This window comes from Calypte anna, chromosome 26, assembly GCF_003957555.1.
Source record: "Calypte anna isolate BGI_N300 chromosome 26, bCalAnn1_v1.p, whole genome shotgun sequence".
Taxonomy (NCBI): Eukaryota; Metazoa; Chordata; class Aves; order Apodiformes; family Trochilidae; genus Calypte; species Calypte anna.
Genome location: NC_044271.1, coordinates 224,688 through 357,120, shown reverse-complemented (window position 1 = coordinate 357,120; position 132,433 = coordinate 224,688). Strand labels below are relative to the sequence as shown.

Here is a 132,433-nt window from a genome sequence, read left to right as displayed (position 1 = left end):
ATACAAATGATTCTTCTCCTGATAAGGGGCTCAACCTGGGATTGAACCGGTCAGGAAATGGTTTCTGTTCCTCTAAACTTTCTGTGCCATTATTCCCTATAATTAAGTGAGCTCCAGCCCATTTCCCTGTTTCTCCTGAGCTGATGAATCAGAGTTTGGTGTTGATGAGGAAGTTTCTGGTTTTGTTTTTCAGCATCCCCATTAAGTTCTGATAAATAATTAACCCATCCATCAGGAGCTCATGACCACTCCACTGATAAGCAGCTCGATTCCAGTGGCTCAGAAGGAGTTTCACAATCAATTTCCTTGGGTTTCTTGTTGTGTTTTCTTTTCTCTGCAGCATCCATAAACCACAAACCACATCTCCCCTGGCTAAGGGCCAGAGTTTGCCCATCCCCAAGCTTAGAGCTCTTGCCAACCAGAAACCATCCAAGGCTGAGTCCAAACTAAGTCCCTGCCCGTGAAGGATTTCTCATGATTCAATATCTGGACTTGGTGATCCTAAAGGTCTTTCCCAACCAGAATGATTCTTTGATTCTGTAAACTGGGAATCAGAGTTGATGTCCAACCTTCTGCCAGCTCCTCCTCTGTGTAGGAGCCACTTCTGGACACAGCCTGGAGATGGGACACCCAAAGTGACCCCAGGAAAAACTTCAACCTGAATTGTGTTGCTGGATCCAGATCCCTTCTGGGATTGGGCAGAAGCTCAAATGGAAGAGGGACACAAGAAAAAGATGTTTGCAAGAGCCCAGAAGCAAAGCAGAAGCCTGTTAGCAGAGATGGAGGAAGGGATCTGCATCCAAATCTTCTTTGGATCCAAATGTCACTTTTCCCCCCAGTACAAGGACAGAAAGGGGAAGGTCCTGGAACCATGGCCATGAGGAGGGAGCAGTGATGCTGGAGCAGAACTAAAGCAGAACTAAAAGCCTGGGGACACAGCAGGGACTGACTGCTTTATCCACTCCAGAAGATGGAAAAATCCAAGGGAGAGTGGTTCCCCCCCCACCCAGGGACCTGTGGGATGCTCCCCACACAAAGCTTGGGAACAGGACAGACAGGATTGAGGTTGGGCAGGGGTGAGGTTGGACTTGGAGGTCTCCAACCTTAATGATTCCATGAAGGAACTTCAAGGAGACCCCTCTGTGGCTGTCCAAGCTCCAGCCAGGCCTGAGCCAGGCAGATATCTCAGCACTTTCCCACCCTTAATCCCAGGAGCAGATCCTTAGGAGAGGGGCAGAGCAGAGCACCCAGCTGCAGGGTGACTCCATCCTCTGACCAGGGCTCAGGGGCAGAGCAAAAACCCTCGTGGAGATGTTGGCCCCTGCTCGGGTGCTCCAATCCTTGGCACCACACCCACTGGGAGGATGGAACAGCCTGCCCAGCAGGTGTGAACCTGAAACACCCAAACTGAGAGAGCAAAACCCATCCCGTTCCCTCCTGGAGGACAGAGGAGGGAGGAGGAGACCAGCCCGGGTGTTCACTCACATTTTTAGGGCTGGGGGAAGAGTTTTGGGGTGAGTTGTGCTGAGGAAGCCCCAGAGATGCCACAGCTTTGGCTGGATTTGGCAAAGTTCTGGCAGGTTTTGAATCCCTGATCCGGGGGATGCTGTGGGGATACGGGGGGGATGTGGGGATGCAGTGGGGATGCTGATGGGATGGGGGCAATGCTGGGGGGTGGGGGGGGATGAGGAGGATGAGGGGGATGCAGGGGATGCTGTGAGGATGCGGGGGGAGATTTGGGAGGGAAGCAGGGGGGAGTAGTGGGGATGTGGGGGATGCTGTGGGGATGCTGATGGGATGCGGGCGATGCTGGAGGGGTGGGGGGGGATGAGGAGGATGAGGGGGATGCTGTGGGGATGTGAGGGGGATGCGGGGGATGCTGTGGGGATGCTGTGGGGATGCTGTGGGGATGCTGTGGGGATGCTGCGGGGATGCTGTGGGGATGGGGGGGGGGATGCTGTGGGGATGCTGTGGGGATGCTGTGGGGATGCGGGGGGGGATGCTGTGGGGATGCTGTGGGGATGCTGTGGGGATGCGGGGGATGCTGTGGGGATGCTGTGGGGATGCTGTGGGGGGGATGCGGGGGGGATGCGGGGGGGATGCGGGGGATGCGCAGCTCCCGGGTACCGCCCTTAGTCCCGCCCCCCTCGGCCTCTGATTGGCCAGCGCGTCCTGACGGCGGGACCAATCAGAGCGCGGCGCGGCCCCGCCCCGCGTCCGCCTGAGGGAGCGGCCTGGCTGAGGGACGCGGTGAGTGAGGCCCGAGGGGAGGGGGGGGGCACCGGGGGGGCTTTTCCTCACCCCCCGTGGGGCTCAGGGACACCCGTGGGGTCTTCCCTGCCCTCTGTAGGGCTCGGTGGGGGGCTGTGGGAGGGCTCTTTTTGGCTCTCTGTGAAGGGGCCTTCCCGGGCCTGCTCTGGGCCTGGCGCGGCCGTGCCAGGCGCTGTGCCCGGGCAGGGGGCACCTCGGGGCTGGGTTTTTGCTGCTTTAGGGGATGATGTCTGAGGGGCCCCGGGGCTGTCGGTGGCGTCAGGGTGGATCCCATTGTTCTGTCTGCGCTCTGGAGGGCCCATGGGGTAAGGGAGGGGGGTTGAGGGGACGCCTGTGAGCGCCCAGGGCCTTCTGTGTCCCTGTGTGGGGCTGGGGATGCTCCCCCCTGCCTGTGTTTGTGTGTAGCAGAGGCTTCTGTGCCCTCTCCTCCGCTCTGTGTCTGGCAGGAGGCCGGGACTGTTGTTACCCTTGAGCTGGTGCTGCAGCTCTGCATTTGGGACACGTCCCCCCCCCTTCCCCTTGGGTGTCTGTGAGGTCTCGAAGTTGTGCCCAGTGCCCTGTGGGGAGGTTGCTGCTCGTGATCAACTCCCCCCCAAGAGGAGGAAGCGGCCTCTCAGGGTGCTGATGGGTCGTGCTGCCCCTCTATGTGTGTCCTGGGGTCGTGGGCTGGTGCATTGTTATTATTAATCATGTTTCTGGGCTTGAATCTGCTGTGCCTTTCCTCCTGTCTGGCCTCACTGTGCTTTGAAAGGGAGCAGGAGTTCCCGAGGTACAATAGGGGAGCCCTCAGCCTGCCTCATAGAATCCTAGAACTGGCTGGGTTGGAAGGGACCTCAGAGCTCATCAAGTCCAACCCTTGATCCACTCCCCCCGTGGTTCCCAGCCCATGGCACTCAGTGCCACATCCAGGCTCTTTGGAAAGATCTCCAGACACGGAGAATCCACTACTTCCCTGGGCAGCCCATTCCAATGCCTGATCACCCTCTCCAGAAAGAAATTCTTTCCAATCTCCAACCTAAACCTCCCCTGGCACAACTTGAGACCCTGCCTCTGCTCCTAGGAACCAATCTGTGTCCTCATTTCCCCTGTCTCAGCTCTTGCTCTCTGCTGCCTGCTCAGTCACCTTGGGCTTTTCAGGAAAAAGGTAACAAGAATGCTGGCAGTCTGGGGAATAAACCTGGGAGGCTGAGAACACATCTCTGGAGGGAGAGTTTGTGGAGGTTGTGGCAGCAAACCCCAGATCCTCTTGTAGCATCAGGTTGTGGCTTTAAAGCTGAAAATTTCACCTGAGCTCCTGCCTTATCCTCTCTGGCATCAGCAGCAATCACCAGGTGTTAATCAGCAGGAGGTTGGGTCAGGGAATCAATGGAAAGGCTCAGCTCTGCCTTTTGGGGTGTGTCCTTGTTTACCCCCTGCCTGCTGAGAGTCCCCTGGGTTTAAGGGTTATAAATACTCAGGATTCAGAAGATGAAGGTTTGCAGTGATGAAGGTGAACGAGCATCAGAGCAGTGAATCTCTGGGTTAGTCTGTAGGCAAAGCTGCCTGTAGGAGCTGTTATTCTGCAGACTGGGTTAAAAATTCCTTTGTTACAGGTGGAGCAATTTTCTTTAGGAAAACAGAAAAGCTTTACTGAAACAAATAGACTGGTGCTCTTTTCAACATTATGGCACTAAACCCAAAAATGCTCTGTTGCAAAGCAGCCTTGGTTGCTTGTCCTGACTCAATTGTCTTTATTTTCTGTAATAACATCCAGGTGAGAGGCTTTTCCCTGGTCTGATTTGGTTGGAATGGAAGAGTTTGTGCAGACTAATCCTCAAGTGAGATTTGTGCAGAAAACTCTGCCCAGACCTGTTTCAGCTGCTCTTAAAGCCATTAAGAAAACCTTGAAGTCAGGCATGGCAGTGAAGAGGTGTGTGCTGTTAGCTGAGCTGGTGTTTGTCTCCAAAGAGACTTCTCTGCAGCAGATGAAATGCTTTTTCATCTCTTCAGTGCTGTTTATTTGAAGGGGAAGAATTTTCTGTTTGATTTGGGCTTCAAACTGGAGTGATCTTGCTGGTAGGAGTTCATCCCATCCTTGGGTTGGGTTTGGAGCTTTCAGTTTGTGGTTATTCTGGATAAAGTTGAGCCCATCAGGCTGCAGGTGTCTGTCTGGAGGAAGTTGGAGTCAAAAGGGCTAAAATAAAATTTATTTACAGCTCAACCTTGGTGAGCAACAAGTTCCATCTGAGCTGTTAGATGTAAATTACATGAACCTCCCCCCAGGGGGGAAAAGTGGTTGGGTGTTTTGGAGGCTTTGTTGTTCCCTTTTGTTTTCTGGAAAGGTTTTGGGACAGTTCTTTGAGTGGAAGGAATTCCAGAGCCTCAAAAGCAGGAAGCCTCATCACTGGTGGTACCAGAAATGTTTTGTCTGAGTTCCACCTGAGTGTGGCCAGTCTAAAATGACTTTATTTTTCTGTGCTCCAGAGGTAGCCTTACCTGAGCTCTCCACAGCACTGATCTTTGTTGCCTTACCCAAAGTATTTTTTAATTGAGAAACCTTCATTGTTTTGCTGATTTGATCAGAAATCTGATCTTACCTCAGGCTTTTTGAGGTGTCTTCAGAGCTGGGCTTGTTCAGGCTTGTTTTCTCTGGGTCCATGAGGTTTGCATAACCCCTGTCTTGAGTTTTTTGCTCAGGAGATTGTAACATTTGGTGTGTGGTGGCTCAGCCTGCCTGTGCAGGTGATGAGGAGAATCATCTCTGGCTTTATTAGTTGATGCTTGCAGCATAAAACTAGGGGCATGTTGGGATGTGTTTGTCACTCAACCTCCTCTTGAACTCATTCCCTGTGCCCATGACAGGCAGCCAAGTGCTTGGTGCACCTTGTAGCAGAGTAGTTAAAGGAAGCAGAGGAAAATCTTGTTTAAAATCCACTTTAAATCCCTGAAAAGCCATAAGTAGAAAACAGAATCAGCAGAAAATCTGGGTGTAGAGCAAGGTCACCAACACTTCCCCCTTTGTAATGAATTTGCTGGAAGATTTCAGTGCTCTTGGCAATTTCCACTCCCTCCATCCCCTCTTGCTGAAAGCTCTGATCACCAAGGAATATTGGGCAAGCAGCAGGGAGCAGTGGTACAGTGTTCATAATTGCATCAGAGTGTTGCAGTCCTGTTATGAAAGTCCCTGCATGATGACAGCCTGGCTCAGCAGCCAGACAACCTGTGGAAGGAGACTTAGAGCTCCCTGAAATAGCACAGACCTGCAGCCTCTTGGTTTTGCCATCTGCTTGCCAGGGAAGAGTCTAAAAACTCTGCCTCCTGCTAGAGAGTGAAATCTTGTTGAAGAAATGCAAAATGAGCCTCCCTAAAACTGAGGAATGAATTCTGGAGCTGCTGGGTTCTGCTTAGAGATTCCCAGAGGAAAGGATGGACAATGAGCTCTTTCTTTGCAGGAAAAATGCTGAACTGGTGCCTGCTGCTAAAGGCCACTTCAGCTGTCTAAAGGATCTCCTGATTTTGAAGTTAATTGCTTAATAGAGAGTAAATTTAGTTAGAGGATCAGTGCATTACTGGCTGCTGTAGCCCATATCTGCACAAGAAACACAATAAAACCTTTCTGTGGGGAAATGGAAAGGGGTGGGGAGCCACCACCATTTCCTCTCTCTCTGTCTTCATAAATAGCACAACCAGAGCTAATGATGAGTTCAGAAATTACCAGTTTAGTATAATTAACATTCTCTAATGAAGCAGTGTGATTGCAATACCTTTTGTTTTGGGGGACTTGGCCAAACTGCTGATGAAAACCCCTCTGATTTCAGGTTCCTGATGCCAGCATGCCAGTCAGCTAGAGCTTGGGGCCCATCATTTACCAAGGTTGGTACAAGTTTGGTTTTTGGATGGCTTTTCCATGTGAAATGTCTACTGAGCAGCCTCCCCTGTCCTGAAAAATCCCCAAATTTCATTGTCAGTCACACAGCAACCTCAGGCTGATCCCATCTGCATCCTGAGGAGCTGCATCAGCCTTCCAGTGCTGGTTTCTTACTGATGTCTGTAGAGAGAAGCTGGGAATACAGGCAGCTCAGGTGAGATGAGTCCAACCCTAGGGTAAACAGGGAGTGTGGAAGCATTCCTGGTGCAGCCCTGATGAGTCCTGGGGGAAAGAAGGTACCCACTGCTGCTTGAGGAGCACCCAAGGGAAGGACTCCATCCCACCTGCAGCATGGGGGCAAAACTGCAGAAAATTGCAGTTTTCTGAGGTGAGAGTGGCTGAGCTGACATCCTGGTTGTGCTGCTCATGTTCCTTGGAGAGGCTGGGGCAGCTCCCAGCTGAGAGGGAGCTCTGGATGTGTCTGGTGGGAGGAGAGGCTGAGGAGCAATGGTTTTGAGGGTTGAAGGCTCTGCAGCTTTCCAGAGAAAGGGAAGAGGGTAGAAATGAGGAATATCTCCTGGAATCTGGAGGTTTGGTTGGTTGGTTTGGTTTTGTTGTGGGTTTTTTTGCTGAAGACCTTGTTATTTAGCCCTGTCCCAGGGAACTGGTGACTGGGATTCCTTGGCAGACTGGGAACCCAAACTGGGTTATGACATAGCAGAACCACAAAGGCAACGTGGGCTTTCACCTGGGTGTGTGAGAGGAGCCTGGAACAGGGGAATAATTACAGGTGCTGGGATTAACTGCAGTCCTGGGACTTCCCTTCTCATGGCTTCAGCTTTCAGGGCTCTTTCTCTTCCTGCCTCTTGTTGCAGTTCCAATTTTTGTCAGTGTGTCCTCTGACCCAAGCACAGACCATATGCTGGGTCTGGTGATTTTATTTTTTTTTTTTTTGGCTCTGTTTGTCAGAGCACACAAGGACATTTGAAGGGCAGCTGTTTGGTCAGCACAGCCCTGAAATTCAGGAGGAAAATCATGGCTGAAGGGGCACTGACCAAATGTACCAATCAGTAATTCCATCTGTAATAACTGGGATGATTTTCTTCTCTGTTTTTTGCCATCAGAACAATTTCAAGTGTGTTTTGTGCACAAAAATGGTGTTAATCCAGTGATGGCTCCTGAGTGTGGGAATATCCAGGCACTGCATCAGTTTTGCTACTAAAAACATAATTTCAAATATGAACACAAGTTCATCCAGTTCACCTCCAGGGACTGTGGACTGGACCATGTTGCAGGAATCCCCCTTGTCAGAGCAATGGGGAACTAATGAGTCAGCAATTTACTCTGAGAATCAGAAACTGCCTGGGATCCAATTCTCTTTGCCAAAAGAAGCAAAAAGGGCTGAAGGAAAAGTCTGGTAGACATAAAAGAGAGCAGAGCTCTGCGTGCCCAGTCTGCCTTTGCACTTTGTGGACAAATAATATGGTTTAAAATTCCTTAGTCATCCTTTCAGTGGCAGGAGTGGGGATTACAAGAACTGGGAGCTGAATGCAACTACCAACTAACTACCTGTTGTAAAGCAGCACCACATCCCTAACCTGTGTGTTGGGGTGTAGTAATTTAGCCCATTGAAAGAGAGATTATTTTTTTCAGAAGGAAGTGAAGCTGAGCAGCCATAAAAATAACAGAACAGCTGAACCCTGTGCCTGATGCTCCTCAGTGTGAGGACGTGCAGGAGGAGTGGCAGCAATCAGCAGAGGTGTGCAATGATTCACTGCTGCCAGGTAATGCTGCCTGTGTGGGAAGTTTTGGCAGTGTAGCTCTGATAAAACACATGAGGCAGGCAAAAAGGCTGAGGCCACATTTAAGGAAAGAAGAGTTTACACCAGAATTACTATGCTGGCTCTGGGAGCCCAGCTCTGTGGCTCTCTCTGCTGGTACAACAGCTCTTTCTATTTCCTGAAAGTAACCTGTGAGTCCTCATGATGCCACAGGATGGCCTGTTAAAGGTCTTCATTCAGCAAATGCCCCAACTTTAGTGATTTTCTCAGCTTAATCATCATTTGCATTGTTTTTTCTCTTTAACTGGAATGATTCTGGTTCTTGCTTGGGGTGTTTTGATAACTTGGAGGAACTGTGAAAGCTTCTCATAGGGGAAAGGCAGGGAGAAGTAGTTTGCAGCTCCTGCAGCAGCAGAGTTTCTTGTAGGAGGGGATATCAGCAGGGGGGATTTTACAGGTTTAATACCATCACCTGCTTCAACACAACTGGAACACATAATGGAGGAAAACAGACTAGGGAAGCTTTCCCCTATGTGAAATCCAGCTAATTTCTTCTTCCTCTGGCTGAGTGGATTAAAACTCATGGCATTGCACAATCCCCAGCCAGGGAAAAGGTTACATCTGCCTGGAATGTTATGAATGAGTTCCCTTAATCCATTGACTGAAATGTTCAGCAGACACTTGCCAGCCCCCTGGTAGCCTGATGCTTTTTGAGAGGACTGCTCCTTGGCTGGTGTTAGGGACTGGTACAAACTCAGGAGATGGAGGTTTAGGATGGCAAAGGTTATTTTATACAATATACAAATACAGTTTTTAGAAAAAGACTTAAAAAAAAAAAACACAACTTTAATGGAAAAGAAAATCACTGCATGTGAAAACCTCTGTGGAGGTTTTCAGAAAGTCTGATTTCTTTCTTGGAACTTTGCTCAGGAGGCCAACTAAGGAATAGAGAGGAAAAAAAAAAGATTATTTAAATGTTTATTTTTACAACTCATTTAATACATATGAGCAAAATCTTTTCTCCAGGCTGTTTTCTATAGGATCTACTTTGTTCTTTTTCTTTTCAGACCAACTTGCAAATCTTAAAAATAGCATTATCCAGTGACTCCAAATCAACTGATTCAGGTGTATTTGTGAAATGGCTTAGCTTTAATACAAAGCACCTCAAAAACTCAACTTTTTTGCTCATATCCCCAGTTTTGATCAGATCCATCCTTCTGGTAGCTCTGTATGAGTCATGTTGGAGCAGACAGGTTTTAGCTTTTACCTTTAATGCTTCTTATTTTGGATGAGGCTGCACTGCAGGGCAAATTAAAACCTTTTTGGCTATTGATCCAAAGGCTTCCATCCTGATGCTGTGCTAATGGAGAAAAATATCAGTGCTGAGTGGTTTTTTGGGTATGTGTGAGCAGCAGGTGGGTGAGGAGGCTTTCTCACTCTCACCTCCCAGAACACTCCCTGTATTTCAGCCCCTGTCCCATGGCCCTGTCAGGTGGAGGGCTGAAGCTGTGGGCAGACATTCTGTCCTGGCTGCTGGTGAGTGGGATGACAAGGTGGCTGTGATTCTGCATCATTGCTCTCAGCCTGCCAGGCTCCCCTCCTAGGGCTCTGTGATGTGTCTGTCTCAGAAGGACCTAAAGGAAGGGATTGATAGTGAGGAAATGGTATTTTTGTGGGGTTGGGCTGTGAGACCTAAGGAGCAGTGATAACCAGCTGGTCCTGAGCTTTGGATGTGCTGTGCAAGGCACTGAAGTGAACCCAGGGGCATTGTGTCTGGTACCTACTGGTGGCTGAGCAACAGGGGAACTGGATTTCTGGGGATTGGTAATTACAAAGCTGTGGAGAGCTTAGTGCATTAGGGCTGTGCTATATTTAAATGGTACCCTGACTGTCAGACAGCCCTATTACAAAATGTTCTTTGCCAAGATCATAGGGTGAGCCTCTCCTTTTAAAAAGCTGCTTTTGAAAATGAGTGAATATGCCATGGCTGTGGCACCTGCATCTGACTCCACTTTGTGCTCTTAAGTCCTTCCAAGACCATTTTAAAGGTGTTGCAGGCAAGCATGGGAAATGCCACTTCACCACTGGCAGAGTGGATTTTGTGCATTTCTGAAAGATGAAACTGTTCTTAATGCAGAAAACAGACCCTTCTCCCCCCCCTCCCCCTGCACACACTTAGTGCTATCTTTAATTAGGAGCCTGCCCCAGCTGAATTAAAAATAACAATTCCAAACAAAACCTCCTGTGAACTCGGGCAGCTGGATTGAGAGCCCTGAGACTGCAAAGCTTTGCTCATCCCTCAGAGAGGAGCTGGAGCCCTGGCACTGAGCACCCCAGCACCCTCCTGCTGAGGGTGTTCCCCAGGTGAGTTTTGGTCCAGGTTTTTGCCACCAAGAGGTTCATTTAGTGATGATCTTCCCTTGCCACACTGACAACAGCAAGCTGAAAATTCAGGCCTTGGGAAGAGCTCTGGAATGTCCTGGGTTTGGTTGCATCTGCTCAGGACTGAGTTGGAATCCTAGGGTGAGAAAGAGCTGCTTTGTCCATTAGTAGAGCCTTTAATTAGCAGGCTCTGCAGTAGGTCCTGTTTTCTTAAGGCTTTATTAAAATAATGCAGAAGCTCTACTACTGGAGGATGCTAATTTAGTTGTGAACCCCTTGGATTATCCAAAAGAGTTGGAATAAAATTCCTTCCAAGGACAGGCTTTGAAGACTATCAAATAAATCACTTTTTTACAAACTCTGGCTTTTCTTTTTTCTTTGAGCTAAACACTCAGAAAGGCAGCTGCAATTTTGAATTTTGGAGGAGCTGGAGTGGACTCTTCTGGAATCCATTTCCATTTTAGAGCTTTCCATTTTCAAGAGCCAACCTTATTCAGTGCCCAAATGGACACCTTTGCTCTACACAAACACCTCATTATGAGTGTTGAAATAGGCATCATCTCTGCTGTTTCAATTTGGTATTTTTCTTAGTGGTATTTTCCCTTTTTTTTTTTTAACTTCCACCAAATATGGCTCCAGTTCCTGCCTAATTGTGCTGAACCACGACATGAGGCAAGTATTTTTTATGAATTATTAGTCAGGTATGAAAGAATGTGTTGGAATATTCTTAGAAAGTGTTCTAACTCTGCTTGAGATGTAAAATATTTACCCAACCATGTAAACAAAGTGAGAGGTGCCCAGATCCCTAACCCTTCCTTATTTTGAAATCTTGAGCAAGATGTTTTTAAGTTCTTGAAAATAAAGTATCAAGTTCTCTGTGGACAGGAGTTGACAGAGTGCTAATGGTTGGCTTTACCTTGCTGAAACTTTAGCTCCTGCCTCCCTAAAAATAACTCAAGATGTGCTCTTCCTGAAGAGCTGCAATTGTGCTAAATAAAAATCTTCTGTTTATTTTGCTTTTTATTTTACTTTTGGGTTACTTCAGTGTTACTTGCAGAGTTTACTCTGTGGCTGCACTCTGAAAGGTCAACTCCGTGTTTGGTTTGGGGTTTTTTTTATTGTCTCCATCTTCATAGAATCACAGAATGGCTGAGGTTGGAAGGGACCTTAGAGCTCATATCCCTCCTGCCATGCCCAGGGACACCTCTCATCCACACAAGGTTGCTCCAAGCCCCATCCAACCTGGCCCTGGACACCTCCTGGGAGGGGACAGCCACAGCTTCTCTGTTCCAGAGTCTCACCACCCTCCTCCTGAAGAACTTCTTCCTAATACCTGGTCTAAACTTCTCCTTCAGTTTAAATCCATTTCCCTTGTTCTATCATGGGACACTCCTATGAAAAGCCCCTCTCCAGCCTTCCTGGAGGTTCCTTCAGGGACTGGAAGGCAACTCTAAGGTCCCACCAGAGTCTTCTCTTCTCCAGCCTGAAAAATCCCAGCTCCCACAGCCTCTCCTCATAGTAGGGTTGCTCCATCCCTATTTTAATGTGAATTAAACTTGCTCAGTTGTTTCTCCAGCCATCCCTGCCAGGCTTCATTTTGTGCCTCTGCTGATGCAGAGTGTCCCAGCCCTGTGGCACAGCTGGAGCTTTGGTGGCTTCCAGCACCCACTGCCCTGGGGGGACACTGCAGTGCCTGGTGGGGTTCCTGCTGGGTAGGGATCTGTGCCAGCCTGGCTCCTGCCAACCTGACCAAAGATCTCCTCTGCTGGGTTCTGACACTTGAGTTTTGCCAGGCCTGAGCTTCCTCATCCTCATGGACACAATTGGGGCTGGTTTTCCACCTCGTGCCCTCTGCTCATCCCTGTCCCCCTTGTGCAGCCCTCCGCAGGCCCTGAGGTGGATCAGAGCTTACTCAGGTTCATCAGTAGGCACTGAGCTCCTCCTGACTGTGAAACTGTGTTTGTTTTTCAAGACTGGAAAATTTACTTTCAAATTTAGTTGCATTTCATTAATCAGAATGCAGCTTCCCTGCTTGGTTTTGGTTTGTTGGGTGTATGGGGTCTTTTTTCCCTGCTGAATGCTCTGTTATTCTGAAGCCTCTTTGGTGAATAGCTGCTGGAACTGCATTAAACTTTCAAAACTCTGCCTTCTATTGTTAGGTTTTCAAGCTGCTGCTGTGCAATTGGTTAAAAGTGAATGGCAGTTGGAGTTGTGGCAGATGAGCTGGGAATGAGTTGGAAGTTACTTGCTGGGATCCCTTCCAGAGAAGGAAGGTGGAGTTTGAGCTGCTCACAGCCTTTCTAAAATAAGAGTCAAAGCAAGTAGGTGCTTTTTGCTATGGAAACTAAAAGCTCTGTGGGGAAGTTTTGGTTAAGGCTGAATATTTCTCCCAACCCAATGTTCTGCTGTAAAACAATCCACTCCTATGAAAGCTGTTGTGTTTTTCAGTGTACACTGATTCTTCGTACTCATCTTAGGAGGATCCACAGCTGGTTGCTGTGCCACAAGCAGACAGGGATGTTTATCAAACGCTGTGGTTGGGTTCTGGGTCCCTGCATTGCAGCTCAGAGCTGCAGGTGATGGTGGCAGCAGCTCCATCCAGGGCTCCAGACCCTGTTTGCATTCCCTGCCTCTCCTGGGGTCACTGTGGTGAGGAGACAGGAGGGGTTATGGGGTGTTCAGCCCCCCAGTAGTGAGCTGAAGTGTTAATTTGTACCCTGCTGTCTCCTCCTTGCTGATTTTAGGGGTGAATGCTCCTACTTCATGCTTTGGAAGTGCCCTCCAGCATTGGGTGTTCTCTGGGGGTTTTCATGGTCCTGAGTGGTGGCACCCACCCTCCCCTGGCATGGGGGAACAACCTTGGGGCCTGGAGGCTGCTGCTCATTTTTTCTATCTCCCAAACCTCCCCTGCAGGCTGCAAGTGCTTGACTGCACCTCTGTCTGGGCAGACTAGATAACTGGGTGCTGAAGAATTAAAAGCTTGCCCCCAAACCAGAGGTAACACCAAGTGCTTGCAATGTGTTGTAGTGAATGAGTGACCCCTTGGTTTTATGGTGTTGGATCAAGTGGGTTTTCAGTCAGATGTCTCTTCATCCATTAGTCAGGTGCTAGGTAATGATCAGACTTTGAATCCTGTCAGTGCACACACGTTCTTTATCACTGGGGTGAGTCAGGATGAAAATACTTCCTTGCTTCAGGTTTTATTTGCATTAAAATAATACATTATTGGTGCCATACACTTAATCCTGAGGTTCTGTGAAATTCTGTTTGGAGCAGCCAGTGAGCAATCCAGAGGCATCTTAGGGGAAAGCATTGGGAAGAAACAGAAGAGATGGATTTAATCATAGAATCATAGAATTAGCCAGGTTGGAAGGGACCTCAGAGATCATCTAGTCCAACCCTTGACCCACCGGAGCAGTTGCTAGACCATGGCACTGAGTGCCACATCCAGTCTTTTTTTAAATGTCTCCAGGGATGGAGAATCTACCACCTCACCGGGCAGTCCATTCCATAGTCTGATCACCCTCTCCGTGAAGAAATTCTTTCTAATATCTAACCTAAACCTCCCCTGGCACAACTTAAGACTGTGTCCTCTTGTCTTGTTGAAGGTCGTCTGTGAAAAGAGTCCAGTTCCCACCTCGCTACAGCCTCCTTTCAGGTAGTTGTAGACAGCAATGAGGTCTCCCCTGAGCCTCCTCTTCTTCAGGCTGAACAGCCCCAGCTCTCTCAGCCTCTCCTCATAGGGCCTGTGCTCGAGTCTTAATATTTTGATTAATATTGATTTATAATTGATTTATTAATTTGATTAATATTTTGCTTAATATTTTGAGCTGGCAGAGGGGGACATTTCCAGGTGGCATCAGTGTGTGAGGGCTCTGCCGTGCTGTGCACAGGCACCCAAGCAGTGGGATAAGGTGCTGGGGTTTTTTTTGGGAAGGGGCTCATTAGCAATCTATTTCATGGGTCCTGACATACCAAAATCACTCATTTTGTCCTCAATTCCTGTGGTCTTCTGGCCTCAGGAATGTGTATGCACTTGGCTATCTCCATACTCAGGAATTCTGGTAGTTAATTCCTTTCTGCCTGTGTAAGGGCTGGGTGGCAGATGAGGGGTTTGGGGATTTTTGAACTAAACAGCATCAAGTGTTTAATAAACCTGCACCTTTTTACCACTTGATTCCTTCCAAAACAGGATGAACCAGGGTTCTGGGGAAAGAGATTTATTTTTTTTTTAAGGGGGGGAGAGTTTTACTTAAAATAGGAGACTTAAAATAAAGCTATTTGTTACCATCCAGCTTTCTTGGCTATTCAAACTTTCCATGAAGCAGCTGGGGGGAGAGAGGCAGGACTTTTAAACTGAAATATTTACATGAATCAGACTTCTGGGGTTTGGGGGGAGTGACCAGTGCTGCACAAACACTTTTAAACTGTGGAGCTTTGCTGGGACTTGGTGCTTCCCTCTGTTAAAGGAGGATTTCAGGAGATTGGTGCTGGTAGCACTGAGAACATATGAGCCGCCAGTAAGTAAGGAGCTGTGTGGTTTGAGAGGGGTTCTTGGCTGAAGGTTTTGTTCCAGTTTTACAGTAGGCAACCTGGGTGATGATTTCTGGTCAGTTCTGCTTGCTCTGCAGGTAGATTGGGTTTGGGGTCAGAGGTACTGCTGACCCCCTGCTTTTTGGTGCAGCTTGTTTGGGGAATTGCTGGGCATTTGAAACTGAGTTAGACTAAGTGCCAAAGAAAAGAAGAAAGAAAGAAAATAGCATTTTAAAATCTAAAGGGTTGAGGTCTGGCTTTTATGCTTCATTAAAAGATGTTTGTTTGTTGTTCTGGGTTTTTTTTTTCTGAAAGCTTTTCAAGTAGTTTTGTAGAAAAAGGTGGAACAGAGACTAGAGGGCAAAACTCTTGTGTGCTGCTCTTGCTTCTGTTGATCTTTACAGAAGTATTTGCAGCTTGAGCTGGCACAGGTGATGACAAAGTGTAACTCATAGGTGTCACCTGGTTTAAAACTTTATTTAGCTCAGTATTCTGTATTTCAGCAGAGGAACATTTGTTTTTCCTGTCTCTAGAGAAGATGATCCTGTTTATGTTTGCAACAGCTCATCTTTCAGCAGAGTTTTTCCCTTCACCCTGGTGAGATCTGCACACTTCATCCCTCTGCCTAGAAAATGCTCTCTCTTCTCTATTCCTGTGACCAATTTTATTGAAATTGCTGACTGAATTTACTCAGGCAGCACTAGCAGAGCTGCCATTGCTGTGGTGTTAAGCTCTTTACCAGGATGAAGTGGAATAAATATTAATTTTTCAGATGACTGTCTTAAACCCACTAGAGTGAACACTGGAAAGAGGCTTCCTAGGTTCCTCTTCAATCCTTGTACCTTGAGCCTCACAGGGCTGGAAACAGCCCTGGCAAAGCATTAAATTCAGAAATTATTCATTATTCAGAAATGTTGTTCCCTTCTGTTGTAGGGACATGATTGGGTGCACTTCATCTAGTCCAGTTGATGAAGTATAACTTTCCTGGTTTGGAAAAATTCCTTCAAGTTAATAAATCCCAGCAAGTTTCCTGCAGGTATTAATCTTGGTGACTGTAGGCTGGGGCAAGAGGTGATGGTGTGAGTGTGAACCAGGAGCTGGCAGTGACAGCAGAACCTGGTGAGTCTTAAATCAAGTCTTAAATCAAGGTGCAGCATTAAACCATGAAAACCAAACTGCAGGCTGCAAGTTTTCAATGGCATTTGTGGAAACAGTGGATTTTTGTTAAGGCTCCAGCAAAGGAGTAAAGTCTGTAAACTTTGCTAACAGTGAAGCACTATGCAGAGAGAATAGGAGAAAACAATCCAGCATTTCATCAGCTGCCTTCCTGTCTCTTGCCAGAATTTCCAGCCTGCCCTGCATTGCCTCAGTCCTGCTGGACATGCTCTGCCATCTACATTTTCAAGCCAGATGGAAAATGAATCCACTGTATAGTGATAGAGTTCTTTCATAACAAGGGGAAAACCTTTTGGGGGGTGCCTGAGCATCCTGTAAATCCCCCTCTTACTGTCTGTGGCAGAGAACAAAGCCATCAGGGCTTTCCCATCTCATCAGCAGGGATGAGAAAAACATGTTAAAGGTTCCAGGTGGATTTTCTAGAGTGAAAGCACTCTTCTGTTGTCTTCCTGTGATACAGGGATATCTCCAGGTGCCAGAGAGTGGCCCCTCACCTTCTGGAAGAGGAGAAGAACTGATCTCCCAGGCAGCTCTTGTGCTCAAGAGCAAAATAATAAGTGAGGAACTACATTTGTACTTGGCAATTGGAAAAATGCCTTGAAACCCCCACCTGCTGATGAAGGAGAGACCCTCTGAATCTTCAGATGTTTAAGGGCTGTAGAATTTGGCAGAAAGCAGGGAGCAGGATTTGAAAGCAGGATTTCCTTGCTTTGGAAGTGCCTTTATTCTTGTGTAAAGTGCAATGCTGACAGTGTGGGTCCATCACTTGGTTTTAGTAGCTAAAGAATTGCTAGGCCTGGCCTGGGTTTCATCCAAGCAGCTTGTAAACAGAAGGGCTGCTTCTGGAATTTTAAAACTGGGTAGTTTTATACAATTTATACAGCAGATGGGTATTATTAGGCACTTTTTATACTTCTTTTGTCTTTTCCAGTTTCCTAATGGTATTGTATTTTCTTCTTGATGGGAACAAAGCAGAGCATGAGACAGGAGGTTCTCTAGAGACTGGAGCAGGCACAGCCCTACTTTTTGTTGTTGTTGTTGTTCTTTCCACTGCCTTCTTCTGCTGTTTCCTTTCCATACCTTCTCCATTTTAGTTTTTTTTTTTTTTAAATCTTCATGGACTCCCAAGTTACAGGTGTGGGAATGAACAGAAGCTGGGGCCAAAATTCCTTGGGTTTGACTGCACTCTCATTCATACAAACTCAAACCTGCTGCTTTCAGTGGGTTTCCTTCATATTTACAGAATCAACCCCCAGATCTGTTCCCAGTCATTAACAGAACAAAGAGGTTTTTACTTTTTCCCTTTCTTTTCTAATGACTGGGGGAATTTTTATTGCCACCAAACTGAGCTGAGCAGCAGTATGCTTTTTATTCTCTTCCTCCCTCCTTCAGTGCACCTGATGATCAAGAGCAAAGAGTTTTTAGGAAAATTAGAAAGTTGGATATGATATTTTTTTTGTAGCAACTTTCAGGGCTTTATTTTTTATTTCACTCAACCAAATCCCAAAGTTGTGGAGGGTGCACAAGAGCAGAGCAGGTGAGTAGGACACGGGTGGATCCAGGTCCCTGCCTTAGGGTGGCAAAGGACTGTTCCACTTGTGTGTGGCACAGCAAAGCTTCAGCCAACAGATCTCTCCTGCCTTGGGTATCTCTGGGCTCCACTCCCCACTGTGGTTTGGATTTGCCCTACACTGATTCCCTCATCCTTACGTCCAGGAAATGCTTCTCATGATTTATCTTAAGCCCCCAAGCTTTCCCTTTTTCTCACCAGAGGAGGAATGCAATCATTGCTCATCTATTTTTCTGCTTTTATGTTTAGAGAAACTTTTTGGCAGGTTCCAAGGATCTCCTTTTAAGATCCCAAAGCAAGGCTGAACATTTTTGAGAGGCGTGCAATCATATTAGAAAGAAATCATCTTCTAAAGCAGCAGGCTCCAGAATTAGGTCAGGCACACCCTGCGTGTGCCTGTTTCCTGCTTGCTCATATTTCTGAGAATAATTGCACATGGGAATGTTTTTTGTGGATTTCAAGTGTCACCTTAAAAATGAGTTGTTTGGAGTTGTATTTTAAGTCGTGGTGGTTGGGCTGTGGTGTAGGAAGAGGGGAAGGTTGCTAACCAGCTGATTCACTCAACTCTTGGCCATTTGCAGACCCAGTGGTGAAGTCAGGTTGCTCACTTCTGGTTTTATTCTCCTCTGACTCCCTCCTGGTCGTGGCAGATGACAGTGGAGCAGTGCATGAGCTGGCAGATGTTGCAGTAAAGAGCTTTACTCTTCAATGGATTTTGGCAGCTCAGCTTTTAATGATTTTCCTTTGAAGTTTCTGTGAAGTTCTGCAGACCTGAATGATTTCATAGTGGCTCTTAAAAAAAAAAAATAAATCCCAAGGGTAAGGATAAGTAATACAATAAGGACTTTGAAACCAGCAAGTCTGTGGTGATGCTCTGGTTGTCTTTTGCTTAACAAAATGTCCTACATCTCAGTGGGTTTTCTCCTCTGTACAAGTTTTTGTACAAATATTTGAGGTTTATTTTCTGTGCACACATCACCTGTGCTGTTTACTATCTTGGTCTGTACAAGTTAAGCCAATCAGCTCCTTCCAGTGCCTTGGGAAGTGGGTTTGAATGTGGCTCAGATTCATTAGGGTGGAGAAGGATAATGTGCTGAAGCTCATTTTCCATTCCAGTGCACTTCTTTCTTAACAATTACACAGAACAAGGTTCAGGCTCTTTGGCTCTGCCAAAGATGTATTGCAAAATAAAACTCTTTCCAGTTTGTGGTTAAAAAAGAAAAAATGAAGTGCCATTTCTTTATTTGTTTTCTCTCAACACAAGTGTTGGCTCTGAACAAGGGCAAGTGAAGATGACTTTGCTGTGACCAGCAGCATGGGATCTGGAGAACAGAGATGTTCAGGTGCACAGCTCATGTTTAACATTGGGGGGGGTTCTGGAGGGAGGAGAAGGAGAAGGAGAAGGAGAAGGAGAAGGAGAAGGAGAAGGAGAAGGAGAAGGAGAAGGAGAAGGAGAAGGAGAAGGAGAAGGAGAAGGAGAAGGAGAAGGAGAAGGAGAAGGAGAAGGAGAAGGAGAAGGAGAAGGGAAGGAGGCACCTCTGGGCAAAGCCAAAGCCCAGTCAGATGGGAACTGTGGATTTTTTGGTTGTGATACTGATTTTCCCGTGGGAAAAAAATAAAATAAATAAATCACAGCCTCTCTAGGAGCTCTTCAGTGCTAAATGTGACCCTGGGCTTTTGGTATTCCTGAGTTCCCAGCTGCCCACCAGCTCTGAGCCTTCACCTCCTCTGCAGCCTGGTCCCTACCTGATCCTTTAGGACCTGAGCTTACAAATGAGTTACTGGGAACTCATGGAGCTCATTTACTGCTCATGATGAGTGTGGTACCAGGCAGCTGATGTTCACCAGAGGGTCCAAACATGCATGGAAAGAGCCCTCAGAAGCAGCTGGTAAGCTGTCAGGCTTTGTCCTGCTGAGCACTGCTGGGGCATGGCCAGGAAGCTCAGGATGCAAACGTGCTCAGAGTCAGGGAGTGAGGGATGCAGGTCCTGAAGATGATGTCTTTTTCAGTGTCCCTGTCATAAAAAGGCTTCCCTGCAGTGCTCCCCAGGGCTGTTAGGACCAATGAGCAGTTCATATTTGTAAAAAGCTTTGAAGATGAATGGTGCTAATTATTATTTCTAGGTATTTGTTCTCACCACAAGTAGTTCACCTTGTTCCTTAGGCATGAAAGGAAACCAGGACAGCTGTAAGCTTGCTCAGGTTTGAGTAGAGCCTTCTGAAGGCTTTCTGTAGGAGTTTTCCTACTGGGTTGTGTGTGTGGCTGCAATATATTTGTCATGGCCAGTCACCAGTTTGGGTATTTATTGTACCAGATGTGCTGAAGGAATCCTTGCTGACTTAACCTCACTTTCTCTGAACTGTAATGCAGAGCATTTGGGGAAGCCAGGAGGGGACTGAAGACAGGAAAATAGCATTAACCCTGCCCAGCAGGGGATGAATGTTGGGCTGCCTGTAGGTTTTAGTGAGGAAAGTCAGATCTGGTGCTTTTGGGAACCAGCACAACTATGGAGAGGATCTGGTTCTGAATCTTCCCATCTCTGCACTTTGCATCACCTTTTGCTGGTGCTAAACTTTGTGTAAGAGAACAAAAAAAATGAGGAGAAAGGTATCAGCTAATAGGGCTTTTTCCCTAAAAATCCTGCTAAGGAGATGAATCAGAAAAGGGGAAGCAGAGAAACCATCAGCTAAAATCAGTGCAAGGTAATTCCTGCCTGCTGATAGTTCTGGAAAGAGTTTCTGAGCTGTTGTAGGGGACTCTGCTGAAGGGCACACCAGGCCTCTTGAACATCCCATTAAAAGCTGAAGGTGATGAACAAAGATCAGGACATTTATCCATCCCAAGGTGATGGCTGTGACAAGCCAGTCTGTGGCTGTTTCCTTGTGATGTGACATCTGTTGGAGCAGGCCTGGTGTGACCCTGTGGCCTTCCATAAAGCTCCTGTTTGTCTGGACATAAAACTCCTGTTTCACCTGCCTCAATTCTCCTTTCTGCTGAGTAATTCAAGAAACAATCAAGAGATTGTTCAGCCAGCCCAAGAGAGCTCCTGGGCAGGGCTGCAGCAATGGGGAGCTCTTGAAAGAAAGAGGCCTAAGAAGTCAGGTTTATGCTTAGGAAGTTTCCTCAATGGACTTCTCATCAGCTCACAGAGCAAAGGCTGTTCCAAGAGAGTGTGTTACCATCTCAGCTTTATCAGGGAGCTTGGTTTTAATGGAAATTGGGAGGGGAAAAAAAAGTGTGGTGTTTGTAGCCCTCCCAGCAATCAGCCAAGCTCAGGACTGAGTCCTTTTCAGGCTGTCCCAAGGTGGTTTTGTATCCTCAAAACAAGGATATTTTTTGCCCCCATCTCAAAAAAAGCAAAAAAAAAAAAAAAAGAAAATTAAACCAGACCTCTTTTTTTAATTGCTTTCTGTGCAGCTATTAAATTTTAAGGCATTCTGGTCAAACATTTAACAGCTTAGAAAGTGTCAGGATTAGGAGTTTTCTGAGCTGGTGTTGGGTGTTTGGTGAGAGGAGTTGGTTTGTAGTGCATGGAATGCTGGAAATGAGGTGAGCCTGGGGAGGTTCCTTGTGTTGCTGTTCCTACCAGCCAGCCAGAGCCTAAAAACAAAAAAACAAAAAAAAAAAAAAAAAAAAAAAAAAAAAAAAAAAAAAAAAAAAAAGAGAGAAATAAAAACATGGTATTTTTTCACATGGTTTTGCTGTTGCCAAAAGTCTTCCTTGTGATGGATATCACGTGATGCATCAACAACAGATTTTCTAAAAATACACCTAAAATAATGCTGGCAACTTAATTTTACAGAACAAGAGGAAGGAATTGTTATTCCTTTTTAAGTTTTTTACTCAAGAATACAATGCTTACCCTGGCTGCCAGTAACCACGGGCTCAAAACCCATCACTGAGCTGCTCATTAAGACCTTCATCCTCAGCAGGTCCTGACCAGAGTACTTGCCAGCTCTCATTTGGCATTTTTGTTGTTTTAATAGTGCTGTGTTTTATCTGGTTTGTATCAAGCCATGGCAGTGTTCTGCTGTTCTCTACAGATGGCACCCCCAGGCCCTGGAGGCTGCATTCAGCCAAGAAAAAGACACAGGACAATTGTTCTGCCAAAGGGAAATTGGGAAGATTCATTAATGTGGAAATTGGTGTTTTTATGTTTTGAGAGAGTGAAAGGAAAACACTTCAAGCCAAGAAAGGAGAGTTGTTTCTTGTCCAAGGCAATAGCAGGAGAAAATCTAGAGAGAATGAGACAGCAAAAGGAATCTGTGAGAAGACAAGGAGGAGTGATGTAAGTCTTAAAGATAGAAACAGGGAAGAAGAATTTCCCTGAAGGGTGAAATGGCCAAAGAGCAGAAATGGAAGATGTCTCTGCATCTGCTGGGAGGACATTTAAGGTTTGAATGGCATCATCTTAATCCCTGTGTCATGCTGAGCCTGGGGATGAAGGGTGAAACAAGGACTGTGTCAGGTTAAACACTGGGGTGAGCAGCCTGGGACAGGAGGGGGGTAAATCAAGGAGGAGGAGGACCCAAAATAAGTGCAGTGACTGGGAACAGGGAACCTCCCAGTAAGACCCCAGAGTGGTAAAGAGGCAATGCCTGGGCTGGTGATGGGGAAAGTGTTAAATTTGAGGCTATAGCCAGGGTACAGAGGGTCATTTTGTATCAAGAGATACATAAATATTTCTAAAGAGCTCTGGAGGTCAGGCAATTATAGGAAGATTTCTGCAGAACAGATCATGTAAAAACAAAAAATCTGTGGTTTTGGAATTAGTTTTTTAAAAGCAAAGGTTCTTAAAGGGGTTCTTAAATGAAATAGACCCCTGGTTACTCTAAGATCACTTTTTTCCCTCTACTTAGGTAAGTGTAGGGGCTTAAGTAGCCTCCTAAGCCTGAGGTTTAGAGAACTATCTGAAGAAATGCCTTTTGAGCCTGAGGGACTTTGCATGTGGTACCAGATAGAGGGATTTGAGCTTCATTGCTTGGGAGTTTCTTCCCAAACTACCAGGTTGGTTTTTCCTCTCCCAGCTCTTCTCTCAGGAAGAGGAACCAACTCCTGACAGCCCGGAGGCCCAGTATGAATGTTGATTGTGCTGCTGGGACAGACTGGTCAAGAGCTCCAGAGTCCAGGTGCCCTGTGGAAAACACAACTCTAGCAGCCCATGAGTCAGAAGAAAGTAATGGGGTGCTAGGAAGTCACAGCCCTGCTGCAGTTCCCAGGACTGAGGGTAAGGATAATCTCTTTGCCTTTAAGTAGTCTGTAAAGGAGGTTGAGTTTTCTGGAGAGGTGTTATGTATTGGAAAAAATTCCAGCATCCCAAAGGGGCTCTGCACTGACAAGTGCAGAGTGTACCTACCCTGCCTTTGCCAGGCTGCTGGAAAGGGCAAAGGCCCACAGCAAAGTTTGGGATCTTGTTGTCTTGGAGAAATCATCACATGAGTATTCCCTGGCTGTCCAGCCTGCAGCTCCTCCCAAGTTTTTCCCTGAACAGATAAAGTAGCTTGGACAGCCCTGGTGAGCTGTGTGCCCACCATGGATTGGAGCTCAAGCACTGCTGGCTTCTGCTCCAGCCTTCCTGGAAGAGCAGGTGTCAGTGCTGGGCATCTGTGTCTGTGTGGCCCTTGTCCCATTCCTGTGCTCCTGCTCTTTACCCACTGAATCCATTTTGCTTTCACTTCACTTTATGGAGAAGCTTTGAATCCAAAATCTTAACTGCTGGCTCAATGGGAAACTGCAGCCTGTGTAACATTACCCTGACAGCTTTGTATATTGACATCCTCTGTTATTGTCTGACTAGTTTCCCACTCCTTACAGTGGGAAGTGTTTCTCAGAAGTAACTTTCTTCAGCAGATGAACTCTGACCCTTGCAATGTTTGGTCTCTCTCAGGTTTAGATTCTGAATGCCGACACACTGTGAGTCCCCAGATCAGTAGCATGTTGTCTGCTCCTGAAGACACACACAGCTGTCATTTCCAAGATGGAAATAAGAGACAGGCAGAGTATTTCAGTAGCCAGGAACGCCATGGGTGCTGCACTTCTTCTTCAAGCATCAGCTCCCAGACAGCAGCTCCAGAGAAAGTGACCCTGGTGGTTGATGGCACTCGCTTTGCAGTGAACCCACAGATTTTCACTGCTCACCCTGACACTATGCTGGGAAGGTGGGTGATTTCCACTGTTTTCAAAGCACCTCAAAGGGCTATCAAGTGTTTGCTAAAGTACAGGAAACCCCTGGTGTTTGTTTTGTGATGTCACCTGCATGCACAAGCAAGGCAAGGTTGGTCTCCTTCAGAACTTGGCTGTGAGTGAGGCCTTGAAGGCCAGACCAGCTGGAGAGAGAGGTGGTGGTTCTCTAGGTAGTCAGCCCACTTCCTTCAAACAATGTACACTTTTCTCCACACATGGTCTGGTTTTGCCTTCCCCCCAAGTTTTTGCCTGTCCAAAGCTGATAAATTCCCTTCCAGAATGTGGCAAATGATAATGCTCCATCCCTCTGCTGTTATCTTGTGACACTCTCCCATAAGAGAAGTCACTCAGCTCCCTGCAACTTGACTTAAAGGTTGGAAGCCTGTTGATGCAACAAGCAGCATTCATTTTTGGTATCACCAGCATTTTCACCCCTCCCTGACCCCAGGGACCCAGTTTGTGTTGGGTTACTGACCCTTGCCCAGGTCGTTGTGTAAAACAAGGGATCAGAAGGCACGTGGGGGTTTTCTTGCATAGCCCCACTGAAAGGGCTTTACTGCCAGGGTATTTTCTGACTTGGGGTTGAATGGTCTGTTCCTCTGAGCTGGGCTTGTTCCATACAATACAGTAGCTATAGTGACAGATTTCAGCTATAGGAGGACTTAGCTGAGACAGCTTTTGTGCTTATTTACTGTCTGAGAGGTTTGGGTATAGATTTCAGCTTTATGTGTGTGTCACTGCTGGTTTTGTTTAACTTCAGTTACTAACTCACTATTCAGTTATAAACTTCACTTATTGGCCTCTAGAATTAAAACTCATTTAAGTATACTTGTGCACTTGCATAGATTTCTTTTTTGGTTTTCATCTCTTCAGGATGTTTGGGCCAGGAAGGGAATATAATTTCACCAGGCCAAATGAAAAGGGAGAATATGAAATAGCTGAAGGAATCAGCTCAGCAGTGTTCCGGACTGTGCTGGTAAGGAGATGTTTGCAGATTGGATTAAAAAAAAAAACACCAAACCAAACAACCCAGTCTGTTTGTCACATGTGTGAAACTGAGCCATCTCCCAGGCAGCTGCACACCCCATGGGACAACATCTTTTATTACTGTTTTGCCCTGTGATTGAAAAATATCATAATAATAGACTTTGATATGAGTCATCTTTCCAGATATTTGCTCATGCTGCTTTTGTGTCATGGTATTGGTCCTGACCTCATGGTTGCATTTAAAGGCAGATTTCAGATGAGATGTTCTGAAGCCCAATGCCATGGGAAAGCTTTTAAGTGGAGCTCTCAGTTTAGCAGACCCAAGAGGATCTGCAGGGAGATGCTGCTCCTAGGACAAGCTTCTCTGTGTTTACTGTTCACAGATCTATATATAGCCTCTGTGACTCTCAAAAGTTGGCTAAAATACAACTAATTAAAAAGGATCAGAGTCCAAGCTATTGTAATTTTTTTTTCTCTCCACAAACCATCCTTTTATTTGCAGGATTATTACAAAACTGGAATCATTAACTGTCCTGATGGGATTTCCATCCCAGACCTTCGAGACACGTGTGATTACCTCTGCATAAACTTTGATTTCAACACAATCAAATGTCAAGATTTAAGTAAGTATGGAGAGAAATCAGCTCTTACCAGATCATCTGTGTGGTGTTGAGCACTCTGATCCTGATTTCAGTGCATTCCTTGTGCTTTAGTTTAAGCATGAAGCTTTCAGCTCCAGTGTTGCCTTTAAAGAGTTTCCTGTTCTGCTGCACTAATCCAAAGTGATTGAATCCTGCAAAATGCAGACACCTTGCTCAAAAAAAACCCAAATTGAAATGGCAGAAATTCTACTGTCCTCTTGTTACACAGACTGAGAAGTCTGCTGCTAGAGCCAAACAAAATGAAGGCTAAAAGCAGGGTTATAACTCCTGTCTAAAATGTGCCACAGAATTGTGAATAATTTAAACAGCAGGATGATTGGCAGAGCAGGAACTGAAGACTGGAAAGTACTAGGGAGGTGCTAGTCACCAAAAGATCAGATTTGTAGCAGGTTTTTTGGTGGGATTGCTGAAAAAAATGTACTGCTAACACTGGTAAATCTGGGAAATGGGGTGTATGATACCACAGCATGGGCTTTTGGGGCAATTTCCTACCCTGTGTGATCAGAGACAGTAAGAAATGTGCTTTCAAGGACAGATGTGGTTGCTAGAAATTCAAGTATCATAATGGATTAATTATTCAGCTGGTTACTTTGTGCTGTATTGATTGGGCCTTGATGTTTTTTAATGGGACTGGCTCTGGAGTGTCATTTGCTTCCCATTTGAAATACATCATGTGAAATACATCATGTGTCTGGTTCTGCCAGTTCTGCAACTGGAGATTTGTGGATGCATCTGAACATATTCTGGAGAGTTTGAAGGAGCCTGTGGGCTGTGCTCTTGAGTGGCTCTGGAAAGTGTGGAGCTGAGACAGGGGTTTTTCAGCCTGTATCAAAAAAAGCTCACCCTGTGATTTGTGTCTCATCAGGTGCTCTGTTACACGAGCTCTCCAATGATGGTGCTCACAAGCAGTTTGACAGCTACCTGGAGGAGCTGATCCTGCCTATCATGGTGGACAGTGCAAGGAAAGGGGAACGGGAGTGCCACATCGTGGTGCTGACTGATGAAGACACCGTGGACTGGGATGAAGATCACCCCCCACCAATGGGAGAGGAGTACTCACAAAGTAAGGGCTCTGCCCCGGGGCTCCTGGCTCTCTGCTCAGCACCCCCAGACACCTGGAAAAGAAAGGACCCCTTGTCCAAAGAGCAATCTTCCTCCAGGAAGAGGTGCTGGCACGTGGACTCTTGTTTTGTGTGAGAACTGGCAGGATACCTGGGCCACTCAGGGCTTTGTTCTGACCACATTCACGGGTACTGACAGCACCCACTGCATCTCTGCTTTTTCTTTGCCACCCTTCAGACTTTTCCTAGCTTCTCTGTTGAGGGAATATTCTGTTTCACACCCCTATCACCACTCATCCTACCCAGACTGTGATGTCTGTCACTGCCCTCGCACCAGGGAAGTGCAGCTAATCCCAGTGAGGAGAACAGACACCTGAAGCAGTTCTTGGAAACCAGGCCTGCTTTTTAACACCCTCACAGCTGAAATTAGAAAAAAACAAACCAGGGAGAGAGTCCTTCTGTGTAGATTCTGATCATCCTTTGTGTTTCTTCAGTCCTTTACAGTTCCAAGCTGTACAGATTCTTCAAGTACATTGAGAACCGTGATGTTGCAAAAGCTGTGCTGAAGGAAAGGGGCCTGAAAAACATCCGCATTGGCATCGAGGGTAAAGTATTTTCTGCAGGGAAATTCTAAAGCAGGAGACTCCCCACTCAGTAAAACCTGGTTTCCTCTGGACTCCAGGCAGTTTGTGATTTGGTCTCTGTTCTGTTAGACACTAAAAGTTGAGCCTGTTCCTTCAGCTTAATCATGTTACCCTGAAAATGGCCAAGAGGCTTCAAGGTTAAGGGAAAAAATGAGATACACAGCATGTACCAGCAAACCTTGTCTCTTTAGGACCAAGTAAACAGGAAACAGGAGTCAGACCCTTCCACCTGCTGCTCCCCTTAGGGAGCTTGGAGAACATTTTGCTCCGTCCTGGGAGACTCTTGTTTTTATTGTAGATCTGTTTGTTCACCATACGCCTAATGCTGTGCAGCCACTGATCATGAGGCTACACAGATCTTTCTAGGGGAAAAAAACCAAACCAAAAAACCAGCAGGAATGTGGGATGTGAGCATTTGTCTACGTAGCACCCCTCAGGCTCCATCACAGCTCCTGTCTGCTCTTCTTCTGGGATCCTCTTGTCACTCTCTGCAAGTCATGCAACTGACTTTCTGTCTGTGTTTGCAGGGTACCCCACCTGTAAGGAGAAGGTGAAGAGGAGGCCTGGAGGCCGCTCAGAAGTGATCTACAACTACGTGCAGAGACCTTTCATCCAGATGTCCTGGGAAAAGGAAGAAGGGAAAAGCCGCCACGTGGATTTCCAGTGCGTGCGGAGCAAATCTCTGACAAACCTGGTCAGTGTGGGGGATGATGTTTCAGAGGACCACGAGGTTATAATGCATCACCCCCCCCAAGTGGATGAACTGGACAGGCTCAATGCCCCCTTCTCCCAAATGGCTGTGAATGGGCTTCCAGATTAGTCGTGGCTCAGGGATCAAGCAGGATCAGTCCTGCTTGATGTGGGAACATCTCAGCGTGAGTTTCATCCCCCGTGGATGGAACACAGACTCCTGCAAGGTGCTTTTTCCTCCTCCATCCTCTTGCCACAGTGTCATATTTCAAGCATGTTAATAAAGAGCCACATTTCATAGTCTTAATTGTGCAATCAAAAGCAACGTCTCCTCAAACAAAAAGAAATTATGCTGTTTGGTTCCACTACAAAGGCTTCCAGATTGATGGGTGCTGAATATTTTACCTAAGCTTCTAAAAGAGGAGCAGAAGTATTTAGAAACATCTTGTCTGACATGAGAGAGGAAATTCTGGGCCTGTCAAGGCAAAGCTTTGCTTTCTCCTTAGGCACTTAGCTTTGCTTTGGGGATAATCAGTTACAAAGGACTGAACATTGAAGCAGGAAGATGATTCTCTTTCATCAGCCAGCAGAAATGTAGCACAGTTGTGACAGCAAAAACCCTGAGTGTGGAGGAATGAGAGCAAAACCCTGAACGGGGAGGAATCTGCTTACAGTGCCACCTGGCTTTCCATCCAGAATGTTGCACTGCTCTTCTGGGGAAAGGTGAAGGAGTTTAATAGGAAGCATAGATGCCTGCTGACAGGAATTTCCTATTTATGTTTCTCCATAAGATTGAACTACTGGTTTTAGGGATGCTCTCTGTTAAGTTCAGAGTAAAACAAGTAGAAAATGCTGAAGGAAACAAACCATAAAAAGAAAAGACTGTAGTTGATATTTTACCAACAAAGTAAATGTGTTTAGTAGCCTAATAGATGTAGGAAGCTTTCTAGAGGTGACTCTGCATGCTGAAGACTTTCAGTTGTCTCCTCCATCCTCTTCCTAAGACAAAAAAGACCCAGTGGAGGAGCCCACAGTACAGACATTTTACCACCTGAGTAACATCCTTGGTCTCTTCAACCTTAGTCAGAATCTCTGGAGCCTCTCCAAGGAGCTCTCTAGTGTTGCAGCTTTAGAAGGCCAGCTTCTTTCTTCCCAGTTTGGAACTGACTGGACCATTTTGCTGTCAGGCAGGTAAGAAACACCATGAGTAAACCAGCTTTAGAGTAAGCTACATGTACCTAGGAACAACTCTCCTGAATATATTCTCCTAATCTGTGGTTAAAGCTCTTTGGATCAAGAGCCAACAATGCTGTGACTGGAAGCAGAGACAGTTGAGGCTGGAGTAGCTTGGTTAGGAGCAGGTAAGCTCCATGGAGATCCCTGGAGGCTTCTTTTAACACCCTGGTTACTGCCCAGGGAGTTCAGTACTGCCACAGCTGAGCTGCTGCATGAACCAGAAGGAGCCTGCCTTACAAAACCATCACTTCTGGTGGCTGGGGAGAGGTTTTCTGTACCTGAAGTGGTTCATAAAGGTGGTGCTGGTGTAAAACAAATGAAGCCCACTCTGAGAGGGAGAGAGCTGGTCAGTTTTGCTTCTGCAGTTCACTGCTGTTGAAACCTCCTGTCCCACACTGAGTTTGTTACCTGGTCATACTGGGCAAAACAGAGGTAGGCTGTCCCTACAAAGCTTAATCCTTCTGTCAGAGTTGTCAAGCAACGTTTTTATTAGTCTCCAACCCTTCTGCCAAGTGTATGGTAGACTTAGCACTGAAGAGTGTTACTGTGCTGCTAAGGATGTTTGGGTTTTCCAGTGTAAGTAACATGACAGTGGCAAATACAAACTTTCCTGGAGGTTTCTGAGTGTCCTTTAGGTAAGAGTAACAAAGTCTTTGCCAGGGTATATATTGCTGGTATATTTAGCTCCCATTTGTATAGCTACAGGTTCCATTTTTTTCTGTGTTTCTGTTCTTAGCTTCTTTCCTAAGTGCAGCAAATAGATTTCTTCTTTTTATAAGTGCCTATGGGAAGATTTCCAAATGCCCTTCAGGACCTCCTGAGAGTCCTGGGGGTGCAGATACCCAGGTCCATCTGCCTACTTTGGAAAAACTCCTCCCTGTGTGTCATTGGCTATAGAGAAGTGTCCTTCAGGCTCTGCAATCACTTCCCATTATTGCTTGAGATGAATTTCTATTTTTGTAGGAGAGAAAGGAAGACCCAGGGCCCATTAACCTTCCAGCTGAGGGCCAGACCAAACCCTTGCTCAGGAACCATTCCCACAAGTCAAGCAGGGACACTGAGGAGCCTCTTTGCCCAGCAACCCTGGGGCTTGGCCCCTGGGTACCTTTCTTGGGGTCTATTTATTTTTACAGCAGTGGATGTTTTCAAGTGAATTCATCTTGGCATTGACCAGCTGACTTCCAGTGAACTCAAGAACTTGTGTGTTGGGTTGTTGGGTCCCTACAGGACTCTGTGCAGGCATCAGATCTGATACTGGCAGCACCACATACAGAAAAAATAAACCCAACCAGTGTCTGTCTCTGAGCCCAGGGTCAGCCAGGCCATTCCACCACTTTATTAGAAATAAACTGCAGCTTTAACCCTTGGTTAAAAACCATGAATGCCCTGGAGGAGCTTGGGGTGGAAGAGCTCTGTGCACTCAATGTGGACCTTCAGTTTGGGGTGGAAAGTCAGCTCCTGTCCTTTTTACCACTCCAGAAAAGCTCCTCTACTCAACTGGCTTTCCCAACTCCTTACAAGTGAATTTTGGATTTTACAGGGTTTTAGCAGAGTGACTTCCCCTTGGAACACTAAATCAAACTGTAAAAGCACATTTGCTTTTCCTCCTCTGGTGGTCACCTCCTCTTCAGGTACAAGGTCAAGTTTTGTCTTTGTTCTGCCTCTACTGAAGTGTTACCTGTGGTGTGTATGAACTACAGATGTATGGTTTCTTTTCTGTATTAAAGTATAAATTATATGCAGCTTGTTTGGCTTCTTTAGAAACTTCACATGTGGAGTAGGTTCATGGGCAGAGTTGCTGGAAGGTTTTGCCCCATAAAGTGGGGTTTGGGACCCCTAAGTCTGACACATCAGACAGAGCCTGGGTGGTTTGTGCAGTCTTCAGCCCAGGGGTTACAACTGGGTTCTCATACCCAAGCACTTGATTCTAAGATCAGTTACAAGTCTGGAAAACAAAAAAAAAAAAACCAAAGAAACAAAACAAAACACAAAAAAACCCAAACAAACCCAAAACAAGCAAAAAACCACAAGCAAACAAAAGACCCACCACCAAACTTGAGAGGTTCCAGTTGGTAAAAACAAACCCCTGGTAGCAAAACTGTTTTTACTAAGAGGAATTTATTTACACAATGCAAAGATCCATAAAAAGTTGGCTCCCCCAGCAACAGAAGCTGCACCTGCCAAATTTTACAGTGCAATTAACAGCTTTTCAGTATTTACAGAAGACTTTTTCTACTTAAGAGGTTAAGGCAGCCAGGGCACAGTGATAAGAGACACTTAGTGCAGTTTTGTGCTAGGTATGATACAGGGATGAACTGGCAGCATCACTCACGTTCAGATAACACTGGAAATTCAGGTTGGAATTAACTCCTAGGAGTCCAGCAACTGTTTGTAGCTTTAAAAAAAAAAAAAAAAAAAAAGGTTTAAAAGATAAATACAACCTCAACACACAAGCCAGCAGCTAAGAAAAATGTTTGGCTAAGATGGGGGATTGAACAGGCATACAAAACCCTTCTTCTCTCAGCAGTGAAGGATGGATCCTGGAAAGAAAACACTGTTTTTCTCCCCAGTGTTGGTGAAGAACCTTAAGAGGCAGCAGGCTGAGACTGTGGCACAAAACCTACTGCTGGAAAAGTGTTCCCAGGAGGACTGAGCTCAAAACCATCCAACTTCTACTGTAAGACAACAGGAATGAGGTACCCAACTGCTCCTTGTGCCTTTGAAAAACTTCACCTTTAACTCAAAAAGAGTCTGAGGATTCAGAAGACATTAAAACACATGCACTAAAAATGCACAGTACATATTATTATACAGGTTTGTTTTTTTTCACAGCAAGTTACCACACTGTACAGCTCTACAGCTTCTTTGGTATTTATAAATAAAAAGGGCAATCCCTTTTAATAAAGGGCTAAAAATGCAGCTACTCAAAATCATTTATTCCTAGTTCACAGGAGCTTTAATGAATTTTGATTATTATTTTAAAGGTTAAGGCAGTAACTAAGCTGTTAGGAACTTGAAAAAAAAAATGTTTTGGTCTTAATACCTCTCAGTTTTCCAATGGTTTATAAGGCAACATTTTCAAATGGCTGGAAGAAACTGCAGGATAAGGAGATGGAGCAATTTGAGAAGTTGGTATCAGTCCTTCATAAAAAATAAAAAGGGAGCAGAAGGTGGTATTACTGACCAGCTGATAAAAAGCCTGAGCCTATAAATGATTACTTCAATTAGCCCTTATTGATTGGAGAAGCCCTGCAGTGAGCCTGGGCCTTCTCATTAAGGCTCTTGCATTTCAGCTTTGTAGGATGCAGCAGGTAGCTAACTGCTTGTGGCAATTAATTAACTCATAGGACACAAAAAAAGACAAAATGGGAGGTTTAGGGAGAGGATGCTGAAGAGTTATCATCCAGTTTTAGCTCTAGAAGGTAGTTTCAGTCTCACAATCAGCCCTTCATGATGGCACTCAGTTCAGAAGACAGCCAGGTAAAAAATTCTCAAAAAACACCCAATGAAAAACCAAAATAAGCTTCAGTCCAAACTCATTTTCTTTCCTCATGTAGAAAATTAGGACTAAATACAACTGGAAGCCTTCTACTTTGAAACACTGCTCTGTAACTTTGCTCCTAAATAGCTTTTTTTTCCTTGTCTGTGCTACAGAGTGTTCAGCAGCAGGGTAAGTTTGGAGGAATCCAGGAGAGTTCAAATGGATCCATGTAGAAACCTCATTACATTGACTTAAAAAAATAAAAAAAAAACCAAAAACCAAACCTAATTATAAATTAAAGAGGCAGCTCCAAAGGTTAATGCCACCAACAGGGATGCAAAGTGGAGCCCAGGGTTATAATAAAAAAAAAATTACCAAAACCCAGGCAGAACCCTCCTTCCCCAAATGCAATCATTTTCTGAGAGATGCTCAGGCAAGGAAAGGCACTTCTGGGGCTCTCCTGGAGAGCATCCTCATCCCAGCTGAATGGATTTGTAGAAATTACATCAGGCAGTAAGCAAAGAGGAGGCAGGGTGGGTTCCCCTGCCCCAAAAGTCAAGACCCTGTCTCTTTGGAAAAACCAAAGGGACAGATGGTTCAGCAAGAGGAGCTCTGCCAGGAAAAACCAGAGAGAGCTCTGTCTGCAAGGTTTATGGAAGAATCTGAGACTCTTCTGCTCCAAACCAAGAGCAAAAAGACCCCAAAGGTGGTTTCATCTTTAAATAAAGATACTCGAGATGTTTCAAGTGGCCAAGAGATGGCAGCAGCAGCAGCGAAGGCTCCCAGCTGGCTGCACACAAGGTTAAATGAGTTCCTTTCCCTCTCTGCTCCAATTCCAGCTCAACCTGTGCTACCAGCTGTAGTTCTTACCAACTACATTGTTTACTGAGCCTTTCATATTGTAACTGCAAACTGTGGCCCCGGTTTCCCTAGGACTGTCTAGCAAAGACAAAGTGTTGCACAACTTTTTAATAATAATAATAAAAAAAACCCATAACAAAACCCTAAATGGCTTGAGGGTCACTGTCTTAGTACCAAAAGTAAAGTGCACCACAACTGGAGGCCACTGCCACAGAGGTGAGGGATTCTATTCAAGAGGCTTCCAAGTAGCATTATAAAAAAACCAGCACTAAAATACAAACTAAGGTTAAGGCAATACAAATGGTGTCCATCTACTAAGTCATTGACTGAAGAGCTGTCCTGTCTCAAGCTTGAATTATTGCTTTGTTTCCTCTGTACTGAAGTCCTGAGCCACTGGGAAAGCAGTGGCAGGATTGGCAGATTGAGTTTGTCACTTAAAGCAGGACTGGCAGTGCAGCCCCTAGAAACATCAGGTGCTTTGCAGTGTCAGAGTAAAGGCTTGCTCTCCTCTGACAGGCTGTACAATCTGGCAAAGAAGTTAAAAACTCTTGCTCCTGAAGCAGCAGAACCTGCTTGCAGCAGAGCTGACACAATTTGTGGAATTATTTCAATGGTGCAGGAAGAAAAAAAATCCTTAGGAACAACCAGGCTGTGTAACAGGGTCCTGAAGTCTTCTCAGAGAGTTGACAGCCCTCAAGTTTTCTTTTAAAAAAGTTCTTTTATGAGTATAAACCCACAGTACAGGAACAGAATTCCAAGGCTCAGAAGTTGTCCAAGGTATAGAATCATTATTTTCCTGCTTTCATATAGGATGGGATTGCTCCTCGGGCTGTCAGACCTTCAAAACGTTTGTAGGTGTAATTGATAAAAACCCAATCTTTGTTCTTGTAGTCAGTCTCTGGATGGTTGCTTGTTGCCACTGAAAAAAACCAGAAAAAAAATAGATTCCTTGAAGACTATAAAGTTTATTTTCATACAAAATACTGGGTGTGGAGTCAAGGAGAATTCTTCTAAAGAAGGAAATATAAATCAAGGCACTGAGGTTCATTCTTCAGCCCCAATCATGTGAACATGCTTGAACACATAAACCCAAGGATCCTTTAGAGATTTACACCAAAAAAAAAATAGTCCCTTCTGTCCCACCACCTCCCTCCTAAGTGTTGGACCTGATAGCAAGGATCAGCCAGTCCCAGGAGGTGCTCCCAGTTCACAGGTCCCACCAAGATCTGAACTTGGTGCCTTTCAGAGATGCCTCTCCCCAGAGATGCCCTTCCCCAAGCAGCTCCTGCATCACTCACAAGTCTGCATCCCATCTCCTGAAACCCAAACTGAAGCTTCTGCACCCCAAGACTGCCAAGGGAACAATGATAAACATGATAAAAAGCTGGGATCCAGTGAGATCCTTTCTCTGATTTAACAGTAAAATGACATTATTCTACTGAAGAAGAGGAAGCAGTGTTGACATGCAGGATCATTTACCTGTTGGTTTAAGGATATCAGATTCTGGAAATTCATCAAAGTTGGAGGTATCATCAATGCTTTTAATTTCTATTGAAATTGCAGCAGGTCTCTCTCTGCCAAGAAGAGGAGTTTCAGCATTAGCATTTCCCAGGCAGAAGGAAGCAGGATTCAGGCTCTTTCAGTTTCTTAAGAGAATCAATGACTGGAGGTACCTCAACCTTAGCAAGCTTCAGCTCAGGAACAAAATCCTCTCAGCCACAGCTGGATTTGCTGAGTTCCTGGTGAACAGGACCAGCTTTACCCCATCCAGAGAGGATAGCAGCTTGCTTTTCTGCAAAGCTTCTTACCTGATGTGCTCCCAATCAACCCCTTCAAAGAATGGGTTACTCTTTATTTCCTCCACACCAGATGCACCAATTCTGTGCTCCCACTCACAGCAAAATCTGGGATGGAAGGAAGAATGAAAATGAAGGAAGAATGAAAACGAAAGCATTCCATCCAGAAATGGAACAGCTTTCTGAACTGATACTATTAGGGTTTCTTAAACATATAAATGGAGAAGGTCAAGAACTCCCACTGCAAAACCAACACACAAAGTTATGCTCTGGAATGTCATGTCAAATGCTACAATTAAGATGTGGCATTCTTTCACAAGAGGATAATGTGCCCTTTCTATTTCAGGATCAGTGTAGAGCAGGAGGACATATAAAGCCTAAGAAGCTATTTGTATTTCTGTCCTGAAAATAGAGAGGTGACTGAAAATATACATGAAAGAGCACGAGTCAGCATGCACTGGGATATGTCTGTATGCTCCAGTGCATACAGTGTCAAAACCATTGCTGTTGGAAGAAGGAAGCTCTGGCAAAAAGGTTAAGTTGCTGCCACGAGAAGCTCACAGATAAAATAAAGAGCAGACACATTCCTGGTTTGCCAGACTTGCAGCACTTCCATGGGAGCTTCTTTTTAGTACACCAGGGGCAGTTGTTGTCTGGGCTTCACTAAGTGACCTCTGAGAGACAACTGTGTTTTACAAGGGAGTTCAGCACTTGATGCTTGTGACAGCTTCAGGCTGCTCTGCACATGCATCAGGGTTTTTTCTCATGTGAAACAACCCATGAGAGGTACAGATAGCAAGACAAGGAGATCAGTGTTAAATTAACTGTCAAACCCTATGGTTGGCACCTTAAAATAAGATCCTTTGCTTTATCAGACACTGGAACTTCTGGAGGAAATATCAGAGTCTCTTTCCAGTTCATTACTTTCTTATATGTTTCTTGAGGAGTTTCAGAACAGAAGGGTGGATAACCTGGAAAAGAAAGAAGAACACAATCTTGTGGAAAGCAAAACCAGTTCCTGCAGTTGCTGAAGTCTTCAAAGCACCAGAACAAAGCTCACAAACCATGTGAGGGGCAGATGCTTTGAGAACTTGACCCCAAGCCCAGCACAGCTGATGTCCCACACTGCAAGCTCCTTACCAATCAACATCTCGTACATGATGACCCCCAGTGACCACCAGTCACAGAGCTTGTTGTACCCAGTCTGCATGAACACTTCAGGGGCAATGTAATCTGGAGTACCCACAGTGGAAAAAGCCTGGAACAAAGACCACCAGTTATGAATCTTTAGGGAAAACTGCCCCATCTGCAAGTGGGAACTTGCACAACCATGGTTATTTTGAGGAACACTCCAGATTGTCACCAAGATGATTGAGCAAAGCTGTTTGAAACTTTTATTACAAGATGTGGAGACACAAAATCAACATATTCATGTGAAAGTCTTCAAAAAGTATCAGGGAAATGGGGAAAGTTATCATTTTTATCCCCCCTGGAACAGGTCACTAGTCCTTTATTATATTAAAAGTGGCCAGAACTGTTGGATTGAGCTGGGCAGCATCAGAGATGGATGTAAATAATTATGACAAAGCTATCTCAGGCACCAGCTGCTCAAGAGATGAAGGACAAACTGGAGTCACTCCTCCTTTTAAAAGAAAAAGCATCAATCTTTTTATTTCAGCACTGTTCAGAACTCTGACCTGGATTAATGACTTTTATTTCAATTCATGTCCCACTTGAGTGCACCAGCTCAGCAGAGAACATTCCCAAGCAGGTGAAAAGTGCTTACCAGCTGCCTTCTGTTTCTCTTCCAAGTCTCTGCTTTCCTTTTGGAATTCATGTTCTGGAAAGCTAAAAAAGAAGGAATATATGTAACTGCATCCTACTAGTCACCCAATATATGGTTTTTTTACTCCATAACCATGACATCTCCTTTATAACATCAAAAAGGATGTCAAAGGGGTCATCCCTGACCCCTCAGGTGGTCCAAAGTTGGCCAGCATGGTGAAGCTGGAGCTGTCTGTGATATTCTGTGAATATCATGATATTCAGATAGCAGCAACTTCCAAACCTAAGATTAATCAACTTTTCTAAAGCTTTTCATTAGCAATCCACACTTTCAGTGTTGGTTTTTTTTTTAACTCCTTGATCACAGTTATTCCCTTTGAGAAAGTTATTGAATATTCAAAGAGATTGGGTGCTCCCTTGTTAATTTAAATAATGAGTTAAATCAGGCACTGACAGCAAGTACACAGATACCCTCCTGAAGCCAAGTAACTTACTGAAGTCACTGGGAAGGCTGTGGTTCAAGTTCCTATAAAATTCTGTTCTGTGGGCTTTCTTTAGTCCAGTGCATAAACCAAAGTCTGAGAGCTTTACATGGCCCTGGAAACAAAGAATAAAAAATTAAAAAAGAAAAATAAATGCAAGAAGAGTGTGAGACATTTTCACAGCACACCAAGCTTTCTACTTATTCCCCTCCCTTTATCTTGTACTGTAAATGCACTCTTAAGTTTTAGCCTGAAATGGATGTGTAAATAGAATCAATTATTAATATCAGTTATTAATATTTTCATCACTGCTACACAGAGAAAGCTCTTTCCTTCAATCAACCTCTGCTCCTGCAAGCTCCTGAGCAATTCAGAGTGAAAGCCAAGGTCTGCAGAGGGAGCTCTACTCCCTGGATTGGGTGTAAATCCCCAAAAGAGGAGAAAAACCTTAAATTTGTGGGCATAATCCATCCTGGTGTGTAACGTGACCACACCAACTCTGTGTGGTTTTTAGGTGGGAATCTAAAATGAAAGCAGCTTTCTGCAAACTGCCTCCACTAACTATCCAGAAGCAATCAGGTGGCCTGGCCAGTCTGCAGAGACACATCCCAGTTCAGATAATATCTCAGTTTCCAGTCTGGTTAATGGAACAGCTCCATCCTTCACATCTGGTTTCATCTTCTACCCCAGAGCTGCCAAGTGTGGCCATAACAGATGTCAGACCAAAAGGAAACATCTTTAACCAAGAAGGAAGAACTGAAACTCTTGATTTTTAAATTGCAGCTGCCACTATCAAAAATAGCCTAAAAACTTGTCAGAAGGGAGCTCCTGAGTGAGGAATGGGTACAGGTGGAGGAGAGCTTGTTCTTGGCTTGGTTTCTTCGGTCCCCCCAGCAATTCTGCCCTCAAAAGTTACAAGGAACAGGGCAAAGAAAGAAGCAAGATTTTCTATCACAAAATGTCACCACTAATTCAGTGCAATATTAAAAATGAGAAGACCAGTGGTTTGTACACACCTTGCTATCCAGGAGAAGGTTGTCTGGTTTGATGTCTCGATGGATAAATCCCAGCTGATGGATGGAATCAATGGCCAGCACAGTCTCTGCAATATAGAACTGTGTCTCTTCTTCTGTCAGAGTGTCTTTTTTCATCAACAGGGTCATCATATCACCTGGAAGCCACCCCACAGATAGCAAATGTAAATACAAACAAACACCAACTCCCCTCTTGCTAAGAGTGAAGACATTTGCAAGGAAAAAAATTCAGCTATTTAAAACCTCAGGAAATCTAATCTGATTTTCTATACAGCAATGGAGTTCCCCAGCACCTCTGTGGCAGACTCTTGTATTTCCCCTTGTGGATGGAAAGGTTTGTAGCTGCATTAACCCACTGAGACAGCTGAATAAGATGAAGATGAAATAGCAGCACAAAGACAGCTCTTAGCCAAGAGTCAGAGCTCTTCACATCACAGATGAAACCTTCAGCTACAGAGCTGTTTCAGAAAGCAGAATGCATTTGTGCAGTCTCATCTCTTCATTACTCAGATTTATTACAGACTTCCACTAATTTTAAGCTAATTACAGTGGCATTATCAGTCAAGGACAGAAATGCTCCTCCTCTGAAAAAAAAGGACCTTAAAAGTTACTCTTGCTGCAAGCCAGTTAAAAGCAAAAGGTTAAACAAATCAACAGCTGGTTATGTTATGGACCTGGAGATAGCATGGGTAGGAACTAGCAGAACATTAAGGCCAAGATGCAAACATCTGCAGTGAGAAGACCCAACCAGGAACCTCAAGCCTGACCCCAATCTCCCAGCACACTGAAAGCTTTACACTGATTTGTTTCCTCACAAAGTGACCCAGTCCAAACCCCACTGCATGGGAACCACACACAGCTGTGTCCCAGGCTCCATCTGTCATTTAGAGGTTAGAAATCCACAAAGAAGAGCAAAGCAGCCTCTTGATCTCAGGCACTTACCTCCAGGCAGGAACTCCATGATCAGGTAGAGGTTTAGCTTGTCCTGGAAACTATAGAACATTTTCACAACCCACAGACTGTCTGCCTCCACCAGAATGTCCCTCTCTGCACGGATATGGCCAACCTGGAGGTGCAGAGATGCATTCAGTTCATTCCAAGTCCACATTTTATGCCATACATTTAATTTAAAAACAATTTAAACCTTACATTGAAAAGCCTCAGATATTGTGAAGACAGCAAAACATCTGCACAGGGGCAGAAACACCATCAAAACTTCAACAGTTACACCCCACAGTATTTTCAGGTAGTAAAATATAGTAACATGTTCAAAGTAAAACCCCAAAACCCATGCTTCTGACAGCAAAAAGGTGAAAAGCTTTCATTTAATTATTGTCTTTTTCAAAACTTTCATTTAACTGTTGGATTTTTCCAGAATGCTGCTGCTCTTTTTTTTTTCCTATCTGACAAACCTCACTGAGCACCATCTCCCTTTCACTCCTCAGCATGAAGATCTCTGGAAGACCCTTTTCCACTCAGAAGATTCCACAGGAATTCTATGGAGGCTTTTGCTTTTTGGCCATTTACACATTTATTGCTTGAATTCCATACATTGAGACCTAGGTAGGAGGGCAGGACAGCACTGACCTCATCTTTTTAAGCAAAAACTCAAGCTAGAGAAATTTAATCCACCCTCCTGAGCAATAAGGTTCCACACAGAGAGATAACTCACATTTGTATTTTTATTCTTTCAGTTCTTGTGATGTTTGGGTCCCCTTTGAATGAGAAGGGTGCAAGTGATGCAGGACAATATGAAAACACTTATCTTAAAACCATCTAACTAACAGACCACTCCAAAACACAATTCATGGGTGATTCTCCTCTGTATTAAAAACAAAATAATCTCAATTTTTTTACAAAAATATCTAATAATCAGGTCAATAAAAATCACACCCTTCAGACTCAACTGAGATGACAGCACAGCTCTGGCAGTGCTGCATAAAGCTCAGGTGGGAAACCAACCCAAGTCCTTTCTGAAATGGAAACCAGTTCCTGATTTCAGGGCTTTCCAGATTCATCTCAGTGCTGAACAAGAAATGACTGTCCCAGACCATCACATTTCCATAAATACAGGCAGAGGAAAGCTCTGGAAGTGTTGAACAGTGGTACTTTCTGTCTGAGCAGTCACCACTTGGAGATTTATATCTGATTCCATAAATCAGAAGTGCAATAAAAACCACTGAACTTGATGTCTCTACTGAATCATCTGCACATGGGCAACAGAAATGCTCAGGAAGTGAAGAGGAGGAACAGAAATCAGAGGCACAGATCCAGCCTCCCCTTTCATTGGAAAAAGACAAACTCAGAAAAATCCTCTGCTGCTCCATGTTCTCAAGCAGAAAGTGAGCTCAGTCCTACAAGCTGCAGGCTGAAGAGCCTCTTAGGAAAGAGCTCTGACAAGAGCAGCTTCCACTAAGCCTAAGCAAGGCTTTAGAGGTTCTTTTAAACCCTGTTCTGAGCATGCAGTCTGGAACTACTGCTGTAATTCTATTTATATTCCTCAGGAGCCCACTAGAAGACAGGAATTCATAGAAGAGGCTCCTGACCTGTTACTCCTCTGCTACCCATCAGTTGCTACCCAAAGCCATCTCAACCACTAACTTGCTACTCAAGATAATTATTTACCTGCTCTTTTTCAAGCATATCAGCTTTACGGAGTATTTTCATTGCATACACATGCCCTGTGTCTTTCTTCTGGACAAGTCGTACCTAAAACATATGAAAACATTGGAGTCAAGTGCAGGAATTTCACCAGAACTCTGCCCAGATTTGGGTACCAAGCCCTTGGGCTTTCATGGAGTGAAATTGTGTTGGGTTATAAAACCAGAAAGCTTCACATTGTGCACATTTATGGCAAACTGTGTTGATTCTATGAGATGGAATAACTTTAGGAGATGAGACACTGGGCAATCACACACCCAAAGCTGAAGATCCCAAAGCACCTTTTCTGAAGGACTCCAGAGGAGACAACTGCCAGTGGCTCTCCTGATCTTCTCCATAGAGAGGAGACCTCCCTGGGAGATCACAATTAAACTGCTGAACTCCTGTTTGCCTTGTACATCAAGACCTTTTTCAACACCATTCACTTAAAAGCACATCATGTTTTTAAGCCATTATTTCTGACACAGAAAACCAGATGCATGAGACTGTTAAGCTTAAAAAAAAAAAAAAGAAATCAATCTGCAGTTGTTACAACATTTATCCTTCACTTGTCTAAACTCTCCAAGTCTTTAACAAAGTGCCACTAAAAAAAAAAAACAAATTTAGTCATTTTTTCTGGACTTACCTCTCCAAATGCTCCTCTGCCTATTACTTTTAAAGACTCAAAGTCTTCCAAACCAAGCCTTGTTCTCTTGAGGCGGAGAAATTCAGTTTCCTTTTGTGCATGTGCTGATCTCCTGATTCTTTTCTAGAGAAAATGAGCACAGTGAGAATATTCTGCAGGAGGGCTTCACAGAGGTCACAGCAACTCCAAGCAGAGCTGCCAGATCTCCATTCATTAAAGAAAATTACTTGTGTGACTTTAACCATTAAGTACATTTACTCGTATTCATTACCTCTTCATCTTTCAAACCTTCTTCCTCCATCATTTGTTCCAGCTTCTTTTGTCTACAGCAGAGAGAAAATAGCAAAATAAAATTGAATTATCAACATTTAGCAAAATAAAATTGAATTATCAACATTCCTCCTTAATCCCATGGACACATCCAACACCTCTGGCCCTTGCTTGCTGTGGGAGGAGGATGCAATGCCAGCAAGTAGCAGTGTAAATGATACTCAGGGGAGAATCAGGCATGAGATTGATTTTGAGGAATCCAATATTGCAGCTTTACCATTCTTGTCCTCTCCAATTTCAACAATCTAAACCTGCCCTGAGTTTTTCATCTTATTCCACTGTGTTTCCATTTTATACAAATTTAGATTGAGGAGATCTGGGCTCAGTTCTTGGCTCTCTCTTTGGACAGCTGGGCAAGTCACTTAAGGCCAGAGCCATAATAAGTATTTAAGCACCAAAGTCTCACTTATTCCAGGGAGAGCTGACTACCTGGACAGCTTTGGGGATCTGTCCTGTAATTTCTCTGCATCTCTCTGTTGCCTGATACCTGAGATACTTAAAATATTTGGGAAGAGGACACATGTCTGTGCATGTTCTGCCCCCTGAAAGGATCAGAAATATTTACAGTACAAAATGATTACTTGGGAGCAAAGAGGAAAAAAAGACTTCAGAAGGGAGATGGCTTCAGGGGACATTTGTAATAAATACCCTCTGGGTAATAAATACCTTCTCTTTTTCATGTATTTTTATGGCATAACTTTGTAAATATACTAAAAAAAAATTCCTTTCTGCAAATCATTCTTCAGTAGATTCTCTTCCTGTCTCCTGTGCCACTACACAGCTGCTGCAAGATGATAATATTCTGAGTTACTGCTTCCACAACCAGGAACACTGAAAAGGCTTTGCCCTTACTCAAGTACCCAGGGAGCTCTGTGAAACCATCTCACCCCACCCTCAGAGCAGGGACTCCAGCAGCAAGACACAACTGCTGCAATATGCTGAATTAAATAGCTCAGAATGACCCAGCAATGCTGAAAGTCCCCCAGATATCCTGCCTAGATCCCAACCATGCTCCAGTGTATGTTTTGTCAGCAGTATTTAAGCTCCAAATTGTACATCCAAAGACAGGCTGAAAGAACAACCAAACACATCACTTGTAAAGTCCAAGGTGTTTGTTTAGACAAAGTCTTGATCCCAAACAGAAAAGCCTCTGTCCTTGAGGTTTTGGGAGAAGACAATATAATATTATAATAAAAACCAGGAGCTATGCAGAGAGAAAGCAAGGAAATCAATCTGTGATGTTTTCTGTTTGGATTAGAACCTCAATGTCTCCTTACTAATTTGAAGCTTTGAAGAAAATATGTCTGCAAGCTAGTATTTATTTCTAAAGTGCTTCCTCATTTCTGCAGTGGCTGTAGTTAGCAGGCATTCCTCTTGGGTCTAGAGAGGTTTTTGGCAGCAAATCTGCCAGCACACAAACACTGAACCTTTTTGAAAATTCTGATTTATAGAGTACATGGCAAACTGAGGGAACAGCAGAAGTCCCAGTGCTCCAGTGTGAGGGTATTCAGCAAATTAGAGGGTTCCAACCAAAGGAAACTTTCCAGTTAAATAATTTCTTATATTTTGACCATATTTACAGGGATGCCACAGGTTCAGCTAAGTTATAGAGGAGCAGGCATTAGGTGACATCCTTACAGGAATCCCTTATTGTCCTTGAAATTATCTTTATCATCTGACTTGATCACACATTATAATCCAATCTGTTGCTCTGGAATGAGTTTTATGTTTTAAAATCAGAGACATCAAATGGGGAGAGGCAAGAGAACAGGATAAACACTTGTAAATGTTGGCTTTGTCTTCCAGAAGCATCCTTTGTCTTTGGATCATCCCAAGCACATCCCGAAGTGTCAGATAATCAAATATATGGGTTTTTTTTTTTTAATAACTTGGAAACAATCATCTCACTTTTGCATTCACAAGCAGGTTTCAGTTTGTTTCAGGAAGACTTCCAAAAACTCCAACATAAATTACCACTGGATTCAGAAACCTCTGGATGCTCACACCAAGCCCTGTCCAGGTGCCCCGCTCCAGAGTTCAGGTCCGAGTTTACTTTGAGTCCAGAAAAGTAAATCCAGCTAATACACAGAGGGTTTTTTTTTATCCTTACCCAGTTTGTAAAGGCACTAAGGAAGCTTTTTACCTCATCTCTCTTTCTTCATGCTGTGCAATGAGGTTGCTGTAGAAGTTTTCCAACGTCACCTTCGTCATCGTAACTCGCTCCTTGGTGTGGTTACTCATGGAGGAGCAAGGCGTTGGGCCTGTCATGGCCATGGCTGTTAGGAAAGAAAAAGGGAGGAAACGTTTAACATTGCTTTGCAGGTTATTTGTCATGGCCAGAGCTGCAATCTGTTAAGTGAGGCTGAATCAGAGAGTTAAAAACACCAGCAGCCCAGTCTGATAAACTTCAGGCGATGCAGGGAGAAGTCTTACAAAATAAAAGGTACCAGGCAAACTTCCTGTTTTGAACGTTTCTGATCTGAAAATAAGAGGGAAGGAAACTTGAGAAACATGATGCCTCCAAAGCCACGATTTCAGGCTCTAAGGTTTCTTTCTCCCATCTTTCATAAATGTTAAAAAAGCAGAGATATCACACTGAAACATCTAAGCCTGAAATTGTTCTTCTTGCAACCCTTGCAGAACCCATCAGTTGCCTGCTGGCTCTTCTGCTGTGACATTTATCCAACCCTGAAAGCCAGGAGCAACTGAGGAAGGAGAAAAATGGCATTTAGCTGCTTTCAAGCTTTTTCTAGATGCTTTCATACAGAAATCTGGCAAAATCCAGAGGACTGGTTGTGGTCAAAGTTGTGTCCAACCCTTCAGTGTAAGTACCCTGCATTCACACACTGCATTATGCCACCAGAGCTTCAGGGGGTATTTGAAAACCCAGCTGTGGTTTCTAAAAGAAAAGATTTCAGGTGTAAAACTACCTCTTAGTCTGGTCACAGCATAACCCAGAGCAAAGTAACCAAGTTACACAACTATTACTAGAAGCTGCAGCCACACACAGGTTGGACACACACTTCCCACTTTCACAACACCCAGGCACCAGCACCACTTTATGAGTTATTTTCTTGCCTGTTTTCTGCAGATCTTTACCAGGCAGCATCACTGCAACCCATTTAGTCTGGAGAAGCCTGAGGGGGAGATCTTATCAATTCTTATCCATACTTCCAGGGTGGGTGTCAGGAGGATGGGACCAGACACAGCTCAGTGAGAGGACAAGGGGCAACAGGCACAAACTTGAACATAGGAGCTTCCATCTAAACCTGAGGAGGAACTTCTTTACTTTGGGGGTGACAGAGCCCTGGCACAGTGTGGGGGAGTCTTTATCTCTACAAACACTCAAAACCCACCTGGGTGCCATCCTGTGCAACCTGCTCTGGGTGAACAGCATGAGCAGGGGGGACTTGGACTGGGTGATCCCCAGAGGGTCCCTCCCAGACCCCTCTTGCCCAAGTCCTGTACAGACTCCAACTCTTTTATTTGCTGCATTTACAGGTTGGTTCACAGACAGGAGCACAGCGTGGGAGTCAGTCAGAACCTCCCCACTCCCCCGTGGGTGTTTTTTGGGGACCGAGGGGTGACACTGGAGCAGCCCTGAGGGACCTCACATCCCTGTGCAAGGTAAGTGGGACAGCCCTGCCTCCGACTGTCACTTCCCAAAGAGCAGACCTTGGACATGCTGCGACAGAGGCGGGGAGAGAGGGGAGACAACAGAAATCGTTAAAAAAAACAAAATAGGGGAAGAAAAGAGCGAGGAAGCGGCTGGGAAGCAGCGGTGCCAAACCGGCTGTGGGTGCTCGGGACACCTCCCACGGGGACTGACACGCACCACGGCGCTGGGATAGTGACGGGGAGGGATGGACCCGGTACCGGGGCTCCACCGGAGCCGGTCCGGAGCGAGGGAGCCCCCGGGAGCGACGGTCCCGTGGTGCGGCCCGACCCACCGGGCTGGCGAAGGAGCCGGCAGCATCACCGGGGTAGACAAAGGGCCCCGAGCGCTCCCGAACCGAGAGGGAGGAGGGTGCCCCCGACAACCCCGAGGCAGCGGGGACCCTGGCCCGCTCCAGCCCCACCGGACCAGGCACCGGAGGGGCCTCTCCCCCCGCCCCAGAGCGGCAAAGGGCCCCGAGGGGAGGGAGGGAGCGGGGAGGGGATGCGGAACACGGGGTGCGTTTGGGGGGGAAGAGGGCTCGGGAGCCGCCATAGCAAGGAGCCGGGAGCCGCTTACCGGAGCCCCCCGGGAGGGGGGCAGCGAGGAGCTGAAAGCGCCGGCGGGATCCCGGTACCGCGGCTGCGGAGAGGCAGGGACGGAGCGGAACTGGCGGCGGGTGGGATGGGCCGGAATCGAACCGGACAAGCAGAACCCAAGCGATCGATCGGAACCCCCGCACAGCCCCCGGCGTTCACGGAGACCCGAACCGGACCAGCACCACCGCGACGGCGGCAGCAGCAGCACCGCGCATGCGCCGCCATCCTCCTGGCCACGCCCACTTTTCCCCTGGCGAGGGGCGGGGCTGTCGCGCTCCGCCCCGTTCCCGCCCTGCGCGCGCGCGCCTGGAGGCAGCGGGGGCGCGTGCGCAGTGCGGGGCGTGAGGTGGGGAAGGGGCTGCGGGGTCTGGGTGGGGGGGACACACGTGGTGACTGCCAGGAACCGGGTGTCTGGTCACACTGTCACCCCCAAGGGGCTGGGAACGGTGCTTCAGGTCCTCAGGTCCCCACCCGCCAGCCCTCAGGTTCGTCCGGCTTCCTCCCTCCCCGCAATGGTGCGGGAGCTGCGGGTTCACCTCAGCTGCTTCACCTCAGCTGCTTCACCGCAGCGCCCAAGCCCTCCTGGGGGTGAGGTTGGTTTCCCCGCGTCCCCAAAGGGTTGAGGTGCAGAGGGTGAGGTGGAGCCGGGCAGAGGTGGCACCAGCGGTCACCTCATCCTCACAGGAATCGGGGATCAGCCCAAGGGGGAAGAAACGGAGTCTGAGAGCAATGCAAAGAGTGTGACACGACCACTTCTGAGAGGGTTGAGCTGTTCGCAGGCAGTTTCCCCAGGTTTCATACCCAGGTCTGAAGTCACAGCCCAGGGAAGTTCAGGGTTCAGCAAACTCATCTTTTGTGTAACCCATCTTCATCTGCTCTTCAGGAACATCTGAAAGTGGATGTGTCACTCCTTGGGAATCTTAACAGAGCTCTGCAGAACAGCAGGAAGAAAGAAAGGTGATGCCAAAAGTGGATTTTGCTTCATTTTTATTGATATTTTTACAAAGGAAAAATTGCAGTTCAGAGGGAGAAAGGAGGGGGAGGGTATTATTAACAAATCAAGGAATTCTTGGGGTTCATCGTTCAGAAAGAGCTGCAGATGCTGTTGAACTCTTATCAGCAACAGAGAAATTTCAGGGTTTAAAACTAGAGTCCCTACAGGATGGAAATGCTGATCTATTTGTAACACTGTCCTGGTTTGGGCCAGGATAAAGGTGACAAACACACACGACAAGATACTTAATTTCTGAATAACTAATTTTGCTACTCAACTGAAACTTGCTTTGCTAAGATGAAGCTGGTCCATTTGATCTTAAAGGTAAATAGCAAAATCGTGTGCTCCTACTCTCAAGAAACACAGATGGCCTCCTGGTTTTCTGCTGGGAAAACCTGGTATGCTGTGGGAGCTCTTGGAGAGGTTTTCACATGAACAAAGGTAGGAAATATTGAAACAAAAGGCTCAAACAAGGACCCTGAAAGCTGATTCTCACCCCTTCCACCAGCAGAACTTGGGCTTTAACTTTGTGGCCAGGCAGAAGTTTGAAGGAAAAGCTGAGAGATGAGAGGCTTCAGCCATTCTATGTGATGGAGAAGCAGGAAAAAAACCAAACCTTTGGATCTAAGGTATAAGGAAAGTTGTTACTACTGCAGGCAGGTGTGGAGTCTGTGTAAGAAGCTAACTGCTTCTTCAGGACTCAAAACATTAGGCTGCAAGTGAGCTGTGAATGTCAGGATAAATGACCCAAACTTCCTGCACCTTGCAAACTCCACGAGTTACAAAGAGCTGCCACAGTCTAAGGTGTCAGTAACAGACAGGGATGGGGTTCTGGCGTGTGACAAATGACCCAATTCCACACTCACAGTGCTCAGATTGCTGCTAGGGAGGGAACCCGGGTGCTTACAGGGATCTAGGAGTACTTAGTGGGACTGATGGACATGATTTTTCTTTTGAGGGTCACCCCCCTGCTGGAGCTTTTCCTTGAAACATCACAGGGCTGAAGAGCTGGAGAGGCTGAGCAGGATCCAGGCTAGCAGGAAGAGTTCTGTAGCTGGCTGCTAGGATTTCTCCTGCTGCCCAGCACTTTGATTTGAAGGAGGTCAGGAAGGTTTTGTGGCTTCCAGTTGCCCTTCGGGGTCTTCACATTCCGTGGCTGATTTAAGAGGGGGAAGCTCTGCTCTTTTCCTGGCACCTCCAAGCTCGGAGTCTCAGCTCTGCCGATGCTGTTGTAGAGATCAGAGGGATCTTGGCTCTTCTGTGAATCCCACATGGCATCAGAAAGAGAAACATCCCTGCTGCTGGCTGTGTGCACGCTGCCCAGGGCGTTGTGGAGCCACATCAGGCGCTTCAGCCCTTGGAATTCCCTCCCCTTGTCGTGCATGAGCTGGTGCTCGGTCACTGCTCGTTTACTGCAAAGGGAAGAAAGGGTGAGTTAGGAAACCGGGGCTGAGCCCCTGTTTCCAACCCAGCAAATCTGCATCCATCAGCCTGAGAGGTTTCTTCGAGCATTTGAAAGAGCATTTGAGTGGAGCCAGTAGTGCCTGAGACATGACAACAAAGTCTTGTTTTCTTCAGACACACCAACAAAATTGAGCTAAACACTGATTAGGGAGAGGAGCCTCATTCTGGCGTGTAAATATTTCTGGATTTCAGGCTGCTTCTCAGCTAACTGCAGCTATAACCCCCATCTACAAATCTGGATCTAAATGGGATCTAAACATGGAATTTCCATGACTTGTGCTGACCACCCTTACATGGCTGACTGCCCTGTGTTTAAAAGCACCCCCTGTACACATTACACATCTAAAAATGTAATTTATTTCATTTTCTACTGCATAGAGGGTGATGTAAAGTGTATCAAATTTATAGAATTTCCCTTCCACCATGCCCTGGAGTAGATGGCAGCAGTAGAGACAGCCCATTAAACCAAAGCCAAGCAGTCTGCTAACCATAATAAGTAAAAGGATGATCCTGCTTACTTTTCAGGGTCTTGACAGGCTGCAGAGCAGGCAAGAAGAATTGCCATCAGTGTGACCATCTGCAGAGACCTGGAGGGCAGGAACATTTTCTCTCTTGAAATCTGCTCCACGGGGCAAGCTGACAGTTTGGTGAGAAATCTTTTTCTTTCTTTCACCTGGCAAAAGGAATTTCAGGCATTAAGCAGGGGTGAAAGTGGAGCATTCACACCCAGAACCTCTCAAACATCAGACATAGGGATTTGTAACATACACCAGTAGAAGATAAATAGATGCCATAGTATATCCTAAATTTCTTTTTCTACTTTGCCTCTTATTCTGCTGCTTCCCACTCCTGTGCATCTGCAAGCACAGGAGATAATTCCATTTAGAAGTGGCCAGAGACCTTCCTGATAAAAACTTAGAAGAAATTTAACAAAAAGCTCAGGATTACTGCCTCAGAATTCTGTCACAAAACTCTTAGAGTTTAAGACTGGGCTGTGGAGATCACTTTATAAGGTGTCCACAGCTCAGGGATTTGGATCTGTAATAATGCTGCCTTTTCTGTGAGCACTACAAGAGGTGACACCCAATTCTGTCACTGCACAAGGGTGATTATGGACTGATACTGATTTTTTTTTTCTGTAAAGAAGTGGATTTCTGGCTTAGGGAAGTGAAAACTAGAAAAATGTAATTGCACAGTGATTATTTTTAGCTAAGTTATAACTGAATTCAGTTTTACATCTGCTACACCTCTACCCACCCATCCTTTCAGCCCCACCACTCCTTTATTGCCAGGTCTATCACTAAAATTCCTGCATTTTTTACACTAATGCCTGTACCCTGCTTTCAGGATTGGCTCCAGCCTGTCCCCTTAGCTGTATCCTGGCAAATTCAGTATTAACTGTTACATCAAAACCTACACAGACTACAAAACAAAAGTTGCAGCATTTTAAGAAGAGCAAAGATATATTCCTGTAAAATGAGGCCACGAATTCCTTGAAGAGGTACTTCTTTGGGGGCAAAAGCAATTAATAAAAAGCTCAACACCTCTTCACAGGACTTTTTTCTTCATGCAAATTTGAATATTAAGTTGCCAGGGACTGGGTAGAAAGGCAAATTGGACCATACATTTGTTGTAAAATGTGTGGTCATACATTTGGTTGTAAAAACTAAGATTGTTCTTAGTAAGTCTCCTCCACTCATTAGTAATTTCCTTGGACTATACATTCAAATGAAATCAGACATGAAAGAATAAATAGGTATTAGTTCCACTTAGATATTTCCTGTATTAAATACAGATACACATCCAGAAGTCTACAAACAGTTAAATGTGATTTTTCATCCTATATTTTAGTTTATGCTTGTGAACTCCTGCTCATACATAATGGCTAAGCTATATATTTAGATCACCAATTAACTATATATTCATTAAATACATCTTCTAGATACAAAAGTAACATTATCTACTTACTGATGACCTTGTGGAAATCACAGGGAAGTTCTGACCTGTGCAGATGTGTCTCCTTGCCAGTCTTGTTCCAGTGGCACTGAAGACAAGAGCTTTCCCCTTCTTTTATACCTGCCCAGAAGGCACAGAAACAATAGCAAGGGTCTGTACAGCACTCTGTGACTAAGACCTGTCCTTTCCTGCCCCTGAAATCAGACAACTCCCTCTTTCCACTGATAATAAATCCAGGATTCTAAATTGTTCTCCTCAGCTGTGACCAAAGAAAAGATCAGAGTTTTGTGGAGAGCTCTTTACAGCTTTGCTGTCAGTCCTGTTTTGTGAAAACTTTTATTCTACACAGCATTCCTCTGCCCCAAGGTGACAGAAAAGGGACATTCAAACCTTACTCAGATCCCCCTCCTCACATCCTCTGGGCAGGACCCACGTTTAGGACACTAATATGTAGGGACACAATATGTTTAGGACACAATATGTAGGAAGAACCTAAAGTAGCAGTACTGATGGAGTCTGTAATGCCAGTTATCAGGAAAATGGGACAGTTAGAGAAAATCTGAGGAGTTGGTAAATAAGATTACAGTGAATTTTAATGTTCTGTACAAACTTCATTGAAATCAATGGATTCCAGAGTAAATATATTTGTTTTAAATCTTGGGAACTGGTGAGATACAGACACTTATCTACTGACTAAACAATAAAAATGCAAGTAATAGCTCAGGCAAAAAGCCAGATTCTGATAATGCTTTGAAACCCTAGGAGTGGATGCTGTGTGAGGTTTGCTGCTCACTCTGTCATCTCTAAGCAGGCAATTTCCATAGGATTTGGGTACTCAGGATGTGGCTGGACCATTAGCCTGGAACACTACCCTGTAAGGCCACCAGTTCCTATTTCTCAAAGTGAAAGAAAGTCAAAGTCTGAGGGAAAATTTCCTCAAAAGATTGAAGAGAATTTGCTTAGTGTTAGCAGAAACTTCTGATTCTTTTCCCATTATCCCAGCCCTACCTTTTCCTTCATCCCAGTCTCAGGGGAAAGCAGACAGTCCCAACAGCCTTTCCTAAGCAGCTCTCACACCTCATCTGTTCTCGAAGCTTCTCTGGCCATTCAGTTGCTTTTGATTATATTCCTCAGGGCAGTTTATTTTTATTGTGCTGTTTCACAGCAATCAAATAAATGTTCCTGATTTCATTACCTGAGTCCCAATTGTTAAGGAGAGTGTCACTCATTAAAGGGAACAAAGTGTATCACCGATTAAAGGTGACATTTGTTAAAGGCTGCTTACACAGGGCTGTGCTTCACCTCTGGGTTTCCAGGGTAGCAGTGACACTGTGGTTACACTGAATTATCTGCCTGTGAAACCGAGGTTTCTTAGTTACATCTTCCAGGACTAATGAGCATTGGCCAAAACATCTGGGTTTAATTCCTCCTTGAACTTTTTGAGCCTCCATTAGGCAGTGGGTTTGCACTGAATGCAGCTTCCAGCATCTCCAAGGGAAAAACTAAGACTGCACGCATCTGAGTGACTCAGGAGGGGCAGAGCCACCACCCTGGCACAGGTAAATGAGCACTTGTAGCATTCTCTAAGGGCTGAACCTCATTGCCATGGCTCCACTTTTCCACTTTCTGCCCGAGGACTTAGAAAAAGTCCAAAAAAAAAAAAAAAAAAAAGGATTATGACTTATAACATCCCCTTGAGAGCTGTAGGTGAGGACAAACTGCAGCCAAGTGATGAGCAGCAGCATCTGCAGCAGGGAAGGGATGCTTCCAGGGATCCAGCTCCCGGGTTTGCAGGACTTCTAAAGGAAATATAAAAGTCTGTTGATTGTACAGCTCAGACCACAGCCGCACACGCAGTCGTTTGCATTTCTGATTGTGATGGGAACGCTGCTGATTTCACAAGGAGCATTTGTACGGGCAGCACTACCAGGTGATATTTTTAGCTGGTCTAGATTAACCTCTGCAAGAGCCCTGAGCAGAGCTCAGAGCTGACTCAAAGCGCGTTTTGCCCCCAGCAAACCCAACTGATTGGACTTTGGGAACCTCGGGGCCTCGCTCAGAGCCCACTTGGAGCCATCAGAGGTTTGAGCTTTGGCTTCAAAGCCTTCGCTCCCACCCTCTGGATTTTCCTGGCCTTGGGGCTGACTTCGCATCCGAGGGTGCCTTAGCTCTGCAATCGCCTTTTTCAGTGGGAGCCTTTGAGCCTTTGGGCTGTGCAAATTACGGTTTCCCAGTGAGTGAATCTTTTGTTTTGCTTTCCAGTCCTCTCCCCAGGGAGCCAGGTGGGGGAGGAAGGGAATATGGCTCGCTGCAGAGCATGAAAGAAAAAGGAAAGAGAAAGCCTGGAGGCCCAGTTGAGGGGGAAGGAGGAACTGGGGGAGGGAGCAGAAAGCAAAGCGAAATGTGCAAATAGCTTGGTTAAGGCAAGGGGAATCCTCATGCCTGGGATCTGAAAACTTAGTTAGACAAAGACCTGCACCAAAGGGATCCTCTGTTTGTAGAGGGATGGGCAGTCAGATTAGAATTTATTTCCGTGTGCTGTTCCCTGTTATTCACCAGTAACACAAGTGTGGGCTCCAGAAGGCTTCGTGCTTCTCTGGTGTAAAAACCTACTTTGTTTTTTTCTGGATTGTTTTGGTTTGTTTTGCTTTTTCTCTTAACTGCTCTTAGCCTAGCAGACTAAAATTCATCCGAGCTGCTCAGTGTGGTGTGTGGCAACCAAGACACCGCCCTGTTGAAAGGAAACTGTTCGACCACACTTGGATGGTAAATATAGATCCCCTGAGCTGGTGGTGAAGCTGCAGCTAATGAATGGCTGCTCTCCCTTCCTGGCCTCCCTAATGGAGACATCAGAGGAAATGACACCTCCCAGCAAACTCGGAGGCCACGGGGACTTTTGCACCAACACACCCGCATCACTCAGCAACACGGGGGCCACCACCAGCTCTGTGCCCCGAGAGGAAGGAGCCAGGAGCAGCAACCTCTCAGTAACCACTGAAAGGAGATGAAATTCAGCTCCTCAGCAGGCTTCGGGCTTCCCCACAGTTTGGACACTGCCAGCTCTTCTGTGTCACCTTCTTATTGTAACGGGGACAGTCCTGGGCAATCCAGAGAGGTGGCTGTGGGGACAGACTCCAGGACTCTGGACTGCTTGGGCAGTTGGAAACTGTCCCCAAATCCACTGCATACTGCATCAGCAGAGAGAGAACTCCCATCTTCCAGGGGATTAAAATAGGAGATGAGCAGCAGTGAGTCAGGCCCCACTGTTTTCATTTTCCATTTACTGATTTCAAGCCAGATTTGCAGAAGTGTCTGAGGCTCAAAGCTCTGAACACAGTAGCAAGGGTGTGTTTTGTTCTGCAAAACCTGCCCTGGAGCCAAGCCTGGGGCTGACTCTTTCTTTCCCAAAGTAGTTTCCAGATGGAGCATTTTCTGTGTACAAAACAAAATCAGATGAAGCTGACTCAAAGCCTCGGCTCCCTTGTGCTGCTTCTGTAACCAACCAGCGGGCTCTCTGACCTTATCCCTGGTCCCACAGGGCTGCAGGATGCCTGGAGGAGTCTGCTGAGAGCCTCGACTGAGCCAAGAAAAAAAAAATAATAATAAAAGGAGGGGTTTTCCTCCAGTGCTCTGGGGGCTGCCTCCCTGGGAAAGGAGGAGGATGCCGCCATCTGGTGCCCGCACCTCGGTGTGGCTGGGCCGGGGGAGGAGGAGGAAGGTGTGTGCTGACCCCAGGTGAGTCAGGGCTGGGGCTCAGGGGCACCCCGAAATCCTCAAGGGAGCCCTGAGGTTACCTGGGAGTCAGATCTCTTGTTCCCAGACTAGAGGGCTTTATGTCTGTGGGACAAAAAAGGTCCCACAGGTTTTAGAGGTCCAAAAACCTGAAGTGCTTCGATGTTGGACATGCTGTGTCACAGCACTGGATGCTCAGTGTATCTTAGGTTAGGTCTGTGATGTATAAATTATTTATTATCTGTTGTTTCTCCCTTCTCTGGAGGTCTGAGGCACAGCAGAAACCTGTCACAGTGTAAACGTTTATATATAAAAAGTGAGGAAATAAGGAACAAGGACTTGTACTCTCTAAACAGAAGTCATGGAAGGATTAAGCTTACTCAAGTTCTAAAGATCAGGAAAGTGTAAATCACCATTTCTTTAAAAAATAGTCTTCATCAAGATTAGCCAGTTGGCAGGATGTGAAAATGGGTTGAACCCACACAAACTTCACAAGCAATTAGCTCTGATGATGTGCAGTCAGCTTTTTGACTGAAGTTCAGGGCTGTCCCTCCAAGACCAGTTCCTGTTGTGCTCCTGTAATGGCATTTCCTACAAAAAAAAGATCTTTCTGTGGGTAGAATCACTTCAGTAACTAAATATTTTTGCTAATGTCCAGTTGCACTTAAGGAGCAACTGAGAGACCTAATGCTGACAGAAGCATTCAGTGAGTATTTTCTCTCTTCTGAAGCAGCGAAATTTGGCCACAACAACCCCATGCAGCACTACAGGCTGGGGACAGAGTGGTTGGAGAGCAGCCAGGCAGAAAGGGACCCGGGAGTCTGGATTGACAGGAAGCTGAAGAGGAGCCAGCAGTGTGCCCAGGTGGCCAAGAAGGCCAATGGCATCCTGGGCTGGCTCAGGAACAGCGTGGCCAGCAGGTCCAGGGAAGGGATTCTGCCCCTGTGCTCAGCTCTGGGGAGGCCACAGCTTGAGTCCTGTGTCCAGTTCTGGGCCCCTCAGCTCAGGAAGGAGACTGAGGTGCTGGAGCAGGTCCAGAGAAGAGCAAGGAGGCTGTGAAGGGATCCAGCAGAATTCCTGTGAGGAGAGGCTGAGGGAGCTGGGGGTGTTGAGGCTGGAGAAGAGGAGGCTCAGGGGAGACCTCATCACTCTCTGCAACTCCCTGAAAGGAGGTTGGAGCCAGGGGGGGGTTGGGCTCTTTTCCCAGGCAACTCTCAGCAAGACAAGAGGGCAGGGTCTCAAGTTGTGCCAGGGGAGGTTTAGGTTGGAGATTGGAAAGAATTTCTTTCTGGAGAGGGTGATCAGGCATTGGAATGGGCTGCCCAGGGAAGTAGTGGATTCTCCGTGTCTGGAGATCTTTCCAAAGAGCCTGGATGTGGCACTGAGTGCCATGGGCTGGGAACCACGGGGGGAGTGGATCAAGGGTTGGACTTGATGAGCTCTGAGGTCCCTTCCAACCCAGCCAGTTCTATGATTCTATGATTCTATTCTATGAAATTGTGGCTCAAATTGTGGCTCCAAATCATAATGTGTTAATTCCATTATGTGAGATTTAAATATCAGAAACACTGGTGGCAAGTTATTGCAACTGGAGCAAGTTATTCCTTGCTAAACACACGAGTTTAGTAAAAAACATTAACACCACTACGTCCTGTCACTGAAATTCTTCAGTTTAATCCTCTCACTTTCTGCTGACTGATGAAAAAAAACCCCATAGCACTTCCCTCTTTTGTGCCTCTGTAGGCGGAAACCAAGCGAGCAAATTTACCACAGAACTAGGGGTGAGCAGCAATTTGCTCAAACCCTTTATTTAAAGGTCTTGGTGAATCGAACTTTTCACGCGTGCCGTGAAGGGATGATGTTGAAACAACAAAGCCCGAACGTGTGCCACTAGGTCAGAGAAACAGAAGGAAAGAAAACCTCCTTCTTTTCAGCCAGCAGGACAGCCTCCCTGGCTGCGGTGCCGTTTGTTGGTTTCAGGGACCCTAAATCCCCCGCTCTATATTTAATTTCCAGTTAATTTCCAGAGCGGGGCCGAACAGGGGGAGGCGGGGAAGGTCCCGTCCTGCGGAGCCGCCCTCGCTGGAGGCGCTGAGGAGAAACCCGCGCGCAGGCGGCGGGCAGAAGCGATCTGTCAATCATCGAAACGGCGCCCTCTGATTGGCTGTCTTCTGGCGTCACGTGGGGGCGGGCCGCCCGGATATAAGGGCGGGCGGGGTAAGGTCCGGCCGCCATTTTGTCCAGTGAAGAAAAGCGGAGCGGGAGTCTCGCTGAGGGTCGAGTTCGGCAACGAATTTAGCGCGGGCTCCCTTCGCGCGCCCTCCCTCTTAGCATCGGTGAGGATCTTCACCTCGGAGGGCGGGGGGGGAAGGTGGCACCCGCGGTCCGTTGAAGGGTGGATGGAAACCGCGGGGCCCGGTGGCGGCAAACAAAGAGCAGCCGCCATTTTGTAAAGCTGGGCCGCGGGCGGTGGCTGCCGCTCCGCTGAGGAGAGCCGGGCGGGGAGAAGGCGGGTAGGCCGCGGATTATCTTGAGAAGCCAACTCCTTTCCTTTTCTCTGTGGTCAGCGAGGCGAGACGGGGGGGGGGGGACACTAAATCCGGGGGTGGTGTGGAGCCTTCCCCCCCCACCCCCAGCTCCGGGGGAGCGCTGGTTCCTTTCGCAGCGCTATGGAGACGCTCTGGGGGGATTCCTGGAGCGCTGTCGGCACGGGCTCTGCCGGTGATGGCGCTGCTGCTTCTTCCTCCGGGTTGTTGAGCTTCCTTCCCCCGAATCCCGCTCCGGGAACAATGGAGCCCTCACCCGCCCAGCGCTCCCCCTGCAGGCCCGGCCCCGGCCAAGGGAAAGGGGAGCAAAGAAACATCTCCCTTTTAAAGTTGGGGAAGGGCCTTAAAAGTAACTGGAATTGCCTCAAGTAGAGGATTTTAATCACGATTGCTATATATTAGCTGGCTTTTGAGTTCGGTTTTACACACACCACCACCACCCTTTCCAGGCAGGTCAATGTCTATGTCATGCCACAGCGTGGTGCTGTTAAAGCAAAAAGCAGCTAATAGAATTAATTAACCTTGTAATTGAATGAACACTTAACTGTGTGGTAAATATACGTGAGCTTTTAAATTTTTTTTTCTTGTCCTAGCAATGCATCGTGACTCTTGTCCGCTGGACTGCAAGGTTTATGTGGGTAACCTTGGAAACAATGGCAACAAAACTGAATTAGAGCGAGCTTTTGGCTACTATGGACCACTGCGCAGTGTATGGGTGGCAAGAAATCCTCCTGGTTTTGCCTTTGTGGAGTTTGAAGATCCCCGAGATGCAGCTGATGCAGTCAGAGAACTAGATGGAAGGTAAAATGGTGCTGCCTGCATGTTCTACTCACCTAGTGAAAAGGAGAGAAATTGGGGTAGTGAGATGGCTGAAATTGGGGAGCTTTAACTGGCAAAACCAAAGCCTTGACCCGTTTGTTGTGCAGTAATTTATAGCGTGGTAGAAGGGTAGTTTTTCTTGAGAGCACAGAAATAACATTTGTGTGGTTAAATTTGATTTGGGCTGCCTGGTGCTTAATGAGTTTTAAACCATTAAGGAGACTCCTTGGTTCCTTCTCTGCCCTCTAATAGCACAGCAAACCCTCAGAAGTGTCAGACTCTGCTTTTTTAGACTCTTAAATAATGTTCATTTCGGGTCTCACTCAACACCTTTCACTTTCCCCCATCCTTTCCTCTCTCAGGTTCTCTCCTGCAGGCAGAGGTGGTTCTGGAAGCACTAACTGATGTCCCTCTCTTTTCCCAGAACCCTCTGTGGGTGCCGGGTCAGGGTGGAGCTCTCCAATGGGGAGAAAAGGAGTCGGAACCGGGGTCCTCCTCCTTCCTGGGGCCGCCGGCCTCGAGATGACTACCGCAGGAGGAGTCCTCCCCCCCGCCGCAGGTACCCTGCCTCCAACCACACTCCTAGAGCTCTTAGCATCCTAGAAGCAGGCTTTTTTTTTTTGTTTTCCTCCAAAAAAAAAAAAAAAAAAAAAAAAAAAGCCATGATGGATAACATTCATCTGACCACAATTTGGAGATGGCAAATGCTAAACAAAACAAAGACACGATGAAAAAAAACCAAACCCAACCCCCCCCAAAAAAACTGAACAAAGAAAATTTCCCCTCCCCCCCCCAAAAAAAACAAAATAAAAAGCCCAAGAAAAATAACCAACCCCCCAAAAAAAATCTTAAACCCCACAAAATCGAGGTGAACTTGTGTTGAATGTTGGCTTTTGTTCTTAGGTCACTGTGCAAGTTGGTAGTCAGTGCCCTCTATCCTGGACTTATCCTCCTTCCTCCTAAAATCTGCTCATCTTCTAGTCACACTTTCCCTTTCTTCCCCATACTTCAGCTTAGGCTGTTCCTTTCCTTTATTCCATAATGGCCAAACATGACATACAGCAGCTTAGCATTTCCATACAGATGTGTTTCTCCACTTTGTTTGCACAATTTAAAGACTTCCCAAGCAGGCAGCTGTTTAATAACAAAATAGTTTGAGTGCCAGTTGCTCTGAACATCTAGAATCTTGACACTTGAGTGGTAGTTTGGAATTCAAGTGACAATCCTGTCACTTGCAGTTTGCTCTAAAATGTAGCAGGATTTTTGGGAACTGCCAGGTTCTTGGACCCAGACTGTCTTTGTCCGGGTGCTTTAAGTCTGCAGCGTGGTTTTTGCAGGACTGAATTTACCTGTTGCAGGTGAGTCAAGTCCTCCCAGGTCAGGGGTTTCGAGCTTGATTGCAAAAAAAGAAAAAAATAACACAGTAGGAGTATTGATTAGCTAATAGACGGTTGTACTGATGGCTTGTTTTTCATTTTTTTTATGCTTTTTTTGGTCCATCTATTAATAAAAATGAACCCGTTACAGAGTCACCATCATGTCTCTTCTCACCACCCTCTGAGTCTGCATTAGCCACTCAACTAGCCCTTTCGGCGTCATGTGACCAGCGCGCCCCATGCAGCTTGGCTGGTGTCGTTTCACATGACCCAGGCATGGCCAGTCGTCAGGTTGCACCGCCCTTTGGTTCCCGAGCATGCTGTTTTCTCTCAGCCTTCTCTCCAACCTTAACCAAATCGGCAGCAGCCACCTCGACCGCCCACACATTCCCGGCCAATCAGCTCAGCTGTTTATTTACCAAATGTCTTCACAACAACTACAGCAGCAGCCTTCGGCTAACAAAAAAGCAGGAAAAATCCACAACATCCCCCTCCGCCAACCAACTAAATACAACGCAACATCTGGCAAAACCTTTTCAGCAAATTCTTCTTGGCAGTCAGTCCGGCAGCCTCACCTCACCATTTCTAGCTTGTTGAAACCAAAAACTAGTAAGTTTTTCCTGCTTATACAGTTTACTGCTGGTTAAAATAAGGAGTAAGCGGCTTATAAGTAATTACTTTTCTCAATCAAAGGCTGGCTGTGCATAATTGAGTGGTAAACGTACATATGTTGCTTGAGAAAACTTTTAAGGGTGATATGGAAGCTCTTACACTGTGAATAATGTAAAACCCAGGAGATTTGCATGTGAGATGCCAAACTAAAGTTTTTAATAAAGCTCTAACAAACTTAGCTTTTTCCTTGCCAGAAAAAAAAAAAAAAAATCCTATCACCTTTAAATGGTTTTACTAACAGTTTTCAAAACTTAAAACAATTACTTTTTGGGATGAACTGGGCCAAGCTAAGTTTATTTTTAATTTTTTATTTTTATTTTTTTTAAAGAAAATAGTCTAAACACACTCTATGGCATTAAAAATGACAGTCACAGATATGCAGTTCTAATGTAGCACTTAATGGCATTATCAATATTTACACTGAGCTCATTTTTCACTTTTTTTTTCCACTTTGGTACTTATGTCTTGTCATGGACCTTTTTGGCTTGCATGGGTTCCAAAACATTTGGTCTGTGCTTTTTTTTTTTTTATTATTCTGTGGAACCACTTGTGGGACTTTGGTGTGGTGTTCTGGGCAGTGTATTTAGTTGAAATGGAAAGTGTTGCATTGGACAACTCTGCTATGAAACATTCTTAGTTAAAAAGTGAATTTCCTGGTTGGAAACGTGCTGTTCACACTCAGCTTTGTTTTACTGCCTAATCTTTCCATACCTTTTACTGGATGATGGATGCCAGTTTTTCTTGGCACGTTCCCTGGGCCCAACAGTGAGTTTGACAAGTTGGGAAATGCCTCACTCCATTAATGCTGAATGGGTTGAGCAAAAGCCTCACATTTCTTTTTCTGGTTCTAGATCACCACGAAGGAGAAGCTTCTCCCGGAGCCGTAGCAGGTACGTGGCAGCTGCTTGTCTGGGGGGCTTCAGGAGAAACACAGAACCCCAGAATGGTTTGGGATGGAAGGGACCTTACAGCTCATCCAGTCCCAACCCCCTGCCATGGGCAGGGACACCTCCCACCAGCCCAGGGTGCTCCAAGCCCCATCCAGCCTGGCCTCAGACACTTCCACAACTTCTTTGGGCATGTTCAGTCTCACCCCCCTCACAGGAAAGAGTTTTTCCCTAATACCCAACCACACTTTCCCCTGTACAAGTTTTAAATCATTTCCCCTAAACAGGAACAGGTTTTTTTCTTTTTTTTTTTTTTTAATCTGTCTGAATTAACAGACTCCAGGGTAGACATTGTAATTTGGTCAGTGGGGTTTGCTCCTGCCACATCTTTTGCTTGGAGTTGTATTTACACACAGTCATGTGGGATTCCAGGGATATCAGTTGAGGATTACCAAGAATGGAAGTAATCAGGATTTCTTCCTGCAGCTGTCTGAGATTCCTGCCATTTTCTCACAGATTCTGTGCCAATGTGCTCCTCTCCTTCAGCCTCTGGGAACCCTGAGCACAGATGCTGCTGAGTGCAGTGAGTGTTGTGGTGCACACTGCAGTGACATGGCTGTGTTGTGTGTGAGTGGCTTGGAACTTTCCAGAATTCATGTTATTGCCCCATTCTTTTAACACAGGGTGCTGCCTTGCTGCAGGAAGTGGAGTTCATGGGAATGTGCCCTGTTAGCTGAGCTCACTTGCAGCCTGAACAGATTTAAACTGGAATTACAACACAGTTTTAAGCTGTGTTGTGTGGCTCAAGCTGATTATTCTTACCTGAAGGAAAGGCTAATACTGTAATCATCAACAGCTTTGCCCTGGTTGAGTAACTAAAATCCTTCTTACCATCTTCAAGAGAAGCTCTTAGCCTTGTAACCTAATTAGTTCAGCTGTAATCATCTTGCTTTATCTTGGACAGGTCCCTCTCCAGAGACAGAAGAAGAGAGAGGTCACTCTCACGGGAGAGGAATCACAAGCCTTCTCGTTCCTTCTCCAGGTCCCGCAGGTAGGATGGGGCTTGAAGTGGGGTTTGCATTTGGTTATTTCCATGTCTTGATAATACTGAAACAGGTTGTGGTGGTGATTTCTCTCCAGTGTCTTAGGAGGTTCTTTAATTCCTTGAATTAAATACTCAGCTTCACTCAATGAGCAGTATTTTAAAAATACTTAAATCATTTACTGAGTTGGGCTGGGGGAGAGTTGAAGTGAAATCTGCTCCTGGCACCTGGAAACTGACCCTGTTTTTTTCTTCTTTAGTCGCTCCAGGTCAAATGAGAGGAAATAAGACTGTGGGCAGGAGCTGTGTACAGGAAGTCATTAGATCTGAGGACAGGAGGAGTATGTACAGAACATTTGTTTTGTTTTGAAACTTCATAAAGCTTGGTGCATTTTTAAAATGTTTTAGCTGTTGAACTTGCTTTGTTCCTTGTATCTTGTAACAGGTGGCAACTGTAAAGATGTGAATCTGTATATGGTTCTGAGCAGATCATATGATTTGTAATATTAATCACTTTACAATGTACCATCATACATTGTTTGTTGTTGTTTTTTTGTTGTGTTGAGTGAGGAGCAGTTTGTCTTGCATAGATAAAAGGATTCTTTTGGTCTTGACACACTGGGGTGTGTGTTGCTGGGGTAGGAGGGGTGCAGTGGAGCTGTGTTCACTGCAGAGTGGCCCCAGCAGTGTTGGTCTGTGTGGAACAGGATGTGGGTGCTTGGCAGAGCAGTTCTAGAAGCTGTTAATGATGTGTGAGCTACAGTTTCACCCAGAGCTCCAGTTCTGATTTCCATTCCCTGGAACTGAGCTACTTTATATTCTGTGAAACAGAAAATTTTTAGCTGTTAAAAGTCAGTTAATTTTGTACTTCATGTGATTAGAGTACTTAAATAGATGCTTGTTTGATTGACCATCTATTCCAGAACCTCTAAACAGACCAAATACACAGCAAAACTGACAACTGGAGTGGATGTGTTTCAGTGTGTAATGGTACATTGTAAAAGTTCTGAATCAAACATTTCTTTACTGTACAAGAATTTTCATGTCACTTGTAAAATGTCTTTTGTGAGATCCTTGGGATTAAAGTTTTGGTTACAACCTGGTGTTCAGTATTTAACTTGAGTACCTGCTGCATACACTGGTGTTGCAGAACCTGCTTGTCGGGGTTGTGCTACAACTTGGTTCAGATTGTACACTGCAGTGTGAGGAAAGGGGACTCTGATCTCACTGTGACACTTGTCAGCTCTCCAGAAGCTGCTGGAAGTCAGAGGTTGCTGTTTGTGGCTCTGTGCCCTCCCACACCTCCTGTCCCTGCCCTGCCAGCTGCCCCAGCCTGGCTGAGCCCAGGGGGGTGGTCCTGGCTCCAGGCTGAGCTCCATGGTGCTTCCTGAGAAACCCAGCTGGAGATTCCAAGGTGCAGCCTGGGTGTGGGTTGGTAACAGCATTTTGGGTATTCTCACATCCTCTGCATGATGATTTCCCTTCATGTGTAAATCTGGTGTGACTTGTGCAAGTGGAGCTTTCAGGTTTCCCTGTTGTTTTTTTTTCCTTCATCAGCAAGCAGAGGAATCCATCAGTTTTAATGGTGTTCATTTAGATAAAATCCCTCACAATTCACACTTTTGGTTCAGTCTCCTTCACTTGTGGCTCCAGGCAGGAACAAGACTGAGGCAAAGCTGTAAAGGGAAGAAATTCAGCTTTATGGCAGCTTGGAAGGAGGATCTGGGCAGCAAAACTTCCTCAAACAGTGGCTGTGTCAGCTGTTGCTCCCTTTCCTGCTGAGCTGTAGTGTGTAGGTGGGGTTTTTTTGTCACTACTCAGTACCACTGACCAGGAGGAGTCCAACAGCCCCTGAGATTCCTGCCAGTTTCTCAGTTTCTGTGCTAATGTGCTGCTCAGCTCCAGCCTCTGGGAACCCTGAGTGCAGTGAGTGTTGTGGTGCAGTGTGAGGGAGCAGTGACACAGCTGTGTTGTGTGTGTGTGTGAGGAGCTTGGAACTTTCCAGAATTCATGTTCTTGCTGTCTCAGGAGCACAACCAACCTGGCAGGGAACCTCGGGGTGGTGCAAAAGGCAGCCCAAAATTCAACCCTGGGATGTGGGGAGCTGAGAGTCACCAGCATCTCCTGATGGATGAACCTGGTTGATAATGGACACCACTGCTTGGGGTGACAGTCAGTCAGCCTGTCCTGGTGTTTGGTAGCGCTGTATCCCGGTTTATTCCCACCCCGCACTGTCGCAGCTCCCCAGCAGAGGTCAGGGTGTCCTCACCATCCGGACAGGCTCCTCCTCCCCAACCAGGTTGTGGGTCGAAACAGTCAGACCGGGCTGGTGGCATTCGGTGGAACCAGCCGAGGGATGAGGTGACACCGTGTGCTCCACGCAGCCCCCTTCCCGTTTTTAATTTGTTCTCCTAGCGGGGTTTATTTGGTGGAGGGCACCTTCAGTTCCTCTGGTGGTTACACAGCAGCCTCGAGTAGTTTCAGGGAAGGAAATCTGAAGCACTGAAAACTTTGCTGTCAGAAAGCAGCTGTGGTTTTTGTGCACATGGGAGTCTGTAGAACTAAGAATATTTTATCAAGTCTTGGGTTTCTGACTTCATGTTGTACTCCTCAGGGGAATGAAGAAGTTGTCTGGGTTAGAACTGCTGCCTGGCAGCAGACTGCTGGCTTGGTGTCATTAGGTGAGGGTTTGGTGAGGAACAAAAACACTAAAACTGAGCCCTGGATGGGAAAGGCACAAACAGTGCCTGCCAGCAGCCCTCCCAGGGTGTTGCTTTTAATGCCTTCAGGGATTTAAGGCTCCTGGGAGTGGGTAAGAATCCTGGGAACACGGCTGACAGGTGGAGCTTTGTGGCTTGGTGGTTAAAAACTCTGAAACTCCATCTGTTTGTGTTGACCTGGAATATCCTTCACCTCTTCCCAAAGATCCTTAAACCAAGAAGAGCCAATCTGAAGGGTCCTGGTGACAGGGGAATCTCTGCTGGCTGCTGCTTCCTCATTATTTGAAGGCTGTGGGTTTATGGTGCTCACACGGATGTGTTCAGCTGCATGTGGAATTTAGGGAGAGGTTTAGCTGCCCTTGTGTCTGGCTGGCAAGAGCATCCTGAGGTTACCACCACCTGAGTTCCTGGGAACTCGATTTGTTTGTGTTGACCTGGAATATCCTTCACCTCTTTCCAAAGATCCTTAAACCAGGATGAGCCAATCTGAAGGGTCTTGGTGACAGGGGAATCTCTGCTGGCTGCTGCTTCCTCGTTATTTGAAGGCTGTGGGTTTATGGTGCTCACACGGATGTGTTCAGCTGCATGTGGAATTTAGGGAGAGGTTTAGCTGCCCTTGTGTCTGGCTGGCAAGAGCATCCTGAGGTTACCACCACCTGAGTTCCTGGGACACCTATGAGTGTGTTGGCACATGTTCAATAACACAGCAACCCTCTGTTTCTGTGTGGTTTGTTCTTTTCTCACCCCCACAACCCCCCAGGGAGAGTATTGTGTGCAAATGGGTTTGAGGAGAGAGGGTTTTGTTGCTGGTTGGGTTTTTTTTCTCTTTTATGTGCATGCTGCTCTCTGCTTATGGCAGAGAAGATCCTTGTAACAATGTGCCTTGTACTTAAAAACTGAAGGTGTGTTCTTCCTTTCCCTGTGGTGTGTCCCACTGACCTCCAGACAGGTTCAGCTAACCCGGGGTTATGTCTGGGTGAGAAACTACAACCTTAACAAACACCCACACTGATTCTGGGTAGAAAAAAACACGTTCCAGGTACATCTGGGGAGCTGCTGCAGTTCAGCTCCCATCTAAACGTGATGCTGGAGCTGTGCTCTTCTGAGCTCCAGTCACACCAAGAAATTAAATATCTTTCTGACAGCAAAATCACTTGGAATGCTTCATATTCTTGATTTTTGCATTTCTTTTGGTTTGGAGCCACAGGAGGTGTGGGAGATGCTGTGCTGTGCCTTGGGCTCTCCCTGCAGCCACTGGCCCTGTTCTCTCTGCCCATCTCCCTGCTCTGCTAAGGACCTGGCAGCAGGATTCACCTCAGGGACTGAGAGGAAATCCAGGGCTTTTTTTCTTTTGCTGCCTCAGCTTTTCAGGTTCCAGTTTTACTTTCTTTTCCTCACTCTCCCATCACCACCAGATGTCACAGCATCTCCTGACATGGAGATCTGCAAAGCATCTCAACATGAAACAAACTTCCTCCCCTTCCTGATGGTTTTAAGCCCTGTCCCCCTACCCAGGTCCAAATCATCCCCTAGAAATCCTGTCCCTAAACCTGACTGACATCAGGAAATGTCCTACTGTGGGGTTGATCCAGGCACAGCTTCACTTTACTGGAAAATAAATAAGTTTAAGAGACCAGAGTATCAACCCCTTTGGCAAACAGGAGGACAAAGGGCACTTCCAGCAGCTCCTGTTTGACCTTAGCTCCCCCAGCCCTGTTGTAAAGAGCTGGGTCTCAGTTTCCTTCTGAGCAAGCTCCCATTTCACAGCTCAACCTCTCAAAAATGGGCAAAATAAAAGTGACTTTTGCTTGGTGACCATTGCAGCTCCTCAGGACAGCCAGCAAGGAGCTGAAGCAGCATCCCTGCCTGCCCAGCCCAGCCCTCCACAAATCCTGGCACTGCCTGGCCTTGCTGTTTCGTTTCTGCAGACTGAACACTGACTGCAGCACTACCATGAGTTACATCCCCTGAGTGCCCTTCAAACAAACACTGTTGTGGACTTAAAATAAACTCCGGAGCCAGACAAACAGAAAATAAACGATGCAAGAGGAACGCTATGTTCCCCAGTGATTCATTCATCTATTATTTAATAATTTAGAAGCTGACATAACTCTCCGGGTTGAACAAATCTTCTCATTGATTCGGGTTGCTGTTCCTACTCGGTCCTCCGAGGAATTTCAGCTGTCAGATTTTCTGTGGGAAGCATCCCACTCGGAAAAGAGAAACCTCCCTCCTTCCCTCCTGGCTTCTGCCACCCGTTCCAGCGCCCTTCCTCCCTCTCTGCTGTACCCCAGCATCCCTCCTGTTCCAGATCCGACAGTCCTCCCACCCTTGGGGACATCACCGGACACCGCAGCCCCACGCTGACAACTTGGGGTGGCCCCACGGCACCCGCAGACCCACGCAGCAGCCGCGGCGCCGTGCGAACCGCAGCGCCGGGAGGCTCCGTATCAGGGCGGTGCCGCGGTATCGGGGTGAGGCAGGGAAACACCTCGGTCCCGGCCCCACATCGCTCCCACCACCTGGGACACAGCAGCTTTATCTCCTCCGAGGGGCGAGGCTGCTTTGCCCCATGAATATTCAGCAACATTCAGCCACGAAGCCCCCGGCTGCTCCTCCCCACCCGCGCAGGGCTCCCCGCTCCTCTTTGCCGTCAGATATTTGCAGTCACTGAGTAACAGCCCCAGTATTTACCCTTTATCTTCTTAAAACGCTGTCAGTCACCCCACGGGGGATTGATGGATCAGCTTTTCATGCCTTCCCACTCACAGCTTTTTGGGGAGGAGGTTGCCCCAGCCCCAGGCGTGGCGCCTCGCTGCTCCTGCCACTTCTCTTCCTTCTCACTGCCTGCTCCAAGCAGCCTCCCCAGGAACCTTCATGGGGTTTGGAGTCGGGTTCTCCCTGCACAGGGCTCATTTGATAGGGATCAATGGGGTAGTTGTTGATATTTTCAGGTTTTCGTGTTTCACAACCCCCCTCTCCTCTTGATCTCCCTCCTGCCCTCTTTGGGCATATTCCAGTTGATTATCTGGGAATCTTTCAGTCTCCTGAAAGCCCAAATCGGTTCCAGGAGGTGGGAAGGGCTCTGCTGCAGCATCACTGCTGGTGGGTGAGGATTGGGACATTTTTAACCTGTTTCCAGCCTCCTGACAGCAGCTCCAGCACTCACTGACTTCCTTTCTCTGTTGCAATGTGATTTCTCATGGCTGGGGCAGAGAGAGCAGCAAGGGCCATGAAAAACCAAGAAAATTGGGTTTTATTGGCCCCTGGAAGCCCCCGGCTCAGCTCCCCGTTTGGTGGAACCCAGTAGAGCTCCACCACTGCCCGGACCTCAGCTGTCCCCATCCTCAGGTGTGGCACAGCCTGTGCCTGGTGTCAGGGCCAGGGGAGGGGTGAGAGCTGCTCATTCACCCCAGCTCCAGGAAATTCTTCCCCACCCAACCCACACGGGAGAAGGGAAAGTGTCACCGACCCTCACCCTGGCGTCTGGGTGGCGCCTGTCCTACCACCACCCACGGATTTATTGGCAGCTTGTACACACAGGACTGTCACCTCCCAACACCTCTGCCCCACACAGGACTGTGCCCCAGTGTGGGTCACAGTGCCAGGCAGCTGTCTGTCCTTCTCTCCTTTTGTCCTTCTGTCCTTTTGTCCTTCTGTCCTGTCCTTCTGTCCATCCTGAGGGTTCTGCCCTCCTCCAGGCACCATCTCAGGTGTCCCTTTTGCTCCTGGTGTCCTGGGGCTGATCCAGTCCCTTCCCTCTGCCCCACTCCTCACCCCCAGCACAGGGGTGAAGTGAATCATGACCCCATGGCTGCTCTCACCCCGGGATTCCCAAAAATACCTGTGGGGAGATCCCAGCAGGCACTGACACACTCTGAGACATCACCCAGCAGTGCCAGGGGCACCGGGATGGGCGAGCAGGCCAGCACCTGTCCCCACAACTGCTGCTTTGGGGGGTGGAATCCCAGAACCCCAGACTGGTTTGGGTTGGGAGGGACCTTAAATCCCATCCAGTGCCACCCTTGCCATGGGCAGGGACACCTCCCACCAGCCCAGGGTGCTCCAAGCCCCATCCAACCTCCAACACTGCCAGGGATGGGGCATCCACAGCTTCTGGGGGCACCCAGGGGCTCAGCACCCTCACCCCAAAGAATTTCTTCATAATATCTAGCTTAAATCTCCCCTCTTCCAGTTTAAAGCCATTCCCACTCATCCCATCTCTCCAGGCCCTTGTCCCAAGTCCCTCCCCAGCTTTCCTGGAGCCCCTTCAGGCACTGGAAGGTGCTCTAAGGTCTCCCCAGAACCTTTTCTTCTCTTCTCCAGCCTGAACACCCCCAAGTCTCTCAGCCTGGCTCCAGAGCTGCTCCAGCCCTCCCAGCATCTCTGGAATGGCTCCAACAGCTCTATGTCTTTCCTGTCTTGGAGACCCCAGAACTGTCCCCAGCATTGCAGGGCTCTCACCAGAGTGGAGCAGAAGGGACAATCCCCTCCCTGGTCCTGCTGCTGGGGATGCAGCCCAAGACATGGGTGGTGATGCAGGGATCCCCATCCCTGTCCCTGGCTGTGCTGGGCAGAGGGTGTCCTGAGGGATTGTGGAGTATTCCTAAAGGTCCTTCTCCCCCCTGGCTGTAAGGGGCCAAATCGTGTTCCTGATGGATTTCAAGGGCTCAGGGGGCAGCAGATCCTTGTTCAGCAGTGCTGTGCCCCATGTGTCATCCCTTGGGAAGAAGTCAGGTCCATCATCCCATGAGCTTGGCTGTGCCAAGAGCTAGAGAACCCCATGGGAGGAATTCTGCACATCTCCATCCGTGTGATGAATCCTGATGGTCCTGGAGGTGTCCCTGTCCTCCTTTAGCCCATGAGAAGTGTCACCTCCCCTTGCCAACATCCCTGCAGGCTGCAAAAATAATAATAATAAAAAAGACCAAAGGAAACCTGGGGCAGTTTGGGCTGGATCTGACTCCCCACGAAGAGCTTGGAAAAAGTCTGGAGCTGCTCCCCCCAGTTCCCAGTGGGACACCCGTGGCTGCTGCTGGCTCTGCTCCCAGGTCATGGTCAATGAGGACCAAAGAAATCCTAAAGAGGCAAAAGGAGGTTCCAGAAAAGGAGGTTCCAGGCTAGGTACTCACTCCCTGCTGCCCTCTGAACAATGAGCTCCTTTGCTGCCAGAAGGAAAAAAAACAAAACAACAAAACCCCACACAACAAACCCCAAACCAACCCAGAAAGCTCCCAAGCTGCTCATGGAAAGTCAGTGAAGCAATTACACTAATGACTGTGAATGGGGCTAAAAACAACCTTGGATGAAAATGAGTGAGGGGGGGGAATGAAGCGACCAATTCAGAGCTGGGTTTCCACATCCAGGAATAAATATTTCCAGTAAGCAGAGGCCTTGTTTTTCGGGATTGTCTCATTCCCCCATTTTGTGCTTGGTGGGATTCTATTTCCACTCTGCTGGGTCTGGTGTCTCATCAAAATGCCTTCATAAATGGAGCAAACAAGGGCTGGGGATGGCAGGGAAAGAGTCAATTAAGACGATCTGAGTCCTTTTAGGGGCAGAGTTAATCAAGCATTCAGTGTTTTGTCATTCTTGTCTTTCTTTCCTGGGAAAATCCTATTAGTCTAAAAAATCACTTAATTGGGCACTTCAAAGAGCTGATGGGAAAACAGCCTTCCCTGGGATATAAACCCCATTCAGCCCAACACTGGGTTCATTTAGGCTTCTGCTGGAGCGTGAGGGTTTCATTAAGAGCCTTCACGTTTCCCACTTGAAAGAAAAAAGCTTGTTAGTAAAGATAATTAAAAAAAATGTTATAAAAAGGGGGGGAAAAAATCTTGGAGATGTGAATCTTGCTGAAGAGAGTTTTTAGTGGCTGCATGCACGGGGTTTTGTTCTGGGCCTCTGTCCCCATGCTCTGCTGAGCCAGAGTTCTAGACCTGCCTGGACTCTTCCTGCCAGGAAAGTGTCCCAGGAGGGGCAGAGTCACCCAAGGGAGGTGGGTGTAGGATGTAGGATGGTGCCTTTTACAGGACCAAACCCCATGTGCTCATCCTGCTCCTTGTGCTGGGATGGGCTCCCATTTGTTCTCCCATTCTCAGGTTGTTTCCTTGGGCAGAAAATCAGCTTTTTGCAGAGCTGAAGTTTATCCCACCTTGAGAAATGACAGAGTGTGCCCTGATCATTGCCAGCTCCATCCCAAAAACCCTGAAGGATGCTCCTCTGCCCACCCCTTTGCTGCTTCATCCCTCTGCACTGGTTGATCTGACAGGAATATTGCCTCTCCTCCCCCCAAATAAACCCCAACCCACCTCAGGTACACCTTTAACCACCACATTTCCAAACCTTGCTCTCTGCCCAGGAGGGCTGGGTGAGGAACCACACAGATCACTTGATTTCTGCAGTCAGCACTGGAAGGTTTTTGTCTGGGAAAACCTTCCCAGGTCACTCGTGTGCTTATTTATTGATGTTCTCTCTCCAGCCTCTATAGAATCCTTACCTGGAGGGGTTTGTGGGCACTTAAAACAGTTCTTAGGAGCATGGGTTGGACCCCAGCAAGTGATTCCCATCCTACTCACCGAGCTCCTTCCTTGGAACAACATTTTCCCCTTTTCTTGGGGTCAGGATTCCTTCCTTGGGTCCACGCAGCCACTTCTCCAGCTCCTCGCCCAAGGATGGGACCCCCAGACCCAAATCAAACCCCCACCCTCCCCTCTGCTCGGTGTAAAGCTCCCACCCACATCCCTGTGGGATTTTTGGGGTGCTGCTCCCCATGTCCCCAGAGAGGATGAAATTTGGTGTCAGAAGGGATGTGCCCAGGCACGTTCCTGACAAGCCCAGCAAGGATGGGGCTGACTCACCCCAGCTCTGCCATGAATAATTTATTTGTATGAGTGTCTGAGGTGGATTCCTCTCCCTTTGGTGTCTATAGGACCCACCTGGGAAGATCTGTCAGGAATTAAACACCCTCAGAACTCCCCTGGCACTGGGGAGAAGGTTGCTGTGAAGGCTGTGACATATGCAGTCGTTTAATAAATAGATTAAATGCTTTTTATTATATATAAAAAAGCATTATAAGGATTTAAAAGCTTTTTAAAGGATTTTTTAAGGTTTTAAAGCATTATAAAGATGGATTTTTCCCCCCTCCCACCCCTCCCGGGCTGGGGGTCCCATCTCTGGGGGATGGGAGGTGACAGCTGGCTATAAATGGGGAGAAGGAAAGGGGCTGATGCTGCCCCCCAGCCCAGTGCTGGGGAGGGGGAAGTGGTGATGGAAAATGGGTGGCAGCCTCCAGCTGAATGTGCCCAGACATATCCTGGAGCTGCTGGGAAGATGCTGGGACATGTTGGGGGGTCCTGCACACCGAGGCTCCTGCTCTGCACCCCCCCCCCCCCCCAGTTCCAGTGGCTTTCAGGGGTTCTTGCCACTCCCAGGGGACCATTTTAACTGTGTCTTTGTCACTTGCTGTCACCTCCTGCCCCATAGGAACACACCGGGGCTGCATCCCTGCTGCCCAATGTCCCAGGTTCCCAGGAAGCTGTGCCAGGCTGGGAAAGGGCTGCAGCCCCCTGGGTACAGGAGGAAGATTCCCCCCCAGGGCATCAGCTCAGGCTATGGGATAGGGATGGACCCACCAGCCAGGCACAGGGTGTTGATGTCCCATTAACTCTGAAGTTTGACTCAGGCAGAAGCTGTCCTGGGTTTGGATCTCCCATTCCAGTGGCCCTGGAAGCGTTTTTCCAGATAAGCCAAAGATGCCTCCAAATCCTCCCCATGCAGGACATGAATGGACTTGTTCCTCCCCCTCATCCCTGCCCAGGAGCCTGCAGGATCCTTCCCGCGGTGCTGGGAGTTCTGCTGGTGGAGCAGAACCAGAGCCCAGAGGGAGAAAATCCCGGTCCGGGGGGGAACTGTGTGGCCCAGGATGGGGTCAGGCCAGGCAGCCCCTGGGGACCAGGGAGCATCACCCTGGGGGGGCTGTGGGGTGGGCACCCCGAGGGGCAGAGGGAGTCACCCCTTCCTGAGTCCATTATCCCCTTTCCCACCAGGATCCTCTTCACTGGTGATCCGGGGGGGCAGGAAAGCTTGGGTGGGATGGGGACACCCCCACCTCAGCCAGATAAAACCCCACTGCCTAAGGTCCCTGGGTGTCCTCATAGGGGGGGCACCCCTGTATCCTTCAGTGAAGGGGTCTCTGATGGGGGGTGGGAGTCCCTTTGTGACCTAAGAGCAGGGTCCCAGCACCCCCCAGGAAGGAGGTCCCTGCACCCCACTAGGATGGGGGTCCCGTTGTCCCCTGATGGGGGATCCCTGAAGCCCCTAGGAAGGGGGTCCCAGCATCCCCTAATGGAGGGGTTTCCTCTGTCCTCTGATGAGGGGGATCCCTGAACCCCCCGAGAAAGGTGGTTCCTGTGTCTACTAAATGGGGGGTGGGGGTGTTGTCCCTGTATCCCCTGAGATGGGGGGTGCCTGTATCCCCTAACAGCGGGGTCCCTGCATCCCCGGGGGTGGGGATGCCTGCACCCCTCACGGGGACGGGGGGGCCCTGCACCCCTTTAGGGAGAGGGTCCCTATATCCCTTGGCACAGGGTCCCAACCAACACCCCTTAGGAAGGATCTCCCCACCCCCGGTGACCGGGGTCCCTTCAAGCCCCCTTCACCCGCACTCCGGGGCCGGTGACCGGGATGGGCCGGGGACTGTTGCAGGGGTAGGGAGAGGCACTGGGCCCGGCCGGTACCGGGGCGGGGCTGGAGGGAAATCCCTGGTGACGCGGGGAGCAGCGGGGAAGCTCCTCCTCCCCCCCTTCCCCCCCCCCCGGCGCCGGTATAAAGCGCAGAGACGGCACCGGTACCGGCAGAAGCTGCGTGAGCGGTGAGTGGGGCGGTACCGGGTTCCCAGGCGGTTCGGTTCGTCCTTAGCCGGGGGGTGTCTGTTCGGTTCGGTTCTTCCTTGGCTGGGGGGGTTTCCCCGAAGCGGGGGTTGGGGGTGCAGCCGGTGCTGGGGTGGGGAGGGGGCGGTGGCGGCGGCTCCGCCCCGGGGGTCGCGTCCGGAGCGCGGGGGAGGGAGGGAGGAGGGGGGGGGGTGGTAGGGAGGGTCACACAGATCCCTAACCCTATATCTTAACCCTATCCCAACCCTATCCCTAACCCTATCCCCACCCTGGGAGGGTGCGGGGCCCCGGTCCGGGTTGCGATCGCCCCCCGGTGGCTGCGGGGCGCGGTCGGGCGTCGCGGAGCGTCCGTCTGTCCATCCACCCACCCATCCATCCGTCTGTCCATCCGTCCCCCTGTCTATCCATCTATCCATCCGTCTATTCTTGCGTGTTTGGGGGGGGGTCCGACCGCCTTCCCCACCCCCACAGCCCCCCCTCAAGGCTCCGGCGCAGCCCCCGCGGCTGAAGAGCCCCACGGGTGTGATGAGCGGCCCGGTCTCTGCGCTCCCCCCTCTGGGTAGGAACCTGGTGTGGGGTCCCGCCGGCCTCTTCTGCCTTCCCCCAACTGGTGTAACTGGTCCCAGTTGCTGCAGGTGCCTCTGGGGCTGGTGGGGAGGGGGGTGAGGGTGTCACAGCTCCATTCGTGACATGGCTCAACCCACCCGTGTGCCTGTGTCACCCCTTGGCCTGAGTCTCGGGGAGGGGGGGAGGGGTCGGGGGTCTCCATCTGGGTCATGGGAGATGTGGGAGCTTTGGTGGTGTGGCCAGAGGTGACCCCAGCCCCACGGGAGGGGACGGGGTCCTGGCCCAGCTCCCTCCTCTTTGGTGTCTCCAGCAATTTGTCACCCGTGAGTCAGGGACACGCTCTTATCTCGAGGTGTGGTGGCTGCTGGGTGGCCCGAGGATGGGAGATGGGTGCCTGAGCAGGCAGGGGGGTGTCTGCTCAGGGTGTTGAAACATGGCCCCTGCCTGCTACCTGCCAGGGCTTGCCTGGACATGCTGGGACTTGCCTTGCCATGAGGTCACCCCGTGACGTGCCCTGGAGATAGGAAGCTGGGTGGCTGGATTTGCTATTTTTACTCGAGGATGCTCAGAGCGGGGCAAGGCACGGGGTGGAGGTGGCCCTGGGGACAGAGCGTGGTCCCCCAGCCCCTTATTGGGACACCCAGCACAGGAGGGGCTGAAACTGGGCAGAAAAATTCCTTGCAGGAGGCTGAGCACCCCATCCCTGGTGGTGGTGGTGGTGGTGGTGGTGTTGGGGGCCCAAACCTGGTCCCAGGCTGGGCTGTGGTCCCAGGTTGGGTGGGCAGTGAGAAACTTGACTTGCTCACAAGGATTTTATTTCTGGGAATTCTGTTTTTGGTTTTTCAAAGCCAGATGGAAGGAGCCTGGTGCTGATCCAAGCCAGATCAAACCTCAGCTCCCCAAAACACATCAAATCCTGGAGCCTGGTTTGCTTTGCTGTGATAATCAGGTTCCTCCTAACCATGGGTGGTGGGAGGGACCCATCAGCCCCATACCTGCCCACAGGGAAGGAAAAGGTTTTGCCTTTGGGCTCAGATTGGAAAAACCAACCAACCAAACCGGGTCTTGTCTCTGGTTCCTCAACAGCTTCTTGCAGCCCAGGGCTTGGTTAACTCAGTGGTCAAACTCGTGGCCTGTTCTTGCAGTTGCTTAAAAGGTTTCCTGAACACAGGGCCTGGGTTCTGGAGATGAAGAAACTGCCCAAAAACCCATCCTGCTGCCTCACTTGTCCACGTGTGGAAGTGGGAAGGGGGCAGCAGGGCTGGGGGTGAGCTGGGGGCAGCGGGGAGGTGCTGGGGGTTCTGCCCTGCTGGGGCTTTGCCTGCAGGAGGAGGGATGAGGAACATCAACATTTGCACCTTCCCCATCCCCTGTATCACAACCAGGCTCTGTTTGACCTCAGCTCTGCTCAGGAGGCTGCTGAAATCCCAAATGTCTGAGTCCCAGATGAGTGCAGGCAGATTGAGGTTTCGTTTTGAGCTGTTTCATTGCAGAGCCCAACCCAGCTTCTCCCACCTTGGCTGCTGAGTGCTTTGCCCTGGTAGCAAACCCCATGGCCCTTCAGGGCTCACCCAACACCCCATAACTCTCTCTGCTTTCCTCCCAGCCCTCAGGATGCCCCTGTCTCACAGCAAGGCTGGGCAGATGCCATGCAGCAGCAAGGTCTGCAGGAACCTCTTTGGCCCCCTGGACCATGAAGAGCTCCAGAATGATTTTGAGACCTTGTTGAGGCACCAGCTGGAAGAAGCTCAGCAACGCTGGAACTTTGACTTCGAGACAGACACCCCCCTGGAAGGACCCTTCAGGTGGGAGAGGGTTGGGCTGGCTGAGCAGCCAGACCAGGAGGTCCACAGGGTCCCCAGCAATGAGAACAGGAGCTCCTTGGGCCACAAGGTCCCCTCCAAGGACCCTCTTGCCAAGATCTGCCCTGAAGGGTCTCAGCAGAGCTCGGAGGTTTGCAGGGCTGGTTCCCTGCAGAGCTTGAAACGTGGACAGGCAACCATGAAAGGTGAGTGCTGGGGGTTTGGTGTCACTCCACCTGTGCTTGGTGGCATTTTTTGGTTTCATGGGCCTCCCTGGTAGGGACAGATGGAGGGGACTTGGGTATAGGAGTCCTGCCTGGCCCCTGGGCATGGGGAGAGGACCACCCTGCAGGGGGAGTGGAGCCCATCTGCCAAGGGGGGGTTTAGGCAGGGGCTTCACATCAGGCTTGTGATTTTGTAGCTGCAGATGCCCCAGAAGAGCTCAGCCCCCTCAGTCCCCGTGGCCTGAGCCTGTTCTCTAAGATCAGGTCCTGGGCTGGAGGTAAAAGTGAGACCCAATGGAGGGGGGGGGGGTTACAGCCCTACCTGCTCCAGGACCTTTGGGTGGGTGGCTCTAAGGTGGAGCTCCCCTGGGCTGGGTTTTGGGATGCTGAGGACACCTCCTTCCTCCTGTCCCACTGCTCCCAGCAAGCTGGAGATACTTTCCAACCTTCTCTTTCTGCCCTCCAGACTTCTACAGCTCCAAGAGGAGGATCATCCATGACAAGCCCAACCCATGACACGTTTTGGCTCCTCTGCCATGGGCTCAGCTGCTGATGCTCACCTGCCCCGGGGGTGTCCATAGCTCTTTTCCCCCACCCTGTACCGTGCAAGCTGTCTGTAGGAAGCAATGTAGAGTCTGTAGTTATTTATGAGTAGCTCTGGGGTCCTGAGGGACCCTCACTCTGTGCAATGTGTAGGAGTTGCCTACGTTGAAGCTTGGAGGAGAACCGGGAGGGTCTGGTGGGACCAAGACTGTGGATAAGAGGGTCCTCACCTCTGTGGTGAGGGTGGGCCAAGCATCATCCTTACACCATCCTTCTGTCTGATGGCTGCCCATGGAGGACACTTGTGTCCCAGCCACCTGGTGGCACCAGATCCCCTTGGAGAAGTGTCACCCAGCTGGAAGTGTCACCCAGGAGCAGCCTGAGGACACCCTCGTTGCTGGCAGATGGTGGTGACCCAGCAGGATGGACCCGGTGGTGGCCAAGTCCTCATCCACACTTGGAAGCTGAGTGACAAAGGGGCTGCATGGGAGAGGAAACTGATCCTGGGGGCCCTTCCTCTGGTGCCATCACCCATCAGGGTGCAGATGGTGACAAATCCTCAGCACTGAGCTTCTTGTGGGACCAACGCTGCCTGGGAGGCTTTGGGACTCTGCTGGTCCCAAGCCCCCCCTTCTCACCTCAGCCTGGGGTTGTTGGGGGGGGTTACCCCATGTTCCTGTCTCCTTCAACACTGACACCAGGCTGGGGAGCTGCCTGCTCCTCCTGCCCATGTTGGACTGGGAAGGAAGGAGGGAAGGAAAAAAGGAAGGAAGGAAGGAAAGAGTCCTCACCAGCAGGGATGGCACCTGGAGGGGAAATTGTAGCTTTTTTGCTTTTTTTCTCTTTTTTTTTTTTAATTCTCCTGGATTTTTTTCTCCTTTGAGGCTGGGAGGAGACAGGATCCTCACGTAGCTCTGCAGAGGGAGGGACTTTGGGCACCTCTGGGACTGAGGAGAGTCCTGGAGCTTTGGGTGTTTGGTCCCAGCACTGAAGGACAAGTCCCTGCTCATCAGGGATGTGACACTGTTGGGTCTCAGCACTTTCACAGGGTTCATCTCCTGCTCTGCTGGATTTGGGCTCTGGAAACTGGTGCAAGATGGTCCCAGGAAGAAAAGGGATGGGGTCAACCTCCCACCTTGCACCGCCATGCACTTTGCTGTCAGTGGAGCTGGCAAGCTGCCAGCACTATGTATTTATTTATATGTCTGATATATATAAAATAGGAAAAAAAAACCATTAAATAATGCCATCAAGTGGATGTGGGTTGTCCAGAAATGTTTGCTCTGAATAAATCCTCACCTGGTGTAAGGAGATCTGTGTTCTGGGTTGATGGGAACAGTTTGGGGGGGGAGCTTGGAGGTCCCTCTGGGGGTGCTGAGCTGGAGCTGCCTGTGGGGGTCCCAGGGGCTGAGGAAGGGTCTGGAGCTGGGGGTGCTGATCCTGGAGCAGAGGAGGCTGAGGGGAGACCTTGTGGCTCTCTGCAACCCCCCGAGAGGAGGTTGGAGCCAGGGGGGGTTGGGCTCTGCTTCCCCAGGAACAAGGGATGGGACAAGAAGAACTTTTGGTCTCAACCTGTGCCAGGGGAGGTTTAGGTTGGAGCTGGGGAACTATTTCTCCCTGGAAAGGGTTGTCAGGGCCTGGCCCAGGCTGCCCAGGGCAGGGCTGGAGTCCCCAGCATCACTGGAGGGGTTTCAGACCCTGGGGATGTGGGGATGAGGGACAGGGGGTGGCCTGGGCAGGGATGGGGTAACAACAGATGGACCCAATGACTTTAAAGATCTTTCCCACCCAAACCAATTCCATGATCAAGGGTTGGACTTGATGATCTCTGAGGTCCCTTCCAACCCAGCCAATTCTATGATTCTCTATTCAATCCCATTTTGCTGAGCCCTTTCAGCAGGTGTTGGTGCTGCCCCTGGCACAGGTTGGTGCCTGGCTGGGCAGAGGGATGAACCCATGGGCTCTCCCAGGGATATTTAACATTTTCCATGCAAAAGCATCCCTAGGGAAAGCAAAACCATCACTCAGCCTCCTCCATGCAGCAGCCAACAGCCTTGGGGTCACCAGGAGTCTGAGGAACAGGAGTTCTGGGGGGTTCTGCGAGGGGCAAAGAGCTTTGCTGGGAGAGCAGAGAAACAGCAGCTGAGCCCTGGATCTGCCTGCAAAATGCCCAAGCTGGAAGGTTTGCTGCTGCTTCATTAAATTAATCAACAAATGAGCTGGGGGTGTGTGTGATGGGTCAGGGCACCAGCTCAGCCAGTTCCCAGCAGGGATTTAACCAGCAGCAACCCCCACCCCAGGGCTGCTGCCCCAGGGGCTGAGGCTCAGACCCAACCCTGGAAGGATGTAGATGTTAATTCTAATTATAACATGAAGATAATAGGGTTTGGTTTGGGTTTGTTTGGGGCTTTTTTTTCCCCTTCTTCAGGATCTCTTCCCATTTTTTTTTCCTGTTCAAGTGGAGCAAAACTAGAGGTGTCCCACTTGATTCTCCCCCAGCCTCCTGCAAATGAGGGGGGTGCAGCTGGGGGGTTTGGTGCTGCCTTGAAAGCTGACTTCAGAATTTAGGCAAGAACCTCAAGAAAAAAAACAAAACACAACAAAAAAACCCCAACACCAGAATACAAAACAAACCAGAAGAATCAGCAGCATTCAGGGGGGGGGTCTTCAAATGTTTTAGGGAGGGGATTCCCCCCCTCTGCTCTGGTGCAGACATAGAGTTGAGGTCAAGGCTGAATCCTCCCATTAGATGGCAGCAAATCACAGAATCACAGAATCACAGAATCCTAGGGGTTGGAAGGGACCTCGAAAGATCATCTAGTCCAACCCCCCCTGCCAGAGCAGGGCCACCTAGAGCACTTCGCACAGGAACGTGTCCAGGCGGGTTTTGAATGTCTCCAGTGAAGGAGACTCCACGACCCCCCTGGGCAGCCTGTTCCAGGGCTCTGTCACCCTTACAGGAAAAAAATTCCTCCGGATATTCAACTTGAACCTCCTGTGCTCCAATTTACACCCATTACCCCTTGTCCTATCACTGGTCACCACTGAGAAGAGCCTAACTCCATCTCCCTGACACTCACCCCTTACATAGTTGAAAACATTGATGAGGTCACCCCTCAGTCTCCTTTTCTCCAAACTAAAGAGACCCAGCTCCCTCAGCCTTTCCTCAGAAGGGAGATGTTCCACTCCCTTAATCATCTTAGTAGCTCTGCGCTGGACTCTTTCAAGCACTTCCCTGTCCTTCTTGAACTGAGGGGCCCAGAACTGGACACAATACTCCAGGTGCGGCCTCACCAATGCAGAATAGAGGGGGAGGAGAACCTCTCTTGACCTACTAACCACCCCCTTTCTAATGCACCCCAGGATGCCATTGGCCTTCTTGGCCACAAGGGCACATTGCTGGCTCATGGTCATCCTCTTGTCTACCAGGACCCCCAGGTCTCTTTCACCTACACTGCTCTCCAGCAGGTCAGCCCCCAACCTATACTGGGCCATCGTGTTGTTCTTCCCCAAATGCAAAACTCTACACTTCCCCTTGTTGAATTTCATCATGTTTCTCTCTGCCCAACTCTCCAGCCTGTCCAAGTCTCTCTGAATGGCAGCACAGCCTTCTGGTGTGTCAGCCACTCCTCCCAGCTTAGTGTCATCAGCAAACTTGCTGAGGGTACATTCTATACCCTCATCCAAGTCGTTGATGAAGATATTGAACAACACCGGTCCCAGTACCGACCCCTGAGGGACTCCACTGGTCACACACCTCCAACCAGATTCTGCCCCACTGACTATAACTCTCTGACTCCTTCCTTTCAACCAGTTCCTGATCCAAATGCAGCAATACCTTCCAGCTGGCCAATATTTGTGCTTCAAAGAAGGATCAGGGAGCTATGCAAAGAAAAGGCTTCCCAGAAGAAGAAGTAGGAAGAAACTTTTAGTCTTGTTCCACCAAAAACTGCGAAAAGAGAAAAAAAAACCCGAGTTTTTCCCCAGCTCTGCTGCATAAACCAAGAGTTACACTGCTCCAAAACTCCTCTTCACACTTGGAAATCAGTTTTCCGTGGCCAGATGAAGAGGAACACCTGGAAAAGAACAAAGCAGATGGGAAACAGCATCAGGGAGTGTGTCTGAGAGCATCTTCCACCTTTCCTAAATCCCAGCCAACATTCCCACTCCGGGATCAAAGGAACCACTCATTTGCAAGCTGTGAAATGCCTGCAAGAGGATTTGGAGGAGGATCAAGGGCTGAGATATGAATAGTGACAGGGAAACACCTTGCTTGGACCACAGGAATTTTATTTATTTATTTTTAATCCTCTTGGTTGCCTTCCAGCCATTTGCAATTCCTCAAAAACTTCGTGAGAAATTCAGGAGCTGCCCCAACCAAGCCAAGACTGATATCAGCCCCAAATCATCAGGTGTTGGGGACCCTGGGGGATGTTCTGGCTGCTTTAGGGTCTTGGGACCACCAGGATGGGAGCTTGGGGACCCTGGGGGGTGTTCTGGCTGCTTTGGGGTCTTTGGGCTACCAAGATGGGGTCTTGGGGGTACTGGGGGATGTTTTGGGTACTTAGGGGTCTTTGGACCACCAGGATGGAGTCTTGGGGACCCTGGGGGGTGTTCTGGCTGCTTTGGGGTCTTTGGACCACCGGGATGGGATCCTGGGGATCCTGGGGGATGTTCTGGATGCTTTGTGGTCTTTGGACCACCAGGATGGGAGCTTGGGGACCCTGGGGGGTGTTCTGGGTGCTTTGGGGTCTTTGGGCCACCGGGATGTGATCCTGGGGATCCTGGGGGATGTTCTGGGTGCTTTGGGGTCTTTGGACCACCAGGATGGGGTCTTGAGGATACTGGGGGATCTTCTGGCTGCTTTGGGGTCTTTGGGCTACCAAGATGGGGTCTTGGGGGTACTGGGGGATGTTCTGGCTGCTTTGGGGTCTTGGGACCACCGGGATAGGGTCTTGAGGATACTGGGGGTATTCTGGGTGCTTTGGGGTCTTTGGACCACCAGGATGGGATGCTGGGGATCCTGGGGAATGTTCTGGATGCTTTGCAGTCTTTGGAATACCAGGATGGGGTCTTGGGGACCCTGGGGGGTATTCTGGATACTTTGGGGTCTTTGGACCACCTGGCTTGGATGCATCCACCTTGGAAGCAGGAAAACCCGGATGAGTTCCAGACAAAAGTGGGAAGGAATCATCAGCCAAAGCTTTTGGGTGCCACAGGGTCCTGTCCCCAAAATTTCACCCTACTCCCCTGGGAAGACAGGAAAATCGGGATGCAGGGACCATCCCACTTGGTGTGCTGGGATTGGCAGGGCAGGAAATCCAAGGCTGATCCAAGGAAATGCTTTTTTTCCCTCTCAGTGTTTAATGAAACTGCAGAACTCATGGCTGCAGGAAGCTGTTGAGGCTGAGAGTTTAAACAAGGCTGAGGGACCAAAACCCCATCAGCTGGCTCCAAAAATGTGTTTAATTAAGGGCTGAAACCCTTTCCTGAGGGTTGGGGAAGGCTGAGCCCTCTGGCTCTTGCTTTCTTCCACCTTTTCCATGTCAGGAGAAGGGGTGGTAGTTTTGGGGTACCTCTGTTTGCTCCTTCACCCAGCCTTTTACTCCTAGAAGCTTTTGCCACATTTTTTTAGGGCTTTCCCAAACTTTTTCAAGGGGTTTAACACCCCGGGGGTGGTCACTGCTTCTCACTCGAGCTGTGGGAAGAGGCAGCCCCAGGGAACTGGGGGGTAAGTGGGGTTTGGGGGGGCTCTGGGAGAGGCTGTGGGAGGTGTTTGGGGTGGGGGGAAAGGGTTGGGGGAAGGTTTTGGGGATAAACCAGGGACTAAAGGGTGCTGGAGGAGTTTTAGGGCCCCTGGGGGATGTTCTGGGTGCTGTGAGGGTCTTTGAACCCCCAGGGGTGGGATATTGGGGACACTGGGGGATGTGTTAGGTGCTGAGGGGGTCCTAGGACATCCAGGGGGTGTTTTTGGGGACACTGGGGGATGTGTTAGGGGCTGAGGGGGTCCCCAGGACTTCCAGGGGGGGATCCTAAAGCCCTTGCAGGATGATTTGGTTGCTGATGGGGGCTTGGAGACACCGGGGGATGTTTTGACTGCTGGGGGGTCCTAAGGCCACTCTGGGGCTGATCTTGGGGACACCAGAGGATGATTTGGTTTCTAAAGGGGGGTCCTGGGGACAAGTAGTGGTTGTTTTTGGTGCTGAGGGTGCTAGGATGACTGTGAGGAGATGCTGGGGATACTGGGGGATGTTCTGGGTGCTTTGGGGTCTTTGAACCACCAGGATGGGGTCTTGGAGACCCTGTGGAATGTTCTGGGTGCTTTGGGGTCTTTGGGCTACCGGGATGGGATCTTGGGGATACTGGGGGATGTTCTGGATGCTTTGGGGTGTTTGGAATACCAGGATGGGGTCTTAGGGACCCTGAGGGGTATTCTGGGTACTTTGGGGTCTTTGGACCACCAAGATGGGGTCTTGAGGATACTGGGGGATGTTCTGGCTGCTTTGGGGTCTTGGGACCATCAGGATGGGATCCTGGGGACCCTGGCGGATTTTTCTGGGTATTTTGGGGTCTTTGGACCACCAGGATGGGGTCTTCAGGATACTGGGGGATGTTCTGGGTATTCTGGGATCTTGGGACCACCAGGATGGGGTCTTGGGGACCCTGGGGGGTACTCTGGGTGCTTTGGGGTCTTTGGACCACCGGGATGGGGTCTTGGGAAGCCTGGGGGATGTTATGGCTGCTGTGGGGGGGGGGGGTTCTTGGGACCACCGGGCTGCGTTCTGGGTCTCCCCATCCGCCGGTCCCGGTTCGGTGATTCCCGGGCCCATAGCGGAAGCAGGAAGCGGCGGCCCAGCCCCCGGCCCAGCCCCTCGGTTCCGCCTCCATCGCGGGCGGGAGGAGCCCGGTCCGGGCTCTGCGGAGCGGGGCAGCCGCCGGGCGGTGCCGGGGTGAGGCCGGGGGCGGCTGAGGGGGAGGACGGGGCGGGGGGTGAAGGGAGAGACGGGAGGAGGAGGGGGGGGGGGGGTCCCGGGGCACCGGGCCGGGCGGGATTCGGGCTCTGCCGTGAGCCCGGGAATGGGGGATTAAAGGGAAGGGGGGGGGGCTCAGCGGGGCCTCTGCCAAAGGCCCAGCTGCGGGGGTTGTTGTTTTCTGCTTCAATTTCTTGACTTTAAACCCAAAACAAACCCAAGAAACAAAACCCAACCACAAAACAAGGCCCAGTCCGGAGCTGCTCTGCTGGGAGGGAAGCGCAGGCGATGCCGGGGGTGCAGGCTGAGGGCTGGGACCTGACCCCCTCAGCAAGGGAAACCTAAAGCAGCTGAGGAGGTGTTTTTATTGTTATTTATCTCGCTGTTTCAGGTTCCCCAGCAAGGTGAGCGAGGCTTTGGCTTTTTTTTTTTTTTTTTTTTTTTTTTTTTTAAAGCCTCCCTCATCAGATTTGTCTCTAAACACTCAGCTTCCTCTGAACGCCTCAGGTTGGAGGGGGAGGACTGAGGGGAAAACCCTTTGAGGCTCAGCCCCAGGGCTGCTGAGGTGTGGGGAGAGAAATGCCCCTTCCTCCTGGAATGCCGAGGTTCCTAAAAAAAACATAACTGGGATCCTTGGTGTCACAGCCTGGGCTGGGAGGGAGAAAACTCATCCCAGTGTGTGCCTGGGGGTAGGGCAGCCATGGATGGACCTGTGGGTTGTGTTGTGGCGAGAGGAAAAGGGAATAATGGGGGTTAGGATGGGTTTTAAGGGCTTCATCTGTTCTCAGAGTTAGGTGGGAGCCTAATTCCTGATTTCCTAGCTGGGGAGGTGTCTGGGTGTTGAGTTTTTCAGGGAGCTGCCTGGGGATGCAGGGGTTACCTTCCCTTTGAACACCAAGGGGGAAGAGGAGAGGGATGCAGCATAGAAGGAGAGTTCTGTTTGGGAAGTGGGGAAGTCACCGTGTTGGTGACAGCATTTCTGTTGGGATAAAGTGTTTTAAGTGGTTCCAGGCTGATTTTGCAAGCTGGCTGAATCTGCTGGAGTTTGGCATGGGATTGCTTCACAGGCAAAAGCTGTGGCACGCGGGAGGCAGAGGAAGCAAGATAACCTTTCAGACCATTGAGCACACACCAGTTGCAGTGTCAAGGCAACTAGAGTAATCCTAAAAGCTGAGAGAAAAAAAAAAAAGGCATTTAATATCCTGCAGATGTGCTGGCTCTTGCTTGTTATATGAATCAGGGTATTACATAAAGGGAAGAGCTAGTAAAGCAATATATTGTTTTTATAGAGCCCAAGTGCGTGCCAGGTGCTTTACAGACAGTAAGGAAAGGTCCCTGCCTTGGAGAGTTTACAATCCATAATGAGTTATTATTGATCAGACCTGCTTTGGAGCAGCTCAGGTGGTAAGATCTGGGACAAATATTTGCATGGAATGCAAGGAATGTCAGTAGAAGAGGGCCAGGAGCTAATTAACCTGGCAATGTAGTGCAGCATGTTCTCATTGTGTGCTTGGGGTTAGGTTTTAATTTGGCATTTTGCTCTTTTGGTGTTTCTAAGGCTGTGGCTAGGAATTTGACACTGCTGTTACTATAACATCTGACATTAACTGGGTTGGATGCTTAGGCAGCTGCTGACCAAACAAATAGGGATTATTTTTCAGCTGGATAATTTTCCTGATCTGGTTCACCATGTGACCACAGAAATAAATCTGCAAGTTGATCCTGGGGGGGAGGTGGTGGAGATGAGCTGAAGCTGATAGTGCTGTTGGAAGGTGTTTGGTTTGGGGTTTTGTTTTTATTGAAGCTACACCTTAGCTTTGCAGAAGAAGAGCTTCAAAAAATTCCATCACTTGAGTTCTTCTTGTGGAAGAAGCCCATGGTTTATAGAGAGAGCTGGCTGCTAGTTCTTTAAAAGCAAATAGAATTTCAAGCTTGGTTGCCTAATGAGAGCATCTTATGTCTTGATATATGCATTTATGGCTGATTTGTCCTGTGGGAGCTGCCAGAACAAGTTAGAGCAGAGCAAATCTCAGTTTAGGAAACACATTATGCAGTGCTTGTCAGCTTGTTCCTGAGTGAGCAGAAGGGATTTGTGCTTTTAGAATGCTGTGAGGTGTGTGCAGAGATCTCTGTAAACAGTTACAGAGCTTTTGGAGAACAGCAGCAGAGGTTGTGGAGCAAAGTGGTGGATTTGGTGAAGCCTCACGAGGTGGTTCCTGGTGCCAGGTGGTACTTTTGGGGCAAAAAAGGGGACAGAGGGGCCTGGTGTCCATGTTTGGCTGTGAGCTGGGCACATCACTTGGGTGTTCTCTGTGTTGGCTCCTGCTCTGTGCTCTCAGGACAAAGCATTGCTAAACTCTTCAGAAAAGAGTTTGGGTTCTCCCAGTTTAGAGTTTTCTCAGCTCAGAAACCAGAAGCAAATCAGGAAGACCTTACGGATGCTTTTTCCTCAGCAGTCCTTTTCCTGAGCCTCATTTTCCACACTGGTTGCTTCTCTTGCAGTTGCTTTCCATCTTTCCAGTCCATCTCCTGCTCTTGCTATGGGGAGGCTCTGCCTTTGTGGCACTTCTGGGGGTTTGGCATCTTCATGTTAACTTGCTCCTAGGTGTGTTCTTCCAAGTGTCCCCATTGAAATGTCATGGTGGGAAATAATTTGCTGTCAATTGGTATTTTTGTCTCTGATTCTTGCTGGGCTCTTTGGTTATGTGCCCTTTTTGCAGGGGAATGACCTGCAGGCAAACTTGTAGAGGGACCCAGGAGCTTTTTGTTGCCTTCAGAGCAGGCTGCTCTCAGGTTTCTATTACTCAATAATCAGCTGGCCTGGACATAATGTTGCGAAAATTTAAACAAATCGTAAACTCTTGAACTTTGCCCCACACGTCCTGCTCATTTCTCTGTCCCGGTCCTGTTGCTGACAGAGGGTTTCATGAAAACAAATCGATGTTAAAAGAAGCCACTGAAGTCGGAGTGCAGGAGGGCTTAGCCTGGCTGCTGTGTGTGCTGATCAGCTTTGTGCTGCTGGCTCTTGTACTCGGTGAGCAATCCCTTTATGGGACAGATTCATTTGGAATGGATGAATAAATGCAGTTTCATTGATTCCTGGGAAGCTCTGCTCATTTACATAATCTCAGCCGGGGTCTTCTCTTGTCAGGAAATTTCACGGCTTCTTGCAGTCCCCAGGAGATACTGAGGCAGCAGAGACTGTTAGAGCTGCAGCTCAGTGTTGTGCCTTTGGCTGGAGATGGGTTTGCTCCAGACAAGTTTTCCTTCTTGCCTGGATCTTGTGAGGTTCCTGGGATCTCTCTGGATGTGCTGGGGTTGAGCTGTAGGGCTGCTGTAGGGTGTTTGCTGGTAACCTGCTGCTTCTCTCCACAGGGATTCTTCCTGGGAGGCCATGGAGCTTTCAGCCAGTGAGCTCAGCATTTATGACAAGCTCTCAGAGACCATTGATCTGGTGAGGCAGACTGGCCACCAGTGTGGGATGTCAGAAAAAGCCATTGAGAAGTTCATCAGGCAGCTCTTGGAAAGGAATGAACCCCAAAGGGGGCCTCCACGGTACCCAGTCTTGGTGGCTCTCTACAAGGTAAGGTGACTTTTATGCAGGCACAGACCACTTGAGGGTTGGGTTCTCCTTTTTCCTTTCATTTACCATTGTGTTTGCTTGATGAGTTTTTAATTTTGTTACTTAAAAAAGCTGCAAAGTGTATCTTCCTTCCTTCCTCCCACGAGCTGGTTTGAAAATGGAAAGCAGTTGACTTAGATTTGAAGTTGTTCACATGTGTTGAAAGTTTAACATGTCAGCACCTTCCCCTCCTTAAATTATTAATAATGAGACTTGGATTGATTCTTCAGGCAAAGATTCCTGAGGAAAGAAGGAGCTTCTTACAGTCCAGGGATGAATAACGACCTAGGTTTTGTTTCTGGTCTTGTCACAAGCTTCTACCTGGTCTTGTTCTCCTATAAAGTTGTTGCCATGATGCTGGAAAAATGTTTTGAGACCCTTAACTAAAAGACACCATGAGAAGTTTTCAAGTGGGGCAAAGGATGATGTTGTTAGGTAGGTGGGAGGTGTTTGCTACAAGGAGGAAAAACTTCCTGCTGACATAATATTCAGAAATATTTTAGTGTCATCTTTACAAAACCATCACAATGCTTTCTACTTACAAAAAAGCCCAAGCTTTCTTCCTCCCATCCTTTAAAAAGCTGTAAAACAAGGCAGGAGAACAGGAACCTGGAAGTTTGAACTGTCAGCTTCTGTTCTTGTTTTAGTTGTTGATTCAGATTGGCTTTGCCCAGGGGGAGAAATGCCTTCGTGTCATCTCTTCAAGGCTTATTTGGGATCCTGGGATGGAGGAAGGAGCTGGTGCCAACTCTGCCAAAGTGTTTTGAGGCTTGACAGCTGTTTGCAAAAAGCCTTGAAAAACCTTGTGTAAGAGGCCTGGCAGAAGTGCAACCTTTTGTTTGGTTAGGTGGGAGGAATCGGAACTATCTGCAGATAATCCTCCTGGCTCTGGTGCTGGATTATTTGTAATGCCAAAGGAGAAGAACAGAGCTGTGTGGCTTGGGTTTGGCTTCACCCTTTGGACAGCTCTCTGCAGAGCTGTCACTCAGTTTTATCAAAAACAACTGAATGGGGACTGACAGCAAAAAATCTGGGTGTTGGTCACCCAGCCACAGCCCTTTGGTACCTGCCAGGAGGTGTGTCCTGGTCTGAAGACACACCAGCTGGCTGCCCTCTCATTAATTACACACCTCTTTTTCTCTCACAGGGCCTGCTCACCCTGGGCTTGGTTTTGCTGACAGTTTACTTCATGATCCAGCCCTACAGCCCACTGCCACCTGAAGCTCCACTCTCCAGAGCCCACGCCTGGGGCTCCCTCATCGGTCACATCCGGCTGCTCTCTCTGCCCATTGCCAAGAAGTACATGCTGGAGAGTAAGGAAATGATTTCTCTGCTGTAACATAAGTTAACCAAGTTAAATACCAGCCACACAAATCAGCTGAGTGTCTCCCAGAGCAGCAAATAACAACTACTACTGGCATGGCACTGTGGCTGACTCTTTCCCTACCACTGTACTTAAAAATAGCATCCTGAATTCTAGCTGGGGCTTTTTCCTTTCCATGCACTGGGGGTGAAGCATGTTTTATCTCTACCTTCATAATTTTGTTCTTTTTTCCTTGCTTATAAGACCTCTGGTGTTTTTTCTTTCATAAGTGTTCTTCTTCCCCTTAAATCTTTTTACTCCTGAGAATCACACCTAGATAGCTATGCTGAGTAAATGGCACTATTTCTTTTTTTTTAAGTGGGTTTGGGTTTTTTTTTTTCTGAATAAGCAAGTAAAAACAGTTTGTCAGCCAGTTTCTGGTATCTGTGAGCAAAGTGTAGAAACCTCAGCATGTGACCTGGGTTTAAGAAAAAGTCATTTTTGCCAAGTGGCAGATTGGGAAAGGGCTGCAGGCTCGAGCTCTGGCATTTGTAGCATTAGCATAATGTGAAGGGTGATGTGTGTGAGGAAGCCAGATAAGAGGTTCCCTAACAAGGTGGTCCCATTACAGGAGAGGAAAAAAATAGGTTTTCCTAGGCTGGCATAATAGAAATGGAAAAGTTTGAGTATTTCTCACTCCCAGTGAATCATTTCCACTGACACAGAGCACTCAGTGGACTCTGCCTCCTTGATAAAATACAAAGACTCTCAGCAGTGATAAAGCTGGGAATTATTTTGAGCAGGGATGTGGCACAGTGTTGCTCATCTGTCAGCTCCCTGTACCAACAGACTCCTGTAGCCAAACCCTGAGTGGGTTTATATTTAGCTTGGGCAGCTTGGAGTTTGGTTCTGGGTCTGGTTCTGACCTTTCTGCCAGAGCTAAAAAGGCCACCCTGAAATGCCAGCCCTGCTTTCCCTTTGTGTCTCCCTTTCTTCCTCTGACACGTGGGATTTCTGTTGGTTTGGGGTGGGATGGGGTATCCCCATTGTTTGGCTCCTTCCTTCAACATGAGGATCTCTCAGAGGATGGAAAAAGAGAGGCAAAAAGATGGCATAAAACAGCTTATCAGCTGCATTTTGGCCTGGATATGAGTGTCTGCTCCCCCCTTTGCATGGAGAAGGAAGCCAATGGTAACTTGGGTCTGTTTAGTGAGATTTTTGTTCAGGAAGTTGATGGATTCTTCTTTAATGGTTGAACTCAATGATCTTGAAGGTCTTTTCCAACCAAGGTCATTCTGTGGTTCCTTCAGCTGCTGCAGGGTCTCCTTGGATGGTGAGAGCCCAGGGGGTTTTCCTTGGGACAGCAAAAGGTTGATAGGAGATGGACTGCCTGAAATCCTGAGGATCAGTAAGAGAAGGAGCAAATCTGGGCTGCTGATGGGAAAAGCAGCTGAATGGGGAGAAGAAAGGGAAACATCCAGAGGAGCAGGGGAAAAGCAAAGGATGGATGGAGGGAAAGGATGTGAGGTTGTTTAAATTCATATAAAATCCTTCATGGCTCTGTGAGTCCTGGAAATCTTTGGAAGTGATGAGCAACAGGGTGGGCAACAAGTCAGCTCTAGGGAAAGGAGGGAAGTTACAGAGGGGATGAGGCAGTTCCCACTCTTCTTTTTCCAATAGTTGTGGTGGAAACCACAGCACATCCCAATGAACAGATTTGTTAGGGATGGCTGGGATAAAGTTGATCCAGCAAAAGGAACTGGATCAGACCCTGGCTAATTGAATGAGAGAGTGTAGCACCCAGGCTGAACCTCTGGGTGGGTTCCTCTGGGTATCCCTCATGTTCTGCCTGTCCCAGTGTCTGCCTGTCCCAGTGTCTGTCTGTCCCACCAACACTGCTGTCAGCTTCACAGCTGGCTGGACTGTGGTGAAGCCATTCAGCAGGGATCTGGAAGAGAGAGTTTGGTGGTGCAGGACTTCATGGTCTTCCTCAGCCCTGCCTGGTGCAGGAGGCAATGCTTTGCCCTGAGTTTTGGCCTCGTTGGCTGCTGAAGGGAAGGGGTAAAGCTGCCTCTTCCCCTCCTGTTTGGGCATTAGAGCTCAAGGTCAGGAGGCCTTGCAAGCAAGTGTAGCATTCCCCAGTGCATCCTTGCACTATGCAAGAAGGCAGAGCAGAACACTAAGCAAGGGACACAAGGTACAGGCTCTGCTTCCTTTTTCCTGGTATATGAATAATATTTTTTTGTTGTTTTTTTGAGGGGGCTGAGGATAGAACTTGGAGCATTCTGTGCTCAGGCAGCAGTTCAAATCCAGCTCAGGCTGTTCTTGTTGAAAGCCACCTGTTAGCAGTTTGGAGGCTGCTGTGGCCCACCAGCAGTGCTGGCAGATGTCCCCTGGCCACACAGCCCATGATGGTGAGGACAAAGCTCATCCCTGGCCAGGCTGGGTGGTCCAAGTTGGCTCCCTGGGCAGGCAGGAGCAGGTTGCCTGCGTGGGGCTGTGGTTTGGGGCTGTGCTGTCCCCCCTGAGCCTTCTCAGGGAGTAGTGGGCTTGGGGCAGCTTTCCTGTTGCTGGGGTTGCAGGTTGGAGCCTGAACCCCTGGGAGATGTGGGCTGAGCAGCCAGGTTTGTGTTGCAGAACAAGAGGAGCTTGGATGCCTGGTTTCCCCTGAGAAGGAGAGTGCTGGTGAGGCTTTAGGGGGAGGAACAGAGGACAGGACACTGCTCCCCTCTCCTCCAGCTCAGGGTGACCTCTCTTCACCCTCATCTTCATCCTCATCCCTTCCAGCCCAGGAGCCATGCAGTGGGTGACAAGGGCTGCCTGTCTGGCAGTGGCCGTGGGTGGACCTGTGAGCAGCTGAGGTGAGGAGCAGTGTCCACAAAGCTCTCTCTTGAGTTGAGTTTGTAGGATGAGGTCCAAAATAAATTTCCTTTTGCCTGTCCCTCTGCTCTGTTGCTTGCCTGCTTTCTCCCCCAGATCAATTCCCAAATTAAAAGTGGTGTTCTCACCCTTTGTTCCTTCAGAGCTGACTCTTAGAACCTTGGGTTTGGCATCTGTGCCTCTTTTTCAGCTGTCCCTTCAGTTGGGGAAAAGTTCTGGGGAAATAGGGTTTGCATTTGCTCTTCCTGACCTGGTGTTTACACAGAGCTTGTGAAAGCCCTGGAGCTGGGTCAGGCTCCCTGCTCCAGGCTGGGGGAATTCCTCTCACCATCCCAGCCTGCAGCTTTTGGCTGAATACACCAAAATATCAGGGAGCCCTCAGGGGGTTTACAGACCTTTGGGCTCTACCTGTTGTAAGGAACATGGATTTTAGGTTAACTGAAGGTTTTGTAGTGAGGTTCCAAGGAGGAACCTGTTGAACCTGGATTTATTGTTCTCCTCTGGCAGGCTGGGATGGACAAGTCACTCCTTCTAGGTTACATTTCTTCATTTTAGGGGTACAAACACTTCCCCCCTGCAGGCATTAGGGGGAAATATAATGAGGTCTCAAAGCCCATAGTTATAGGAGCTAAATAACAAAGGTTTTTCTGTCTTTAACAGAAGTCTTAAAACCTCAGTGGTGGTCACTCTGCTTGTTTATCAGTGGTTCTTCCCTTCTCAACTGCATGACATCCTTAGAGCTTTGTATTTAAAAAGATTTATATCTAAATACAAATTTTGATGTCGTGTTGCCAGCTGGATGATAACTGTCCCCTGGCCACAGCACTGACATGATAAGCAGAGCATGATGTTGCTCTTACATTAACTTTTTACATCTGCTCATGGTAAGTTCAGTCAAAAAAAAACCCCAAAACCCAAACCTCAGCAGAGCCAGGTTGGTCAGTGGTGAATGGGCTCAGTTTGCAGGCTGTACTGAGAGCAGGAGTTTTTAATGACCTTGAGAAAAATCCAAATCAATAATGAGATCTGCTCCTGCCCATCCACACTGGGTCAAAGTCAAGCAGATCAGAAGCTGCTCAGCACCCCTGAAACCAGATGTGAGCACCCCAATAGCTCAGTGTCAGAAAAGGGACCCCAGCTCAGAGTAAACTCCTTGTGTTAAACACTCCTTGTTGCATAGACCAGAAGGGCTAAAAAAAAAAAACCAAAAAAACCCCAAAAAACTTTGTTTATGGGTTTCATACTTAATTTATTTTAGAGAAAGGAACCCTGCTGGAGGAGCTGTGTTTAAGCAACACCCCATAACTGGGCTGTCACTGTCATGTCCCAGTTGTGGGGATGGGTCACAGCAGTGGGTGACAGGGAGAGGACAGCAGCCCCTTGGCTGCCCACCTTCAGCTTGCCTGGAGGCTTGCCTTGGCTACCAGCCAGCTCCTGCTTTCCTTCTGATCTTAACCCCTTGCAGGCAGCCACCACAGCCAGATTTCTCTCCACTTCTCACCCCCCTGCTCTCCCCTCTCAGCCCTGAGGTTTGTTTCTGCTTGGCACAGCTCTGTGCAGGAAGGGAGCACCCTGCACCTCCTGCCTGCTTCCTGAGCTCAGTGTGGACTCAGCACCCAGGTACCCAGCCAGCTTCTCCCTGTGGGTTTTGCAGCCCCCACTGCTGTGTTCAGCCCCACATGAGCCCAGGGAACACAGGGGGCCCCCTCTGAATTCAAGGGCTGCACAACAAAGCTGCTTGGGAGGCAAAGCAGGGGCTGATTTCTAACTTCTTGCTGCCTTCAGCCTCTTGCAATGGATCTCACTGTTGGGTTTGTGTTTCTTTTTTTTTTCCTAAGCAAAATGAAGCTGCTTTGCTCTTGTGTTCCTGCAGAGTCTCCTGACACCCTTTCAGGGGGATGGAGGATTTGGAGGTGCATGGGAGTGGGATGTGGCTCCCTCCCATCCCTGGGCAGCTGCAAGTTTATCTGATCTTTTTGTGGGTGATGTGTGTGTAAATAAACCTTTTCTAATATAACCTGAGAGTGACCAACAGACACCTGTGTTGGCTGGTTCAAAGGGAAATTTAAAGAGAAAAAACCAAACCAAAACATAAAGGCTGACTTTGCAGTGCTGAGTGGTGCCAAGCTGCTCTCATATACTGCTTTACTTTGGCCTCTGTTCAGCCAGGAAACTGTTTATTTGGATTTGCTGACAGCAAACTAACCCCAAACCACTGTGGTCATCCGGAAGGTGAAAAACTCTTCCTTTTGCTTCTCTATTTTGACTCCTCCAGAATTTGTTTCCCCATTTGCAGAGCAAATGAATTCTTGCTTTGGATTTGCATCCCTGGTGAGTGTTCCACACGTGGCCTGCATTTAGGTTGCATTTGCAGGGCCCTGCTTGTGACTGTGACCCAGTCACATCCCACCTTTTGCAGACTTGCATGGGGCAAGTGGCAGCAGCTGGGAGGGATTTGTTTCCCAAGTGTTCAGTTCCTCTGGGCCAGGTTGCAGCACAAGCTCTCTCACAACCAGGGGTGCAGGCTGGAGAGGACTTTGGAGGCATTCCTGACAGCTTGGTCCCTGCCTTCAGTTGTCTGGATTGAAAGGTTCAGATTTCTCCTGGAAATAATCCTTTTTTTGCCCCAGTGGACTGTGAGTTCCTGTTGGGCTAGGCTGAGCAGACTGGATTTCACAATGTCTGCTTGGATCAAAATGGTTTTCATGTTCTGCTAGAGGTTGACTAATCACCCCAGGGTTGTGTGACCAGCCTTTACCCATTAGTGAAATGAAGGAGTAATTCCTAGAGATGTTGACTTTTCACTCAGAACAAAAATAAGGGTTTTTTGGATGGGTTTATTAGGTGTTATCTGCTTGTTAGCTGTTCCTAAACATGCCATGAACCAGACTGCAAGGCAAGTACTTATTTACATCCTCACTGTGATGCATTCCTCAAGCAGGACTTCCACCTTGTAATTAATAAGAATTCCTTATGATTCCTCCCTGACTGACTCAAGAACCATCAGATCAACCTTTGACATGACAATATAAATGATCAAATTCATTTTAGTGAAAATTTTCAGCAAGATGGAGCTTGGGAAACATTTCTGTTGCAACCAAGTGCTCTGAATGTCTCCTTTAAACTGTGCCACAGAGTTAAGTACAGAGCTTCTGATTTCTACATCTGTAAAGTAAGAATGCTGAGGTTTACCCATGGCATGGATTGTGATCCTGAGCTGCTGTCTGGATTGCTTTGAGTGTTTAAAATGCTGGATTTATCTGACTCTAAGGATATAGTATGTCCTGCTGGACATGGCAACTTCCAAGCTGTTTGCTTGAGGAGTATAAAATCTGTATCAGTGATCCTGATGTGGCAAGTGGCTTGTCACATCTCAGGAGCAACCTGCTGTCTCTTTGGCTGTCAAAGCAGTAACAGTGGATTATGAGCTGCAACTTGAAGGTTAAGGACTGGACCTTGCTAATCCCTGTCTTTTAATTAGTGGAAAATAGCACTGGAAAAGCCAGCATCTGGAAAGGAGGTATTTCCAACTGGAGAGCTGCAGCCCTTCTGTGGTGGTGGCAATTGGACAGGAGAGCACTGAGGTTCTTGTGACCCTTTTGTCACTGGGGATCTTTCAGGTGGGATTAAAAAGCTTAAAAAGCTCTGCCTGATGTCAGCCATAAAAACCAGTTTGTGGCTGGGCTTTTGCTAGAAAAAAGAATGGAGGAGCTAAGAATCCCCCAGGCTTTGGGATGCACATCTATGGGGGGGTCCCTTTGCTGAGGGACACTGATGTGTCACATCACATGAAAGTGCTCACAGAGAGCAGAGGATGGGCTGAGATCTTTGTCTCTTCCTTTCAAAGATCTCTTGAGATCCACCTTGAAAACTCCCCTGACTTTGACAGATGTGCAGCTGTGGGGAGACAGTGTAGAAGTGGAGATCAGCATCTTCTCCTTGTGGGATGGAGCAGGTGGGAACAAGGTTGTGGCTCTCAGAACTGCCATAAAGGAGTCACTGGGTCGGGTCCATCCCTATCCTGGCCTTACCTTTGAACTGGTCATGCTTTTGGAGGTTCACCTGCTCCCCTACCCTGATCAAAAGGATTTTTCTAGTTCCTGGTGGGATCTTGGATCCTGTGAGGGACAGTCCAGAAGTGTAGTGAATGTAAATGTGCATTTGCAGCCAGGGTTTGTACAATGGACCTATTAAAAAGGACAGAGAAACATTTTGTGAGTATTCAGTGCAGAGGGCAGTCTTCCTGGAGAGCCTTGAGTCCATCCTGAGCATCCTGAAGCTGCCTGACTACTCCCAGCCCTGGTCCCTGGTGAGGGAACTGGGAGGAATGGGGAGCTGTGTCCTCCATGGAGGAACCAGAGCTTTGGAACCAACTTTTGCAGATTGTGGAGCTGCTTAGTGTGTCAGGCAGCCCTCTGGGGAGCTTGCTGCTGATTACCATGGGGGATAGCAACAAACTGGGAGGACAGAAGAGCTGGAGGGGGTGGAACTGGGAAGTCCTGGGGGACTCCCCCTTCTCCTGGCCCAGACTTCCCTCTGCAGACCCAGCTCTCCCCTGCCTGCTGGAACCTTTTTCCTTGCAGCCTTGGGAAGCTGCCTCACACCTCCAGCTCGACAGGGAGGAGGTTGAAGGTTTTCAACACTTCATTAGGGTCTGGAGCAGCCCTTGGCTCCAGGTGTCTTTGCTGGAGCAAAAGGTCCTCCTGCTGCAGGGCTTCCCTGTGAACCTGCTGCAGGGGCAGGCTGAGATTTCGCTTTCCATATGGTCCCTAAAGAGTCTCAGGGCTGGAGCTGAGATCCTGCTCTCAGATCTCTGTGGGCAAATTGCCAGAAGTTTTATTGTTTCATTGCAATGGGCAGGAGCAGGGCCAGGTCTTGTCAGAAACCTCTCTGCTTCCAATCTGCTGGTCCCCACCCAAGCATCTCTGGGGCTGTGCACACAGACACACAGACACACAGACACACACACACCCCTCTGTAATTCTGGGGACAGCCAAAAAACTTGGGAGATCCTCTGTGAAAATGGGCAAGAAGGGCGGGGTGCTCATTTTAAATTGGTTGTAAATTGAAAATTATTTTTCTGCATAGTGGAAAGTAGAGTCATAAACTCCTCCTGCCATTAATCACAGATGGGTTTTAAGGCAAGTTGTTATCTCTTTGTCTGCACTGTGTTAGCAGCTGCAAGTCCCCAGCCTCTGGCTCTGCTTGGAGTTACCTGACACAGGAGGAGACAAGAAAAAAAAATTATAGAAGAACAAAATGACATCCTAGACCATGGCTCTGTTCAGTAAGGGAGAAGTATGTATTTGGGGGTTGCTCTCAGTGGTCACTAAATTCTAGTTTTGTTTCTCAGTGGAAGTAATACAAGGATAACAAAACATCAGTGGTGAAAGGAATCTCCTGCTCCAGGATTCATTTATCTCAACACCTGAGTGAAACTCTGCTTCCAGGGACTGAAATCACAGCCCCTGATTTAACAGGGGAGCTGAAAGTAATGTCCATCTTCTTTTTTTGGAGTAGGATACCTGAAATCTGTCTCAATAAAACCTTCATAGCAAATTTCCTTGTTCAAGAGAGCTGTTCTGTGGGTAGAGCTGGGGTTCTGCTTCAGAAACTCCAAGCTGCTCCTCAAAGAGGGGGGAGAAAGCCTGGAGGAGAGGCTGAGTCCTGGGTTTGTGTCAGGGCTGCAGCTGCTTTCCTGTGCCCAGACTCCTCGGGGATGGCCACACACCCCTGGTGCTTTGGTGTTTGTTTGGGGGTGAGGGATTGGGACCCAGCAGGGTTGTGCTGGGATGAGGAGCACATCTTTCTGCTCAGTCTCAGTGTGTGTGTGTGTGTGTGTAAGCACAGACAGCACGCTCCACTTCCACCAAAATAATCCCCCAGGGTGTCTGGGCAGGGTGATAATGTAAAAGGAATGCAGGGAGGGGAATGGAGAGAAGAGAATGAGCATCCTTGGGAAAACAAACTCTGGCCCCCAGTGTCCATACCCACTCCTCTGCACATGGCTTCTTCTCCCTCCCTTCCTCTCTTCTCCCTGCCTGTACTTGTCATGCCAGTCACACGTGTGCTGCTGCACAGACTTAACACCCTCAACAATAAATCTAAAAGATTAATTACAAAAAAAAAAAAAAAAAAAAAAAAAGAGCAAACAAAACTCCCCCCCCAACCCCACTTTGCAGGGTTTGAAATGCATCTCCCCCACCCTGCTCCGCTTGGGTTATTCATGGGGAAAAGAAATAACCTGAATCCAGCAATTGAGAATGCAAATAGCTCAGCTGAAAAGAGGAATCAAGCTCTAGACTGTCAAGCTGATTAGCAGCCTTTTGCATGGGGTGCTGCCCCCAGAGAAGATTTTGGGATGACTTGAGGTTTAATGTTCTGGGATGAGGTTTCAAAGTTTTGCCTGGAGAGAAATCCCAGCACTGCTGCTCCCTGGATGAGGAGAGACCATAAGCAATGTCCTCTTGTTCTCCTCCTGGTGAGGTCTCTCAGCCTTTTGTTTCCTGTCACTGACCAGCTGGGGTTTGTGAGTTGAGGTTTTTGTTGTTGTCGTAAAATCGAAGCTTTCTGCAGGCAAAGGGAACAAAGATTTCCTTTTTTCCTTTACGAGCAGGGAGGGAAAGTACTTTGGAGCAGTTTCTCATGGGACTGGGGTTTTACCCTGGCAATAAGGGTTTTACACTTTGTTTTGCCTTTTTCCTCCCTTTCCCTAAAAGCAGTGTAGATGAGTCTTCCAGAAAGACCAGGAATTATATCCTGGTCTCTTTCAGTTCAGATCCCAGCAGTAGGGTGGGAAATGCAGCATTTGGGAGTTGACTGGAGATATTTAGGGAGGGGGAAAAAAGCAAACTGAGCCCCTTGTTATGTGCTAATGAACCTAAATCCTCTGTAATGTTCCTCATTGTCTGTTGCAGATGTCAGAGGGAAAAATAAATCAAGTTTCCTGTTCAGTGCTGCTCATCAGTTACATGTGCAGGAGTGGGGCTGGAAACCACAGTGACAGTGACAGGCAGGCTGCATCCAGGGGGTTTTCCCCCTAAAAAGCTCCTGTGCATCCTTATTTCCCGACTTTTCCAGAGAGGTTTCTCTTTCTTCTCCCCTTTCCCATCCCCTCCATTTCCCAAGTGGGTGAAACATTCCTTCAGGAATGTTCAGGACAGGAGCTGTGCTGGTACCAGACAGGGTGGGTCAGGACAGATTTCTGGAGGTTCTGTGTGAGGTGTGTCCTGAGCTTTGGGTTTTCCCTCACCCACCCTGGCAGATCAGTGTTTTTGGGTGGGTTTAGTGCCACTGCCTGAGTTAAACATCTCCAACAGGATGAAGGCTGCAGAACCAGGGGTGTCACTGCCATGAAGCTGGAGCTGTGTCCTCTTAGTGTGGTGGTGGCTGCTCCTCTGGACCTGAGAGTAGAGAAATGCAGGGGGGGGGTTCAGCATTACTGTTTCTTGTCCTGTTCATTCAAGTCTCTGCTGTTAATGTTTGCTTTTTTGTGGTGGGAGGCTGTTCAGTAGGAGGAAAGAGGTGTAGGATATAGGGGTTAAGCAATGGTTTCCTGTAAAAATTGAATTTCTGAAGCTGTGAACATGTGCAGTGTTCATTCTGGGCTGGTTCAGCTGATTGTGGTGCAACAGCAATTTCTGGAATTCAGAATGGGTAGAGCAGTGGGCCAGGGCTTTCTCATGCTGGGACTTTTTTCCCCATTTCATCTTCAAGTCAATGCATGGGATGAATGAAAAGAGCAGCAGCACTTCTGGGTGAAATCCCCCATTCCCCAGCATCTTCTGCACATCAGAGAGGGAACAAACTTTGCTCTTAATTAGCACAGAGGTTGTGATTTCAGGAATGCCTGAAGGTGTTTGTGGCATCAGTGCTAACAACAGCAGAGTTAATCTTTTCAATCTGAATGTGTTTGGGGTTCTTTTTGTCTTCTGGGTATCTCCTTGGTGACTTGTTGGGATTCCTTTTGCTTGCAGACTTGTTTCAGTTTAATTGCACTGTATTTAGTGGTGTATAACAAAGGGGTGACTTAGTCTGTGTGCCTCACATGTACACAGAAGTGGAATTTCCATAAAGTACTCCCATTTCTGACAACCCTGGGCCATCCAGAATCTTCAGCCAGGGCTGGAAATGTTCTGTGATGAGTTCCCTGCCCTGGTGAAGCTTGGTTTTTTTTTTAGTAACTTGCAGCCATTGGTAGGTTTAAGAAATCTAAACATGAAATGTTAGGGATAATGAGTTTATCCTCGAGTCTGTCTCCTTTCAGCTTAATTTTTGGTCTTATTAAATGTGTTTGTCTTTTTTTCCTCCCAAGAATGCCAGGACTGGTGGGCAGCAGGTTGCAGACAGAACACTTCTACACTTCCTGCAAACTGCACAGTCTGTTCTGCTGTGAAAAGCCTTCAGATGGTGACAGACTTTGGAGAACTATCAGAAAAGCTCCAGAGGTCTCAGCCTTTCCTGATCAAGGTAATGCAAGGATTTGTAAGGCTGGGTGATTAATCCAAACTCTTGAACAGCACCAACCAAAGAGCCCTGCTCATTATTTTCAAGCACAAGCTGCTGATTGAGGTAGAATATATGCCTGAGGTAGAATAAATATCCAAGATATTTAGTTCTTTAAAGATGTCAGGGGGTGAGAGGCTCACTGCATCTTTAGCAAGTTATTCTTTGACTAATTAGCATTGTGGCTGCAAACTTAGCAATCTAGATAGCTGTAATTCTGTGATGTTCTGTAGGGGGTGGAAACAGGAGAGGGGGAGAACCTCAAGTGCACAGCTTTCATCTTTTGTTTTGTGTCATTTAAGACAGGGCAGCATCTTTCCTATGAAGAACTGAAGCATTTTCAGTCCCAGGACCCAGACCTAGCAGAGGTTATAATAGAAGAAAATTCAGCTGAATTGTGGAGCTGCCCATTTTTCTTTCCCTGGTGAGTCAAAGACAAAACATGTGATAGATGTGTACATCCTTTCTCAGGCTCTTTGCTGATATAAACTACCAGGAGCTGGCAAAGCTTCACTTGAACTGGAGGGAAGGGCAGCAGGAGTGGATTGGAGTCTCCTGCCTGCCTGCTGGCACTGATTTCATCCAAGGAGAAGACTTCTGCTCTAGAAATGGGGTGTTGTGGCTGGGACTTCACCTATTGCTCCTCTTAAAAGACAAAAATATCCCCATGGCTGCCATCAGACCACATGTTAAGCATCTGGGCTGTGGTTTGGTCACCTGAGGCAATTGGTTTGCATCTCCAGTCACCTTGGTCTGCTCAGTGGAAATGGCTCATCAAGAGAAGAGGTGTCAAAACACTTTAGAAGTTCAGAAAACACAGAGATCCTGCAATTTGTGTCTGGTCTCATGGAGGAGCAGTGGTCAACCCTAATCCTTGTCCTCTGCTAACTGTCCTAAAGCCTTTAGCATGGCTGTAAGATACCTGAACAGCTCAGAGCTTCCTAAGATTGCAGAGCAGCCCAATGTGTTAGCCAGGTCTGTTCACGTGGGGAAGAGTCAGGAGTAAGAGAATCACAGACTTGTTCTGGTTGGGAAAGACCTTTCAGATCATTGTGTGCAGCCATGAACCAACTCTACCAACCCAATTCTACTGAGCCTGGTGTTAAACCAGGTCCCTCAGCCCCACATCTCCATGGCTTTTCAACACCTCCAGGGATGAGGATTCAACCACCTCCCTGAGCAGCCTGTGTTTAATGACCCTTTCAGAGAAGAAGTTTCTTTTAGGATCCAATCTAAACCTTCCCTGGTGCAACTTGAGACTTTTTGGCAATGTGGGAAGGTGCATCCTGGTGTGGAGCAGGCACCTTGGCACCTTTGGACAAGCCAAGGGGCAGTGTCCAAGCAGGTCTGGAGAAGGGCATGGTGGACTCTGTGCTTTGGCTGGCTGATGCCTGGGTGGGATCTTGCTGGATTTCACCACAGCACTGGTGGATAAATGAGCAGGAGCAGAGAAGTATTCATCATCTCAAACCATTAGGCAGAAATGTAGCAATAACAAGCCCCATGCTGCCTTTTCCAGTTGCATTCCCTGGCTTGGAGAGTTGGATTTGGATTCCCCCTGCCTTGCCATGAGGTTTCAGTTATGGTTGCAGGCAGTGCCACCTCTGGTATAATGAGTGGGTCCAATTAATGACTCAGATCATTTTAAGGACAGAGGGAAATGAAGTTGAGGCATCCATTGGGATCTGTTTCCTGTTTACGTGGTCCTGCTGCAGGTACTGAGAGGGAACTGTGAAGCAGCACAAGTTTAGAACCTGAGAGGTCAAATTTTGCTCCTAGGGGTGAGCCTGTCACACTTTTAAAGAAGTATAAATATGTGTTAAGAATTTTAATCTTTAAAAAGCAGCCTTTGAATGCAAAGCACTGTCACTGTGTGCTATTCCTTTAATGTGGGTTGCTTTTGTTTTGTTTAGGAACAAATCTGTGAATAAAACTCGGATTCTGCAGGAATTTTTCCCCACTTCATCTTTGCTCTCCTTCCCCAAGACAGTTTCCCTGGAGAGCTGCTTCCTCATCCGACACCCAGATTTGGGGAATAAGGTGAGAAATTCATCCCAGAGCCTCTCTCTCCTTGCCTGTCAGGAGGGGGCTGTCTGTTTGTGCACAGTGGGGCAGAATTGGTTGAAGAGCTGAGTTTAGGAGCTGTTCCTGGCAGTCTCACCCATTCTCAGATACCTCCTATGGAGAGGTTCCACTGAAGGGAGTGACACCTCAGGCTTCTAGCCTGGCCCATGGGGGGTTTTTGGGATTTTTGGGTATGGAGGGCTTGCATTGCCTTGGACAGATGAGGAAGAGGAGGACCCAGCATACAGCTGACCTCCTAGGATCTGCTGGTAGGTGGGAAGGAGATAAAACTGGGGTTTGTGCTGCCTCTCCTTGCTGCAGGGCAGCACCTTGCCCCTTGTTTGATCAGACAGAGGCAGGAAAAGCTGGGAAGGTTTTTGAAGTGTTCTCCTCTTCTCCTAGAGCTACAGTTTGCACAGCCTCTTTGCTGTTGGAAGTGGACAGCTCACCCTGACTGTTGTACCTCTGGAGAAGTGCAGAGGACACTGTGAGATGTTCAAGGTGGAGCTGGAAGCTGGAGATTTGGGTGAGTCCTGCTTCCAGCTGGCTCTTTTCTGGCTGATGCCTGAGAAGTTGGTGTGTGCCATTCCCATCTCCAGACTGGTGTGGCCCTGCTGGTGTAGAGGGGAGATTTGGAACTGGGATTGTGTCCTGAGACACAGCCAGTGGGATACCCTGAGATCCTAGACTCATCAAGGTTGGAAAAGACCTCTTAAGACCATCAAATCCAACCATCAACCCCACACCACCATGCCAACTAAACTGTGTCCTGGAGTGCCACCTTCACCTGTTTTTGGAACACCTCCAAGGGTGGTGATTCCACCACATCCCTGAGCAGCCACTGCCAGGCCCTGAGCAAAACCAGTTTGAAAACTGAACAGGAGGAGCTACAGGAGACACAGTGCTCTCTGCTGGGTGTTCCAAACCCAACGTGACATTGAGGGCAGTGTCTTTCCAAAGAGCTTCTGCATACCCACATCATTTGTCAGCAGTCATTAAGCATGAATTTACCTAATACAGAATTTCCATTTCATCTTCCAAAGGTTTTGCCAGCCCAGATTACTGGAGGATGAGCTTCATGGCCAAAGGGACAGAGCCAGCAGTGGTTTGTGATGGAGCTGCTGAGTAAGGACAGTGGGGTGGGAAATGACCAAGACAAAGCAACATCTTCTTCATGGGGCACCTGGGGCAGGCAGCTTTGCCACCCTGCATGTTTACAGTGTTTTAAAATGACTGTTTTTTCCTGACCCTCGAGGTAATTCTTTGCCTTTCCTCAAATGTATTCTGGGAGAAGCTCAAGCTGTTTGTGACCTTCCTTATCCCCTCAGGTAAGCCCTAGGTTTGCAGCAAGGCTTTTCAGAGGGATTTCTCTGGATGAAATTCACCTTGTGTCCTTTGTGGATTATGGCACTTCTGAAACTACCTGGGGAGTTTGGGAGTGGAGGGGGTGTGTGACATTTCTGTGTACATTCCTCCTGAGGAGGAAGCTTTGGGCCTGTCTTGTCAGGCCAGCTTTGTAAAGGGAACAAATTGGTGATGTGTCCAAACTCCACCCCACCTCTCCACCACATCCATAGCTGTGTGCCTCAGCTGTGTGCCTCACAAAACCAACCTTGTCTTTGTGCTCCATGGAAAGGTGCAGAACCTCACCCACTGCATCATTCCTGTACCAAAAGGATCAGTTCAGGCCTCTTCTTTGTGTCTTGTAATCCCTCTTCTGCAGTTCTCCACCTGAAGGATGTGAGTGAGTCAAACAGTATCTGTGCTTTTTTTGCCTCACTTCCTTTCCTACAAAAATCCAAGTTTCAGTGGTGGTGCAGTTCTGGATGGAGATGTGAGAGTGCAGCAGTTCTGGATGGAGATGGGTCTTGATGCAGAGGAACTTTGTACAACTTTTCACCTTCTCATGGTGCACCCTAAAGACCAGGGCTGCACAAACATCATCAACTCCATGCTCTGAGAGGTGCTGCCCCCTTTCCTGGTCCTGGGGACCTCAGGGAGCACCTGGGAAGCTTCTTCACCCCTGGCATTTTATTTTTTATTTTAATTTATTTTATTTTAATTTTTTTTTTTTGCATCAACTCTTTCCAGACCCAAAACTCTCTTCAGAAGGAACATTGGTTTTTCCTGAGTCCTTTCCAAGTTGCCTTCCCATGCTTCCTGTTGCTTGAGCTCTGCTTTCTCCAGTGCCCTGAGAGAGGCTCAGTTTCAGGGCTCGCAGGCTGCGGATGCTGCCGTCCCTTCCAAGTCTGATCCTTTGGGTCTGGTCCTGCTGTTGAAGATGGTTTACAGATGTCTCAGGCTGAACTCATAGGCCAGGGCTGGGGTTCAGGACATACTCTCACACTTGTTAATATGGAATTGGGAGGGGTTTTGGTTACAAGCAAGTTAACTCTGTTCTCAGGAGCGAGAAGCTTTTCCTCCGTAAATACTTTCGGTACACGTAAAAAATGACAGCTTGGAAAAATGTCTGTCCAGCCTTTGCTTCTGAGCAAGACCAGGAGAATGAGAGCAAAACATCATCCTAATCTTGTTAAGATCTGACAAAAGCTGCCAAGTGGGATGACCACGTCTGGCTCCTGTCCAAGGATAAAGCAGAGGGACAGTTCCTGCTCCAAAGAATTCAGTCTGAGGCCTTGACATTACAAACATTTCTATGCATAATCTTTGTTTTTCTCCTGCAACCCCAGCACCCATGTGAGTCTGTGTGCCTGGCCCTCAACACCTGACCAACACACACCAGCTCTTGGAGAACCAACAGGGGAGAGCATGACTCTGTCAGGACAGAAAAGGACTAATTTAATTTGTAGCAAAATATTAAAGGGAATTGGATTAATAAGGCTTCTGCTAGTATGGTGAATGCTTGGGGTGTGTTTTACACTCTGACACTACATTCAGTCTTGTACATGCCAAGAGTCACACACCACCCCTCTTCCTCTTCTTAAAGCCTGGGTCTTAGTTAATGGAAATTTGGGAGTTTGGTGATGGCAGAATTAGTGCCTCGTTGGTGACTGTTGCTGTTTACACTTGGGCAGCTGCTGAGGTCAGTTCAAAGGCTGACAAGGTTGCTGGGTTTGTACCTGATCCCTTTCTGTGAAGGGTTTGGTGAGAGGTGCACAGGGAGGGAAGCTGCTGGACCCATTCTCCCTGAGCCTGTGGGTGCACAGCCTGGTGATGCTGCTGCTTCTAAGTGCCCTTGAATGTAACTTGTAAAGAAATTGGAGACAATTCTCAAGTGTCTGTCTGAAATACCTGTGTTCCCTGAGCCACTGTGGCTCACTGACTCCTTTGGGAAGAAGCTGAGAAAATGGATCTATTTACCTGGTTAGATCTGGGGGGAGGGGGGGAAGAACAGGGGCTCTAGAGTAGGTTTGTGCTTCTTTAGCAAAAGTTCTCATGTATTGCTTCTCTCCTCCACAAAGAGTTGCAGCTGGTTGGACAGAAGATGGTGAATCTGGACTGTTTGCAGAGCAGCTTTCCAAGTGCACTTTATGGTCTCTGCATAAGTTTCCAGCACCGTGTCCAGGCAATACCTTGCATATGTCCCAGCCTTGCTCCCTTTGGAGTTTACATCATTTGTTTTTATACTTCTAGTATATTTTCTCTTCCTCTTCCCAAAAGCTGTAAGGAATTAGCTGCTAAACTAAAACAGGAGGGCAATTCTCCTGCTGATAAAGAGCCAATTTTGGCCCAGGCTGCTGATGAGGGCTGAGCCCCAGTCTGTAGCACGGCTTCTGGAGCAGCTTCTGTCTTCTGCTGCCAGAGAAGTAGTGCTGACACCTTCTGCATCACACCCTGGGTGAGGAACTGGGATGGAAAACTCAGAGGTGAGGCCAAAGTGACAAAATTAGGATGGCCAAAGGGAGGTGGTGACACCTCAGCCAAATAGCTGCACGTGAGCCCTGGGTTGTGTTCCTCATCCAGGGCTCACGGAGCCCTTGGAACAAGTACAGGAGGATGGGGCTTCCCTAGAGAGCCTGGTGGCTCCTGGTGATCTGCTGAGGCTGAACTGGGGGGAAATGTGGCTATATCCTGGTGATGGATGTGATGGGATGAGTGGCAGAGGATGTGTCCCACCATGATCTCCTTCACCTCCAGGTTCACTTCAGCACTTGTGTATCCCTAAGCCAAGATGATGCTTTGGACAATCCCCCACTCACCATCCATGTACACATCCCAGCTTTTGAAAATCTCTTTGTGTGCTTCAGAACCTTTTGTCTGTCAGCTGAGGGATGGACTCCTGCTCACCCACCAGCCCAGAAGCTGCAAAGCTGCTCTGAAACCACAGCAGTGAGGTGCAGAAATGGGTGCTACCCCAGAGCCCAGGGGACAGAGAGGCACAGGAGGTCATTTCTTTCCTTGTCAGGCTGGAAAAATGGGCTGCCAGGCTCAGCTGGGCAGGAGGATCCTGGTTTAAAGCTGGTTTCCAAAAGCAGAGCTCATTAACCATTGCTCCCAATCAGTCCTGAACTCAGGGTAACTGAAAGGAGGAGAAAGAAGTATTATTATTTACTTCAGTACCAGGAAATTAGCATTCCCTACAGGAGCCAAGCTGCCAGTTTCTGTGGTATGGTTTTTGTTGTTTTGTTTTTAATTTTTAGCATTTTTTTTCCTTCCATTCTTTTTGCTGTTTTGTTTTTTTTTCCCCACTGGCATCACATTCATGAATTCCCCCAAGGAGACTCTCCAGATCCCAGCCTCGAGCTCCTTTGGAAACACCCTTGGAGAGCTTTCTAGGGTTGAATTTCCTGGGATCCTGGAACCTTTCTTTAGCTTCTCCTGCTGAGTTCTCCTGCTGGAATGCTCTGGCTGGGCTGGATCAAAGCACCTCCCTTCCCTCCTGGCTCCCAGCATGGGAACACCCCGAGCAGGAGGAGGTGATGAGCAGGAGAATATCTCCTCATTGGAGAGATGTGCTCCAAAAATTCCAACACCTCAAAGATGATCCTCTTGCCTTTAAACCCTCCTGTGTTCCCAACTGCTCTGAGGAGTGAATTTCCAGGATTTGCCCAATCCCAGGCTCATGGATTCAGCCCCAAGGGACTCTGAGGCCATTTCAGTGGGGGGTGCACAAAGAGTTTTTGCTGCCTGCAAACCAAACTTCCTCCTCTTTGTAAATTTGCTATGTGGAACTCTGTATATTCCCCTCTTCAGGAAACTCCTCCTTGTAAAGGACAGATTTACTGTCCTGCTGAGTTAAACCAAGGGAGATGCTGGGACTTCCCTCTTTGCTTTGGAGACTCAAACAAAGTGACAGGTGATTTATTTTGAACATTTTCTCTGGGGGGGGAAGGGAGGCATCTCCTAAAGGCTCAGGGGTGCTGGGAAGTCAGGCTATATATGCATATATATTCTGCTCTATATGCATAAAGACTGTTTCAGTGCTGAACACTATAAATCCAGTGGTGGATGAAAAAAAGAAAAGAATGTAAATATGCACTTAATGCAGAATTTTATGGACAGTCATAATTTAATATATTGCAAACTTTGTAAATACTTGGGGAAAGCCTGTAAAGTGTGTAAATAAATGAGATTTGTATGTAAGAAGAGAAAACCAAAAGTTTTTACTTTTTGCAATTAAATACAAGTGTTAATGCACCTTTTCTGCTTTATTTTCTTTTCATGCTGCATGATGGCCACAGAAGGGTTGTTGAACCCTTTGTAGGGAATTTATTTTTTGGTTTTTAAGTAGAAATGTCATTTGAAGTGAGAAGGCAAAACACTTTTGTTTGGGAAGTGTCAAAAGAAACACTTTGGAAAAAAGTTTTGTCAGTTTTAGCCCGATTCCCTAAACAAAGCTGATTCACCAGCTCTGCCTGTCCTTCCCAATAACAATCTTTGTCCTTCCTTCAAAATTCAGCTTCTTTCAGCCAAACCATGAGAGGAGCAGAAGATTAAGCTCCTCCAGAGTTCATAAAAACAGACAAGGAGAGGAGAGAGAGGTCCCAGGACACCGTGGTAGCCTTGTTAGACACCAGAGGAGGCCCAGCTGAAGACCCTCAAGATGTGAGTCTGTAGAAGACCAGGCTTGGTCCCTGCTGGGGGATTTGTGTTTGGAGGGCACTGTCCTGAAGCTGGAGCTTGGGGACCCCCTCAGGTGTCACCCTGTGCTGAGGTCTCTGGTTCCCCAGGGCTGTGGTCGAGGGGTTGGTCCTGGAGGGAGCAGGAGGAAAGCCACATTCCTCAGACACTTACCTAATGCAGGCTGCACAGCAGCTTCTCAGCTCCAGGGTGGGGTTTGGACCTGGAGCTCTTCCTCTCCATGGCTCAGACATTGGTCACTCCAGGAAGAGCTCTTGGGGCAGGTTGGGGGAGTTGAGAAATGGCCCTGCACCCCTTGGCCAGCAGCCACCTCTGACCTTGCTGAGGGAATCTGCTGTTCCTCAAGTGTCCCCACCAGCCCCTTCCCTGCCTCTGATTCCTCCAGGGAGGATTTTAGCCCAGATTTTAGCCCAGATTTCAGCAGATTATTATTTCAAATATTCATGCAAAACAAGTGAGGTTTAACTGTCCTCTCATATGGAATATTACCTTGTTTAAGAAGCAAACCTTGTTCATTGTATACAACAGTACTTGAAACTTCAGCATCTCAACGTCCACAATGAAAACACAAAAGAAACACTAATAATGTATTTTTTTATCATGTGTATTAATAGTTTCAATAAATACAAGACCACAGAAGTAGTTTCATCCTGTGTGAATGCCCCATGAGCCCTGGCTGTCCCATTTTTCTGCACTCTGGTGCTGCCAGGTTCAGGATGCTGCAGTGCCAGGGCTGACCTGGAGCTTGGCTCTTCCTCTCCACACCAGGAGCTGCTTCAGGGTCTTCAGCCTAAGGTCACAGCAAACTGGTGACAGGAATTGGAGCCTTTCCAGATGTCCCTGCAGGGCTCCAGAGATGGGGGAGCTTTGGGAGGTATCTCGTGATGGAGATGGGTTTGCCTTGACCCAGACTCCAGGCCTGCAGGTCCCCTCAGCAATAAATGGGAAACTTCTGGTTTGAGAGAACCCAGTGAGATGTTGATGTGAGACTCAGACCCTGCCTGCAGAAACTGTTGGGCTGCTGAGTGGATGGTAAATCCTGGACCTAATGAAGAAGGTGATCTGCAGAGGTAAGAGATTTGGGGGGGCTGTGGGGGAGTTACTGAGGCCAGAGAGGTGATCATGGTCCAAAGCAGAAGGAAAAATGGCAAAGTGTGGCCTGGGGACTGAGAGGAGGAGGCAGAGCCAGCAGTGTGGGATTAACTTGGCTCTGCTGGCCAGAGCTGCCCACCCCTGACCCTTTCTAAGAGGCTGAGTCCCCAAAGGCAGCTCCTGGAGCTGAGCCTGGGTGGTTGCACAACAGCAGATGGGGAGGAAGAGGCAGCAGCAGGGCTGGGGGGGGCTCTGCCAGAACCCCCCAAACCATGGGGGGACACCCTAGCCCCCCAGAGGCCTTCCTGGAGAGGGACAGAGCCCCATAGTGCAGCCTGAAGGCAGCTGAGGGCTCAGCTCCTCTTTTTTGGGGTGATTTCATGTCTATGCCCTCTTCTTCCTCTCCACACCCTGAGCCAGGGAAGGGGCATCAGCCCTCAGCCAAACCCCATTCCCAGCAGGCTGGGGGAGCCCCTAGGAATGGGGGAGGTGTTCGGGGGGGGGGTTCTCCAGCTGCTTCCCCCCAACACAGGGCTGGATGAGGAGGTCTCTGACTCCCAGCTGGGGAGTTCTCAGCTGTGATTTATTCTCAGCACCTGCATCTTGTTCCCTTCCTTCCTAGACCCAGCTGGGTCCCAGGGACAGGGGGGTGACCCTGGTGTAAAAGCAGGTCCTGCTGGTGGCTCAGGAGTCATTATTAGAGTTTAGGAGAAAAGGGGCAGAAGGGAGAAGAGAGGATCTGTCACTGAGGGGATGGCTGAGGGCTGGAGCAGCAAAGGATGGGATGAAAATGCCAATCCAGGGATTAGAAACCAGGCAGAGGGGCTGCTGTGGGGAGGGGACCCTGCACACTCCTTGGCACCAACCCTACTCCTGCTCCTCCATCAGGGGTGATATCTGAGCTGGGTGTGGACCCTGGGGCTCCAAAACTCTGCTCTAATGAAGTTTCCTCCCCAGCCTTGGAGCTGTTGGGTGTTCCTTGCTTTGGGGAGGTGCTTTAAATCCGACTGCCAGAGCTGTGGGCTGCTGAGAGCAGAAGCTGAGTGCAGGATGCTGAGCTCAGGTCTTCCTCCTGTGTTCCTTTTGCTCACAGCACTGGAGCTGAGCTGGTCCCTGAGTGATGAAGAAAAGAAAATTATCTTGGATGGGCACAACCAGTATCGTTCCCAGGTCTCCCCTCCTGCCATGGACATGCTGAAGATGGTGAGTGGCTTTTCCTGCAGGGAATTTCAGAGGGGGGGTTGTGTAGTGCAAGCAGCCTTTGGGGGGATTGGGGTTTTCTTTAGGGCTGGCAGAGGACTTCTGGCTATCAGCAGAGGGGTTCCCTAAATTGCCTCTACAGAAAGGAGTTTCTTTTCACCTCTAGAGTTGTTTTGAGTGTTGTTTGTTTCTAAGTGGGACCCAAGTCCCCTGATGCAGCTCCCACTCCTGTGGGTGCCCACTGGAGCTCCTGGTGATGGGGAGGAGAGGCAGAGGAGACCCTGCCCTGAGCTACCCCCCCCAGGCTGGAGGGGGAATCCTGCTGCATGGGGCATCTGCTTTCAGCTACAGAAGGTAACATCAACTTCAAACATAACCTGCAGGTCATTCAGTTTCTTGAGCTTCACATCAATCCTCTTAATTCCCACCAAAAGTGGTGTCTGGCTGTCTCAGAGCTGGGGGAATCCCTCATTTTGCTTGGAGAAACTGAGTCAGGTGTCCACCATTGCTCTGGGTACAAAAACAAGCTCTGGAGCTGGTGCTGCTTTTTGTCTTACACAAACCCTTGATTTGATTAAAATTTGGCTTTTGTGGCTTTCTCTTGCACCACATGGGATTTTTCTCACTGTTTGCAACACGTGTGGACTGGTTCTCATGGATGATTGGAGTGCTTTGCTCTTTGGGTCATGGTGTGCTTGGAGTAGACCTTTCTGTCTGGACCAAAAGTTGTTCAGGCTGAATTTTAAACCCTTGTGGGATGATAAATGGGAGTTTACCAAGTAAATTAATTAAAAAAAAACCCAATCAAACAAAAACCCACAACAAAAGAAACCCCAAGTAATAAAAACCCATATATTCAGGCATAGGAGGTCTTGACTGGTGACTTCAGACTCAAAGGGGACAGAGGTAGAACCCCCACCACCATGATCCCATGAATCCCACCACAGCAAGGCTCAGGAAACTCAGAATAAGGGCTTTGAAGCCAGAGTCTTAGAGAAAGCTTGAGGGAAACAATTTCTCAAGGTCCTTAAGCCAGCAGCAATGCTGAACCTGTGACTGCAGCTCCTGGCTGAAGCTTTGAGTACAGATCCTGGGCTTTGAGGTTCTGCAGTGTGGTTCTGTTTCTGGTAAAGCACCCAGGACCCTTTGGCTTTGTACCTTTAGCTTCCAGCAGCCCTCTATAATTTCTTGGTTGAGGTTTTCCATCAGCATTCTGTCCTCATCCTCCCTTCTGGGACATTTTCTTGGGTTGTCTGGGGCTCTGGGTTCACCTGCTGCCATGGCACCCTGCCCAGCTGAGCTCACCCCCAGCTTCTGTTTGGGACACAGCTCTGGTTGCTGGGGAAATAGTCTGGGGGTGGTGAGGAGGGGGGGGATACGTAGCCTAAATCCACTTTGCTTTTCTTAATGAGGCACATCCAGCAGGTGGGAGTCCCTGTGGATGGTGTGCACTCCCCAAATTGGGTTTCCAGGCATCATTCCTGTGGCTTGGGGCCATGGTGGGATGTCAACCAACCTTCTGTGTCCCCATCCACGTATTTCAGTGTTTTCTGCCCCCCACACACACACCTTGGTCCCTTAGCTCTGCTGCTCAGGACCCCATCCTCATGTCCTCAGCTCCCTGGTGGTGATGTGCCCTGCATCAGGGCTGTGCTCTTGTCACCCTTTGGATCCTGCTCTGCCTCCATCAGGGAAGATCCCCCCTTGGAACTGTTGTTTTCTGGGCTGCCTTCCAGCAGAAGCAAAGCTGCTGCCTCCATCAAATGGTGCAAGGACTGTCCAAACAGCTGTGCTGTAGGGTTCCCCATGTGTGTCCCTGGGAGGAAACATCTCCTCCTTCTCCTCCTGCACCTCAGCAGGGCTGGTGGGGACCATCAAGGGGCTGACTCCAGAGGGGGCTCTCAGCTGGCAGCCACCCAGGTGGGTCTCAGATCCAGGCAAAAAGATGCTGCTGCCCCAGAGCATGTGCTCCCAGGAGCTGTGCAACTGCTTGGGGAGATGTGTCCAGCACTCTTCCCAAACCCACCCTGGTCAAAGAGGGACGGCCCCAAGCTCCCTCCTGTGGGATCATGGGATCATAGAATCATAGAATCCTAGAACGGGCTGGGTTGGAAGGGAGCTCAGAGCTCATCAAGTCCAACCCTTGATCCACTCCCCCCGTGGTTCCCAGCCCATGGCACTCAGTGCCACATCCAGGCTCTTTGGAAAGATCTCCAGACACGGAGAATCCACTACTTCCCTGGGCAGCTCATTCCAATGCCTGATCACCCTCTCCAGAAAGAAATTCTTTCTCATCTCCAACCTAAACCTCCCCTGGCACAACTTGAGACCCTGCCCTCTTGTCTTGCTGAGAGTTGCCTGGGAAAAGAGCCCAACCCCCCCCTGGCTCCAACCTCCTTTCAGGGAGTTGGAGAGAGTGATGAGGTCTCCCCTGAGCCTCCTCCAGCCTGAACACCTCCAGCTCCCTCAGCCCTTCCTCATAGGGTCTGTATCCAGGAGGAGTTTCCTCCCTGCCTCCATCTCACTCCAGGCTGAGCTGAGGATGCTCCCATGGGGATGTTAGAGATGCTCCAAGCAAGGCTGTGAGGGTTGTGCTGAGGCATTGACCTTGCCCTCTTTGATCCATAAGCTGAGGTTTGGTTGGTGCTGGGACTGGCTCTGGAGCTGCCTTCTCCTGAGGGGGGGGGGATTTGGATTGGAAATTGTGGCCAGAGAGCCCGGGGGGTCCTTGGTCTGAGACCTTGTGGATGTTGGAGAGCCCCAGGTCCCTCTCAGGGTGCTGACACCAAGCTCCTTCCAGACCTGGGACACAGAACTGGAGGCCTTTGCTCAAGCCTATGCAGAGAAGTGCATCTGGGACCACAACAAGGAGAGGGGCAGACGAGGGGAGAACCTCTTTGCTATGGCACCAATCCTGGACCTGGAATTTGCCGTGGAAGATTGGAACGCGGAGGAGAAATATTACAACTTCTCCACTGCCACCTGTGTCCCCGGGCAGATGTGTGGCCACTACACCCAGGTACCAGGCTGCTGGGCTGGAGGGATGAGGTTGTTGGGAAAGAAGCTGTACCAGAGCCCCAACTTCTCCCCCCAGAGTCTTTGCAAAGGGATAGGGAACCAGGCAGGAACTCCAGGGATACAGGAAGACCAGGGCATGGTGCCAGCTGTGACCAACCTTTTGGAGAGGAGCTTTGTATAAACAAACTCTGCAGCCCTTTTTGGGGGGGTTCTCAGCTTGCCTTAGGCTGGGATATGAGATCTGAATGTTCCTTCAGAGCTTGGGTGGGAGCAGAGAGGAACAGAGTTGGTGGGGAAATGGGAGGATGGATGGATGGATGGATGGATGGATGGATGGATGGATGGATGGATGGATGGGAGGGGGTTCCAGGACCAAAACAAATGAGATGGTGATGAGTGGTCTGTAGTAGGAAAGCCATAACACCTCCATATGTGGACAGCAGCCCTAGCTGGGTCCAGACAGGGTCAAAGGGCATGAACTGGGATCTGGGCCATACCCTAAAAGATGAGAGGGACATTGATGTGGTGCCAGAGCAGCCTTCAAGGCGAGGGGGCAGGTTGCCAGCAGGCCATCTGCCTTCACCCAGTCACCCCAGCTTCACCCCTGGTCTTTTCCTTAGGTGGTCTGGGCAAGCACACATCAGATTGGCTGTGGGTCCAAGTTCTGTGAGAAGATTGATGGGCTGGACACAGAGGACATGTACCTCCTGGTCTGCAACTATTACCCCCCGTAAGTCCTGTGTCTCACCTGGTGTGGGGAAGGGTTTCTGTGCTGGAAATGTCCTTCCTTCAAGTCCCTAGAGCAGAACAGAGCAGGATTTGGCCTTGGTCAGAAATATAAAGGGCTTTGTTGGGTTGGCCACAAAGGAAGGAAGGGTTGTCTGGTGATTCCTGAGGTCTGGTTGAGCTCCTGGCACAGACCCAGGAAGGGAATTCCCTCCCTTCACCCTGAGAGCTGCCCAAGGCTGATGCTGCTGTAGCTGATGGTCCAAACAGCATCTCCCTGCTCTGTGCCTTGTTCTTTCCCTCAGCAGCAGTTACCTGGAGCTGAGGAGCCCAACAGAGAGGGTTGGACATGGGAGGAGAGCTTGGTGCCCACTTGCAAAGCCCTGGGACTATTCTTGGGAACCAAGTGCTTGAGGCTGGTGAGACCAACAAGAGCCAAGGTCACTGCAGACCTTCTCAGAGGGCTTGAGAAGAAGGGAGATGAACTCACCTCTCAAATCCCCATGGACCGCTCTGTTCTAAGGGGTAGTGAAGGATCTGCTCCATGGAGCTGTCTCCTCTGGTTGTAGCAGCCTTGGGGTCAGCCTGTTGGGTCAGTGACACAGCCTGTGGCAGGGGACCAAACCCTGTTGTTCACATTCAGCTTGAATTTTGTCTTGGCCAGGACACTGCAGTTGAATCAGACCCCTCTTTGGGATGGGTGTTCCCCCTCTCCTCATGCTTTCTTTTTTTTTTTTTTTTGGCATCTTCTGCTTCCAGGGGTAACGTGAAAGGCCGAAAGCCCTACAGGGAAGGACCCTCCTGTTCCCAGTGTCCCCAGGGCAGAGTTTGTGTCAACTCCTTGTGTGGTAAGTACAGCAAAGTGGTGACCCGTGGCACGAGGACTCAGAGCCCCCTGGGTTGGGGTCTGAGCTCTGAACCCCTCTGGAGCTGTCAGGAAGCTTTGGGACTGCTGGAACATGAGAGATGAGGTGTGGTGACAGCTCCTGAGACAGCTCAGCTGCCTCCAGATCAGGAGGAGCAGACCAGGACCTCCCAACCACTGCTGCCCCATCCACCAGGATTCCCCTTGAGGGAGATGAGGTCTCCCCAGGCTGGAAAGCCCAGAATGGCCTGAGAGGGGTCAGCTCTGCTTCACCCCTCTGCTGGTCCTGCTCAGGCCTCAGGGGAGCTGCTGAGGGAGGGGAGCAGCCCCCAGCCCTAACCCACAGCGTTTTTAATCTCTTACCAGAACCCATTGTAGAAGAGACCACTCCAACCTCTGTGACAGCAAAGGCAAAGCCATCCACCCCCACCACAGCCCAGTCAGAGCCCAGTACCACAGCCCAGTCAGAGCCCAGTACCACAGCCCAGTCAGAACCCAGTGCCACAGCCCAGTCAGAGCCCAGTGCCACATCCCAGTCAGAGCCCAGTGCCACAGCCCAGTCAGAGCCCAGTGCCACATCCCAGTCAGAACCCAGTGCCACAGCCCAGCCAGAACCCACCACAACTCCAGCCAAACCAGAACCCAGTAGCACAGCCCAGCCAGAACCCACCACAACCCCAGCCAAACCAGAACCCAGTAGCACAGCCCAGCCAGAACCCACCACAACCCCAGCCAAACCAGAACCCAGTACCACAGCCCAGCCAGAACCCACCACAACCCCAGCCAAACCAGAACCCAGTACCACAGCTCAGCCAGAACCCACCACAACCCCAGCCAAACCAGAACCCAGTAGCACAGCCCAGCCAGAACCCACCACAACCCCAGCCAAACCAGAACCCACACCACCAGTGCCCACCACGACCACAGCCAAGGCAGAGCCCTCAACACCAGTGCCCCCCACAACAAAGCCAAAACCCACAACCACAATCCCAACCACAGCCAAACCAGAACCTCCTGCCATGCTCCCAACCACCACCACAGCCAAGCCCAAACCTGCAGTGCCAGCAGCCACCACAGCTATGGCCAAGCCAAACCCCACCATGCTGCCAACAACCACACCAAAACCCACCACAGCTGCTGTCACTCAGCAAACATCCACACCAAAACCCACTACAACCATTCCAGCCAAGCCAGTACCCACCACAACCACCACTACAACCAAGCCAACACCCACCACAACAACCAGTACCACCAAGCCAACACCCACCACACCAAAACCCACCACTACAACCAGTACCACCAAGCCAACACCCACCACACCAAAACCCATGACAACCACCACTACAACCAAGCCAACACCAACACCCACCACACCAAAACCCACCACTACAACCAGTACCACCAAGCCAATACCCACCACACCAAAACCCATGACAACCACCAGTACGGCCAAGGCAACACCCACTACACCAAAACTCACCACAACCAGTACCACCAAGCCAACACCCACCACACCAAAACCCATGACAACCACCACTACAGCCAAGCCAACACCCACTACACCAACATCTCCCACTGCTACACCCAAGGCCACACCTGCTGTTACAACATCAGCAAGGCCAAAACCCACCACCACAACACCAGTACCTACCACAACAGCAAAGACACAGCCAGAAACTACCACAACCACAAAACCAGAACCCACAGAACCAGAACCCAGTCCTACTGAGGCAGCTGGGCTCACTCCTTCCTTTGAGCCCGTGGTGGACCTGGATCAGAAAGCATCTCCAGAAGCAGAGGTAGGGACTGGAGAGCCTGTGAGCCCCTTAACTACAGAAGATCCAACCTTGTTAGAAAGCATGGGCACAGCCTTCAGCCCCAAATCAGTCCCAGAAACAAACAAAGGTGCTGAAAAGGATGGGAAAGAAAACTCAGCCTTTTCCAGTCCAGCTCCATCCCCTGGCCAAATTGTCCCAGAGATCAAGTTAGGTTTCAATAAAGCTGAGCTGATAACCCCCTCCAAGTCAGTGGTCTTCAGCCCTGAGGAGCCCACCTTCTTGCGTTTAACATCATCTTCCAAAGAAAAGAAAGGGCAGAGCCCTGCTTTCCAGACCTCCCTCTCAGGTAAGGAGATCATGGAGCCTCCCCTTGGCATGGACACGTGGATCTTCAGGGATCCCCAAGCAGCATGGAGAGAGCTTGGGAGGAACCAGTATCCGACTGGTCCTTTGGATCCTCCTCTCGTGTGTGGCACCAACCCTTCTCCTCACTTTTCCCTCTAACACTGGAAGGCCTGATTGGACCTCTGCATCATGAAGCTTGGTTCTGTCCATAGTTTGCTCTCCATTAACCCCAGGCTGGTCCCAGCACCTCCAGGTCACTGCACGGCTGCCTCACTGCACGTCACGGCTGGACCTGCATGAGCAGGAATTCCTCTTTTCTCCAGCTCTTCCTCTCTTCTCCAGCTCTTCCTCTTTCCTCCAGCTTTTCCTCTTTCCTCCAGCTCTTCCCCTCCTGATTCCATGTTTTCTTCTCTTCTGCCAGCAGGTTCCCAGGACACTGAAGAACAAGAGGCAGACTCAGACATGGATCAGCCCACGGCTGGAGCCCCCACTATTTGCTTGGGGCTTTCACTCTTCCTCCTACCCAGTGTCATCTTGGTGAGCCTTCTGCTTTGAATGGTCTTCCTCAGCTGTCTCTGCACCAGTCACAAAGACTTTCTTCAGCACTGGTTGTTCCACAACCCTGGTAGGCTTGGGAAACCCTTCTCTTCTTACGCTGCCTTACCTGCTCCAGCCCTGCTGAGCCACGGGCAGTCCCATGGGAACCTGGAGACCCAAAGGCAGGAGGGTTTCTGCCATGATGCTGGTGACCTTGGATGCTCCTCCTTTCTTCCCAGCCTGGGCTTTTGGTCTGTTTGCAGCCTGGAAGGGGTGAACTGTCCCACCCCACTGTGTGGCTGGCAGGCCCCACCACACCGTGTCCCCATGGAGAGCAGAAGGACAGAGACAGAGGTGGGGGGAGATGTGGTGCTGGGTTTGCTGTTTTTCTGCAGAGATGTGGTGGTTGGGTTTTGGTGGTTGGCAGGATGAGTTTCCAACAAAAATGCTCTTCTCCCCTCCTGATGTATCTGAATTTTGGAGAAGCTTCATCTTTTTGTCCAAAAAGAGCATCAGGTTGTTTGGGTTTGTTTATTTTTCCCCACAGGAGAGGATTTCTGTTTCCCTCTTGGTCCTGGTGTAGCTATGGCCAGTATTACCCCACTGTACTCCTTCTCCTCACACCTCAGCAGCCTTTCTCTCCTTCTTCTCCTGCCCCATGTACCCATTCCACAGTTAGTCCATTGCCACAACTTTATTTTACGCCTGTGCCTGCACCCAAGCACAGAAGAAAAACCTTCAGTGCTCAAGAGGAGCTCCCAGCTCCTCCAGCCAGCTCTCCTCTGCATGGCTTCCTCCTTTGCATCACTTCAGTGTATCTGAATTTAAATACAGATCCTGGTTGGCCTATATTTTACGTGTGTGGTGGAATTTGGGCCAGGAGATCCAAATCACCCCCTGTGCTGGTACAACCTGAGGTGACAAGAGCCCAGGGAATGGTGTTGGAAGTTACTGGTGGTTCCAGGATTTGGTTTTCCAGGACCACTTTTGTTGTCTGGGATGCTGTGTGTTTCATTCCCCTGTGTTTCTGCTCCTTTCACCTGAGGTTTCCCAGGAAGGTGTGTGAAATATGGGACAAGCTGGAAGGGATTAGGAGACAGGCTCCTTTTTTTTCTGGGTTGTTGGCACCTCAAACAGATGAGGTGGGGAATGACCTGAAGGTCAAGATTTGCCTCCTCCCCCATGCTGCTGTGTCCTGTGCATCTCCAAAGCATGCACTGAATAAATCCTGTTGTGGAAAAGCTGCTGTGGGGTGTGGAGTGTCTCACTGGGGGGAGCTGTGAAACCTTCCTGACTGTGGGCTCAGGCAGAACCTTTAGAAGAGAACGTGGCTTCTGGGGTGCTGAAGAGTTTGGGGTTTTTTTCTGGCTTTGCAAAAGCATCCAGGAGCTGGCTGCAGGTTGGAGCTTGGTGTTTTTAAGGCAATGTAAAAGTAGGGGAAGGAGACCAAGGGTGATATAGGGAATATTTCCTGAGTGCAAAGCAAAAGTGAGTCCCCACCAGGGATTTTTGGGCCAAGAAAGTAAGAGGAAGAGAACTTGAAGCAAGGGGGAAAAAAAAAAAAAAAAAAAAAAAAAAAAGATCAAAACTGGGGCTGGAGCATTTGTGGTTCCCTGTTTGAGAGGCCCAGCAGCCAGTCTGGGCACACACTTCTTCATCTTTGCAGCAAAGGAAGAAACTCCAAGAAAATCCAGATCCCCAGTGAATTTTCTGCAGCATTTTCACTGCAGAACATCCCCTGGGTGCCTGCAGCTGGGGCAGAAAGGACCCTCCCAGGCATCCCCTCCCAGCAGGGCCTCAAACCTTTGCTTTTCCCTTTTCCCCATCCTCCTGGCTCTGCCTTTCCCTGGATTCCTGCTGCAGGAGCCCAGCTCTGGAGCAAGAATTCAGCTGCCCGTGGGGTTTTTGGAGGTGTCGGGGCTGGGGAGGCTCCGGGCAGGACCCTGCGGAGAGGTTCAGGGGTGGATTTAATCACAAAGCTCAGGTGGAGTTAGGGAGGGGATTAAAAATCACCTCCTGCTTTTGGGGAAATCCTAAAAAAAACCCAAAGCCAACCCTGGGTTAGGGGAAGGTGATGGAAATCCAGCAGAGAGCCACTGGGAGGGGGAAAGGCTCAGGAAGGAATGGGAGAACATTTCAGTGTGTGAAGGAGGGTGTAGCATTAAGTCCCTATAAATAAATAATCAAAAGAACAGAAATGCTTTTTTAATTTTTTTAATTATTATTTTTTTCCCACCCAGCAAAATCTCAGAGTGTTTGGTCAACACTTGATTTTTTTGTTGAAAGGCTGAATCCTGGAACTCAATGATCTTTAAGGTCTCCTCCAGCCCAAGCCATTCTATGATCCCATCCTGGAGCCAAGAGCAACCATGCTGCTAATTAGCAGAAGCCCATCAAAATAATTCTAGGATTTACAATATTTTATGGTGATTTTGGGGGGCTAGTGATCCTCACCAAAAACTGTTGAGTTTTGTTTTCCTTAAGGGTTTGACTTCTGGGAAACACACACTTGTGCAAGGACCTATTTATAGAGTTCTTTGCAACAGCAAATTGAAAACCAGAGGGGAAATTCTCTTTCCTCTTCCCCATCAGCCCTGGGGCAGCAGGGCTGAGCTTGAACCAGCACTTGGGTGGTTTGGTTTAATCCTAAATTAAGGGGGTGTTAAGGAAGGAATGGAGGTAACCACATGGAAGGGGGGGAGGACACAAAAACGTCCAAGGGAGACTTTTGCAGCACTTTCACTCCATTTCTGGGGTTGGTGTGAAGGATGCTCTGCCAGCAACCCATCACTGGGGTGACCCAGTGCTGAGCCCTGGGGGAAAGGGACCAAGAGCCTGGGAAAGATGCTGCTGGGTCCTGGCAGCCCCATGCCCAGGTGTGTGGGGGGTGGAGGAGGAGGAATTGAACCCTCAGGTGTGGTCAGGTGGATAAAATCAGAGGAGTTGTGGAGTTTATAAGGCCTGAGCACTGCATTAACCCCATCTGCTTGATCCCCTCCCACCCCTGGAGTCTGTTTCCCAGCAAGAAGAGGGACATCTCACTGCTTGGCTTTGACTCCTGCTCCTGAAGCTCCCCTGGAAACAGTGAGTTAGAAGGTTTGGGGCAATCATCTGCACAGTGCTGGGGGTTGGGGTTGAGATGCTGGGAGGTCAGCTCAGCTTCCCAATATTCCCTCTGAGTATTTGGGCTGCCAGCAGCTCCATCCTGCAGTGTCCCTGGGGGTCCCAGCAGGGATCCCCCTTCCTCCCTTGGGCTTCCTGGCTGCTTTTTGTTAAAATAAAGCCCAGCTGCCCTGCTGAGATGTGTCTGGGCACCCTGTCCCAAATATCCTTTGGTGTCAGCTCAGAGATCCTGCTGACCCTCCTGTTGGGCACTAGGGAGAATAAATCCTGCCTTGGCTTCTTTCTGAGCTCTGGCTGGGATTTCTCAGAGACAAGGTGATGGGGTGGTTGAGCTCAGAAGTCCTCATGTTCTCCTGGTGCTGGTAGCAGAGTTACAAACACATTTATAGCAAGGATTTCCCCAGGCAGAGAGAAACCCAACCTGCAGCCCTTGAGCTGCCTGAGGATGAAGAAGTGGGTTAGGGGAGTTGTGTCAGGGTTTGGGTTGGCCCAGGAAAGCACCCACTGCCACTCAAAACAGATGCTCAGCCAACCCAGTCTGCCCCACATCCTTCTCCTGCCCTACCTGTGGCTTCCCTTTCCTCCTCAGGAGGCTGCTCTAAAGGAGAATTTGGTCAGTGACACACGGGAACAGTGGCCACCACCAGCTCACCAGCCAAGGCTACTTCAAGGCAGTAAAAAGACACTTTTTTTAAAAAAAAAAAAAGCCAAAACAAGTTTATTTTCACTCGAGAATATCTCCAGTAATATTTTATTCACAGCTCCCATCTCGCAGGGTTCCACTGCTGGAGATTCTCTGCATTAACACAAATGCCAGGGACAGAACTGAATCCCTCAGGACATGCAGGATTCATTCCTTCCTAGGGGACACCTCTTCAATCTGCAGTGAATCTGCTGCTCTGTTCCCATGCTTCTGATGCTATTTTGGTACCTTCCAAGCAATCTGTGGGCAGGAGCTCTGCCCCTCAGCAAGCAGCTGCTGGATAAAAATGCATCTGAGAGGATCAAGGTCTCCAGGACTGGAGATTTATGGAGAAGGGAACTGCATTCCTGCACTGCTAGAGGCTGCAGCATCCCCCCCACCAGCTGCTGCTCCCCTCCAACCCAAGCAGCAGAGGAGCTCTAAAAAAGCTGCTTCATTTCATGAGAGTCCCAGGGCCCAAGCAGTCAGGTTTGGGTCTTCCCTGAGCGTTTGCTCCAGGTGAAATTGAGGCTCCAATTTTCTTTTTGCATTTCTCTTCCTTCCACTTCACCTGAGAAGGTGTCCTCTGCTTGCCCTGACTCCCAGATGTCTCAGGTCTCCTGTGTGTCCCTGATGGGTGAGATGGCAGTGATAATGGCCTGAGATGCCCTGAAGATCTGGTTACAGCTCCACTCTTGATCCTACTTTGGAACGTGGCAGAGGGAAAGTCCCATCTGCTTCTAAAAAAAGAGATGGAATAATGACCCCCTGTCCTTTGTCAGGTGCTCTGAGTGCTCTGTCCTCTCACCTGGCTGCTCTCTGGTCCCAGTGCTCCCCCTCCTGGGAGAACCCAGGAGGATCAGGATGTGCTCCCTGTGGCTCACATCTCTTCCTTACCTGTTAGTCTGAATCGTTGGCATGTTCTGTGTAAATACACAGGAGCCCTAAATCTCCTCCCCAGGGTTTGCATGTGAGTGATGTAGATATGGATTATCAAATCAGAAAGAGCCACCCTCTAACTCTGTACCACGGGAGAGCTGGGAACCTGTCCAAAAGGGAATGCACTTCCTAAGCAGGGGCCAACCCACCAAATCTGATCAGCTCACAGATCTGATCCAAGTTCACAGGCTCAGCTTCCTCTTGGATCTGGTTCTTAATCCAGACTTCAAAAGTGGCTACGAGAAACTTGAATCAGAGGTTCAGAGCAGCCACTCCCCTCAAGGCCAGGCCAGGAAAGAACAGCACCCTAAAGCCCTCTACAACTTGAGCCCATCTGCAAAAAAAAAAAAAAAAGGACAGAGCTGAACACCAGGAGCTGATGCACCAACTCATTTCACTGTTTCCACCTGCATCCATTAAAACAGAGATTTCAGGAAGTTGGTGGCTCCATGCATGATGGTGAACAGAGCATCCCTGGAGGAATGCAATCCTATAAGAGAAGGGACAGAGTTGTTCAGCAGCATTCTGCTGTTTTTTTGGGATCCTTGGCAGAAAGAAGTGATGCCTCAGGAGCTCTGGGGGCTGAGCCAGCCCTCTGGTGGTTTTGCTGCTCTTAAGGAAAGGCAATAGACTGTATAGTTATCACCTGAAATGGGATAAAATCCCTCCCACCAAACTATACAACCTACTACCTCACCTCCACAGAGCAGTGCAGGGGCTCTCCTGGCAGCTGCATTTCCTTGCACCAATTGCCCCCTGCTCGGGGAGAAGGAGAGGACGAGACCTGAAGACCTGACTGTCTCCTTAGGAAAGACAGTAGATTGTATAGTTAGCTCAAAGGGAGGACAGGACTCCACAACTATTCAATCCTACTACCTCAGCCTCAAGGACAGCGTGGGACCCGGGCAGTCTGAGGAGATGAGCTGATCCTCATCCAGGCTGCTTGTGGCTCCTGTGGAGAGAAACATGTGAAAAATCAGCAGACTTCATGGGGAAAGGAGTTAGGGAAAGCATCATTAAAAAAAAACAACAAAAAAACCAAAACAGAAAAACCCCCAACAAAACCAACCTCCTGCTTTAAACCTCCTGCAGTCTTCTTGCTTTAATCCTCAGCAGTCACACTGGCTGCAAACTTTATGCAACCCCAGAGCTTCCAGGAGCAGCAGCCCTGCCCTCCCCTTTGAACCCCCCCAGCATAGCACATCCCCTGCTGAACCACCAGCACCAGCCAGGCTGACCTCACCTCCTGAGCACACAGCCTATCTAGAACAAAACCTGCCAGACCAGATAAGAGAATCCATCAATTTAGCTGCTGTGCACTCCAGGGAATTGAAGCAGATTAAGAAATAACTGAGTACAAGGAAGCTTTTAGGCTGCAAATGTAATGGTATCAAGTACATCAAGGCAGATCTCATTTCCTAAACAAATTGAGTGCAACATGCAGGCTTGGTGTCCCTTTAATGCTCCAGCACAGCCAAGGAATATTAGCATGGATCTGAGACAGCCTGGCTTTCCCCCAAGCCCTTGGCTCTCCTTCTGAGGCTTTTTTTCATTCTCTCCACACCCGTATTCAGATGCAAGGTATTAAGTTGGTAGTTTAAAAGAAACCTGTGAGGTTCTTTCCTGAGGAGAAAGAATTCCCCTTGAAGATGAAAGAAACCCAGGAGGAGCAGGGAGCCACCAGGACCTCATTGGGTGCATGTGCAGCACCCAAAGGAGGAGTTCACAGCAGGAGGGGTCCCCAAACATCTGCTGAGGCTCTGGTGGGCAGGGGCTCAGGCAGAAATCCCCAAAAGGGACTTTGTGCACCCAGAGCTGACAGGCAGCAGCCTAAAGATGGGGGATTCCTGAGGGTCTGGTGAGCTGGGACCCTGGAGGTGGGAGTTTAGGGTGAGCTACAAGGATATCTTTGCTGGAAGGCTTGGAAAGTGCCCCTGTCAGGAATTCTTCTCACTGCCATTCAACACATTCCAGGTAATTTTCTTAATTTCCTTTGACAAACTCAGCTTCAGAGTGGATGACCCACTGTGCCAGGCCATCTGGCCCAGGCCTCTCCCAGTGTGACAGTGTCAAAAAATCAGTGTTGCAGCACTGATTCCTACAGCATTTAAGTACCCAGCCCATCCACAGTGCCAAGCACCAGCAGCCTTCTGATGGGAAATATTATTCTTCCTGTTCTGTTGGCACAGAAACTGAGGCACAGAGGTCACACATCCCCCCTGAGCATGTGCAAGAGCTTCCCCCAGGTTACAATCAGGTGGTCACAGCTCTGCCTCTTCAGGGACAGATGTTTTAGTTGAGAATAAAGGGTTTCACCTTCCCAAAAATCAAGCCAGTGCCACAGGTATCAAGCAGAAGGGTTTGTGGTGGCCACAAGGTCAGGAGTGGCTGGAATGGGAGAGGAGCTGGGAGCTGGGTGGTCCAGATGATTGCATCAGGTGATGCTCATAGCAGGGGACATCATCTTCCCCAAAGAAATTCTTGGCAACTGACCTGGAGGAGTAATTTTTCCTGGTGTCTTATATTATTTTAAGCATATAAGTCAGATGTATAGGCCAGACATTCAAAAGGTCCCTCTTGGTATCATTGCAGAGAACACACGTTCAGGCCAATCTCAAACTGTGGGTGGGAAATTGCATTAAGTCAGTCCTAGTTCACATAGATCTGATTATATATGGAGATAAAAAAAAAAAAAAAATCCCCTCTGACTTCCAGAAGTAATCCTGAAAACAGGAGATTTAATTATTGTAATTGTCTTAATGAGCACAGGCTTTGGGAATACCCAGCTGCTGACTCTTCATTCCTGATCTTGCCATGATCCTTGAAAAGTGGAGTCAAACAGGAGGATTAAGAAACACTGTTAAGGATCAAAATGCCCATCCTTGTCCATGTTAGATGCTGCATAAATTGCACTGACAGCAAACCCCTCTCCTGGCTGGTTTGTGATCTAAACTACCAAGAAGGTGAAAGGAAAGAAGGCGAAGCAGAAAGGTGACCAAAATTCCCAAAGATCAAATCCATGGTAAAGCTGACACTGGGACCAGCTTTGTGAAGTTCTAGTCAAAGGTTTGCCCAAAGCAGCCCAGGTTGGTCACCCTGATAAAGAGGGAAAAAGTGATGTTCCATTTGTCCCATTTGTCCCATTTCCATACGTGCAGGAGAATCCCAGATCCCGGGAGAGAGAAGATCACACTCAAGCTGGGTAAGAGCTCCATGAGAAAACTCCAAACCCCACTGGGGTTTCACAGAGAGGGATTATTGATTGGTCACATAGCCACGTAGCCCTACGATTTGTGCAAACTCCAGACCTACTGAGATTTGCAGCAAAAATCCCGGGGCAGTCACCAAAGTGAGCTGCAAGCCAGCTTGCCAGACACAACACCTTCCCTTCTAGCATCTCCCTCTTGAAGCATCAGATTTAGGAGTTCCTAAATGTGAGGTAGCTGTGCAAAATTCTGGATAAAATTACCAACAGGGTCTGTAGGAGTTGGGACCCCCCAGACCCCAAAGTCTCTCATTGTATTATAAGTTATTTAAGCCCAGTTTCTGAAGATTTTGGGGGATATTTGGCTGCTAAGAACTGAACCTCTTTGAAAAACACCTTTTTCTGGGCAGACCTTTGGGCATTGCAATTTTCCCCTTCCAGATTCATATGAATCCTTCCAAATTAGCCAGATTTGATTTCTTTTGTCAGAAAGCTTGGTCAGTCTCTGCCAGAGAAGGTCCCTGTGCTCCAAGTATGCCCCAACACAGTTCCAGGGCTGCTTGGAAGGGTGAGAGAAACCTGGAGGTGAAGGATTATTGTGATTCCTCCAGCCTGGTAAAAACAACAACAAGAAAAAACCCCAACTTTCAGTCTTGGGTTTTTTACCTCCAAGTGAGCATGGCTCACCACGACCCCCCTTGTCAGACCAAACCCTCCCCAATTTCACAGCTTTTTGCTGACCAAAGATGCCCCAGCACGGCTGAGTCTTTGCCTTTAAAACGTGGAAGCCCAGAACCCGCCTGGGAGGGTGGCTGGAAAAATCTCTGAAGCTTTGAGGAGCTGATCTGGTTTATTAAGGAGCACTTGAATGAAATGGAGGAGGAGGGGTTAGAGGCGGGAGAGGGGGGGGGGTGGGAGGAGGAGAAAACCATAAAACAACAAAGTGTCTCCTTTAAAACCGCTTTCAGCTTTTGTATAGCCACGGTCTGGGTGCCAAAATGTGCCGGGGAAAAATCTCAGTGGGAAATCAGGGCCATGCTTCTTCTCTGAGAGGCTTCTCAGCCTCCTGGAGCATGGGGCACAACCACCGCCACTTGGCACAAAATGGCTGACCGGCGGCCATTTTGTCCCCTCAGCTTCGCCTCAAGGGAAGTGGCTTCACCTCCCCACCACCTTGCTGGCATGGAAAGAGGAAAAGCAGACAACAACAGCAACAAACAGGAGGGAAAAAAACCCCAAAAAGCCCCAAATAAGTGAAAACTAGACCAGGCGGGGAAGTTTTTTGACGAACATTCACCCAAATCTATGACGGACAGCGAGGAGCCCGCTGAGAGAAACCGCGGAAAACAGCCCCAAAAAACCATCCTCAACGCGTCCCGTCCCACAGGAAAGCAAAAAAAAATTATGTTTGCCAAATTAGCCACAAGGAGAAGTTGCTTTGAACTTCTCCCAGGTCAGGCAAAGCTCTCAGGAAAGCAAGGCCGACCCCGGGCAGCCATTCCCGGAGCCGGTGTCGGAATAACGCGCTTGGAAAGAGTTAATCAGAGGTGCTTGCGGCTAGGAAAGGGGGAATGGAAGGAAAAAATACTCAAAATTCATGCCTGCAACAACCCCCGTGTCTCAGCAATGCTTTTCTTCCATATTCTTGTAGTGACGTACGTAGTATTTGGTATCAATGTTGTTGTAGGATTTGTTTATTATCAGGCAGGTATCTTAAGAAATAGCTACTCGTCTGCTAGGGGTTATCTTGGGTCCTTTCAGATGTTTATAAACATCTGGATCATTGGTATTATCTTATAAAATGCATATTTGTTACACGTATGCTCTATCCACATCTGTAGCCTTCTTCTTACAGGGCTTGTTTTTATGAACCCTTCATAAATCCATTATTCAAGGTAGCCACCAAGGTAACGATTTTTCTAAAACGTTCGTGTATTTTCTCTGTAAATGAGCAGATAATTTACACTCTCCTGAAGGAAAAAAAAAAATCCCAGAATTTTTGTCACAAAAGTAAAACAGGCACTATTGATATTTCATCGAACGTTTTCTATAAAATACTAAAAATCGGGAAATAGAAAAGAAAAAAAAAATACCTTTGCCGTTTATTTTTACCTGCACCGTACTCAATCCCATAAGTTCACACAAAAAACCTAAAGAAAGACAGTCCTTCCCTGCAATACTCTCTAAAACTCTTCCATTAATGTTGTTTTCTTTCTCCACGTTCAATATGAAAGGTAGCATCCAGCCCTAACATAGATTTGGACCAAAATATTTAATTTGCAACGCGGATCACCCGCCCAGCGCCCACGCCCGCAGCCCCGGCTCCGGGACCACCGTCACCCGTGCGATTCTCTACATCATCTGTTTGCAAGCAAGCCAAGCAGATATGGAGGCAAATACCTTTCTTTGCAAGAAAAGCGATTTCCCCTCTTTCTGCTCTCCTTCCCAGCTCCTCTCTGGAAGTGTCTGTGTCTTTCCAGGTGTCCAAGCAGCCCCTCAAGGAAAGGTGGGACGGTCATCCCAACACCGATGCCTTATCAAAGCCCCCCCATGGCACTGGACAGAGATCAGTTCCTCTGCTCGGCTGGGAATGAAGAGACGTGACTACTAATTCCAAGACATCCAGGCTACTGAAGGAAACGCAGAATCACTTAAAAAAAAAAAAAAAAAAAAAAAAAATTCTCTTTTATTTGGCGCATGTTCTGGTATTTTTTTTTTTGCTGTGCTTCTGCGCAAAATTATGTGGTAACGGCACCAAGTTCCCTTAAACTTTCAAGGTATGTTATTGTTGATGGCATCTCTGTCGTCCATCACACCTTGATGTGTGCAGGACACACAGGGTGGTGCAGCAAACAGCTCCTTGTCACAGGGCAGCTCCATCCTCGTGAGAAAAGCAGAGGCTTAAAAGAAGCCCAGAGCAGCTATTTTATTTGAATAGTTACATTCAGATTTTGTATTCCCAAGACGAAAACTTTCAAGGCAAGAAGACAATAAACAAAACAAACAAGCAAAAAGAACCTTAAAAAAAAAAAAAACAAAAAACCAAACAACAACCCTCCAGATCACATCAGCTGAATCCAAGCACTGCCAGAGCAGTGGGAAGGTCAGATCTTGCATTTACCAAAAACCAGAGGACACACAACAGGTTAAAATGATACCGTCCGGCAATGACCGTCTCTAATCATACCAAACCGATGTGTAAAGCCATCCGCCCCTCCAAAAACAAACCAGACAACAGTGCTGGCTGGGACTTTGTAAATACAGAAGCAAGCAGGGCTGTTTTATTGAATATAGCAAACAAACCTTTCCGTCCGGCTACACCGTACAGCCCCCGCCACTCACCGAGTAGCCTTACGCTGCTAATACAAAAGCTCAGTTTGGCAATTCCAGGCATTTTCAGTGTTCAATGTACGCCAAAACTACCCACTCTCTGCCTCTGACTTTGGTCTCATTCCAAAAGGTCCTTTTTTTTTTTTTTTTTTTCCCCTTTTTTTTTCTCTCTCTCTCTCTCTTTTCCTACCGCCGGTGCCACGTCGAGCCGGGAGAGTTGGGCTTGAACATGGCCGCAGCCTCCCAAAAAGAGCCAAGTCCCAGCGTCCTGGCTTCTCCCTTCCAGACGGAAAACAAAATGGCCATGCAGCAGCCATTTTGTTTGCTGTGGGATGGGAGGGAGAAGGGAAGGGAGGGGAGATGCAGGCCAGGCGGGAAGGATGGAGGGGGGGAGAGGGGAGGGCGTCGATTCGGCAGGAACCCAAAAGCTCCGCAGCGATGCCCGGGTGCGTCCTCCCTTCCTCCCATCCGGCCCTGCAGCAGGACCAACGTGGAGGGACCGACCTGGGGTGGGTTTTTCCAGCCCTCCCGGGCTGGTTGAGCTCGAGCCAACCTGACTGAGTTTACACCTCCATCCCCAGGCCCGGCTGGCACCTCCATGCTGCCCTCTGGCACCACCAGCACCGTGGGGCTCGGGCTCTGTGTGAGCTCGCGGTGGGAGCCGGGCAGGAGAGCGGAAACCAAGCCAGGAACATCAAACTCCTGAACTTCCCCGGGCAGGAAACGGTGTAAATAACACCCGTGGGGAGGGGGAAAGGAGCCCAGAGCAGGCGAGGAGGACTTGGGGATGGCTGCTGGGTGGCAGCATGGCCTCCACAGCCCAGATCCTAACAGCATCCATGCCGAGGAGCCACCCTATGTTTCCTCTCTCGGTCCCATCTGGATGAATCTGCCTCAAAAATGGAGCCACATGAGCCTGACACACCAGAGGACACCTCGGGAGCTGCCCACAGCCCCACCATGCCTCATGCCTGCACAGCACCTCAGGACCTCCAGGACTCTTTGCCCCTCCTCAAACAACCCGATGGGTGCCCACCCAACCTGCAGCTTGAGGGACCAGAGTGAGTGGAGGGAAGAAGCCTCCTCACCCTTTTTCTCCCTAAAGCTGAGGGCTGAGCTGAAGAAACCAACGGAGATGAAGCCCATCCTCCATCACAGAGGTGAAGTCCCTTTAATTCCTCACCAAAACCAGACAAGAAGTTGTTAGAGCAGGGCAAGCACCTCTTGACCTTGGGTGAGAGTCACCAGTGTGTGAAGAATCTTAGGAGCCTACAAAGCAAACACCTCCTGGGCTTTCTGCTTCTCTAGGCAAGACAAGCAGTGAGAACCAAGACTATTCCCAGGATTTAAGATGTGTGAGCTCCTAGTTACAAGCCCTTAAGGATGCAGGGAGCTGGAAATGCCAAAAACCTAGCATGGTTTTGGAGCTTTTACAGATCTGGGAGGAAAATCCTATAAGGAAGGTTGTTAATTGGACAAGGCATATCCACATGGGATAAATGTTAAGTGCTGGAGGCTGGAGCTGCTAAGCTGTATCTAGTCAGCTGGGGGGGGGGGGGCAGCTCCTCTGCAGAGTAATTCAGAGCAGAAACATAATGCTAACATCTTGAATTCTGCTGTGAAGAAACCTAAAATCCTAAGGGTTTGGGTTTTATTTAATCATCACTGTTCCTCACTAACTGGTCCTCAGCAACTTCCTGCAAAGTAACCTAAAAAAAAAAAAAAATTCCGAAAATTCTTATGGATTTATTGCTCAGTCATTTGCTGGGGTTGATTAATCTAATTAGCATGCCCCTGAAAATAAGCACCACCTGAAGGAACCTCTTATCAAATGCCTGCCCACCCTAACCTCCCATGGGCTCAGAACCTCAGAGGTAGGTTTGTGCATTTCATATTAACCTTGTAGTGTGGGAATTTTGAAGGTATTTGAGAAGGCTGGTTATTTTCCTAGGATTCAGAAAGACAAGACTAAAAAAAAACCCTAGCCTGTGTACTGAAAGAATATTGCATTTCTTGTGCAAGACTCTTCTAGGAAAAGCATGAAGGCAGCTTGTGGAGTAAAGACCAAAGGGCTCTAAATGCCTATAGCAATGGGGTGGCCACATGCAGCATGTCAGCTGGGGGCTTAGAATGAGGAAAAAAAAATAAATTCTGCTGCTCTGGCAGCAACACTCTCTCCTAGAAAAACCCTGACAAACTGAGGAACTTCATTTTTACCCTTATTCTGAGTGAAAACAGGATGAGTAGGGCAAGGGAAGATGCTTTTATACAAGAGGGTGCTTTGCCCTTCCTGAGAAGAGGGCCCCTGAATCATCCAGGCAGAACATTCCTGGGGGGTCCTGAGATGGAGCAATAGGGAATTAGGGACACCGATGGGACTAGGATTGCTGAGGACATCAACAACCCCCACCAAGCTGCATAAAACTCCTCAGCATTTGTTGCTTCTTCAGTGGAGCTTTGTCAAATAGCAGGGTGGTGTTTGCTGGAGTGAAAGAGGGGAATAAGAATTTAGGAGCAAAGAAGAGGGGGGGCTGTGCTTGGGAGGGTTGTTAGCATGGAGGGGAAGGTGTCTGACTGTGTCAGCAAAGGAAGGACACCCCAGATGGACAGGTTTTGTGGACCTGGGTTATTGATGATGGTTTGTGCTGAGAGAGAGAGGTGTGAACGTGATCCAGATGCTGGAGCTTTCCAAAGGCCAAGGGAGGGGGTGCTGAGCAGGGGGAGGTTTTCATAGGCATCAATCTGGGCTGCTGTGGTAAATGGGTGGTCATGAAAGGAGGTCAAGTCTACTTGCTCTTGGTGTTTTCTGCTTTCAGAGGTTGCTGCTGTGCTGTTCCAGCTCTCAGGGCCTGGGAAGAGCCAGGTGAAAGCCAGGAGCAAAGGACAGGTAAGAGGCATGGGCGCACCCTTAATCCCCCAGGAGATTCATCTCAGGGCTGAATCATTGAATGGCAGGACTTGGTTCTCATTCTCCACACACACATACTTGCTACCAGGATTGTTGTTTGGTAACAGGATCACCAAAGAGTGCTGCCTGACTTCAGGTCAGAGCTGAGTGGGGAGAACAAGGCTTTCATTTCTGTTTGCTAGAAGGACTCGTGAGAAAGGGTCTGTGATGCTGTCATGGGTCTTGCAAGCCAAAGAACTCTCTATCCTTGTGCTTTTGCTCTGTTTTTTCCTACCACATCGTAAAACTGGAAATCAGCTGCTCATCATCATGTGTTGAGACTTCCTCAGCATCAAAGCTTCCCCTCTGGCTGTGTGCTGGAGTCTCCTTGGGTCTCATCCTTCTGGTCTATTCACATCTCACACAAAGACATCCCCACTGCCATCTCTCACACACTCTCTCCTCCCCACACTGACATTTTGGCTTCTTGTTTGTGAAATTTAGAGTGAATAAAAATGTGAGTAAGAAGCAAAGGGGGGTTATTCATTTGCTAGTGAGAAAAAAAATCTTCCCTTGTGAATGAGGATAAATGGTATGAGTTGGTGTGAGCATGGGGGTGAACCAAATTGTCCTCTCTGGGTATTTGGATGAATTCTTTTCTGGTTTGTCCAGCACTACCTTTCCTCACAGGGCCTAAGCACTCTCTCAGGAGTCTTTAAAACTCTTCTATTTCTATCTCAGGGGAAATATG

The 132,433-nt window shown here is 48.5% G+C and overlaps 7 protein-coding genes across 15 annotated transcripts; 5 read left to right on the top strand and 2 right to left on the bottom strand.

Moving 5' to 3' along the window:
- The first annotated feature begins 2,186 nt into the window (after window positions 1-2,186).
- On the top strand, window positions 2,187-30,762 carry KCTD20 (potassium channel tetramerization domain containing 20). Of its 5 annotated transcripts, XM_030465422.1 has the most exons (10): window positions 2,198-2,250; window positions 6,069-6,123; window positions 13,195-13,278; window positions 22,589-22,788; window positions 23,449-23,719; window positions 24,618-24,720; window positions 25,234-25,354; window positions 26,259-26,456; window positions 26,949-27,059; window positions 27,626-30,762. In XM_030465422.1, exons 4-10 carry the CDS (start codon window positions 22,638-22,640, stop codon window positions 27,916-27,918), a joined length of 1,248 nt encoding a protein of 415 aa, XP_030321282.1. In that variant the 5' UTR covers window positions 2,198-2,250; window positions 6,069-6,123; window positions 13,195-13,278; window positions 22,589-22,637; the 3' UTR covers window positions 27,919-30,762. The 5 variants fall into 5 exon arrangements, with proteins under 5 accessions (XP_030321281.1, XP_030321283.1, XP_030321282.1 ...); XM_030465421.1 differs by lacking the exon at window positions 13,195-13,278 and having other exon boundaries at window positions 2,187-2,250; XM_030465423.1 differs by lacking the exons at window positions 6,069-6,123; window positions 13,195-13,278 and having other exon boundaries at window positions 2,191-2,250.
- Window positions 30,763-31,132: 370 nt separating this feature from the next.
- On the bottom strand, window positions 31,133-46,549 carry STK38 (serine/threonine kinase 38). 2 transcript variants are annotated; one of them, XM_030465600.1, is made up of 14 exons: window positions 46,314-46,549; window positions 44,223-44,355; window positions 42,021-42,072; window positions 41,750-41,872; window positions 41,089-41,172; window positions 39,406-39,529; window positions 38,446-38,600; window positions 37,442-37,544; window positions 36,949-37,010; window positions 36,303-36,420; window positions 36,010-36,133; window positions 35,175-35,270; window positions 34,846-34,940; window positions 31,133-34,285 (listed from the first exon to the last, which is right to left on the bottom strand). In XM_030465600.1, exons 2-14 carry the CDS (start codon window positions 44,351-44,353, stop codon window positions 34,155-34,157), a joined length of 1,398 nt encoding a protein of 465 aa, XP_030321460.1. In that variant the 5' UTR covers window positions 44,354-44,355; window positions 46,314-46,549; the 3' UTR covers window positions 31,133-34,154. The 2 variants fall into 2 exon arrangements, with proteins under 2 accessions (XP_030321460.1, XP_030321461.1); XM_030465601.1 differs by lacking the exon at window positions 46,314-46,549 and having other exon boundaries at window positions 41,750-41,867; window positions 44,223-44,265.
- Window positions 46,550-48,360: 1,811 nt separating this feature from the next.
- Window positions 48,361-50,857, bottom strand: LOC115599692 (parathyroid hormone 4-like). The gene is made up of 3 exons (XM_030465312.1): window positions 50,760-50,857; window positions 49,310-49,464; window positions 48,361-48,739 (listed from the first exon to the last, which is right to left on the bottom strand). Exons 2-3 carry the CDS (start codon window positions 49,393-49,395, stop codon window positions 48,361-48,363), a joined length of 465 nt encoding a protein of 154 aa, XP_030321172.1. The 5' UTR covers window positions 49,396-49,464; window positions 50,760-50,857.
- A 5,849-nt stretch (window positions 50,858-56,706) lies between these two features.
- SRSF3 (serine and arginine rich splicing factor 3) lies at window positions 56,707-62,923 on the top strand. 2 transcript variants are annotated; one of them, XM_030465437.1, is made up of 6 exons: window positions 56,707-56,815; window positions 57,619-57,826; window positions 58,269-58,403; window positions 60,744-60,782; window positions 61,744-61,830; window positions 62,082-62,923. In XM_030465437.1, exons 2-6 carry the CDS (start codon window positions 57,621-57,623, stop codon window positions 62,107-62,109), a joined length of 495 nt encoding a protein of 164 aa, XP_030321297.1. In that variant the 5' UTR covers window positions 56,707-56,815; window positions 57,619-57,620; the 3' UTR covers window positions 62,110-62,923. The 2 variants fall into 2 exon arrangements, with proteins under 2 accessions (XP_030321297.1, XP_030321296.1); XM_030465436.1 differs by lacking the exons at window positions 56,707-56,815; window positions 57,619-57,826; window positions 58,269-58,403 and adding an exon at window positions 59,412-59,829.
- A 12,651-nt stretch (window positions 62,924-75,574) lies between these two features.
- On the top strand, window positions 75,575-76,652 carry CDKN1A (cyclin dependent kinase inhibitor 1A). The gene is made up of 2 exons (XM_008499572.2): window positions 75,575-76,007; window positions 76,492-76,652. The coding sequence occupies exons 1-2, from the start codon at window positions 75,614-75,616 to the stop codon at window positions 76,539-76,541; spliced, it is 444 nt and encodes a 147-aa protein (XP_008497794.1). The 5' UTR covers window positions 75,575-75,613; the 3' UTR covers window positions 76,542-76,652.
- A 6,788-nt stretch (window positions 76,653-83,440) lies between these two features.
- Window positions 83,441-107,511, top strand: C26H6orf89 (chromosome 26 C6orf89 homolog). Of its 3 annotated transcripts, XR_003988572.1 has the most exons (9): window positions 83,441-83,518; window positions 86,915-87,122; window positions 88,309-88,474; window positions 99,659-99,813; window positions 100,152-100,273; window positions 101,763-101,889; window positions 102,316-102,439; window positions 102,957-103,241; window positions 104,005-107,511. XR_003988572.1 is itself a non-coding variant. In XM_030465445.1 (8 exons), exons 2-8 carry the CDS (start codon window positions 86,934-86,936, stop codon window positions 103,040-103,042), a joined length of 969 nt encoding a protein of 322 aa, XP_030321305.1. In that variant the 5' UTR covers window positions 83,441-83,518; window positions 86,915-86,933; the 3' UTR covers window positions 103,043-107,511. The 3 variants fall into 3 exon arrangements, 2 of the variants coding, with proteins under 2 accessions (XP_030321305.1, XP_030321304.1); XM_030465445.1 differs by having other exon boundaries at window positions 102,957-107,511; XM_030465444.1 differs by lacking the exons at window positions 83,441-83,518; window positions 102,957-103,241; window positions 104,005-107,511 and adding an exon at window positions 86,451-86,573 and having other exon boundaries at window positions 102,316-102,946.
- Window positions 107,512-110,029: 2,518 nt separating this feature from the next.
- Window positions 110,030-118,762, top strand: PI16 (peptidase inhibitor 16). The gene is made up of 5 exons (XM_030465671.1): window positions 110,030-110,250; window positions 113,048-113,266; window positions 113,886-113,995; window positions 114,751-114,839; window positions 117,401-118,762. The coding sequence occupies exons 1-5, from the start codon at window positions 110,098-110,100 to the stop codon at window positions 117,532-117,534; spliced, it is 705 nt and encodes a 234-aa protein (XP_030321531.1). The 5' UTR covers window positions 110,030-110,097; the 3' UTR covers window positions 117,535-118,762.
- Window positions 118,763-132,433: the final 13,671 nt, after the last annotated feature.

Bases quoted from the DNA above. Each gene is read 5' to 3' on its own strand.
- KCTD20 (XM_030465419.1), top strand. From the start codon at position 6,295: ATGTCTGTAGAGAGAAGCTGGGAATACAGGCAGCTCAG. The intron at 6,333-22,588 runs GTGAGATGAGTC...TTCCTCTCCCAG, and splicing joins TGGGAATACAGGCAGCTCAG to CTCTTCTCTCAGGAAGAGGA. The intron at 23,720-24,617 runs GTGGGTGATTTC...TCATCTCTTCAG, and splicing joins CCTGACACTATGCTGGGAAG to GATGTTTGGGCCAGGAAGGG.
- STK38 (XM_030465600.1), bottom strand. From the start codon at position 44,353: ATGGCCATGACAGGCCCAACGCCTTGCTCCTCCATGAGTAACCACACC. The intron at 41,173-41,749 runs GTAAGTCCAGAA...CATATGTTTTAG, and splicing joins GCAGAGGAGCATTTGGAGAG to GTACGACTTGTCCAGAAGAA. The intron at 34,941-35,174 runs GTAAGAAGCTTT...TCTTCTTGGCAG, and splicing joins GTTGATTGGGAGCACATCAG to AGAGAGACCTGCTGCAATTT.
- LOC115599692 (XM_030465312.1), bottom strand. From the start codon at position 49,395: ATGTTCCTGCCCTCCAGGTCTCTGCAGATGGTCACACTGATGGCAATT. The intron at 48,740-49,309 runs GTAAGCAGGATC...TTCCCTTTGCAG, and splicing joins GCCTGTCAAGACCCTGAAAA to TAAACGAGCAGTGACCGAGC.
- SRSF3 (XM_030465436.1), top strand. From the start codon at position 59,538: ATGCTGTTTTCTCTCAGCCTTCTCTCCAACCTTAACCAAATCGGCAGC. The intron at 59,830-60,743 runs GTAAGTTTTTCC...TTCTGGTTCTAG, and splicing joins CTTGTTGAAACCAAAAACTA to ATCACCACGAAGGAGAAGCT. The intron at 61,831-62,081 runs GTAGGATGGGGC...TTTCTTCTTTAG, and splicing joins TCCTTCTCCAGGTCCCGCAG to TCGCTCCAGGTCAAATGAGA.
- CDKN1A (XM_008499572.2), top strand. From the start codon at position 75,614: ATGCCCCTGTCTCACAGCAAGGCTGGGCAGATGCCATGCAGCAGCAAG. The intron at 76,008-76,491 runs GTGAGTGCTGGG...TCTGCCCTCCAG, and splicing joins TGGACAGGCAACCATGAAAG to ACTTCTACAGCTCCAAGAGG.
- C26H6orf89 (XM_030465444.1), top strand. From the start codon at position 86,934: ATGGAGCTTTCAGCCAGTGAGCTCAGCATTTATGACAAGCTCTCAGAG. The intron at 88,475-99,658 runs GTAAGGAAATGA...TTTCCTCCCAAG, and splicing joins CAAGAAGTACATGCTGGAGA to AATGCCAGGACTGGTGGGCA. The intron at 101,890-102,315 runs GTGAGAAATTCA...CTCTTCTCCTAG, and splicing joins ACCCAGATTTGGGGAATAAG to AGCTACAGTTTGCACAGCCT.
- PI16 (XM_030465671.1), top strand. From the start codon at position 110,098: ATGCTGAGCTCAGGTCTTCCTCCTGTGTTCCTTTTGCTCACAGCACTG. The intron at 110,251-113,047 runs GTGAGTGGCTTT...AGCTCCTTCCAG, and splicing joins CCATGGACATGCTGAAGATG to ACCTGGGACACAGAACTGGA. The intron at 113,996-114,750 runs GTAAGTCCTGTG...TTCTGCTTCCAG, and splicing joins GTCTGCAACTATTACCCCCC to GGGTAACGTGAAAGGCCGAA.